Source organism: Marmota flaviventris, chromosome 1 (assembly GCF_047511675.1).
Source record: "Marmota flaviventris isolate mMarFla1 chromosome 1, mMarFla1.hap1, whole genome shotgun sequence".
NCBI lineage: Eukaryota > Metazoa > Chordata > Mammalia > Rodentia > Sciuridae > Marmota > Marmota flaviventris.
The window spans coordinates 123,836,498-123,960,395 of NC_092498.1; the positions used below are offsets into that span (position 1 = coordinate 123,836,498).

The 123,898-nt window shown below is 52.4% G+C and overlaps 5 protein-coding genes across 10 annotated transcripts; 2 read left to right on the forward strand and 3 right to left on the reverse strand.

Moving 5' to 3' along the window:
• Positions 1-3,133: 3,133 nt before the first annotated feature.
• Positions 3,134-25,803, forward strand: Ankle2 (ankyrin repeat and LEM domain containing 2). Of its 2 annotated transcripts, none has more exons than XM_027952012.2 (13): positions 3,134-3,369; positions 6,418-6,888; positions 7,255-7,461; positions 8,486-8,679; positions 8,780-8,968; positions 11,629-11,751; positions 14,976-15,042; positions 17,818-17,990; positions 19,089-19,195; positions 20,331-20,497; positions 22,079-22,715; positions 23,541-23,672; positions 24,116-25,803. In XM_027952012.2, the coding sequence occupies exons 1-13, from the start codon at positions 3,189-3,191 to the stop codon at positions 24,336-24,338; spliced, it is 2,871 nt and encodes a 956-aa protein (XP_027807813.2). In that variant the 5' UTR covers positions 3,134-3,188; the 3' UTR covers positions 24,339-25,803. The 2 variants fall into 2 exon arrangements, with proteins under 2 accessions (XP_027807813.2, XP_071471936.1); XM_071615835.1 differs by having other exon boundaries at positions 8,510-8,679.
• A 2,563-nt stretch (positions 25,804-28,366) lies between these two features.
• Pgam5 (PGAM family member 5, mitochondrial serine/threonine protein phosphatase) lies at positions 28,367-37,548 on the reverse strand. 2 transcript variants are annotated; one of them, XM_027951973.2, is made up of 6 exons: positions 37,341-37,548; positions 33,823-34,001; positions 32,442-32,567; positions 32,239-32,327; positions 32,004-32,134; positions 28,367-29,402 (listed from the first exon to the last, which is right to left on the reverse strand). In XM_027951973.2, exons 1-6 carry the CDS (start codon positions 37,529-37,531, stop codon positions 29,252-29,254), a joined length of 867 nt encoding a protein of 288 aa, XP_027807774.1. In that variant the 5' UTR covers positions 37,532-37,548; the 3' UTR covers positions 28,367-29,251. The 2 variants fall into 2 exon arrangements, with proteins under 2 accessions (XP_027807774.1, XP_027807773.1); XM_027951972.3 differs by having other exon boundaries at positions 32,004-32,137.
• A 2,899-nt stretch (positions 37,549-40,447) lies between these two features.
• On the reverse strand, positions 40,448-48,888 carry Pxmp2 (peroxisomal membrane protein 2). Its single transcript, XM_027951974.2, has 5 exons — positions 48,659-48,888; positions 46,719-46,832; positions 44,818-44,980; positions 43,249-43,368; positions 40,448-40,723 (listed from the first exon to the last, which is right to left on the reverse strand). Exons 1-5 carry the CDS (start codon positions 48,778-48,780, stop codon positions 40,658-40,660), a joined length of 585 nt encoding a protein of 194 aa, XP_027807775.1. The 5' UTR covers positions 48,781-48,888; the 3' UTR covers positions 40,448-40,657.
• A 345-nt stretch (positions 48,889-49,233) lies between these two features.
• Pole (DNA polymerase epsilon, catalytic subunit) lies at positions 49,234-95,750 on the forward strand. 2 transcript variants are annotated; one of them, XM_027952016.2, is made up of 49 exons: positions 49,234-49,317; positions 52,774-52,915; positions 53,346-53,426; positions 53,802-53,846; positions 53,973-54,065; positions 54,351-54,505; positions 56,169-56,310; positions 56,428-56,508; positions 57,145-57,252; positions 57,506-57,616; positions 57,869-57,954; positions 58,167-58,286; positions 59,534-59,666; positions 59,896-60,009; positions 60,280-60,492; positions 60,759-60,866; positions 61,021-61,149; positions 61,220-61,322; positions 61,409-61,555; positions 61,858-62,003; positions 64,692-64,840; positions 66,039-66,131; positions 66,329-66,473; positions 68,026-68,183; positions 68,543-68,738; positions 70,514-70,728; positions 71,480-71,582; positions 72,004-72,084; positions 72,171-72,293; positions 78,073-78,285; positions 78,472-78,681; positions 78,919-79,062; positions 83,344-83,484; positions 83,681-83,834; positions 83,910-84,016; positions 84,096-84,272; positions 84,357-84,580; positions 84,675-84,895; positions 85,178-85,382; positions 86,356-86,529; positions 87,681-87,806; positions 88,913-89,045; positions 90,377-90,548; positions 91,333-91,464; positions 91,565-91,758; positions 94,061-94,261; positions 94,538-94,663; positions 95,161-95,250; positions 95,326-95,750. In XM_027952016.2, the coding sequence occupies exons 1-49, from the start codon at positions 49,256-49,258 to the stop codon at positions 95,437-95,439; spliced, it is 6,840 nt and encodes a 2,279-aa protein (XP_027807817.2). In that variant the 5' UTR covers positions 49,234-49,255; the 3' UTR covers positions 95,440-95,750. The 2 variants fall into 2 exon arrangements, with proteins under 2 accessions (XP_027807817.2, XP_071471941.1); XM_071615840.1 differs by lacking the exons at positions 53,802-53,846; positions 53,973-54,065.
• Positions 95,751-97,774: 2,024 nt separating this feature from the next.
• P2rx2 (purinergic receptor P2X 2) lies at positions 97,775-100,435 on the reverse strand. Of its 3 annotated transcripts, none has more exons than XM_027952014.3 (12): positions 100,260-100,435; positions 100,000-100,135; positions 99,842-99,913; positions 99,632-99,707; positions 99,453-99,549; positions 99,241-99,321; positions 99,010-99,148; positions 98,630-98,760; positions 98,413-98,503; positions 98,223-98,288; positions 98,068-98,145; positions 97,775-97,816 (listed from the first exon to the last, which is right to left on the reverse strand). In XM_027952014.3, the coding sequence occupies exons 1-12, from the start codon at positions 100,433-100,435 to the stop codon at positions 97,775-97,777; spliced, it is 1,185 nt and encodes a 394-aa protein (XP_027807815.1). The 3 variants fall into 3 exon arrangements, with proteins under 3 accessions (XP_027807815.1, XP_027807814.1, XP_027807816.1); XM_027952013.3 differs by having other exon boundaries at positions 97,775-97,873; XM_027952015.3 differs by lacking the exons at positions 97,775-97,816; positions 98,068-98,145 and having other exon boundaries at positions 98,254-98,284; positions 98,387-98,503.
• Between the last annotated feature and the right edge of the window lie 23,463 nt (positions 100,436-123,898).

Sequence of the window (123,898 nt, forward strand, 5' to 3'; positions counted from 1 at the left end):
GAGGCCTGTGTGTAGATACAAGCTGGCAGCCGGGCTCCAGCAATGACAGCTTCACAGGACAGAGGCTCTGTGGCCAGGGCATGGCACATGCTGCCTCACCTCCAAGACAGGTACTCATTCCTGCTTCACAGGAATCGAGTTTGTCACCTAAAGTCACCCAGAAGGCAGGTGATCTGGCCAGGCCTGGTTGGCCAGGCCTGGTGCTGTCACAAAGGCTGAATGGTAAATGTTGGGGACAGCCACGCTCACGGTACCATGCTCCCCAACTTAGGGTGGGGTTACCTGCTGCCTGATGAACTACTGTAAGTTGAAGGTAAGTTGGAAATGCACTCAACACACCTACCCCCAGCACCACTGCCCAGCCATGCAGCACACTCCCTAAGCCAGTGCTGGCTGAGAGCTGTCCTGCCGCTGCCGGCACTAGGAGGTTTTCTTGGAAAGCTGGCCACTTCATACCACGGGAAAGCTAAGAGGGTGTTAGAGTGGGCATGTCGATGCACACCTGTGGTTCTAGCCACGCCCAGGCTGAAACTGGGAGATCTCCAGCTACAGCCCCTTCAGCAGCTCAGCAAGGTTGTGTCCAAAGAGTAAGGCTGGGGGTGTAGCTCAGTGGTGGAGCACCCCTGGGATGGATCCCTAGTACCACAACAGAACACAAAAGGGCATAGTACCAAATGGTAAGGCTTCATCTAACGTCATTCTGTAAAAAATGTTGGCATAAACCAAAAACCACCTTTCAGTATGTGGTTTTGAGTCTGACAAATGTGTGCCATGGTGCCATAAACCCTAACAAGTGGCCCAAGGCTCCAGTCAGCACCCCACTGGGACCAACTGCTGTCCTGAGGCTCACCACCATAAGCTCTGCCTATGCCTGCACTACCTTGTGGTCCTACACTAACAAGACAACTTCGAATCTGTCTACCCATGGATGACATTTGGGGTGTTCCCAGTTTTGAGGCTATTAGAATAACTTCACTATGGACATTTTCAAATGACCCTCTGTTAATTTCCATTTTCACTCCTGAGTAAGTTCCTAGGGCTGCACTGTTGAGCCACAGGGAGGTGGTCTTGGTTCCTTGGGTGGGGGGCTAGGGACTGTAACAAAGTGCTCTAAGGTGTGTGGCTTATAGACAATGGGAAACTTCTCAGTTCCTTTGGCTCGAAGTCCAATATCAAGACACCTGTAGACGCAGGATGCGTAAGGGCTGGGAAAGGCTAGGGGTCTTAGGCTCCTTTTCTAAGGGCTGTAATCCTATTTATGGGGGCTCTGCCCTAGGATGGGATCACCTCCACTGGCCTCACATCCTGATACCATTACCTTGGGAGTTAGGGTTTCAACACATTAAGTTTGGAGGACATGAACATTCAGACAAGGGCAGAGTGACATCTGCAAAGTGGTTATCTCACTTTACACTCCCACTAGCAGTGTCTGAGAGTTGCAAACCTTCTACATTCCTCGTAAAATTTGATATTGTCATTCTCTTAATTTTAGCTATTCTTGAAGGTATAAAGCAGTATCCATTGTGTGTGTGTGTGTGTGTTTGGCAATACTGGGAATTAAATCCAGAGATACTTTACCACTGTGCTACATCTACAGCTTTAAGACTTTTTACTTTTTCATTTTGAGACTCTTACTGAATTGCCCAGGCTAGCCTCAAACTTTGGATCCATCTGCCTGAGCCTGAGTGGCTGGAATTACAGATATGTGTCACACACTTGATTTCATTGTGATTTTAAATCAAATTTCATTCTTTTCAAATTTACTAACCCTTTCTTCTTTGTTGTTCGATCAACTGTTAATACCATCCAGTCATTTTTTTTTCTTTAATCTGTGTGTGTGTGTGTGCACGCCCGCGTTATTGAACCCAGGGGTTCATTCTAAGCTTCATCCCCAGGGCACCCCCCATCAACTGTTGTTTTGAGACAGTATCTTGTTAAGTGCTGAGGCTGGCCTTGAACTTGTCATCCTCCTGCCTCAACCGACCCAGTTGCTGGAATTACAAGTGTGCATCACAGTGCCTAGCTCAGATTTTTTTTTAAATCAAGGACATCAATTATATCTTAAAATTTTCCATTAAACACATATATGCTGGGTGTGGTGGTACACGCCTGTAATTCCAGCTATTTAGGAGGCTGAGACAGGAGGATTTCAAGTTCAAGGCCAGCCTTAGCAGCTTAGCAAGATCCTGCCTCAAAAATACATATATATTATGAACTAATATATATATATACAGTTCATTATATTATTTATATATATACAGTTCATTATATTATATTTATATATATATATATATATATATATATATATATATATATATATATATATATATATATATATGAATGAACGAACTAGGGATAAAGCGCCCCTGTGTTGAATCCCCCAGTAACACAGGCACAAAAAGTTACTATATAAATCTCGTACACACCTGACGGGTTTGAGAAGGGCAGGGCCCAGAAGCGCCGACCACAAGGGGCGGGACTGCGGGGGGGACGGCGGCGCGGGACTGGGCTGCGGAGGGGCGCGGCTGCCGGGAGGGGAGGGACGGCAGAACGGGACCGCTTGCGGCTGTCCACACCTTGTGGCCTCAGGGACACCGGGCTAGTTCCTGTTCAGCCGTGAGATGGGCCAGGCACGTCCTGCATGGCTGTCGTTGAAACCGCACCTGTCCCTCGTGCGTGGCCACTTGCCCTCTCCTTCTGGCTCGTCCCGCCTGGCAGCCCGCCTTGACTCTCCGGGTCCCAGTCCCCTCCCCTCCGCTCCCGGGCACTCGCCTGCCCTCAGGTCAGGCTTCTCCGACGCCGGCTCTGGCGCTCCTGAAACTTGCACCCGGACCACTGGAGCAGCCGGGGCTGAGGCGCCCCCCGGCGGCCGCCCTGGGCGTTGCGCCCGACCCCGCCCAGCTGAGCGTTGCTGCGAGTCAGGTCCCCGCGGCCGCCCGCGACGCTGCCTGAGCTGCTGCCTAAGCCACTGCCTGAGTCAGACCCCGCGGCCGCCCGGAGCCGGGGCCGCTAGCCAGTCCCAATCTGCCCCGAGCGGGAGCCGCCGGATTGCGAGGGGCCCCCGTCCCTCTCCCCTGGGGGAGCGCGGCGCAGGCGGGGCGCGGGCAGCCGGGGGCCTGACTCGGCGCGGCGCCGCCGGGCGCTAAGGAGGTGCCGCAGGACCCGCGCGGCTCGGCCGGGCGGCGGCGATGCTGTGGCCCCGGCTAGCGGCAGCCGAGTGGGCGGCGCTGGCCTGGGAGCTGCTGGGTGCCTCGGTGCTGCTCCTCGCGGTGCGCTGGCTGGTGCGACGGCTGGAGAAGCGGCCGAGGGGCCTGGGCCGCGGCGGGACTCCGACCCCGCCGCCCTGCGCGGCCCCGGCCCCTGGAGCAGGTAAGGCGTAGTTGCCCGTGGGACCGCGGCCGTCGCGAGGTGGGCGGGGCGGCCGCTGGCCCCCAAGAGTTGCGGGCTGGAGCTGAAGGAGGTTGCGGGAGCGGGGCGGGGCTGCGCGGCGGGAGGCCGGCGCCACACGGCCTGGGGCTCCGCGGCGGGCTAAGGGAGTGGAGCTCGGCGCGGCGCCTGGAAGTGCCCGAGCTGAGGGCATCGGGAGACGTCGAAGAGCAGAGCTGGCGGGTCGCGGCGGCGCGGGGCTCCTGCGCGGGTGAGGGCGTGTCCGGCGCACCCCGGGCGGGCGGCGAGGTGGGAAGTGGGGGGCTTCGTCAGCGAGGTTCGGTGAGAGCTGGGTGGGCACAGCTCCGGTTCTCAGCCCGGTATTGCGCGGGAAGATCTGGAGAGACCTGAAGTCCCCAGTAAGTCTGGAGTTCTCGCAGGCTGCCCCAGCGGATTTGGGAGTTTCTTAGCGGAACCCCAGGTGGCCCTCTTTTCGCTGCCGCCTGCCTCCTCTACTGCAGTCCACTGCTTGCCAGGCGGTGCGTCCTGCATTCATCAGGGGACGTGTTTTATTTACACACACAGACCCGCCCCGCAAAATCTGACATCTTCCCGAGTTGTTTAAGTACCCTGATAGGGGACACTTGGCAGTAAACGGCTGATGACGGGCCACTTTAGACCTCAGCGCTGAAGGGATGTTGAGGGGTTATTTTTTTTCTCACATACTGGATTTGCAGCTGAAGAAAGGCTCCAGGAGGGTCAGGATACTGCTGAGCAGCAGCCTGATGGGATGTAGGCCTGTGGACACTGGGCTCTGTGCCTTCCATCCTGTCGAATTTTACCTTCTCTCAGCCCCTTAAGGAGGTATCAGGGGCATCTTTTATAAGTGGAACCCTGATTTGTCCATTTACACTCAATATTGCCACAAACTCTGAACAGGACACAGATTGGTAACCAGACGCTGAAGAAAACCCCATGTGTTGCTAGTAGGGTATAGAGCTGAGAGGTGGGAGTCTGAATGTCTTTTTTTAAAATTAATTTTAAAAATTGGGTGGCAGAAGTTGGGCAGACACAGTAGTGTACATTTGAAATCCCAGCAACTGGATAGACTGAGGCAGGAGGCTAACAAGTTCAAAGATTTGTGTTGTTTTTAAAACTTTGTTTAAATTTGAAATTATATCAAGTGTATAAAAGATTATAGAAATAGTACACACCAACTTAACTCTTGTGAAAAGATGTTCAGTATTGCCAGCTGGTAGGGAAATATGAGTTAAATCTGAAATGCAATATCACTACACACATACTGAAATGGCTAAAATAAAAAATATAGGTACTTCCAAAATGGCAGAGGTGTTAAGAAGCTGGGTCCCATATGCTGCTGTTGGAGTATTCAGTAGTACCATCCCTGTAGGGATCAGTCTGGCAGTTTCTCCCATTTGTCCTAGATAATTGAAAGCTTATTTTCACATAAAAATCCATATGCAATTTGTAATTGCCCAAGACCAGAAATGACCCACATGTCCTTCAAAGGGTAAATGGTTTAATAAACTAGCATGTTCACATCAGGGGTGTGCCTTAGCAGGGCCCGTGGCATGATCTGTGTTGGCCTCAGAGGTGTTGTACTGAGTAAGGCCACTCAGAAGGTCTTTCCCAAATGATTTATGTAACATTCTTAAAGTGCACTACTCAGAGTGATAGAGAAGAGGTTGGTTGCCAGATCCTAGGACAATGGGCAAGAATGAATGTCACCAAAAGGTGCAGGAGAGTGATCTTTGGTGATTGTGGGATAAGTTCTCATGGTGGTAGGTACACAAATCTGTACATGTGATAGGCAAGTGTCAGCCTTGGAGAAATGTGAGTAAGGGGTCCTCAGGATCTTTCTGTATGATTTTTATAACTTCTTATGGATCTATAATTATTTGAAAATAAAAAGTGGAAGTAACTGTGCACAGTATTCAATTTGATTCCCTAAATGTTAGTATCTTGGATGACCACATACGAGTATGAAAACCAGGAAATTGACATTGATGGATCACTATCATCCAGTCTACAGATCTAACTCAATTTCTCATGTCTTTGTCTAAGACCAGTGAGGTCATACTGCTTCATCCAATTCCAATGTAGCAGCACTGAGTTGTTCTAGCCAAGGGTCAACAACCTGTGGCCTCCACCTGTCTTGTGAATAAAGAGTCCTTGGAGCATAGTCCTGCCCTTTCCTTTACTTGTCACCTGTGGCTGTTCTTGAGTGCTGGAGAGGCTCTCTGGCTAGCAAAGTCTTGGGTGCCTTCTCACGGGCCCTTCCAGGAGTGGTTTACTGACCCCTTCCTTTCTCTGTCAGTGAGAAGTCCGCCTCTCATTAGCCGCAGTCTGTGCCCAAGTACACATAAAGTAGCTTCACAATGCTGCTCTACACTACTGGGGAACCCCCAGCTAACTGGATTGTATGATTGCTGAAGTGCTGCTTGTCTTTAAAGGTCACCATGCTGTCTTCAAGAGTCACTTGGGTTGGTTCTCCCTACTCTCACATTATCCATTTGCAGTGTTAGCTTTGTTTGGTTTGTGTTCTGTGTGAGCATCTCTGTCATCTTTTCATTTGGTTACTTGAGTGTGGGAATCCCAGACGTGTTTCCAAAAGTTAAAACTTTTCTTCCACTTGGTTCCCCCGCCTTATAGGTAGCCAGTTTCTGAGTTTCTCTATACACAGGAGCAGACCCTTATGTCTCCTAGTAGGAATAATCTATCTCTGTCAGACCCAGTGGGACAGACTTTGTGTGCAGTACTGCATGTTCTCCTTATAGCCTGAGGATAGAGCCATCCTCACCATTTTGTTGGTGAGGAAGCTGAGGCTAAGTGTTGGCATGACCTGCCCAGGCTCGCAGCAGGAGGTTTCAGGAGGGGTTCAGTCCTGTGGTGAGGCTTGCCTGCCTGCAGAGAACAGACCTCCCTCAGACTACCAGCCCAAGCTGAGAAGGTGGCTTTAGAGTAAGGACACATTGTGCGGAAAGTGGGACCTGCTCTGCCCAGCAGGTTGACTTGTTATTTTGGACTTAGGTGACGTGACAATGGATGCTGTTTTGGCTCGGTTAAAACTCCTGAGTCCAGATGACCTCAGAGAAGAAGTCTTCAGAGCTGGATTGAAATGTGGCCCCATTACAGCAACCACAAGGTTCATTTTTGAAAAGAAATTGGCTCAGGCTTTACTAGATCAAGGTGGAGTGCTGCCTGCCTCTCTTTCCAACCTCAGGGAGACAGCTGTAGCACTCAGCCAGGACACACAGAGGACTCTGCCGTCTGCTGAAGGAAACCTGACTGTGCAGGCCAGTTTTTCTGAAGACAGAGATTTTAATTACAGTGTGGGCTTGAATTCGCCAGAGGAGGAAGCTGTGGCATCCAAGGCACGCCCAGAGCCCCTAGGTGCCTCCCTCAGGAGTGACACCCACCAGGCTGGAGCAACGCCCTCTAAGGAGCCATCCCTGTACTATGGAGTGTGCCCAGTGTATGAGGACGGCCCAGTGAGAAATGGTAATGGGGCCGTCGGATGGGGTGCCCTGAAAATTCAAAGTTACAGATTAAAAAAACTGTCCAACCTTTTTAGTTTAGATCTTTAATATTGAAATTCATGTTTTGGTACAGTGTAGTATCATAAGATATGAAGTTACATAATAGATATACAATAATATCGTGCTTTGTACAGATATATATAATCAAATTTATTAATGTGGTTCTCTTTGCTAGCTGAGGCGCTCTTGCAAGCTTAAAAATCTGAACTGTGAGAGTAAAATCAGGAGACTGGGTAACACTGTTTGAGTCGACAGTTGGCCCAGGTGTGATAAAGCGACAGAGCTCCAGTTTCTTGTTGCTAATTGTTCTATTGCTTTTCCCACCCAGAAAAGATCCATGTTTATGAAGATAAAAAGGACGCATTGCAAGCTGTCAAAATGATCAAAGGGTCCCGATTTAAAGCTTTTCCAACCAGAGAAGATGCTGAGAAATTTGCTAGAGGAATTTGTGACTATTTCCCTTCTCCAAGCAGAGCCTCGTCACCGCTGTCCCCTGTGCGGGCAGCGCCACTCCTCAGCAGTGGTGGGCTGAAAGGTAAATCATGCTACCATCAGGCTCCCCAAGATGCCTTGTGCCCTCCTTCTGACGGATGGCATCTTACTCTCTCCATTTGTGGGAGAAGTCTGGTGTGAGCAGAGGCCCCTGCAGTGGGGGCAACAAAAGGGCAGGGTCTCAGGGCTTGGTCAGGAGGTTTGGAAGGCAGGGTGGGACCTGGGAAGCCTCCTGGGGTCTGGAGTAGACAGGCCAGGACTTGGCAAGAAGAGTTCTATTGGCCCTTCCATGTGTGCTTTGTCCACCTGCTGCCAGCAGGGTCCAGGTCTCTCTGAGACAGTCTGCATACCCATCTGAAACCTCACCTGCTTCTAGGAGCATAAGATGGGCTCCCCTGGGGGAGCCAGAAGTCTGACCACACCTGCGCCCTGCTAAGAGCTGGGATCTGTTTGAGAGGCCCGGCCTCGGCTCTCCTTACCTCCTTGGCTTTGGTTCCCTCTCCTGTGCATTTTTCTGGGCTTCCCCACTGGCTGTGTTCTGGAGGGAAGTTGCCCTGTCAGGAAGGGCTGGTCTTCAGTCAAGGGCCTTTCTGTTGACTATTCTCTTTTCCCTTGCTTAGCCTTACACAGTCCACTCCTCACAGTTGTGAGAGTTCGGCTGAAGGACATTTAAGACATTCTCAGGTGTTGTGATTAGACCTACAGAAACCATATGTGGAGCTCCCCTTTCTGGAAATTCTTGCGTGCTGGAAGTCACAGCAGTTCGAGGCTGCTGATCCTGCTCCACCTGCCAAGCTGCCTGGTTAATTTATTCACTGATTTGTTCAGATCGCACTGAAGGACATGTCATTCACACAGCCACTCCTGGCTGGACTTGGTTGGTGGGTCTGTGCATGAGCACAGTGCACAGGTGCTGCCCTTGGTTGGCTGCAGCACACCCACAGCTTTCCTTGCTCCTCGCCTGTCCCTCCTGAGGCTGCCACACTGCCTGGGAGGTCACACATTGCAGCACAGAGAGTGGTGAGGAGGTATAGTGAGTGCCCTTCACTTCTGTGTCCCGATGGCAGATGGTCTGTGCTTATCTGAACCAGAAACAGTAAACAAGGAGCGAGCAAACAGCTACAAAAACCCCCGCACTCAGGACCTCACTGCCAAGCTGCGGAAAGCTGTGGAGAAGGGGGAGGAGGACACCTTTTCTGACCTTATCTGGAGCAACCCCCGGTATCTGATTGGCTCAGGGGACAATCCAACCATTGTGCAGGTGAGTCAGCTTTCAGCTTCTCTTCTGCCATGTGGTCACCGCACTTATGACAAAGACCATTTGAAATCAATGGGGCTTGCAGTGTGCATTTGTCTTTCAGGAAGGGTGTAGGTACAACGTCATGCATGTTGCTGCCAAAGAGAATCAGGCTTCTGTCTGCCAGCTGACGTTGGAAACACTGGAAAACCCCGAGTTCATGCGGCTTATGTACCCAGATGATGACCAGAGCATGCTGCAGAAGCGCATCTGCTACATCGTGGACTTGTATCTGAACACCCCGGACAAAGTGGTGAGTGCTGCTTCAGCCTCAGGCAGACTTGCTTTCTGCACAGTGTGCTGGGCCCTGGAGAGCGAGCAGCTCTGGTGGACAGAGTGCTTAGCGGATGGGTTGAGAAGGCAAGGCCCTTCCCACAGGAGCCTCCCAGGGCCAGGTGTGCCTGTGTGGAGTGAAGGAGGTTTTCTGCTTTGTGTTCTAGTGTCCTATGTGTGTCCTCCTCCTCCTCACTGAATGTTGTGTGAGGTGTGTTTCCTGTAGGGTCACAAAATTCCAAAGGCACAAATTCTGGTGACTGCGTAAGGTGTAAGGAAGGGATCTTGAAATGAGTTTATCTACATGAAAGCATCCAGTGGCAGGTTGGAGCCAGGGCCGGAACTCCCAGCAGAGCCTGGCAGTTGGGATGTCCTGGGTAGAGCTGCAGGAGCACATGGTGATGACAGCGACTTGTGCAGGTTCTTTTCCTTGTTTCCTAAGTGATGTAGTACAGCAGCTGTTAGCACAGGTTTACCCTGCGTTGGGGATTATAAGTGAGTAGAGGTTATTTAAAGTGTGTGCTGTTGTATATAAGGACTTGAGCATTCAAGTGTTTTAGTGTCTTGTGGGGAGGATCAATCTCAGGAGGCCATCAAGGGACTACTGTAAGTCACAATATCATAGGTGGTTTCAAAAAAGTAGTAGCAAACATGGAACAGGAAAGAATGGATAAAATAAAAGTGTGCTGAACTAGTAGTAAACTGAGCAGAGGCATCACATTTATGTACTACCACCCACAGCCAGTCTGCACAGCTGTGTAGGGCTTTGTGTCCCACAGAAAACACCTAGCGATACTAGGATTTGAACCCAGGACTCCAAGCTAGCTAGATAAGCACTGTACCACTGAGCTACACTCCCAGACTTTTTAATTTAATTTAATTTTGAGACGGAATCTTCCTAAGTTGCTGAGGCTGGCCTTGGACTTGGTGAGCCTCCTGCTTCAGCCTTCTGGGTAGCTGGGGTTATAGGTGTGGCCACTGTGCTAAGCCATCTGTTTGTTTCTAAAGGGTCATGCAAAATTCATAGAAAATGTCTGTCTGTGTTAGAACTAACAGAGCTAGTCATGGTGGCACACTTCAGTGATCCTAGTGACTGGGGAGGCTGAGGCAGGATGACGAGAAGTTCAAGGCCAGCCTCAACAACTTAGTAAGGCCCCAAGAAATTAGTGAAACTATCTCAAAATGAAAAATAAAAAAAACTGGGGGGTGTGGCTCAGTGGTTAAGCATCCCTGGGTTCAATGCCTGATACCAAAAAAAAAAAAAAAAAAAAAAGGCAAGAAATTATTTCATAGTTTAGCAAGAAAGCTAGCTTATTAATTATTAAAGTAGAGGTTTCAGGGCACATCTTAACATGACCTTAAAAGTAGGAAATACCTGATTATTTAGAAGGTCATGGGTCTGTGAGCAAACAGCTCACTGGGACATAGTGGTGAGACTCAGGGCTCGGTGGGTCAGCAGGATGTGGGGAGAGTGTGTAGCTCTGTAGCAGGTACCCGGCATGGCAAAGGGAGGGCTGGAGGACTAGAGCATGGAGCATGGAACAGGCTACAGAGTCTGTGTGGGCCCCAATGTGCCCAGATCCTTGGAAGGCAGCAGGAAGTATTGTCCTATTGTGTAGCAGAGGTGAGGGGCTGGGTGAGAGTATGGCTGAAGTGAAGGACCCTGGGATCTGAGTGTTCTGAGGAAGGTGTGAATGGAGAAAGGCCGAGTGGTGGGGAAGGTCCTGCATGTCACCAGCTCTCAGCTGTCTCTGGAAGCTGTGAGCTCATCCATTGATGTTTGTCTGTGGCTGTTACAGGGACAGCATTAGGCAGCAGCAGCAGACAATCAAGAGAAAGCAGGCTAGCTCCCACCAAGGGGACAAGGTGCAGGGTAGAGGCATCGTGAGGACCAGGGGACTATCCAGCAGGGGACAAGGTTCCGTGGAGAGGCGCCATGAGGACTAGGGTTAGGGTTAGGGTATAGTCCAGCAGGGGACAGGGTGCAAATCTCTTGGACTCAGCCAGGGACAGAAGATGAATGCATACAGGAGTAAGGCCCAGAAGCAAGAGTATGGTGTTCTTGGGGACAGTGGGGAGTGACACTGGCGAGCTGGGGTTGCTGTCTGGTGCTGGAAGGGTCTGGAAGGATGTGCATTTGCTGCTTCTAGACCTTCCTCTGCACATCCCAGCTTTGGCCTTGCACAACTCAGTTTGGGGGTCCTGTTGACCATAGGCCTACTGGCCTGTGGGTGCCCTCAAAACTGCCTAAAGGTGGGGGTGGGTGGAGCTGTGCAGAGGGCAGGGGAAGGTATGGAGCCTGGGCCACCACCGTGTTGTCAGAGCATCAGGAGGTGAGGTGCTCAGTGGCCTGAAGGCAGTAGTTAAGAGAGACCCGTTTCCTGTGGAATCCACAGCAGAGAGCTATCCTTGCGAGTAGGCCACATCCATGGGCTTTGCTCTGATCTGGTCATGCCTTCCTATTCCAAGCCCTGGAATAGACTGGGTACATCCCAGCATGCGACTATAACAGCAACATCTTCTATAGTCTTTTTAGTTTTGAGGCTTTTTTTTTTTTTTTTTTTTTTTTAGTAAATACCTATTTCACCTCGCAACTATATAAAAGGTTGAATAATTATACTTCCTCTGCACTTCTTTCAGGGCTATGACACACCTTTGCACTTTGCTTGCAAGTTTGGGAATGTGGATGTGGTCAGTGTACTTTCTTCACACCCTTTGATTGTGAAAAACCCAAGGAATAAATACGGAAAAACACCCGAAGATGTAAGTAATTCTTAAAAACGCAATTATACTGTGGTGCTAGAAATGAAAATACAAGCTGGTTGCGTTGGTGCACCTCTGTAGTCCCAGTGACCCTGAGACTGAAGCAGGGAATCACAAGTTCAAGACCAGCCTGGGCAATTTAGTGAGATCCTGTCAAAATACATACATACATTAATAAATAAAAAAAAGATCACACTTGGTTGTTTATGCCTGTAAGCCCAGCAGCTCAGGAGGCTGAGGCAGGAGGATGATCTGTTCAGAGCCAGCCCCAGCAATTTGGTGAGACCCTGTCTCGAAGTCAAAAACAAAAAGGGCTGGGGATGCAGCTCAACATAGAATACTCCTGGGTTCAGACTCCGGTACTGGAAAAAAAAAGAAAAGACGTAAATGTGCTGTCTGTGATCACAGCTCCAGTGAAGTCAGAACGAGTGTGTTTGCTTGCTTTCAGGCATTCCTGATACCCTGCTGAGCCAGGGGGAGAGCTGGCCCTGTGTGTTGATTTGGGTCAGTTATTCCACACACTTAGCAGTCATTTGTCATATTCTCCTCCTCCTCCTCCTCCCCCTCCCTCCCCTCTTCTTTTCAGCTCTCCTTCCCTCACTTTCTTCCTTTCTTCCTTCCTCTGGGGATTGAGCCTAGGGACCCTTAACTTCCAAGGTACATAGATAGACCTTTTCCTTTTAATTCTGAGTCAGGATCTCAGTAAGTTGCTGAGGCTGACCTCAAACTTGGGGAGCCTCCTGCCTCAGTCTTCCACATTGCTGGGATTACAGGTGTGCACCACTATGCCTGGCCATATTCCCTCTCTGAGCTTATCAGTTGACCAAGTTCAGAGTGAGTGCAGATGGTGATGATGGAGATTGTGGTAATGGTTGTGATGGTGAAGATGGTGTTGAGGACTATAGTGCTGATGGTGCTTACGGTGATATTGAGGAGCACCGTTAAGTGATATTGAGGAGCAAGCAGATGGTGCTGCTGTTGAAAGGAGCCGATGTGTTCAGTTGGGTGTGCGTCAGGCACCTTGCTGACCCTCACACGTGTCACCACAGGATGCAGTCAAGCCTTGTGAAGCAGGCTTCCTCCTGATCCTTAGCAGTTGAGCAAAACTGGTGCAGTGCACCTTGTGCCCTTGAAATGGAAGAGGGAACTGAAACTTTGGAGAGTGGAAAGACAAGCAGGGGTCGCCCTGTAGCTGACTTGGACTACCAGTTAGAAATGAAACCTGGTAGTACTTTCCCCAGGCCCTTAAATTGTTGTTATTATGTTACTAATGCCGACTTTTTGTAGAAAATATAGAATGCATGTTAAAAAAAAAAAAAAAAACACCCGAGCCAGGTGTGGTGGCGCACACCTGTAATCCCAGCAGTTCGAGAGGCTGAGGCAGAAGGATTATGAGTTCATAGCCAGCCTCAGCAACTTAGCACGGCCCTAAGCAACTCAGTGAGACCCTGTCTTTAAATAAAATATGAAATAGGGCTGGGGATGTGGCTCAGTGGTTAAGTGCCCCTGAGTTCAATCCTAACCTACCCAGAACCAAAAACAAAAAGAACACAATTTATAGAAAAATTCTGCAGCTGAGAAATTACCATTATTTTACATATGACTCAATTTTGTTTTTCTATATTTTTCCAGTGTAAAATGCTATTTGGTAAAAATAGCAAAAACAGCTTTAAACTTGTGTTTATTTGTTTGGACCCTTGCCCCCTGTACTGGGGATTTGGAACCCCAGGGCTGCATATGTTATACCTTGGTGCTGCGTCCCCAGCCTAACTCATGCCATTATTAAAGCATTTGACTTTCACTTAGAATTAGTTACAGACTTAAAAATACTTGGCTGCATTGACAAGTTTAGCTTGTTTCTCTCAGGCTGATAGTTTTGTTGTTCCTTCTCAGCTTTTATTGGAAGGCTGTTGGACCTCGTATGGTGGTAATGGCTGTGATCCCATCTACTCCAAAGGCTAAGGCAAGAGGATCACAAGTTCAGGGCCAGCCTCAGCAACTTAAGGAGACCCTGTTTCAAAGTAAAAAATAAATTAAAAAGTGCTGGGGGTGTACTTCAGTGGTAGAGTACCCTGGGGTTCAGTTCCCCATACTGCCAAAGAAAAAAAGACTGTTGGTTTTCTATTGTATCTAACAAAAATATCTTACTGCTATAATTCTCCAGGGGTTCAGAAGTTGACTTCCCAGTTGCAGAATTAGGTTTGCACTCCATGTTGTATGGTGTTCTGCCTCTGCCCAGCTCCACAGCAGCAGATGCTCCCAGGCCTGGGGACCTGCCGCAGTCTGGCTGGGCACAATTCAGGAGCCACTTGTCAAAAGAAATGAACTTTATTTTTAGAACACACACACCAAACCACACAGCTCCTCAGGAAAAACCTTCAGAGCCCAACAGCCACCACCGGCTTCCCACAAGCCTCTCAACCTCCCCCCACCTTCCTCCTGCTCTTGAGGCCGATTGGCTGGGTCATGTGGGCGGAGCCAAAAAAGTCCCCCAATGAGCAGTTGCGTGGTCTGAAAGGGCGGGGAAACAGCCTAATGAGCATCACCACAGAGGAGCCAATCAGTTGGCAGCTAGAAGTTTGCTGGGGTCCCTTTCGGCTGTGGCTCTCAACAGGGACCTACAAAGCGGAGGAGGTGGGAAGAGCACCCACAGGCTGCTGCTCATGCCTGACTGCACTTTTTTGTGGTTCTGGGATTGAGCCCAGGGTTTCAATGCTAGGCATAGAGAGGTAGCAAGTGCTCTGCCACTGAGCCCCATCACCAGCCCCTGGAGAAACACACTGTTAAGTTTTCCTTTCTTTGCAGAAATAGAAAAATGTGGAGTTGTACAAAGAAAATAAAAATTCACCCATATTCCTGGAGTGCTTTGTCCTCTTAAGCTTTTATAAAAGTGTGTTAAAGGACAGAATGGAAATTTTTTTAAATAAAGTGTGAACTTTATGAAAATTTAGCATTAAGATCTCTTCCTGGAGCTGGGAATGTGTGCAGCGCTCGCCTAGTGCTGTGAGGCCCTGGGTTCGATCCTCAGCACCACGTAAAAATAAATAAATAAAATAAAGGTACAGTGTCCATCTACAACTAAAAAATATTTTTAAAAAAAGAAAAAAGATCTAAAGATCTCTTCCTATTTTGTTGATTTTAAAACTTGCTTTTAATAAGTTCTGCATAAGGAAACATTGTGATAAAATGAGCTTTGGTGTTCACTTACTGTTTTGTTTAAATAGGTGATTTGTGAACGAAGCAAAAATAAGCCTGTGGAACTGAAAGAGCGGATCACAGAGTACCTAAAGGGTAAGTTTGCGGATCGCAGGGGCCTGCACTGCGCCCTGTGTCAGGGCAGTACCACAAGTTGGCTCCTGGGCCCCAGAGAGGGTGCTGTGCCCTACCTCAGGGGCCTCTTTAGGAGCCTCCACCCTTTTCTGCCACTTCTCTTTTTTGTCTGTTCTTTGAGCTCATTTCCAGAGTGGTCTGTGATGAGCCTGTCACCAACTGCTGCACATGACCTCTCCCTCGTCCCGTGGGTCTCATGTGGCCAGTTCCTCTGCTCCCTTCTGGTTGGGTTGGTGGGTTTGGCTTTTGTTGGCTGATTTGTTTCTAGGAGAGTGCATCTGCATCGGGACCAGCCATCCTCTTGGCTCAACCTTTTAAGACCAGAACCCTATCTTGAAAAAAATAAAATGTGACCCATTTTCCTAGTGTCTGTTTTCTTGCTCTGTCCGCTTAAGCTTTCACAAAAGCCTCTCACAGGACAGAATGTGCAGTGTCTTGAGTGTGAGTCTTCTGCGGCAGTCCCTCTGCAGGGCTGGGAGGGGCCAGTCTGCTCTCTGAGGCCTCCCTCCTCTGGTGAGCAGCTTCCAGTGGTGACGCCTATGCTGGTGGCCTGTGGGCCTGACGGGTGGGGAGAGGGCTGGCTTCTGGAGGCCCTTCTGCTGTCCTCCTCTGTGTTGCTTCCCTGAGTCTCAGGAGACACCCTGGAAGTGCCTTTCCTTTGCTGTCTGGAGGTTCTGCTTGTTGGGTGAGGTTGCAGCTTACTGAGACCATGTGTGTCTACTTCTCCTGCTTATGGCACACAGCCATAGCTGTCCCTTGGCACTGTGTCTCAGGGCACTTGCCCAGCTCAGTGATATTGTGGCCTCGCAGCCCAATTTTACTGTCTGGTCTTTTGTAGAAATAGGTGCCAATCCCAAAGAGCTGGACCACCACTGTCCTCTGATCTCCTCTAGTCCTGATTATACTTCCTGTGTACGTACCTGTATGTAGAGGAAATGGACCCAGGTGGCAGCAGCAGAGGTGCCTCCCTGGGCCGTCTGGGCATGGCCAGAGGCCCCAGGGTTGTTTCAGAACATCTCTAAGCAGCCAAACAGACTGACCCACTCTGGCACTTTAAGCCACGCTTTAAGAAGTGCCTTATGCCTTAACACTGGCATTACTTTGCTACAGTAGTGAGATAGTTACTCGGTTTGCTAATGCCTTTCCTGTTGGAGACCATAAAAGTGTGAACCCTAAGATCTGCTGATCCAGTTGTTTTCTAAGGAGACGATTATGCTTTGCTACCCAGCTTTTCCAAGCCCCCAGACATCTTCCTTGGTCCTACTGAGGGACTCCTATAATGCTCAGGCATTGGTCAGCCTTGATGGTCAAGTTGTGGCCTGCCGCTCTTTAGATTCACACACCAGAGAGCGTGCTGCAGATGGCCTGTGCTGTTGCACACTGCCCCTATGCCACCACAATCCACGCTTGTGTAAAGAGAGGGAAAAATCCAGGCTTGCACCTTTGAGAAGGCCTGAGTCCAGTCCCCCACATCAAAGTACTGGGGGTGGGGACCCAGGGTGCTTCACTGACCCTGACTGAGCTGCCTCCCCAGTGCTTTCAGTTTATTTTTTAATTTGAGATAGAGCCTTGCTGAGTTGCCCAGGCTGGCCTGGGACTTGTGATCATCATGCTTCAGCCTCCCAAGTAGCCCCAGTCACAGGCGTGGCCACCACGTTGGGCACGAATCAAGTTTTTTTAAAGATCTTTTTTTTTTTTTTAGTTGGACAAGATACTTTGATTTTATTTATTTATTTATTTTTATGTGGTGCTGAGGATCTAACCCAGAGCCACATGTGCTAGGTGAGCACTCTACCACTGAGCCACAACCACAGCCCACGAATCAAGTTTTGTAGATGTAATTTTTCTTGTTCTTTCTTTCTCTCTTTTGTAGATAGACAGAATACCTTTACTTTATTTACATATTGTTATGTGGTGCTAAGGATTGAACCCAGTGCCTCACACATGCAAGGCAAGCGCTCTACCACTGAGCTGCACCCCCAGCCCCTAGATAAAATTTTTCTTTCCTCGGATGCCAGGGATGGATCCCAGGACCCCACAAATGCCAGGCGATTGATCTATTGCCAACCCTGTAGATAAACATTTTAAGAACCGATGGTGTAGTTCAGTGGTAGAGTATGTACCTAGCATGTTCCAGGCCCTGAGTTTGATTCCCATCACCAAAACATCCTACGAAACCCCCAAATTTTTAAAGGACTTGAATATCCCCCCAAAATAAAATTAGTATTTTTACAAATAATAGGTAAATTTTACAATATGCTTCCCCCCACCAAAAAAAAAAAAACACTATTTCATGTCTAATAAAAGAAGAACCTGTCAGTTACTTGTGAAGTACATGCAAGATGCATTGCAATCTTGGACATTCCAATGTGAGATGCAGTGTTTCTGTTGCTGTGGTCTCGGGGATCCTCTAGGTGAACATACAGTACTTCTGTGATGAAAAAGCTGCAGGGCGTAAAAACTATCATAAGCATGTAAAGTAAATGCCCAGGTGACCTCTGGGTCATGATGGGCAGTGCCCCGCTTGCCTCCACTCGCGTGGCAGGGATGAGATGCCAGCTTCTCCCCCAGCTGCCTCTGGCCTGTCTTCCACAGTCTCCTTCCTTCCCCACTGCTTTCCTCAGGAAGATGTGAGGCTTACTACATTCCCTGCATCCTGCCCAGAGCACAGAGGAACCTGGTCCCTCTGTCAGGCCAGGAAGCAGGAGCCTGTGGCTGATGCCTGTTCTTCCTCAGGTCACTACTACGTGCCACTTCTGAGAGCAGAAGACACTTCCTCTCCAGTCATCGGGGAGCTATGGTCCTCAGACCAGACGGCCGAGGCCTCAAACACCAGCCACTGTGGAAGTGACCCCAGAGAACCTGTGCTGACCCTGAGAGCCTTCGCAGGGCCCCTGAGTCCAGCCAAGGTGAACTGCTGTTCTGGCTGTCCCCATGCCGCAGTGCCGGCTGCTCCAGCCGTGCTTTGACTTGGTCGTGGAAACCTAGTCCTGCGGAACCCAGAGTTCCATCTGAATTTGTTTACTCCGAGGTGATGGCAAGGCTTTGGGACGTTTGCCGTGTTGCTCAACTGTCAGCTGGGTGTGTGTGTGTTGGGAGCCCACCTCTCAATACACCAGTTTACCTGGCCAGCCCCTCCTGTGCCATCCAGTGTGGTTTTCCTGTCTCTGAGCACCCAGCTCATGCTGCATGCGTTGCCAGGCCAGGGCGGCTATCCAGTGTCTCTCGGGACCCCTCGCAAGCTCACATCCCACTCTTTCCCCTGATTGCACCTCCCACCCTTTGCTCCCAGAGCTTGAGCTTCTAGCAGCCCCTTCCTTTGCCCCTGAGCTGAAGCTGCTGGTTTGTACCCACATTCCTGGTGTTCAGGTGAGTCCCTAACAAGTGGTGTTGCTAGGTCAAAGGTCATGCACATTTTTAAGTCAAAATACCATTGGTAGCTCTTTCTCCAGTGAAATTTTATACACTGACATGTACATAATCTCTTGTTAAAAGCTTTCTAAATAAGCCAGTGTGATAGTGCAGGCCTATAATCCCAGCTACTTGGGAAATGGAGGCAAGAGGTGACACTTTAGAGCCCAACAAGGACAACTTAGCCAAATACTGTCTCAAAATAAATAAACTTCTCTAAGTTATTGGTTGTTTGGAGACATTTTTTAAAATGTCTCCATGATGAGTTATATGAGCTGAATTAATCAGAGCTCTAGTAAAAGTGACTCAGGAGACGGCATCTGTTGTCTTGTGTGATAGGAAGACATGGTACCAGGGAGGGCAGTTCAGCCAGGCCTGCTGACCTCGGGACTAGGCCTCTGCCTTGGGCCCTCTGGGCCGGGGCTGACTGCAGTCGGGTGGCCTCTCCTGGCTGTAAGACAGGCAGCCACATGGCTGCAGGCTGCTAGAGGATATGGGCACAGTCGTGGAGATGGCTATGGGGTCTGCCTGATGTTGGTTCTGAGTGCTGGGTGATCGGCACAAGCCACAGTGTGACCACACTTCTCTCTTTGTAGGCAGAAGACTTTCGGAGACTCTGGAAAACTCCACCTCGAGAGAAAGCAAGCTTCTTCCACAGCGTCAGGAAATCTGACCCAGAAAGAGGCATTGAGAGAGTGGGAAGGTACTGGGGGAGCTCCACCAGGCTGCAAGTGGTGCAGGAGCGTGTGCGGTGTGGTTACTTACTGATTGACAACCAGGAGCCTGACTGTGGCTGCTTCAGAATGACAGTCTTCTGAAGACACTTTCTGGGAGCTATTACAGTCTTTTCTTCAAGGCTAAATACATTGCAGAACCAGGTTCTGTGGTGTAATTCCAGGGACTTGGGAGGCAGAAGCAGGAGGATCACAGGCTCAAGGCCAGCCTCAGCACCTTAGTGACCCTGTCTCAGAACATGGGTTGGGGGTGTAGCTTAGTAGTTGAGCATCTTGGCTTCAGTCCCTGTTACTGCCAAAAAGAAGGAAGGAAAAACTTTGCAAATGTTACACATGCTGCAGTTTGCTTTGCAGAACCATAAGATAAAACATTCCCTTCCCAATCTTTGAGCAGTCCTACAACTTTTCTGTGAGATCTTAACATTTTGTATAAGGTACTCTGTGTATTGTATTTCCTTTGAGGAAAAAAAAAAAAAAGATTAAGCGCCTTCTGCTTAAAACACAAGAGGTGACTTGTGATGGAACAAAGTCCACAAAGGCAAAGCTAAATTATAGTGGAATTAAATAAAACTTTGTTGGATTGTTGAGACCTTTTCTCAAAATAAGTGTCCAATTTGAAGTTTACAGCTTGAACCTACAAAGGGCCTTTAAATTTTATGTACGTGGCTAAAAAAAGCATATGTGTTGGTGGGCTCTTGCTCTGTGACCTTTTTTCTGTGAAGTAGGGTGGTGTGAGGATACCTGGGGCTTTGGACTCTTTGAGTTGACTGTGTGTGGTCCACTCCATCACCAGCAGCTCCTCAAGGGACACTGCTAGGTCTCACCCTGGTGAAGAAGTACTAAAAAATGCAAAATTAATTTTAGTCCCAAGTTTAGGATAAAATACATACAGCCTGGCCCCAGTGCCAGGTAGTGGGCCCACAGCGTTGTGCATAATAGGTAAGAACTCCACCCGGGCTGCACCTCAGACCAGAGATAGCACAAGATCATGCCCAAGATCGCAGACACTGCTTAAGACATCAGGTGGCTATTTTCTGTGCATTTGGTTCTGTGGGTATTTTTTCCTGTTTCTCAACTGGTATACTTGTGTTTTATTTTTTACAGGGAGCTAGCTCATGAGCTGGGGTATCCCTGGGTTGAATACTGGGAATTTCTGGGCTGTTTTGTTGACCTGTCTTCCCAGGAGGGCCTGCAGAGACTGGAAGAGTATCTTGCTCAGCAGGAAATGAGCAGAAAGGAGGCCTGCCCCCGAGACCAAGCCCCGACTTCTGGTGAGCAAGTATGATTTGGGGAAGCTGCAGCCCCTCGGGGAGCGTCCATCTGTCTCTCTTCTCTCCTGTGTTTTTATTGTAATAGTGGGCACTTTCCTCGGACTCACATTGGGGTGTCTGTACAGGTGCACGTTAAAACATACATACCAGCAACAAGCAGCATGTGCTTCTGGCTCTTGTTCTTACCCAGAAGCTTCCCTCTGGGCTGTTTTTCCAAAATGCAGAACAGCTCATGTTGTTTTAGATGTGATGTTTCTCATGTAGTTTTTCTAAACATACCTTTATCCTTGAGTAGATTGCATAACTGCAGGGAAAAGGCCAAGTTCTGGAATGGCAGCCTCCTTGTCAGACCGCAGGGTGCAGGGCAGCCCACAGATGTCAGCAGCACCATCAGCACAGAAGTCAGGTCTGGGTGCAGCTGCGGGTGGAGTGCATGCTTAGCATGCAGGGGGTCCCAGGTTCAATCCCTACTGATGTAAAACATTCTTAAATATAAGTAAGAGAAAAGTTTTAAAATACCCCAAAAATGAAATGGACATAAACATATTTCCAGTGGAAATAAAAGCATGTATCTCCCTAGTGTCACACAGACCTTTAAACGCACCCCTTGTTGGGATGGCTTCCTTCCAGGCCCAGACAGGGCAGGCCTGCCTCTGGGCAATAGTCTGCTCAGTCCAGAGTCTCTGTCTCTCTTTTCTTTTTTTTTTGGTACTGGGGCTTGAACCCAGAGGCATTTAACCACTGAGCCACATCCCCAGCCCTGTTGTGTTTGTTTTTAGAGACAGGGTCTCACTGAGTTGCTTAGTGCCTTGCCATTGCTGAGGCTGGCTTTGAATTTGCGATCCTCCTGCCTCAGCCTCCCAAGCTGCTGGGATTAAAGGCGTGCACCACCGCGCCCAGCCAGAGTCTCTGCAGGAGAGGAGATGCTCGCATGCCCTGCTTGTGAAGCAGCGAAAGGCTGACACTGCTCAGTGCTCAGCAGGGTGGGACTGGCTGAATGCACTGTCGTGTTCCTGCACAGAACTTAAAATCACGCTTCGGAAAAGTGATGAATGATGTGAAACAAGGCTTAGCTATAATGAAAGATGTGTAAACAATGACAACAATCAGTGGGAGACCTTTCCATGTGGCTGTGTCAGTCAGCCAAGGTCAGATAAGCTCCTTCCTGAGAAGCATGGACCACATTCGAGTGGCCACTGCCTTGACAGCATTTCCATCCCGGGAGGACGTGCTGCTCTCAGGTAGTGCTTCTGCACACCACCCACAGGGAGAGGATGTGGTGGTTCTTAGGGGATTGTTCTGGGTGCTGTTTCAGGGCCCAGCAGGGTCTCAGCTCCTGTGTGAGCTGGTGTGAGCTGGTGCCCACCACAGCCATTCCTGCCCTTGAGGGGGGTGGCCCAGGAGCTCGTATCGGCTTGTGGTGTCTCGCCTTCCCCCTTTCCCATGGGTAGTGCAGGTGGTTTCTGCCTTGAAATCTGGTGAGATTATGGGTTAAAGGGTGGTTTCTTGCGTGGGTCCCAGGTCTGCAGTGCACTTGAGGATCACTCAGGCCTCTGAAGTGCCACTCTGTCACCCTCACAGGTAGCAGGAAGAAGTGCAGCAATTCCATTTCTGTGGGGGCATTTCTAGATGAGGACAATGACGTGAGCTTTGAAGAAATTACAAATGGGCAGAATGCAGCTCCACATCAGAGCCAGCCCACAGTCAGTGCTTTTGGAAACTTGGAGCACAGTGGCCTTTCCCAGGGGCAGCAGGCAGACCCAGTGGGAGCCTCAGACCAGCACCATCCCCACACCAGCAGAAACAAGTTCTGCAGTCCCTTGACCCATAGCAAGATCCCAGGCGTGGAGAAACCAGAGGCCCTCAGTGGAGAGGAGGCCCTTTTGTCACCTGTCTCCAGTTTGACTCTTGAGTTTGATAAAATGGATTTGCGAAATCTAAAAGATAGCCTTTCCAAGACAGCAAATAAAAATATGAAAACTAAAGATCAGATCCTGACTTCAAGAAAGGACATACCGCCTGCTGCTGCAGTCGGACTGGGAAATGACCAGATGAGGACAGATGGCGAGATGTCAGCTGGTCTGGCAAAGATGTCCCTGGACCCCAACAGTCCTGAGTGGGGAAACCAGCAGACGTGCGGACCTCAGTCCCAGCCCACACCCCTGTCTGCATTCTCCCCCTCCACAAGGGACAGCACCAGGAGACTGTTCCTCTTTGGGTAAGTGCGTGGCGCTCTTTGCCCAGGTGGCACTGTCTGTAGTTCCTCTCACCCTTCGCCACAGTTTGATTTGATGTACACTCTGGTTCCTCTCTGTCTTGAGTTCATAGCTCTTTCATTTTTTAATTGGTACTGGGGATTGAACCCAGGGGTGCTCTGTCACTGAGCCATCTCCCAGCCTTTTTTTTTTTTTACTCTGAGACAGAGTCTCGCTAAGTTGCCCAGGCTGGCCTGGGACTTGGCCTCCTGCGTGTCTGGGGCCACAGGTGTATGCAGCTGCCCTGGCAGGAGTGTGCACCTTCTTGCTATCTTCTAGAAGGCTGGACTGGCTGCTTCTCGTGTCTGCTGTTATATGCTAGGGAAGTCAGTGCCACCAGGACTAGGTCTGCCCTAAGAATAAATTTGTTTTAGTAGGCAGAGCTTCCTGTCCATAGCAGGATAGATGTGCCAGTGTGGGGCCAGCTGATTAGTGACCTTCTCCTTAACCTCCTCATTCTCAGCACAGGACAGTGGGGTTGCCATGCCCTGTCAACCAACCTCTTGCTCCCTCCAGCTGATCCCTGAGGTGGGAATGATTTCATGGTTCACGTGCCCGAGTCAGTTTGGTTCTTGTACACCATTCTGTTCACTTGCTGGGTTCTAGAGTTTAATGATGTTTTGAGAGGCTTTGTTTTTGTTTTGCAGTACTGGAGACTGAACCCAGTAGTGCTACCACTGAGTTGCTCAGACTGGCCTTGGAATTGTGATCTTCTAGCCTCCACCTCCTAAGTAGCGGAATCACGGGTGTTTCTGCATTTTCTTGTATCCTTTTATTATGCATTCTAGAGAGGAGCCATCAAAACTCGACCGGGATGTCTTGGCAGCTCTTGAACGTGCAGATGTCGACCCTTATCGGTTCCCAGCTGTGCATAGATGGAAGAGCACTGTCCTGTGCTATTCCCCCTCAGACAGGCAGAGGTGAGGAGGGTCTGTCATGTGGTCGCTGTTGGAACTGAGGTCTGGGGTGGCTGTGGTTGGAGACTGGTGGTCCTGCCCCATTGCAGTCCCGTTGGCCAGGCCACCATGTGCAGTCCTTGGACGTGGGCCTGGGTTCCACATGGCCATGACTCTCACATGGGATATGTCTCCAGTTGGGGGAAAATGAGAACAGCTGCTTGAGTGTTCAGGGTGACAGCAACCACGTTTGCAGTCAAGGTCACACACCTCTTTTTGGAACATCTGCCTGTGCACATTCCTCACCTTCCAGTGCCCAGGGCCCTAGGTTCAGGAGCGCCCCCTCTGCACTGTGGTGGCCCCTGTCCAGGCATGGTGTGTGTATCAGGTCCCAGAGCCTGTTCTCCTTGAACCTCCACTCTGCAGGTGTGCCGCTGAGGTAACAGATCTTATTCTGGTTTCCGTAGTTGGCCAAGCCCTGCACTGAAAGGAAAGTTCAAGTCTCAGCTGCCAGATCTTGGATGCCCTCACAGCTACAATCCAGTGCGAAGCGGTGCAGCCGGCAGCAGCCCTGGGAAACTCAGCCATGCTTCCTGTTCACCGGGCCTGGGAAGCCCCAGGCGCTATAGCCCTGCACACGGGAGCCATCTCCGCAGGGTGGCACACATGGCCCAGCTCACAGCCCTGTAGGGTTGGCACTTGCTGCAGAGGCTTGGGGTTCCTAGGCCTATTGGTCAAATTTCATAAAGGAGTATATTCTGAATAATTTATTAATCCTCACTTTGAGGGTATAATTTTAGAAATGCAAATGTTCTAAATAAAATTTACATTTCTGATAAATGGAAGAAGTTAACAAAAGTACACTCAGATACGTGTTTCAAGTAATGATCCCGGGTTTGTTGTTGGGCAAAGGTGCAAAGGCCCTTAAACAGCAGGTGGCCATCACTTCCCAATACTGAGCAGGCGCTATGGACGAGAGGTGACTGGCCCTGAGGTCAGCATCACCCTGTAGCTCTTGTGCTTGCCTCTACTAGAAGGCTGGACTGGCTGCCTCTTGTGTCTTTTTGTATGTGCTAGGGAAGTCAGTGCTCACCTAGACAAGGGCGAGCTGCATGTTATCTTGCCTTTTCTGGGGCAGCTGCATTCTGGTGCAGGATAATGGCCAACATGAATGGTCTGCAAGTCTTCCTGGATGGGCAACAGGGAGCCAGTGAGCTTGCCTGTGTCAGATACTCAGTGGTGTTCAAAACACTGCTGATCAGAGTAGTAGGTGAAAGTAGCTTTTCTCTTGGAAAAAAATGTGTAGCTATTGGGATCCATGCAGATGGTCAGAAAACTCACCAGCACATGAGCTGTCCCTCTGCTTCCCTTAGTCACCAGCTTGGTAGTGACCATTAATCTGTAACCTGTTCCCTAGCTTTGAAATTTGTCCTGAGAATTAGTTAAGCATAAATTTTTCTATTGCAGATTATACAAGTGGATCCCACGTTTAGAATTCATTTCAATTGGATTTCCTTGAAAAGAGCGTTTTGCTGCAGTACAGAAACCAAAATTTAAGTCCGTTCCAGTTACTTGTGGTGTTGACGTTAACCTTTTCCCTTGGCACCAGCCTGGGGAAGGTCTGTCCCTAGAGCATGTGGGGAGCAGGAAACACTGCCAGCTGCCAGGGTGCCTGAGGTAGGGTGGCCTTGCAGCAGGCCAGTCTCTTCCAGGTGTCAGGACAGTGGCTCCCACACAGCATTCTGTGGACATGTCCAGTGTTTGATCCAAAACGAAAACTGCTGCTGCTCTTGCCAACCTTAGTGCCTTTTGTAAATCATTTTTAATTGTCCCGAATTTACTTTTTGAGACTATAAAATAATATTAAGTAGGTATTCCTTTTCATATGTAAAATTGCTGAATTAAACTGTGTAAAGAAAAAAGTTTTATTTCATGTGATAAACATTTTAGTTGGGAATATTGGAATTAATATTTAGGTCTTAAATCCAGGTTTGTCACACAGGGTGTTTTCATTGTTGTGCCACAGACAAGCTCTGGAAAATCAAAACATGGATATTACACTCACAGAGATGCTCTGTTTTCTCCAAAGTCTTACCTTATTATTCTATATATTGTTGTAAATGTGCAGATTGAAATTAAATAGTTTTTGCTCTAATTTTACAGACTCCTGTTTTCTGTAGTTTTAGGAGGCCCCTTTGACTATTTCTCCATTTGTTTGAACCTATCCTCAGTAAATGCTTTGTTTCCTGGGTGATCTTGTGTCCTTTTAAAAAACTACTAAATGAAGTAAGTTTATTTTTACACCATGCCTTCAAAAGATCTCTCACCTGTGGCTGGGCAGAATGTTTTTTAGTGAAACTTTGAGCAGTGTTTTGATGAAACAGTACATTTACCTGAGGGATTGATTTAGTTGGGATTATCATTTGGGGTCTTTTGGTTTTGTTTTAAGATGGGGTCTCCATGTAGTGCCCAGCTGGCCTCTGGAACTGCTGGACTCAAGCAGTTCTCCCACGTTGGCCTCCACAGTGCTGGGACTATGGGCACACACCACTATGCCCAGCTTATTTGCCTTTTTCTTCCCCTTTCTTTACTTACACAGTTGTAAGAAACACTGGTATCAAAGTAGCACAAACTTTATAGCTGCATTTGGCAGTGGGAGGCCTCTTTTTGTGAGATGGCATGTAATCTTCTATCACAGGACAGCTGGCACCCCATCAGGGTAGGTGTGAGCCACCAGAGAATGATTAGTAAAGAATAAGAGAGCCAGGAAAAAAGGTTTAAAGGAGACGGAGCGCCTAATAGGTCCTCCAGTCCACATAGGCTCTGGAACTAAACAACTGAAAAATGGCTCTGGTCTTTTATTTAAGGGAGCACATCAAAGACGGGACTTGCAGCAAACAGGTTGATTGGCATCTTGGCAAGCTACACCCATCTCCAGGAGGCTATGTGGCTCCAGCTTGTCACCCATCTCCAGTGCAGTGCTGAACTCGGAGCTAGATAGGAAGCCACATGTACTGGGCAGTCTCAAACCAGCAGGAGTTCTGCTGGGAGTTCCCAGGTACCAGACTTTCCGGCCTAACATCTTCCATGTTGTTTTTAGTTCTTGCACAGTTGAAGGATGGCTCCGGGAAGTCTTCGGTTTGAAGATGATGATGTAAGATACTCCCCACAAAGAGGTGGGTGGGTGGAATCCAGAACAAGTCCCCACTCCTCTTTTCAGGGGAAAAGCAAGCTCAGGTGCCACTAAAACAAGTGCCCTCTGCGCTGGCAGGGACCATAGCCAGATCCTTTTGAATGATGATAGGTCTCTCCAGAAACATTCACAGCTTTCTTGGACAAGGACTGATCAGGGCCTAGTGTGGGCGTCACTTGAAGCATCCACTTGAGCAGTCCTGGGGTACCAGCTGCCATCTCAGTCCAGTTCCATCAGGTCGTGCAAGTTTTGTTTCAGATAGAGGGACTGCTGTTCCCACTGTTTAAGAAATCCCCATCCATCCCGAGCCAGGGGCATGGCTTCTGTCCCCAGCATGAGAGGAACAAATAGCTGGTTCCCACGTCAGTGTCCTAGAGACCCTGGAATGAAGCCATCCAAATGGTGAGGTCCCTCCGTGGGTGTGGATGCTGTAGAGACTCTGGCGCCCTGCCCCTCTGCCTTCTCCATATCCAGCCTTCAGGAGTTACCCTGCTACGCGGAGCCAGCAGCCATCCCCACCGCCAGGACTGAGGCCCGGTCCTTACCACTGAGAAGGCGAGCGGGGAAGACCACTCCGAACAGCAAACACAAGGAACGGTGGAGAAGAAAGTCTGCTGGGAATTTATATGGTGGCGCCCGCCTGTGATGGCGGCGGCTCGGGACTGCGAGGTCACAACTGCCCTCAGCAACTTAGCGAGGCCCTGTCTCTAAATAAAATCAAAAAATGTCTGGGTACGTGCTCAGTGGTTAATCCTGAGTTCAACCACTGGTACCAAAGGGAAAAAAGCGAACAACAACGAAGCTTCATACAGGGCACAATCGCTGCGAGCTCCTAGAAAGGGGCATAACTTTCCAGACAAAACCTGAAGCCGTTTCACATCTTTGACTTCAAATGTAAGGTCAGCAGTTTTCATTCTGGGGATTTCTTGCAGGAGCATCTGCAGATTGCTAGCTCTTCTGGTCATCCAGTGACTTACGTCCTTCTAAGTCTTTCTACCAAGGTCTCATTCCAGCTCCTCTGCTCCAGGCTACTCAGAATCCCAGGTCCTCCATCTCCATATGAGATGGACTCTGCGCGACCCAAAAGTGAGGAGCAGAGCGGAGGTGAAGGGCAAGGGCGGAGTGAGGCGGAGGTGAAGGGCCAGGTCAGAGCCGAACCGGGTGAGTTGAGGCGAGGTGTGGCTAGTGTGGAGGAGGAGACCCTGGCCTGCCACCACCCTGAACTGTGTCTGGTTCCCATTTGCCGGCTCCGAGGTCCAGGGAGGAGACTGCACCTCGGAATGGACTAGGCATCCAAGCAGGGCGTGTGCAAAAGCGGAGGCTTCCCCGCAGCCCTGCGTCCCGGCGACACACACGTCCTGCGCCAAGTTCCGCACAGGCGGGCCCTAGTGCGGCCCTGCCTCGGAGTGGCAGGACGCTGAGGTACCCAGGCTGAGGACAGACAAGCGCCCATCGAAAGGGATTTCTAGTGACGCCACTGCTGTGTCCCGGCACAGGTTTCCCGTTTTCTTTAAAACAATCACGATTTGTACTTTTAAAATTTTATTATGTAGTTATTTCCAAAGAGGCCAGAGAAATGGATCAAATATCCCAATTCATTGTATTGATTACTGAAAGTGTTCGTGAGCACTTCGTAAAAACTGGACTGCTTTTGTTGAATTAACAGATATTTGGGGTAGGCATATCATGTCCAAATGTTAACCCACAAGCCCAGAAGATGAACTGTGGCCAGGAGCAGACTAGGATGGAGATGTCAGCCCTGGGTATCTTCCCTGCCTGGCCATCACAAGCCCGCAGTCTCTGCCTGGTGTGGCCAGCCCCTGGACATGGCACTCCAGACTCACTTCCTCTCTCACCCAAATCCACTGTGCGGCTGGCCAGTCCCTGTGCCTTTAGATCCTACAGCGTCAGGATCTCTCACTCTGGTGAGAAATTGGTTTTCAAAGCAAGAACCCAAATGAGGAATAGGTTTTAATTGACGAACACTGAAGTGACAAAGGCTTTTCAGAATAAGAACATGTGAATGAAATGAGTTGTTTAGAAAGCTTGTCCTGCTGCACCAGCTTGGGCGGAGCCCAGAGTCACTTGCTGCTGTGGCCACCCATGCAGGCCTGCCATGGTGGTCCAGAGGGATGGCAAACAGGGCTTATTCAAAGCCCAGCACAGGCTGTCCTCTTGCCTGAGAAAGTCCTCACCCCACACCCATGGGGCTGTCCTGGCAGGCCAAAGGAAGGAAGTCAGGCTGTCTGGCCTGAAGGTCTCCCTTTCAGTGGGCCAGACACAAGTGTCCCCAGCATCTGAGATGTTCCCACAGCCTCTTCCTCAAAGCTGCACTGCAGCCTGGACAAGGAACAAGAGGGAAGGCTGAACCAGGCTGCACGCAGAGAAAGGTGGAGTCCCAGAGGGGCCCTCAAGACCGGGTGATCTTGTTGGGGGGCATGAACCCCGTGTCCCCAAGGGTCCTGAGTGCTACTCGGCCATCCGGTCGGATCACGAGGTGGGTGATGCTGCCATTGTTGAGGGAGAGACGGAGCCAGCCTTCTGGAGGGAACTGCAGCGCTCTGCGGGAAGAAAGAACATGCCAGAGGAAGCTCATGCAGAGGGGGCCAGTGCCCTGAGGGACAGGCAAGGCCCAGACCCTGGAGCACCAGAGCAGAGCAGACACTTCAGCTGGTCCCTTGGAGGGGGAGCTGGTCCCTCGAGGGTGCTCAGAGGAAAGGGCCCCTGGATCCACCAGGGCTCCACCAGACTCAAGCTGTGTGATCAGCACAAACAAGTTCCTTGCAGGGCATGCAATTTCATTTCTTCTTTACAATGTAACAAGTGAGAGGACAAAGTATACTAGATCCATTTCTCATAAAATTCAATGTTTTGTGCCAGGGGATGGAGGTGCAATCCACAACCCTGTAGCATTTTCATGCCCTTAAAAGTGCTTATTAGGAACAAAAAACACTTGCTAAGAAGCTCAGTATCACATCTTCCTTGAGTCACCAAATGTCCTTCATGCTTCAGAAGCCAATCTGATCCTCAAACCCAGTGGACATGGTGACATTTTTCTGCTGCGGGTTTGGTGAATGTGTTTTTTTTTTTTTTTTTTCCTTGTTTTAATACGGGGGATTGAAACCCAAGATGCCTCTCCACTGAGCTATAAGGGTCTAGCTGGGGCTGGGGCTCAGTGGTTCAGCACTTGCCTAGCATGTGTGAGGCACTGGATTCAATCCTTAGCACTACATATAAGTAAATAAATAAAGGACAATCAACAACTAATAAAAACATTAAGGAAAAAAAAAAGGGTCTAAGTTGCTGACTGGCCTTGAACTTTTGATCCTCCAGCTCCAACCTCCTGAGATTTCAGTCGTGCACCACTGTGGCTCCATGCTGCTTTTTAAAATCCTCTCAGTATCACCCCTCATAGTTTGCAGGGCATGCTCCTATAGACAGCACAGTGGAGACCACGTGACTACGTGGCCGCCCTGACTGCCCTGGGGAACTCCATTCACGGGGCTTCTGGTGCATCCTGGCATCAGGGTCACCTCCCATAACTGTCAGGGTTCACAAGATAATGTGGTGTCAACAGGAGCACACAGAGTACCAGAATGGCCTGATCACAGGCAGGAAGTGCACGACACAGGTCCAGCAGACAGGGGACGGGCCATCCCGGGAACCTTGTTCTTGCTGCAGGTTGAGCACAACACCCTGCCACCAGCCGCATCCCTTCCTGCCACCATGAGCCAGGGGAGGATCCCAACTCCCCGACAGCTTTGTGCGTTGCGGGGGGGGGGGGGGGGGGGGGGCACTCTCTGACTCTGGGGATCCCCCACCATCCTTGGGCTTCTAGCTGGACCACATATGGGATGCCTAAGCAGATGGGTCACCACAGCCCTGTGGATATACCACAGACAGGAAGAGAGACCGCCTCACTCCAGACAGTACCACTGACCAGACTCTGGGTGCAGAGGAGAGGCAGTCCTTGGTGACGGAAGCCCTGCTGAATGTTTTCTAGTGGGTCCACGGGTGGAGACAGGCTTCCACTGCTTCTCAAAGTCTGCACTCTACTGAAATTTGGTCAGTCCTTTTACATATTTGAAGTGCAAGAGCCTTCCCATCAAGGGGCACATAGACGCTGCTCTGGCATTCATGGAAAACAGGCTGATTCCAGAGCTAAGACCAATACAATACATGAGTCATGCCAGGTGCAGTGGCACACACCTATAATCCCAGTGACTCAGGAGGCTAAGGCAGGAGGATTCCAAGTTTGAGGCCAGTTTCAGCAATTTAGTGAGACCCTTGGTAACTTAGCAAGACCCTGTCTCAAAATAAAAAAATAACAAGGCCTGGTGATGTAGTTCAGTGGTAGAGTGCCCCTGGGTTCAATCCCCAGAATCAGGGGGGGGAAAAACCCAAACATACAAGCCCAGAATATTCCATGGTACCAGAGTGTAGGGAAGGTCCAAAACACAGGTGACCCCGCAGAGCAGCCTGAGCAGCAAACAAGTCGCACTTGTGACCAGCACAGTCACAGTTCACGACCCAGAGAGCAGACACCGGCACGGGCAGTCACAGTGTTGGGAAATGGCCCGGTGGCCTAGGTGTTCAAGCCCCCGGGCTCTATCTCCAGCCCCTCAAAGGCAAGAGAGAAGAAACAAACAATTCAACACACCCAAGGAAGAGGCGCAGCCCTCAGAAGGTGTTCAGGGAGGAACAAAGAGTGCAGGAAGCAGAATCCCCTCCGAGCTGGTCTTGGTGACTGTTGCCAGGGTCCCCTTAGACCCTCCCAGACGCTGGCACCAGCTTGAGGGGAAACAGGGTTTTTGCACAGTCCCAGGTATCTCTCCAACACCAAAGGGTTGGAAGCCCAGCATACAGTACCCTGACCACGGCAGCTCTACCTGTCCACCCAGAAGACCCTCTGACACCAGGGCCCCGTCCACCTGTGCTGTTCTGCCAAAACAATCAGAGAAACCCCACCTCACAGATGTTTTCCACCAGAGAGCTGACCAGGACTCTCCAGCTGTGTGACAAGGCCCGGAAGCTCCCAGAGGAGACAGAGGGGCAGCCACACACCCACAGAGATGGCAGGCGGCAAAGGGAAGGGACGGGTTGTGGTCTGGGCTTTTCTCTAGGTCTACACCCTCCAGCCCTGTGGGCCAGGCAGTGCCTACCTGCAGACAATGTAGCGGATAACATTGGCATGGCATATGAAGATTTCATAGCTGTCCTCCTCTTGCTTGGCATCTGCCCTGTGGATGTAGTTCCGGAAAGCAGCCTCGATCCGGGCACCATCTTCGTAATACTGCTGGGGGCAAAGTGAGGACCATCAGGGGGAAGCAAGGCGAGGTGGCTATCAGAAGGTACGCCCAGCCCTTGCCCCAGTGACCCATGGGGCAGTGTCTTTACCACAGCCTCTGGCTTCCAGTGAGACACAGGAGGGTCGGGCTCGATGGGTGCACCTTCCCGCAGCAGGTCTGTGCTGACTCTGGAGACGCCTGAGGAGGAGCACAGTGTTGTCCACTCCAGGAGCCACCCTGGGCCCTCCCCTGTGGGCAGCATACACCCCAGGCTGCACTGGTCCTGTGCAGAGGCCCCTGGCCCACACTTACCTGGCAGGTGCTTGCTGATGATGTCTGTGGTCTCCACCGCACGGGTCATGGAGGAATGGATGATTTTACTAAACTTCAACCCCAGGCTGGCAAGTCGGAGCCCCGTGAGTTCAGCTTGTTCCCGACCTTGAAGGCAAATACCCCAGAACCACACATACCTTGATCCCTCCTTTAGCCAGTGACACCCACATAGGATCACATGCCCCCCACGGTCCTGGGCCTAGCAGGGGTTAGGGCCTCAATGAGCAATGCCAATAAGATCATCAATTCAACTGTCCTCAACCCCATGCAGAAAAATACACCTCAGTCTATTAGCAGTAAGGAGCAGATGTGCCCCACTGTTGGAGTCCAGGCAGGATTTACTCTGCCTCAACCAAGTCCACACAGCGTAGAGCACCATGATAGCCACCGGCCGTGTGACACCCTGGTGGCCAATACATACGCACTGAGGATTCAGTATCACTGAGCACCAAGCAGCTCCAAATATAGGTGCTTTCTTTTAAATGTATTTTAGCATCTGGCTGGAAATCGCCAGGAAGTCAGTCTCTGTCAGATGCAGAGACCTCTGCACTTGGCGCTTCCCTTCCTGTCTGTACAGTGTTTCAGGGAAGGAGCAGTCTTCACAAGAGCAGGAGAGCAGGCCAGAAAACCCTTTCACTATCAAATTTTTCCATATGAGCACAGATGGGGAGACCCCATCCAAACAGAGGAACTGTTCAGACTAAGCTCAGCCAGGCACAAGAACAGTGTCTGCAGGGCCAGCTACTGGAGAAGCTGAAGTGGGAGGATCGCTGGAGCCCAGGCATTCAGGGTCAGCCTGGGCAACACAGAGAGACCCTTCCTCTACAAAGGTTGAGTCTAGACTCTCCCCACACCCCTTGCATCTCCATTTCCAGGATTTCTCCACAGGTGCACCTGTAGGCACGAGACACTGCTGCCCAGCAAGCCACCCAGATGCTGTGGACAGCCTGCAGGTGCTGGGCAGATGTCTGCAGGCTGGGCCGTGAGCCTGGCACAGAGTGTAAGAGGCGCCACTTCTGGAGCAACAAGAGCATAAGCCTTGCTGGACTGGGAACTGGGCCTGACCTCATGCATCAAGACACCACGGTATTTGCTTGAGTGTTTCCTTCAGTGCTAGGGATGGAACCAGGGACTCCCCCATGTTGGGCAAGCGCCGTGACAATGAGCCAACCTCAGCCCTGTATGTTCTGGCACAGGCACATTAAGAAGCCTGTCTCCTGTCCAAGTTCAGCTGAAAATCACAGGTAATGATGATGTCAAAGTCTGGGCTAGTGGTCCCTGAAGGTTCAAGGGGACCCATGCCCCAACACCCTCAAGGCTGACCATGGGGATCAGCTGGGCAAAAGACCTAGGCACATACCTAGTGGGGTCAAAGTGCGGTCCTTTTCCAGGCAGCCGTCCATGTGGTACTGGGAATGCCTGATGAGGAAGATGTGCCTTGTGGCCTTCGCCCTGTAGTGGTCCAGCCTGGACGCCTGCTCCTCCTCTCCAGATTCCACGTTCCTCTTCCGCAGGTTGACCAGAGAGAGTGGCTCTCGCCTAGTATTAAAGATACGATGGCTGGGCTGGGGTTGTGGCTCAGTGGTAGAGTGCTGGCCTAGCAAGTGTGAGACCTTGGGTTTGATCCTCGGCACCACATATAAATAAGTAAATAAAAAGAAAGGTATTGTGTCCGACTAGAACTAAAAAATAAATATTTTTTAAAAAAGATACGACAGCATGTGCTGTGGCCTCTGTTACAGACCCCTGTGAGAACTCTGCCAAGACAGTGACTTCTCCAGAGAAGCCAAGGCAGCTGGGGGTAACGCCTGCACACCCCGTCCACCTCACAGCTGTAGCCAGGCCTGTTCTGTGCCTGGGAGAGCCTTCCTGCAAGGTGTGGCCCAGTGAGGATGAGCAGGCCATGGACAGGAGGACTCAGGGCCAGTGTTAGAAAGGGGAGCCATGTGCGGTGCAGGGGGGCCTGCAGGCTAGGACTGCACTGTCTGACCAAGGCCATTAGCTGTGGGCTGTTTAAATTCAAAGTACAAGTGGCCCCTGAGTCTTCGGTATCCGCGGTCAGCACCAGAAGGGCACGTTTGGAAGACGATGCTCCTGTACTGGACATGTGCAGGCTCTTTTTCTTATCACTGTTTCCTAAGCAATATAGCATGACAACTACTTACATGAGGTCCATGCTGTATTGGGTGTTGTAAGTAACCTAGGTATGATTTAAAGCACATTTGTATCAAACACTACACCATTTTACATAGGAATTTGAATTTCCATAGATTTTGGTATCCACAGGTCAACTGTAATTTAAATTAAATTATAATTGCATCTAAGCATACTTTATCTGATTTAAGTGGGGTAGTGGCTATCAACTGGCACTTGGGGGGTAGGGGTCATGGAACTAAAAGTACTAAAGGTTAAATGTGGGGGGCAGGGAACTTGGCCAGAATCTACCTGGTAGAGACTGTGGTGGGAGAGGAAGGTCTGGAGGGCCACTGACCCTCATGACTCAAGGATCATTTGGGCAGGGTTAACTTGGGGTGCTGGTCACACACCAAGCAGAGGTATGTTAGAAGGCACTGGGGAGCCTGAGACTTATCCATGCAAAGCTCTGGGATATCCTGGTATGGGGGTGGGGGCACAAGAGACAAGCCCCCTACATATTACCTTCACGGTGCTGCGCATCCCTGCCTGCCACCAGCCCTTCCATCCCCAAGCTCAATGACTTCCCCATCTCCCCACCCAGAAGTCTAGCATGGCAAGCAAACAGGGAGCCTTGCTGCAATCAAATAAGGCTGGACTCAACTTTAGGTTAATTTCAAACAAGTTCTTTGACCTCAGAGTGAATGTTTTCCTTTAAAAGTCCTGAGAAATTCAGAACACTCTTCTGATTTTTTAAAGCGAATGAGTTAGGCATGGTGGCGTATGCCTATGATCCCAGCAGCTCAGGAGCTGAGGCAGGAGGATCACAACTTCAAGAATGGCCTCAGCAACTTAGCAAGGGCCTAAGCAACTCAGAGAGACCTTGTCTCAAAATAAAAAGGGTGGTGGATGTGGCTCAGTGGTTAAGTGACCCTGGGTTAAATCCCCAATACCAAAAGCAAACAAAAAAATAAAAAAGAGAATTACTACAGTCTAACCACAAGAGAAACATCAGACAAACGCCAACTGAGGGACCACCATGAAACCTCCCCACCATCATGAAAGGAAGTCTGAGAAGCTACAAAGTTAACAGGAGCCCAGGGACACCAAGAACCAACTGCCATGTGGGACCTGGGAACAGAAAGCAAAACTAAGGTTATCTCAACAAAGCACAGACTTCCATTATTAATGATCAGGATAGACTTATTAATTGTGATAAATCTACCATACTTAGTATTAAAACGTTAAGAACAGGAAATTAGATGTGGGATATAAAAGGATTCTATTTGCAACTTTTTTATTATGTAAAATATTCCAAAATAAGTTTGTGTTTTAATTAAAGATTAGCCAGGCACAGGGGCACATGTCTAGAATCCCAGCAACTTTGGAGGCTGAGACAGGAGTATCACAAGTTCAAGGCCAGCCTCAGCAATTTAGTGAGGCCTTATCTCAAAATAAAAAATAAAAAATAAGGGGCTGGGATGTGGCTCAGTGTAGAGCGCTCACCTAGTACATGCAGGGCCCTGGGTTCGATCCTCAGCACCACATAAAAAGAGATGAATGGAATGAAGGTATTGTGTCAAACTACAACTAAAAAATAAATATTTAGAAAACAAATTTTTAAATAAGCAAATAAATAAATGGTCTGGGGTTGTAGATCAGTGGTAAAGCACCCCTGGGTTCATTCCCCAGTACCAATAAATAAAATTAAAGGTTAAAAAAATAACTATGAAATTCCTGATACAACTAGGGATATGATATTACCTCTGTGCCCAATTTCTAAGTGTCAGTGTAGAGATAACAGCTGCAGGTACCTAGGAGGTTTAACTGGAACTGGGTAAATCCCACAATAACCAATCCCTGCCTCTAAAGCAGTCTCTCTAGTAGAAATAGAACCCAGCAGCATATGTAATTTTAAGTTGTCCAGTAGCAGCATTAAAAGAATAAAGAGAGGCTGGGGTTGTGGCTCAGTGGTAGAGCGCTTGCCTATCATGTCTGAGGCACTGGGTTTGATCCTCAGCATCACACATAAATAAATAAATAAAGGCTTTTAAAAAAGTGAAGAGAAACAAGTGAAATTGACTAATACACTTTATTTAATTCAATATACTAAAAGTACTGTTATTTCAACCAAATATTGAAAAACTGCACTGCTTTGGGTTTTAAATTTATATTGACATTAAATAAAACTAAAAATCCTTGTGTAATCACAGGAGCATTTCAAAGGCTCAATAACGACAAGTAGATGATGGCCACAGCACTGACCAGATCCAAGAAGCGCCTGGTTTACTCTGGCTTCCTCCTAGCAAATGGACCCTCAGCGGGGTGGACCCTCCTTGCTCACTAGCCCTCAGGCACCAGCACGGTCATCCTCACACTCGGACCCTCAGGACCACTAGTCACAGCCATCCTAACACAGGACGCTGTCACTCCAGACACAGCTGCTATGGCACACAGACCCCGGGCACGGATTCCGACGCCCAGGGAACGGCCGTCCCGGCACCCCGGGCACGACCGCCCCGGGCACGGACCCCGGCACCCGGGCACGGACCCTGGCACCTCGGGCACAGCCGCCCCAGGTACGGACCCGGCACCCCGGGCACGGAACCCGGCACCCCGGGCACGGGCACCGGCACCGCCGCCCCGGGCACAGACCCGGGCCGACGTCCACCTGTCGGGCGCCCACACGCCGCCTCGCGCCGGGGGCGAGGGGAAGGAAGCCCGCCGCCCGCCGGCCCCGCGCACCTGTCCCAGTTGGGGTCCCAGACGCCCCGGCACGGCCGCGCGCCCCCCGCCCAGGCCGGCGCCTCCGCCGCCCGCGGCTCCGAGTCCCCGCTGGTGCGCGGCTTGCCCACCGCCACGGCCGAGAAGAGCACGGCGGCCGAGCCCCCGGCCAGCCCGCAGGCCGCCAGCTGCAACGCCTGCCGGAACGCCATGCCGCCGTCCGCGCCGCCCACGGCGCGCCGCGAGGGACACGCTTCCGCGCGCGCCCGCTCCGCTGACTGAAGCCCCGCCCCGGCCGCGGGGGCCGCTGGGAGGGCGCGGCGACCGCGGCGGTGGGGGAGAGCAGACCCGGGGGTGTGCAAGGAAGGCGGCCGCGGCCCTTGCGCGGTCCGACTCCGCCGGTTCCTGACGCGAGCGGCGGAGGTCCTTTCACGCCCCCGCCGTCCGACACCGCCCTGCTGGCGGCAGTTGCTCTGGAGACCGCGGAGCGACCCTCAGCCTGGGAAGGCGCCGGCGCCCGCCTCGCTGCAGGCGGAGGGCGAGCAGCGTGCGTCCCGGGGCTTTGCCCTGGCAGAACAGTGCAGCTTCATGGACCTTTGTATGGGTTCATTTTGTCCAAAAATACAACTAAAATATTATTTGTCAAGGTACCCAGAACTGAGGATAATAAAAGTGCTTCTCTTTCTCTTTAAACCGTGTCCAGTCCGTGTGACCACCTTTACATATTTTCCGTATCCCTGGTAAATGTCCACGTGGGGACACTAACAGCCTCGCTCCCTGCTTTCCTGTGTGCCTGGCAGCTCCGGGTAAACGTGTGTGAAATGAACCGAGTGAAAGCAGGCCGTGATAAGCCAGAAACCCAAGAGTATGAATTTGCATTACTTTAAAAAAATACTACCCCAAATTTTTTCTTTTTTCCTGGCTTCACCCTGACATCCTGAGAACCCATATGTGAAAGTGGTGGCAGAGAATCCTGCATCTGAATCCAGGATTCACCTATTAGCGGGTCTTCCCTCAGTTTCCCCATTTGTGAAATGAAAACAAAGAGTGATGCCTACTTTATGGGATTTTCGTAGGATCAGCATGAGCTCCAGCACAGTAACTCCCTCAACAAATGTTGGTGCCACGGCTTGCACCTAAAATTGGGAACTGGACTTTTTTTTGAGAGGTGGGGAGTGGGTCTTGCTGCTATGTTGCCCAGCCTGGCCTCAAACTCATGGGCTCAAGTGGTCCTCCTCTCTCAGCTTTCCAGAGAGCTGGGTTCACAGGCGAGTGCCACTCCTCCCAGCCAAACTCTAGAACTGAATGTACACTCTGCCAAGACAGGAAGTAGTGTGATCATCAAGGTCTTTATCAATTGCAGGAGCACCTGTTACTCTTGCAAATACTCTAAACTTCCTTCAGCAACTGCCCCACCCCACCCTGATGTATTTTGAACCAAAAGAACAGTTCTCCGAAATTGAGGGTAAGCAGGCACATGAGCAGATACCGTACTCTGGTGTTCATAGCAGGAGTACAGCAGCCAACAGCTGAAGACAATCTGAATGTCCACTAACAAAAGTAAACAGGACATGATATCCACACACACTGAAATGAACATTCAGCCTTAAAAAGGAAGGACATTCTTAAAATGCTACTAACATGGATGAGCCTTGATAATGAAATACCACAGGCTGGGTATTTGATAGAGTATTTCTCATAGTTCTGGAGGCTGGGAAGCCCAGGGTAGAGTTACCAATCACAACTCTTTGCTTCCAAGATGGTGCCGCTGAAACCAGTTGGACAGGCAACTACATTCTTTGCCTCTGCTGCTGTAACGGCCAGTGGGGTTACAGCCCATGCAGCAGAGGACAGCAACAGGTAGCCACACCACAAGGGTGTGAGTGCCAGCAGCCAGCAGGATATAATGTCCACTTAGGACTACTGTTAATCAGGCATTGGAAAAGTGCCCAGACTATTGGTTTGGCCCATGACCTTCTAACTGTGCCCTTGAGGCTTTCCCTTGTAGGCTTCACTCAGGTCTGTCCCTCTTTTCCTTTTTCTGATGCTCTGAGACAAAGGAGTAGCTGGGATTTTTGGAATGTTGCTACAGGTTAATTCACGGAGTAGCTGTACATTTAGAGAAGCCTTCTGGAGGGTCACTGCCTTGACTGCCTGCTGCCCTTTTACCTGTCCTAGTTGTGCTGAGCACTCTGCAGCACTGTCCCATATGGCACTCACAAGGGGCTTGACCACTCCCTAAACCCCACTCTTAACAGCCCCCCAGCAGGGTTAAGCTTCCACTTGAATTCTGAGGGGACACATTCAGACCACGGCAGATATTATGGAGGCGACTGAGCCAGTCATGAAGCCAAGTGCCCTGTGATGCTGCTGCAGGAGGCACCGTCACTCAAACTGACAGTGGGATGGCGGGGGCCCAGGGACAGGGCTGGTGTTCATGGGGTAGAGCTTCACCTTGGGAAGGTGAGAGTCCTGGAAGGGTCAGCAGTGGCCACATAATACTGGCCACATTTTGGGCCACTGAGTTGTGTGCTTTGACAGCAAGCTATGTGTTGTGCATGCACCACATCACAGAGGGAAACCCCAGTGACCTGTCCTCTGAGAAACCACACTGTGGGAGGCCAAATTTATGGGTGACTGAGTTACACTCCCCAGCTGGATGCTGAGGCGCTCAGTCACAGAAATGGGTGTGTCTTGCTACAGCCCCATGGGTGAAGCTATGCTCATCTGTTCCTTTGTAATATAACCCCTTGCCCCGTTTAGGATAGAATCTTCCATGGAAATGCCTTGTGTGTGTCCCCTCCTCTTACTGTGCCCTTGGGTGTGGCCTACCCAGGTGTCAGTCAACCTGCTGACAGTGGACATCATGAAGATAGACTCAGCCCCCTGAAACCTGACCCCTTGCCTCATTTGAATAGCTTTTCCTCAATAAAAGGGGTCAGCGTGTGCTCTCTCTCTCTCTTTCTGTGGACCCTTAAGGTCAGAGGAGCCGTCACAGCAACCCCAAAGAAAAAGGTATTTGTGTCTCTTGGGTGGTTATTTCGTGCAGCCCAGTTAGCCCAGTTTAACTAGAGTGACCCCTGAGCCTTTTAGTCACGAGAACCGAAACCCGGCACCACACCAGGGAAGCAGCTGATCATCTCTGTTTATTGCAACCTCTTGGTCCAGGCAATGAGGCCACCTCTGAGACACAGCACTCTTACATTTAGAGACTTCTGTTTCTCCAATCACAATTCTGAGGCATCTCAAATCACATGATTTAAAGTCAGAAGACGTCCTGGCTGGGCTCTGCTCTCCCCTGTCCAGATGCACCTGATGTCCTCCCCAGGCCAGCGTCACTACCCCAGAGAGGCCAGATAGACGTACCATACCAGAGCTGCCAGGTTGGCAAAGAGCACCCGGAACTGCAAAGAGAACAGTCAGGCCGTGACAACACCTAGCAACAGCCACTCAGTGGACAGAGGTCACCTGACCACTGCCGGCCAGGTGGTCATCTGTCAAGTCCTGCACTGGGGCCGGCAGAGGAGAGGACAATGTCACAGCTATGGCAAACAGGCAGTGACAGACATCTGAACACCAGCTTAGCTACTCACCTAGTACTGCCCTGTGCTACGGCCTGTCTCTGCTCTCACCTCCCTCTGTCCTGTTCCTACTCCTAGACGCCCCCTGAAATAGCCTTGGTCAGGTGCCGCTACCAGGCTCATCACCACAGCCCTGGACTGAGCTGCAGGGCACTCGGTTGGTACCGTCTGTGCTGGCTCAACAGCTTCCTTCCCCCAAGCACCCTCCTGCAACCACCTAGTGTGAAGACTGCTACAGCCTCCCAGCACTGGCCTGGCTGTAGGAGCGCTGCTGTCTGTCCTCTTCCTGCCTTGGAGGCCTGCCCTCTCCCTTCTCAGCCTGCCTCCCCAGAGTGCCTGAGGACCCCAAGCCACAGCACAGTTCCCTCTTGCTGTACTTCCCAGAAAGCCTCTGACCCTGGCCTTCACACCTCCCCAGGGGCTGGCCCAGGCCCAGGCCAGGGGGATATTCAGCCTCTGCCAAGAGTCCCCTTCTCTAGGCAGCTCACTCGCCCAGTCTTGACAGTGCCCAACTCCCTCCTTCACTCTCCCAAATGCCCAGCCCACTGCCTCTGCTCAGACGGAGTCCTGCTCCCACTGTCGCCCGAGGAAGGGCCCCGCCTAAGCACCTACTTGAGGACCCCATCCCCTCCGCCTCCAGGGAACCCTCTGCACATATGTCCGCCCACCCCAAAGCAGCCACAGCTGCACCAAATGTGGGCACATCTCCAAGGCTCGACCCCTCTACAGCCAGCCCCCTGCTTCCCCCACCCCTTTACAAGCTTCTTGAGAACTTTCTGGTTTCCTCTACAATTCCTAGTCACTCTTCAGTTTGAAACAGTTTGGTTTCGGCCCCCATCCAGTCCTGGAGTTGCTCTTGGGAAAGTCACTGATAAGGCTCACTGTCAAAGCTGAACAATGCTCAGTTGCTGCTTTCCTGATTTCCAGGAAACCCCTGCTCTGTCTAACCAGCCCTGCCATGTCACTTCCTGCCCTTGGTATAGGGTTGTTTGGTTTTGTTCTTTGTGGTACCAGGGACTGACCCCGGGCCTTGCATATGCTAGGCAAGCACTCTACCACTGAGCCGCAGCCCCAGCCCTTTTTTATTTTGAGACAGGGTCTCACTAGGTTGTTCAGGATGATATCACACTTGCGATCCTCCTGCCTCAGCCTCCTGAGTGGCTGAACTATGGATGTGCACCAGCTCCCACTTTCCTTTTTTATTTTTAATATTTATTTTTTTTTAGTTGGACACAATATCTTTATTTATTTATTTTTATGTGGTGCTGAGGATCGAACTCAGGGCCTCGCATGTGCTAGATGAGTGCTCTACCGCTGAGCCACAACCCCAGCCCCTCCCCACTTTCCTTTTAACTCTTGGAGTGTGTTCATGTCCATGCATGTGGGTGTGCACACATGTGCTGCATGCAGATGTGTGTGTGTGTGTGGAGGTACTGCTTTTACATGTAGTGTCTGTGTGATATACAAGATAGGTGTGGCGCCATAGTGTAGTGTGGTATGTGTGTGTGGCAGGTGTAGGTACTGTGTATGTGTGTGTGTGTGCGCGCGCGTGCACGTGCGCGCCAGATGCAGGTACTCTGAGTGTGTATGTGTGCGCACGCCAGGTGCAGGTACTCTGTGTGTATGTGTGTCAGGTACAGGTATCTGTGTGTGTCAGGTACAGGTATCTGTGTGTGCGTGTGTGTGGCAGGTGCAGGTACTCTGTGTGTATGCCAGGTGCAGGTTCTCTGTGTGTGTGTATGCCAGGTGCAGGTTCTCTGTGTGTGTGTGTGTGCGCGCATGCCAGGTGCAGGTATTCTCTATGTGTGTATATGTCAGGTACAGGTATCTATGTGTGTGTGTGGCAGGTGCAGGTATCTGTGTGTGTGTGTGTGTGTGTATGTGTGTATATGTCAGGTACAGGTATCTCTGTGCGTGTGTGTGTGTGTGTGTGTGTGTGTGTCAGGGGCAGGTATCTGTGTGTATGCCAGGTGCAGGTACTCTGTGTGTGGCAGGTGTGCGGGCCTGCCTCCCTCTCCCCTCACCCTTTGGAGCTCTTTCCCAAGGGGGTTCTGAGCTGGACCTCTCTCCCCCAACAGCAGGGGTGGAGCCCAGTCTGTGAGTGCCTCCTAGGTGGCTGCTTAACCAAATGCCTCCTGCCGAACTGACAGTGGATGGGGCACAAGGACCCCTTGGGAGGCCCCCTGTGGCTTCAAAGCTCTGAGGCCAAACACAACATCTGGCAGATACCACCCAAGGATGGCCAAGGAACCTGGAATAGGGGCGAAATGTGGCTGGAGAGAAAGCATGGCTTGCTGAAGGCACACAAGATGGGTGGAGGGAAAGCGCTTGTGGCAGGTGCCCCTCACCTGCAGGGGCACATAGTTGATGTTGACAAACTGCAGGGGTGTCCATACTCGCCAGTTCATCCTCAGGGCAGGCCAGAAGCCACTCCTCATCTTGGTGGCTAAGGTCTCAGCATCCTTCCCCTGCAAGGAGGGCAGAGGCAGAGGTGAGCAGCTAGCCATCCAGGGAGCCACAGCCTGGGCACCTGAATGGCAATGACTGTGTCCCACCCAGCACTATTGGTGGGACCCCAGGCCTCATGCAGACCAAGCAGGTGCTCTACCACCATGCTGCTGCCCCCTCCTTACTTATTGGTTGACCAAGTTCTGATACTGAGGATTCAATCCAGGGGCAATTCCCACTGAGATACATCCCCAGCCTTTTTAAATTTTATTTTTCATTTTAGGACAGCATCTTGCTGAATTGCCCAGGCTGGCCTCAGACATGCGCTCCTCTTGCCTTAGCTTCCCAAGCAGCTGGGATTACGGATGGGCACTACCATGTCCGGCTTGGCAATGATCTTTTAAAACCATACTGAGTGGCTCTGTTCTGTTTGTGTGTGGACACAGCTACAGCCAGCCAGCCAACCAGCTGGACATCCTCAGTCCTGACAGGGTGGCAGGCTACACCCACACAGCAGGGGCCCGTCTCACCCTCACAGCCCTTGGACTTGGTCTGACAGTGGTTCACTCCATGGTTCCAGCAACAGAACTTCTACTTAAGGCTACACTGTGAATTCTTTCCAAAATAAATAACCACCAGAGTTGAGGCATCCCCAAGAAAACCTTGTCAGGAGTTTGTCACACACTGGTGACCCCAGCACTCAGGAGGCTGAGGTGGAAGACTGTAAACTGGAGGCCAGCCTGGTAAGTTAGTGAGACCCTGTCTCAAAATAAAATTTTAGGAAAGGGCTGGGGATGTAGCTCAGTGGTAGGGAGTTTGTCTAGCATGCATGAGGCCCTAGGTTTAATTCCCAATCTCCCTCCCTCCCTCCCCCTCTCCCCGCCTCACACACACATATACACACACACACAGCCCCAATAAATTGAAGAAAATAAATATTAAGAAAATAATAAAATATATAAGGGGCTGGGGATCAGTGGCAGAGCACTTGCCTAGCACGTATGAGGCACTGGGTTAAATCCTTAGCACCACATACAAAAATAAATAAAATAAAGGCATCCTGTCCATCTACAACTACAAATAAATAAATAAATAAATACACAGGACCAGAAAGGAACCAATCATACTGAAATACAGTTGCCAACACATTTGGAAAATACCCTGCGGTACAGTTGAATGACAGCTTCTGTCAGCACCCATGACGAGCCCTGACAGCAGGTCCAAGCAGCAGTGCACGCACAGGAGTCATGAGGTGCCTATGACAGCTGATGTGGAGAGCCAGTGTGCCTGGGAGCTCACTGGGGACCAGCAGCAGTGCCAGCCCTACTGTGGCCTGCTTCCTACACTCACAGAGGAAAGTGCACACTTCCAGGTTGAGCCCAGTAAGAAGCCCACGGCCCATGAGCTACCCAGGGATGTCTGGTCCCTGTGCTCAAGTGAGCCCTGGCAGGTGCTCGGGAGACACCCACCTCCAACAGGTTCATGACGAGGAAGAACAGCAGCAGGAAGGCAGGTGCGAAGACCAGGCGGTCCAAGAGGAGCCTCCTGATGCCTGCCCAGGGCGCCCCGGGAGGGATCCAGTGGTCCATGAGCAGGTAGAAGTAGTGGCTCAGTGGGCCTGTGATAAAGAACCTGAGGTCCAAGGCGGCGTGAGCAGGCGGAACTTCTGCCTGCCCACAGCCAGGAAGGCTGGGCCTCACCCCAGATCCATCCCAGGTCCTATGCCCCCCCATTGCAGGGTGTCACATGGTCTACAGCAGGGCTGCTCAGAGAGCACACTGAAGTACCTGGGACGCTACCTCCCAGCTGTTCTTCTTGCGCACTGCTGTCTAGGGGAATCCATTTGAGCCTCACAGGAAAATGACTCATGCTAGCATGCTTGCAAGTATAAAAAGATTGTGAATTACAGATTTTTTTTTTTAATATTTATTTTTTAGTTTTCGGCAGACACAACATCTTTGTATGTGGTGCTGAGGATCGAACCCAGGCCGCACACATGCCAGGCGAGCGCGCTACCGCTTGAGCCATATCCCCAGCCCTGAATTACAGATTTTTAAAAAGTTACTCTTGGGCTGCGGATGTGGCTCAAGCGGTAGCGTGCTCTCCTGGCATGCGTGAGGCACTGGGTTCGATCCTCAGCACCACATAAAAATAAAATATATTGTGTCCACCTAAAATTAAAAAATAAACATATTTTTTTTAAAAAAGTTACTCTACAGGCTAGGAGAGTGCTTGTCTCATGTGCATAAGTCTGTAGGTTCCTCCCAGCACCATGCACACAAAAAAGATGCTTCGGTTGGAAAGCATTCAGCCAAGGTCACATACGTTCAGGGTGGTATGCCCACAGACTGGAAAAGACTTCAAAATAATTCATCTACAAAACTGATGTTGGTCCAAAAGCTCAAGGTAGACTAAGCTGTTAAAACTCCTAGCTGGGCACAGTGACAGGTACCCGTAGTTCCAGATACTCTGGAGGATGAGGCCAAGAGATCATCTGAACTAAAAATTTGGAGCCAGTAAGACCCTGTCTCAATCCCCCCTGACCCCCGCAAACAAAACAAAACAAAACAAAAGGGGGTGGGGATGTGGCTCAAGCAGTTACACGCTCGCCTGGCATGCGCGGGGTGCTGGGTTCGATCCTCAGTACCACACAAAAATAAAATGAAGATGTTGTGTCCACCGAAAACTGAAAAATAAATGTTAAAAAAAAAAGTCCTGAATCTTTGTGTCTCTGTGATTCAGAAAGTGGTTCACAACCTGGGCATTCTTCAAGATACAACATTTGTTTTCTGGTGGAGCTGTAAAAACAACAGAAACTGACTCATTCCCTCTGAGCTGTTTCCTCTTTGTGAGCTCAACTAGGTTGCTGGCAGCATCTTTGGATTACTGAAATCTGACTCTAGGTTGAGGTAAGTCATGTGCCTACGGGTCCATCTCAGAGAGGTCAAGATACCTGTCCCCCTCAAAATGCAATTCAAATTAAGAACTACACCTCAGCAGCAGCATGTGCCTGCAATCTCAGCTACTCAGGGGGATGAGGCAAGAGGATTAAGCCACAGGAGAGCTTGGGAAACACAGCAAAAGTTCCATAAAAACTGTTTCTCAACAAAAGTTCCATAAAAACTGTTTGGGGCTAGAGCTGGAGTTCAGTGGCAGAGCATGGTCTAGAATATGTGAGACTCTGGTCAGATCCCCAACACCAGAAAAGAACAAAAAACTAACGTGCATACACACAGTGCACAAGCCACACAGATTTCCAACTCTTTGCCCCAATGGCTGTCAGCGTCAGGCAATTCCACCACCATGGTGCTGCAGCCCGTCTCTGCTGTGCTTGGCTAGCTGGGTCAGCCGGCCCCGCTGTGGCCCTCACCCATAAACTGCATATCTGAGAGGCCCACTGACGTCCAGATTTTGAGAGTCTTCTTTTTTCCTCTTCTTCTCAATCATCTGGGCCAGGACATTGCCAAGTGCCAACAGAGCGCCACTGTGGACAGATAGGAATGAGAAAACAAGAGCACTCCCACAGAGACACGCCTTTCCTTCGCGGAGCTGGAAGGCTGCCGGACCACACTGCGGACAGACACTGGATCCTCATCAGGCAGCTGCCAGAGCCCCAGGTCAGAGTGTGGAGGCAGCTCGGCCTCGCTCCACACGTGTGATCCATGAGCTCCAGCACTGGACACACCAAAGCCAATATCCGGGTCGTGCTGTGGACCATGTACACAACACCACCATCCTGGGAGTCAGGAAGGTGACATTGCTCTGTATTTTGACTGTGGTGTCAAAATACATACCATATAATCCCACACACGTGGTAAAACTTCAAGAACTCAACACACACAGACGAACACAAGAAAAACAGAATATCTGATCATTTGTGGGTCAAGAGTATGCCAACATTCTGGATGTGATACTGTATTATGGTTTTGAAAACATTTCCATCTGGGTACAGTGGTGCACAACTGTAATCCCAGCAACTCAGGAGGCTGAGACAAGAGGATCCCACATTCAAGGCCAGCCTTGGCAACTTGGCAAGACTTTTGTCTCAAAATAAAAAATAAAAGGACTGGGATATAGCTCAGTGGTTAAGTGCCTCTGTGTTCAATCCCCAGAGCTGCAGGGGGAAAGTTTCCAAAGGGTACTAGAGATATCTGTGTTGTTTCTTACAAGTATGTGCAAATCTACATCACTGCAATAAAAATTTCAATAAAGAAGGTAGAAAAAGGCCTAGTCACACCTTCTGAGGCTGGAGTTCATAGCTGCTTCCTGAAAGCTACAAAATCCAAAATTTTAGTTGGGCACAGTGGTACACACCTGTAATCCTAGCACTGGGGAGGCTGAGGCAGGAGAATCACAAATTCAAGGCTAATCTAGGCAACTTAACAAAATGGTATCTCAAAATTTTATATTTTAAAAGGGTGGAGGTGCAAGTCACTGGCAGAATGCCTCTAGGTTCAATCCCTGGTACCAGACACACACGCACAAATCCAAAATTCTTAGTGTGGACTTACAGACACCCCTACCCCAGTACTGGGGAAAGAACCAGAGGTGCTCTACCACTGATCTGCTGCGCAGCCCTCAGGCTCCCCTCTTTTCTCACCTATCTACCTTCCCACTGCAACCTGCACCTGCACTACCCCCAGCACCTTCCTCCTGGTGTGCCCTCTGCCCCCAGAGCTATTGCTTCATGTCTCTGCAGCCCGTTCAATGTTACTTCTGCAGGAAAAACTTCCCTGACCGTTCTAGGTCATGTATTTATCTGCTGTTTCTCTAGTTCTTTGTAGTTCTGGGAGAGGGGGAACTTCTGCACCTGTTTTGAACGCAACTTTTTGCCCAGCACACACGAAGCACGCTATGCATTTATGAAAGGCTGAATTAATAAAACAAAGAGAACAACCCTACAAAATTAGTAAACCCAAGAAAGAAGGACTGACTCATAAAAACTTGAATACTCAAAGAAAGGGCAGAGCTTGCCAGCTCTGTCGTGCTGGCAACAGTCTTTTGATGGGGAGGTCCCTCCAGAAGGCTCTGGTCTACACCTGGAGGGGCGACGACCTCGCTCAGGACCCAACCTGCAGGCCGCCCCTTGCTTCTGCTCAAACAGGGCAGTGGGGTCACCTTGACGCCTGCGGCTTTTGCCCTGGGCGCCCACGGGCTGCAGAATGGTCAGCGCAGCTCTGTGCTGCGGAGTGGCCCTCCCTTCCGCCAACTTCCTTTCCCCTGCGCCCCCTTCTCCTCCCCTCTGCCTGCCTCTCTTGCCCTGCAGCCCCTCTCTCCCCTCTCCGACGACCCCTCCTGCAGCACGCCCACCTGCTGGCCGCCTTGGTGAGCACCGGGTAGAGCCGCAGCAGCAGCAGGTACTGGGTGAGCGCGCGCCGAGGGAGCGACCCGAGCGCGGCCTCGGACCGCAGCCTGGACGCCGCAGGCGCCATCACCGTCCCCGCTGCGCGCAGCCCCGGCCGACCCGACCGCAGGGCAGTCGGGCGCTGGACCTGGGGCCCGGGGTCGAGGAGGCGGGGCGGGGACAGCCTGACATTTCCCGACTCACCGCGACCCGCAGCGCGGCCCGGCACCCACACTGCTGTGCGCAGCGCGCACCTCCGCACACTTTTCCGCGGTCCCTGGCAATGCACCGTCCCCCCAGGCGCCGTTGCGGATTGGAGCCCCTCAGGGCGGAGCAGGGCGGGGCCTCTGCGCGGACGTCAGCCGCCCGCCTCCGGATCCCTTCCCCAATGCAGCGCGCCTGCGCACGCGCGAGCCTCGGCTCCGACGGAACGGTCGCCGATTGGAGCGCCGCCCTTCAGGCGAGGCGTCTGATTGGACGGCCGGTGCTTCCTGTATCTCGCGAGAGCCGGTGGGAACGCGCCAAATTCGTCCCGGAGGCTGAGGAGTTCCGCGAGCGTTGTGATGGTTCTGAGGAACAGCGGGCTGCGGCGCGCGGAGCCGGGCGCGGACGGAGAGGCCAGCCGGTGAGGGCCAGGGTCCTGCTCCCGGGGCGCCCGCGGGAGCGGCGGCTGAGCGGGCGGGGGCGTGGCTGGGGAGGCCGCTGGCCCCAGGCGGGCGCGGGACCAGAGCGGCAGCTCGCGGGTGGAGAGCCCCAGAGGTGCTTGCCGCCCGCGCCTTCCCGGGTTCGGGCGGAGCGGCGTTCGCCTGGGTTCACGGGTGCAGCGCGCCAGCGCCCAGCCGCGTCCCGGCCCTGGAGTGCTCTTCCTGCCGCCAGCCGTCCCCGCTCCGACGCGCGCTTGGTGCTGTGTTCACCGCCGACACAGGCGGAGGCCGTCCAGCCTTTGTACAAAGCCCCAAGGTCGCCTCCAATTTCCGCAGAGCCCTGGCTGCTCCGAGCTGTTGGGTGAGCGGGTTCCCACCGGTCGAGGGCTGTCAGAGGACGCCTCGCCCCTTCTGTGCAATGTGGATGTATAGGGAGTAACCTTTTAACATACAGACGGTCCTCTTCTAAGGCTCACCGTGAAAACTGAATGACAGTGTCAGTGATGCCGAGCGAATATCGCACTTGCTGCCTTGTGACGGTCCCCCGTTTTCCAGGTTTTGTCCTGTGACTGGATAAAAAGGGACACGCGCAGTTTAGAGAAAGGGTTCCAGAGAAGGTCGAGCTGAGCGAGCAGCTTTCCAGCCCCACCACTCCACGAGCAGGCTTCACTCGGCCTTTGTTTTGATAAAGATCTGGGCCTCAGCCTGAAGCTGTCTAGCAAGGCCTCGGGTAGTTTTTCTGTGTTCTTGATTAAAGGTGAATCCAGATGTTGTAGAGATAAAGTCAACGGGTAGAATGGGGCTGTTTCCTGTCGCTGACGTAACAGAGTATCACTCACTCCTACACTCACCGACTGAAGCAGTATGAACTTGTTGTCTTATCATTCTAGAGGCTGGGAGACCTGGAGGCTCTGGGAGCTATTCTGTTTCCTTGCCTGTTACACAGTTTCCAGAGGCTGCCTTAGCTACCTGAATCTTCAAAGTCAGCATTGTCCCATCTCCCGTTTCTCTCTAGTTCCCTCTCCCTGGACCCTTGTGATTACCTGAGTAATCCTTACCTGCAGATCCTTAACTATATCTGCAAAGTCCCTTTCCTCCTGTAGCAGACACAAATTTGGGGGATTAGGACATATGGGGCCATTAATCTGCTTACCATGGTGGTTATCATTCTTTACAAAAAAGTAAGGCTTTTAGTCTTGTAATGTAGTCATTCTTTTCTCAAATGTAGGTGACCCAAGTAATAACCTTCACACAAAAGAAGGCTTGTTCTGAAGAAACAGTTGTATATCCACTGGTTTGTAAGCTAACAACTGGTGTTATAATTAAGGGCATGAATTATGTGTGGGCTTAGGCTTGTATGTGGTGCTGAGGATCGAACCCGGGCCGCACACATGCCAGGCATGCGTGCTACCGCTTGAGCCACATCCCCAGCCCCTCCTCACTGCTTTTTAAAGTGCTGATTCACATTAAAAAGAAACAGGGTGTTGGGTCCTTTGCTTCTGTCTTTGAAGAATGGAGAACATGCTTAGATTAGGAAATAAATAGGCCTCTGGTCAAAATTATAAAGGCTTCAGAGTCTTAGAACTGTGTTACCCAGAGGAAACTAGCTTTTTGTATGTGTGTACATACTGGAAATTGAACCCGGAGACACTGTACCACCAAGCTATATCCCCAGCCCTATTTATTTATTTTTGAGGTTGGGTCTCACTATGTTGCTGAAGCTGGCCTTGAATTTGTGATTCTCTTGCTCTATCCTCCTGAACCACTGTGTCAGTGAAACTAGCTTTTTTGAAAGTTAGAATGCTAATAAACATAAGGATTGCTATATTTCAAAGATTGGTAAACTGAAATTGTACTGGTTCATCCAGGTGTCATCACTCTGTGAAGCTAAAGACTGTGAACATTTGGGGACAGGAACAGCTCTGGAATCAGAATGGGTTTGATAGTTCTGGTGGTTGAAAATCTTCATTAGGTACTGTATTTAAGATTTATGATAAAGTCTATATGAAGACTTAAGACTTATTACAAGATCTGAACCAGAGAAAGGTGTGGGAAGTTTGAAGCTGATACATTGTTACTATAGAGCTGAGAAATTAGTTTCCTTGTTAGTGGAGACCATTTCTCTCCCACAGAAAAATAAATCCTCATTTTATCAACATTTAACTGCTGACCTCTAGAGTCAGGTGCCTTACAGGATATGATACCTTTTTAAGGTATAGTTTATTTTGCCACAGCAGGTATTTTTGTGACCCTAGTTCATATCAATTGGCAAATGGTTGGAGGGTATCAGTAAAATTCAGAGATGGTTAATCTGGAATTTTTCCTAGACAAGAGGAATTGCAACAAAAGAGCAGAATTATAATCTTTCATAGGAAAGGGAAAAGCTCTTAGCTGGAGTCTTTTACATATATGTGCCCTGTTGGCTCTGCTTTAAGAGACTTAATATGAGCACCTGGGCTCCCTGTGCAGAGTCTCATCCTGGTCCTTGCTTGATTCTCAGCGAGTGGTGGACTGCTCTTTTCTCCTGTACTTAGAGTCCACTGCATCTTTTTCATCTCAGTAGTCATAAGCCAGCATCTCTACTCTCATTTTTGCATATTTAAAAAGAAACACCTTTTAATGTTGAGATACAATCAGAAATAATAAAAACCAAATTTCTCCACTGGTACTGTTGTACATGAGGAGTTTTGTGTCGTAGCTGGGAATCAACACTGATCCCATCCCCTCAGCCTCACATGCACTCTGATGTATGTGTGTGCACTTGATTTTATGCAGTTTTGTCATAGGATATCCATGTGGCCACCACCCAGATCAAGCATGGAGCAGTGCGGGAGAGTTCTACATGCTGCCTTTTATGACTGTAGCCATTCTCCCATGCTTGTTGGTTGTTAATCTGCTTTCCATTCCTATAATTTTATTTCAAAAGTCCTATATAAGTGGAATAGTGACGTTTGTGATTGGGGGTTTGGCTTTTAATCATGCAGTATAATTCTCTTGCAATCCATCCAAATTGTGCGAATCCATTTGTTGCTGAGTGTATTCGTATATGGATAAACCACAGTTGACAACTTGCCTGTGGAGGAATATCTGGGTCATTTGTCGGTTTTGGCTATTATGTGGACATTCACATACACTGTTTTTGTATGAACATTGGTTTTCATTTCTCTTGGATAAGGAATACAGTGCTGGTTTTTATGTGTTTATAGTATCACATAAGATAGAGCATCCAGCTGTGATTGCTGTTTTGATTAGTGTTCTCTTTCCAAAGTCAGACAGGTTTAGAGGAGCCTGCTGTTGTCCTGCTTCTCCCTTGGTGAGCCTTTCGAGCAGTCTTGGCACATACTGTGCCAATCAGAAGCACTTAGCTCAGTGGGTTGAGGATTGTGGGGTGGGTAGTGTCATAAGTGGTGAGACCTGGATTCTCTTCTTTCATTCAGCGATGATGGCCCCACTTCCTCAGTCTCTGCGCTTAAGCGCCTGGAGCGGAGCCAGTGGACAGATAAGATGGACTTGCGATTTGGTTTTGAGAGGTTGAAGGAGCCTGGTGAGAAGACCGGCTGGCTCATCAACATGCACCCTGTGAGCACCTGTATTTTCCTCAGCCTGTCCTCCCCAGGCGGGTGGCTGCATCTTTTCATGTAGTGTGACCCTTGCCCAAAGAGTGGGCAGCTCTGGGGGCCTGTCTGTTGTGTCTGACACAGGCGGGAGAACTGGTTCCTGGCCCGCCTTCTCTGCTCCCAACATCATCACGGGCTTTGAGAGGCCCCTGAGAAGAATAAAGCAGGGGCACCCTGTCTGCCATGGGAATGAAGCTTTTAAGAACAATGAAGAAGAGACTCAGAGAGATCCCCATTTGGGAGCTGCTATGATGCAGTGCTTATGAACCAGCTTGGTGGTGGTTTTGCAGGGTAGAATAAAGAGCTGGGTATGATGATTTGTTCTGCTTTCCCAGAAGGGCTTTAGGCTGTGCAGAGGATAATCTGCCCATGTTGACCTGGTTCTTTTGCAGACTGAGGTCTTAGATGAAGATAGACGCTTAGTCAGTGCAGTGGATTACTACTTTATTCAAGATGATGGAAGCAGATTTAAGGTAAGCTTCTGTCCCCAAGAAACCAAAACCCACCTGTGAGGAGCCGTTGTCCAAAATGACAGTGTTTATTTAGTGCTGCAGCTATTGGGGAAGGAATGGGAGGCTTCTAGGGTGCAGCTGCCTACAGCCTGTCAGGAACATGGTCACTGGGAGCCACTTCAGTCACAATTAAGATGTCCAGGGAGAAGTTAGCTCAGGAAGTGACAGTGTTGTATTTCTTAGGTTCTTGCCCCTGAGACACATGCAGATCTGAATTTCCTATATGCTCTCCCTCCTAAGGGTTGTCAAAGTTCTGATGCCTTGAATTCAGGTTGCTTCACTTTGTCTCCCTTTTTTCTTGCTCATTGCCTTTGGGTGGATTGGTGACTCCTGCAGGTGGCCTTACCTTATAAGCCGTATTTCTACATTGCAACCAGAAAGGTAAGTCTGTTCTTGGAGTCAGGTCAGACAATGCGCCTTCCTGTGGTTGGCTTCAGAGCTGGGAAACAGATAAGGAAGAAACAGACCTTACTGATGGAAAGTCCTTTCATTCGGATCCTGATTTAGGGCTGTGAACGAGAAGTTTCATCTTTTCTCTCCAAGAAGTTTCAGGGTAAAATTGCAAAAGTAGAGACTGTCCCCAAAGAGGACCTGGACTTGGTGAGTACCACCCAGACCCTTCCAGGGACAGAGAGGCTGGGTCCAGTCAGTATCAGGCAAGACTGAAAAAGTAGAAAGGCAGGTCGTCATTGGGTTTTGTGTAGGGCAGAGGATGGAGGATGGGGCTGTTCCGAATGCTCTCCAGGAGGCTGGTACCCCACGGCGGGGACGGGTGCTTTGCACCCAGTCTGATTCGTGTGTGCATCTGTGCTGCTTTACCCCCATCCACTCAGCAATGATGTCTTGTTTCTCTTGAACTCACAAGGTGGTCTCTTCACTTTATAGCCAAATCACTTGGTGGGTTTGAAGCGAAATTACATCAAGCTGTCCTTCCACACTGTGGAGGACCTTGTCAAAGTGAGGAAAGAAATCTCCCCTGCTGTGAAGAAGAATCGGGAGCAGGACCGTGCCAGTGATGCATACACAGCCATGCTCTCCAGGTAAACAAGAGGAAGTTTACCTGGAGAGCACCAGCAGGTCCAGGGTGACAAGATGGACCAAGATGGGGATTTCTCAGTAGTCACCTCACTGCCAAGCTCTGCTCAATGTAGAAACTCTTGAGCACTGAGAGGCGCTCTGTTTTAGTTAAACAAGCCACAGCTTCCCATGTCATTTTTTTACATCTTAGCTGTCTCCCCCCCACTGTTAATGCTGGGTATAGAACCCAGGGACCTCATGTTCTAGTGCTCTGAACTGCATTTCCAACCCTTTTTGCTTTTTATTTGAGTCGAGGTCTTGCTAAGTTGCCCAAGCTGGCCTCATATTTGTGATCCTCCTTCCCCAACCTCCTGAGTACCTGGGAGCACAGGCATGTGCAGCTGCACCCAGGTATGGCTCTCTGTTCTTATAAGAGGGGTGGGCTTGTGGCTCTACAGTTGAGTTGCTTTAACACTGGACATTTGGAGAGGCCCCTTATCTAGCACCTTGACACAGCCCATCCATAGCTTGTATTGAGTGCTGAGATTTGTAGAACATGTCTTCCCCAGAGATCCTTAGGTTTTACACAGAGATTTTAACTAAAGAATACCAAATGCTGTTCATCGTATGTTTAGATGTCAACAAGGAAGTAAGAGTTTAAGGAGAGAATACATTGGGTAGTTAAGTTTAGGTGTCTTTAGAACTGATTGTACCCTCTGATAAAATTCAGTTTGGCCCTCTGAACACTTCTGCAGTCCATCCCCTCACCTCCCCTTCCCAGTGATGCCACAAATTACTTTTCAGAATATTGCAAGTGTAATTAGAGGCCTCAGCCATCTCTCAGATGCTTTTTTTTTTTTTTTGTACTGGGTATTGAACCCCAGGATGCTTTGTCAGAGAACTACATCCCCAGCCCCTTTTGGTATTTATTTTGAGATAGGGTTTCACTAAGTTGCCGAGGCTGGCCTTGAGCCTGTGGTCCTCCTGCCTCAGCCTCCCAAGTCGCTGGGATTACAGTCATGCGCCATGGCACCCAGCCTCTGAGGTTCATTTTTTCTCTTATTAGTCCATTCAGTATTTGAGCTTAGTGGGCTAATAGTTAAGCAAACGTTCTAGTGTCAGATCTCTGGCTTGGATAGAAGATCAGCTGTCAAACAAAGTTAACATTTACTATCACGTTACTGTGTAATGAGCCAAGGGCTGCACAATTATTACCTCATGTGGTACTTACCACTCCCCTGTGGGGTGGGCTGGTTGTAGTCTTCCTCATTTTCACAATGAGGAAGCAACCCCTCTGTAAGGGTGGGCCACGTCTATCTACACAGTGGAGACCATATGTAGGTCTGTGAATTCGGGGTCTGATCTCAGCCCTGCGTGGTGCAACCTCCACAGTAGCAGAGAGGACGTGGTAGGGTCTGGCCAAACTTGGGTGCTCTCCTGATCTGTAGCACTTGAATGTAGCTTATGTAAAATGCACACACCTCAAGTGTGTACTGAACTGAATTTTTCATATGGCCAGTTGCACAGGAAGTTGATTCCCAAGGCTACTGCTCAAGGGACTTCTCTAGTCATTGCAATCATCTCAGTTTACCCTTTGTGCTAGCTAGGTGTGGACTCTGGTCTTCACCTCCTCCAGCCCCTATCAGGGTGTAATTGAGTTAGTGGCTCTCTCTGCTTATTTCCTAGCGTTCTGCAAGGGGGCAGTGTAATTACTGATGAAGAGGAAACCTCTAAGAAAGTAGCTGACCAGCTGGATAACATAGTGGACATGCGCGAGTATGACGTCCCCTACCACATCCGCCTCTCCATCGACCTTAAGATCCATGTGGTGAGAGTCTGGCAGGCTGCTTCTTGAGTGAGGTTCCTCCTGGTGTTAGGGATAAGTCTGTGGAGAGGTAGACTTCTCAGGATGCAGGGCCCCATGAATTCCCTGTGCACTCTGCAGGCTCATTGGTACAACATCAGATATCGGGGAAATGCTTTTCCAGTGGACATTACCCGCCGGGATGACCTTGTTGAGCGACCTGTAAGTACTGCTTGGATTTCCTCAGACCTGAAACTTCACCTTGTTTTCTGAAGGGATAGATTCAATGCTAAAAGGTGAATTTGATTCATAGGTTTGCTTGCTTTTTCCTCAAATGTTTTCTAAACAGTATCATGGAGTGAGAATTCTTCCTATCAGCGTCTGACCGGAGAGTATAACTTCATGGTCTGGCATGGATGTAGAGCTAGACTGGGTTTGGACCTCAGGGGGAAGACGGTGATTCTGGGTAGCTAACAGTGAAGTCACTGAGGACAAATGGGTTATGACAGGAAGACTTTGGTTCAGGCCTCGCTTGCTGGTTTGGGGAAGTCTTAGTGTTCAGTTTTCTCAAATCCAAAAAGAAGAGGTCAGCCTTGCCATGGTCGCTCGGCAGGGTTGCCCTGAAGGTCACGTTGGGGCAGTGGTTTTAAAGAGCATGGAGCTTGGGTAGTGTGTACCAACCTCACCGCAGCTCCAGCCTTACCTGTGTACTTCAGTTGCGCACCGTGGTGAGCCTCTTGGCTCTCTAGCAGCCTTTAGCTCTTTCCTGGAGCAAGCAGAGGTGGAGCAGGCTGGTGGTGGATGTCCAGATCTTGTCTGACTTTGTTGCTGACTTCATGCTGCATTTTCTCCCTCCAGGACCCTGTGGTGTTGGCATTTGACATTGAGACCACCAAACTGCCCCTCAAATTTCCTGATGCTGAAACAGACCAGATTATGATGATTTCTTACATGATTGATGGCCAGGTGAGCAGATGGCTTTTGGGAGGTAAGCTCCCTGGCGGGACTGTGTGTGATCACCTGCGGTTGGGAGTTGCTGAGTGAGTGAGGGGGTAGAGTCCAGAGATGTGCACAGCCCTCCCTCCTGGTGGAGACCTGGGTACGTGGCTCTCTTCTTGGGAGCTTGCTGTGGAGCCCGCGTGATGAGGCTGCGGGCAGTGCTGGAGATGTCTTAGCCTTGCTGTCTCTGACTCCTGCTGCCTGCTGTGAACTTGGCCAGGGCTACCTCATCACCAACAGGGAGATCGTTTCTGAAGATATTGAAGATTTTGAGTTCACCCCCAAACCAGAATATGAAGGGCCCTTCTGTGTCTTCAATGAACCTGATGAGGTAAAGAGCCCTCACATGGAGGAGACTGCCCTGTATTTGGGGATAAGACATGAATCTTTGTGCTGATCCTTATGAAGCCTCGGGCATTCCTGGAATCAGGGCGGGGATGCCAGCTTCCTTTTCAGGGCCAGTCCTTATCCATGGTCAAGACTGGGGTGGTGTGGGCCCAGTGCTGGACTGTGGGGAGGTGTTTGGAAGTTAATGGAAGCAGATAAAAGCAGTGCTCTGACCTCTCTGCTTTGTCGAACTCAGGTCCATCTGATCCAGCGATGGTTTGAGCATATCCAGGAGACTAAACCCACCATCATGGTCACTTACAACGGGGACTTTTTTGACTGGTGAGCCTAACGTCCCATTTATGGGTAACTGATAAGTGTTGGGGAGGAGGAGAGAGTAGTAGGAACTCGGCCTGATGGAGAAGAACTTCTGTGAAGAGTTCCTGGTTTACTCTGGAGTCTCCTGGGAGCAATCTTCCCTGTGCCTGAGGAGAAACAGAGGAAGGAGGACTAGAGACTCACCTCTTCCTGTTGCTCCTCTGTCCTGTACCTAGGCCGTTCATGGAGGCCAGAGCAGCGGCCCACGGCCTGAGCATGTACCAGGAGATCGGCTTCCAGAAGGATAGCCAGGGGGAGTACAAGGCACCACAGTGCATCCACATGGACTGCCTCAGGTAGAGCCCATGCACGGCTGGCCGCTTCTCACCAGCCTGGTGGATGAGGTCTGCAGACTTGGAGGAGAGTGGCCTCTGTAGGGCCACCGGTCACCTGAGGGCACCACTGTTGCAGCTCTGCGGAGCCCTCGCACGCGCAGTCTGACATTGCTGATGCTCCATTTAGTCAGCAACACACTGAACGTGGGCCTGTGGGGAAGTCAGACCAGAAGGAAGTGCTGGCAGTGTGGCTCAGTGTGGCTGTGCAGCAGCCAGGCCCAGGGTGGCATGAGAACGCTGGGTCAGTTGGCCCCCAGCATGTCTGCTTGGAGGAGGTGTCGGCTAGAGAGGTGGCTTCTGTGCTGGTGGGGAGGTGTGTCCTTCTCAGCCATTGTGTATGCTTCATGTTAGGTGCCGCACTCGGGGTGGGGGAAGGCCAGGAGGCGGAGCTGGTTCACAGTGTGGCAGGGGTAAAGAGAGGCAGAGCTCCATCTGCTACTGCAGATGTGGGCCTCAGTGGGGGGTGGGTGCCTGGCAGTCTGCTGTCAGTCAAGCCTGGGATGAGGGCAGAGAGCAATTACAGATGAAAGGTATTTCTGCTGTTATCCTTGTACTAGTCTGAAAGCCCCTCCCACCTGGAGAATCCTGGAGACTGTTGACCTTGGTGACATGGAGCCTAGGGTTGGTTAGGGCTTTTGTCCTGGATTAGGAGTCTGGCATGTAGGTCTTGGTAAAAGCCCTGATAGTCAATGAACTCAAGATGAGAAATAAGAGAGTTTGCACGGAGGGAGGGGACGACACCTGGCACAGAGGCCACAAGAGGTGGAAACAGTGCTGTTCCCAGAGAAGGTGTTGGTGTGAGCCTGCAGGCTGGCGGGGGGGTGGGGAGGAGGTGGAGCTGCGTTCCCAGTGTGGGGCAGGGATGGTCCTATTTCATGCTTGGGGATCTTGTAAGAGAAGGAAGAAACACCCCATATGGTTTGGAGAACAAGGCTGGAGGTGGCAGAGGGGAGGTCTGGGGAGTGGCCTGAGGATTCTTGCCAACTTGCCTTTTCACTTCTCTATTGAAAGGCTGAGTACTTTGCTGAGGGTGGGATGTGAGGTCAGGGGCCCCAGGGAAGCCCTGCATTGCCTTCTGTTTTGTATTTTGTGAGGTTAGCTCCAGGTGGAGGGTTTTGAGGGGCCTGCACTGTGGGGTCTTAGCGTCAGGCTTAGATGTACTCTTATGTTCACAGAATTGTATTTGGCATCTATTTTCCTCTTCCCAGGTGGGTAAAAAGGGACAGCTACCTTCCCGTGGGCAGTCATAACCTGAAGGCAGCCGCCAAGGCTAAGCTTGGCTACGACCCTGTGGAATTAGATCCTGAGGACATGTGCCGGATGGCCACCGAGCAGCCCCAGGTACATGAGCCATGTCCCAGCTCTCCTTGCAGCTGTGAGGTCACCCCTGTTCCCACCAGAGAAGCCACATCCCCGGGCCATGGTGCTGGCTGTCTACGCTGGCTGCATTTGGCCCAGTGGGGTACTCTTCCTCTGGGAGGCGACTGTTCTAAGCTTTGCCTGCTAAGCCTGCTACCTTTCCTTGGCCTTTGAGTTGTGATGGCCCTGCCCTCTGTTGCTCCCTCCACAGACTCTGGCCACATACTCTGTGTCGGATGCTGTTGCCACTTACTACCTGTACATGAAGTATGTCCATCCCTTCATATTTGCCCTGTGCACCATTATCCCCATGGAGCCTGATGAGGTCAGTGTCCCTCTACTTCCCTGACGTCTTCTGAATGCACTGGTGCCTCCCAAATGAGCTGGTCTTACCAGGCTGTGGGGGAAGGCAGCAGCAGGATTTTGGTGTGTGAGGCCACACCTGGGGCTCCATGTGGAATAATCGTGGAGGCCTTCTCTTTTTTCCTGTGGCAGTCACTTTCTGAGGTCTTTCTGTGGGTCCTGGACTTTCCCTGGGCTGCAGAGCCTTTGGCAGGCTCTAGGGGTACACAGCTGGACATGGTATCTCCTGCAGGTGCTGCGGAAGGGCTCGGGCACACTGTGTGAGGCCTTGCTGATGGTGCAGGCCTTCCACGCCAACATCATCTTCCCCAACAAGCAAGAGCAGGAGTTCAACAAGCTGACAGACGATGGCCACGTGTTGGATGCTGAGACCTATGTGGGGGGCCACGTGGAGGCACTGGAGTCGGGCGTCTTCCGCAGTGACATCCCCTGCCGGTTTAAGATGGTGTGCCTCCTGCCTGGGAAGCCACAGCTAAAGCGGAGTCCCTTCTCCCTGCTCTCCCGAGTTGGCCCCTCTTGCCGGTGGTTCCTCTGGCCCAGCTCTCTGCCAGGGCAGGCCTCACATGGTGTGCTTTGGGAGCATTCTTGCCGCACTTCCTGCCATGTGCATGGTGCACAGTGGGGCTCTGTGTTTGGTTGCATGTCACACCTGTGGCATAGGTAAGGTGCATTGTCCCTGTGACCCGGGTTCTCTCATATTCCTTGCTCTAGAATCCTGCTGCGTTTGACTTCCTGCTGCAGCGGGTGGAGAAGACCATGCGCCATGCCCTTGAGGAAGAGGAGAAGGTGCCTGTGGAGCAAGCCATCAACTTTCAAGAGGTAGCTGTCCAGAGTGGGGTGTTCTGTGTCTGGCTCTGCCCTTCCATCAGTGCTTAAGCATCTGGGCCCTAAGTGTTGTCTGTTGTGGTCACTCTGCTTTTTTGTCCAGTTTCACCTTGGACACCAGCATCCCTTCATTTCCCTTTCTCTGCAGGTGTGTGATCAGATAAAGACCAAGCTCATCTCTCTGAAAGATGTTCCCAACCGAATCGAATGTCCCCTTATCTACCACCTGGATGTGGGGGCCATGTACCCCAATATCATCCTGACAAACCGCCTGCAGGTGAGCCCTCGATTCCCACATTAGAACTAGAGCTGTCTCCGCAGACCTTAATGCTTTCTGTCTCCTGCAGCCCTCTGCCATGGTAGACGAGGCCACCTGTGCTGCATGTGACTTCAACAAGCCTGGAGCAAACTGCCAGAGGAAGATGGCCTGGCAGTGGAGGGGCGAGTTCAGTGAGTGTGGGCCCCGGAGGTTGCTTAGCATGGTGGGCGGGACCCACATTCTGGTCTTGTTGGAACTCCTCCCGTCTTCTTCCCAGTGCCAGCCAGTCGCAGTGAATACCATCGAATCCAGCACCAGCTGGAGTCAGAAAAGTTCCCCCCCTTGTTTCCTGAGGGGCCGGTGCGGGCCTTTCACGAGCTGTCCCGGGAGGAGCAGGCCAAATACGAGAAGCGGAGGCTGGCAGGTGAGTGCCCAGGAGGCTGCAGCTTTGCACACTAGCTATGCTCTGGCCAGCATGTGGCAGCCTGTGGGCAGCAGAGCTCTCAGGTCACTGTACATGGTGTTTTTTCTGTGGTCTTGGTTTCTTTTGTACCCAGAGCCTGTTCTTTTTTGCTGTGATAAACCAGTGGTTCATAAACCAGTGGGTTTTCTGTTCCTTCATGTTAATGTAGAAAACGGGGCTCCTGGGCATCCCTGTGTCTCAGTTCGCTTTTTCGCGTCTGGAAGTCTCACATGCCTGCCCCCATCACTCTCCATGATGCTTAGATTACTGCCGGAAAGCCTACAAGAAGCTCCATGTCACCAAGGTGGAGGAGCGCCTCACCACCATCTGCCAGCGGGAGAACTCCTTCTACGTGGACACGGTGCGCGCCTTCCGAGACAGGCGCTACGAGTTCAAAGGGCTGCACAAGGTGGGCATTGCTGAGGAAGAGCCAAGCTTGGCTTCCTGGGGCCTTTGCTTGGGCCCGTGTGGACATTCATGGTCCTCAGTGTGCAGGTGCTGGTGTGGATCCCCTGAGCTGGCAGACGCATCTGCACAACATGCACAGTGTCTGTGGGTGAAGAACACGCAGCCCTTCATCCACCCTGGCCTGGGACCCCAGAAGGATTCTGAACAATCGTTTCTCAGCTAATTATTTAGAATTTAGAGCAGCAGCCTGCAGACTCCGGCTAGGCCAGCTCTTCTGAGAGTCTCGCTGGCACCAGTTGGCTTGCAGGTTTTTGGCTGTTCTCCCACTACTGGGGAGGTGAGTGGAGCAGCTGCATGGCGCTTTGCTTGGCTGACCTCTGGTAGGGAAACTAGGGCTCATCCCATGAGAACAAGGATGATATGTAACAGTGCCTCCGTTGTAATGGGAAGCTGTAGTTTTGTGTCGCACCACATCGAGTGATTTCTGCTGGGAGGCTTCCCCTCGCTGCTAGACCTGGAAGGCCCTTGCTGCGTGTCCCATCATTTCAGCACCACCAGTGTGTGGGTGGCGCTCATCCTCACTTTATTACCATCACCTTTAACTCTTGATGGTGGTGATGTGGGTATGTGTGGAACTGAAGGCTCAGGTGCTGCTCAGTGGTGCACACACTGCCTGCTGTTTTGCACCGTCAGCCCCCTGCTTCTGCAGAGCTCTTACCCCTTCCAAGACTGAGCCCTGTGTCCAGCCCCAGCCCAGCCCTGTCGGCTACTGCCTGTCTGAAGGCAAGCTCGGTGCCTTACGCAGGAGAACCCTGCGGTGTGTGTCTTCAGCTGGTTCCTTGACTTAGTGCAGCGTGCAGCACTTGTCCCTGGCATTCCTTCAAGTGTTCCATTGTGAACAGAATTCAGCATGTGTTGTCTTGCCTTTGTCCACTGATGGGTCGTGGTTACCTCCACCTTTTGGCTATTATGCATCATCCTATGGATGTGGAAATACAAATATCTCTTCAGATTCCTGCTTTAAAATTTTTTTAAAATTCTTTTGGATAGATACCTGGCAGTAGAATTGCTGGAGCTTATGGTAATTCTGAGCTTAACTTTTTAAGGAACTGCCCTTCCCCCTCACTTTATTTTAGTGATGCGGGTACTTGTTCATCTGTCTTTCCTCCCTCATCAGATAGGCCCTGAAAGTGAAGTGACTTTACCTGGCTTCTTCAGAATCTAACGGGATTCCTGGCATATAATAGGCACTCGTAAATATCTTATTGTTTTCCTCATATTTATTTATAAGTGGATATCTTTATTTTATTTTTATTTGGTGTCATGCATGCTAGGCAAGTGCTCTACCTCGAGCCACAACCCCAGCCCTTCTCTGCATTTCTGTATCGATAGCTTTTACCAGAATCCACTGAGCTGTTTCCTTCACCCTGACTAGAAGCAGGCACACCTGACTTCTAGTCACAAGACACAAAGCCGGCCAGACAGGCCCAGGCCTCAGACACCCCACAGCAGGGCTAGCCAAGACTCCACTGAGCCATGACCTCCCAGCTCAGCCCTCTCCTTCCACCATAGCAGCTCCGCCTCCTGGACTCACATTGGGAGGGATAGAAGGCATGACCTGCCCATATGAGCATCCTCCTATCCCACTGGGCCCTGGCTCCAGCCCCGTCGCCTGGCACTGGGGGCCTTATACCCCTGGCCCAGCATGTGTGATCCAAAGACTTTTGGTCTCATGTAAACTCTGTGGAGTCTCGATTGCCTAAGACTTTATTAAGTTCCTGGAACATCTCGACGGGGGAGCAGGGGTCTGCTGGGACCAGGAGGGTGCTGTGTGTTGGGCTGTGGCTGTAATGTCTCTGTGGTACAGCGTGGTAGGAGGGCCAGCGGGCATTGGTGAAAGTGAGCTGGATCTGCCATCACCTGAACCCACCGCAGCACCTCTGACAGAGTGTGCTCACCCTCTTTTGTAGAGTTGTGTGGTTTTGATAAATGCATTTGGTTGTCTCTCAGTACCAGACATCATTGGGAACACTGCATGCTCCTTGCTTGGCTTTGCAGCATCTATTGGCCAACGCTTGCCGTATCTTATGAGCAGTCAGGGACCTAAGCACTGTCACGGCGGGGTGGCTGTAGCGGTTGTGCCGGCTGTCTGCCTGGCACGGGTTCCTGTTTTTATGATTGTACACTGTAACTCACTTGTCAAACACGCTGAGCAAGGGGCAGCGGGACTTGGCCTGGGAGCCCCAAAGAGACCCATCAGTGGTCATCAGCTCATTTTCATGTGGTTCTGCTAGGGGTTGCAATGACCTCAGGTCTAAGGTGTGCTGGTGGATCATTGCTGTAGCGGGTGTTTGCTCCAAGTCTGGTCCCATGGGGGAGAATGTGCTGTGTTCCCTGGTGCTTGGAACATTTGCCTCCCGATGGTCCACATAGTAGGGATGTGCTGGAGATGGCTGGGCGAAGTTGAATGTGGATTTTGGCAAGTGTCCACCTTGTTAGATGTCTTGGTCACAGCGGAAGTGTCGTGGTGAAGGAGGAGAAGGCCCATGGGTTGTAACCTCGGCAGTTTTTGAGTGGGTCTGCTCAGACACTCTTGGGGCATGGGATGGATGGAAGGCGATATAAATTCTGGGCTGTTGACCTTGTGAAATGGGAAAACTAGGCAGCACTCACGGCTTGCATGTTGCAGGTGTGGAAAAAGAAGCTCTCTGCAGCCATGGAGGCGGGTGATGCAGCCGAGGTGAAGCGCTGCAGGAACATGGAGGTCCTGTATGACTCGCTGCAGCTGGCTCACAAGTGCATTCTCAACTCCTTCTACGGCTACGTCATGCGCAAGGGGTATGGGCTGCATCGGGTGCTCAGGGACAAGTACATGGGCAGAGTGTCCTAATGTCCGGAGAGATGGGGGGATAGCTCGTTGATTTCTGGAGACGTGGACTCAGGGTGGGCCTGGGAGGCCACAGAGAGTTGGGCTGTGCTGGCTGGAGGAGATACAGGCTGCTGGACCCCTGGTCTGAACACTGTGGACTACAATGGCACCTCATTGATTTCAGCATACTGTGCCACTTGGTGTCATCCCCTGGGAGTATGGAAAGGGCCTGGGTGCTTGCCAAACAGCGCCAATGCATTGAAGGGTGGACAAGGCATGGACCAACAATGGCCATGGAGCTGGCTGAGGGGCCAGGATCTTAAAGCCACAGTGGACACTGTTTCCAGGGGGAGTAGGAAGCAGGTTCAGGTGATGGTGGGCAGTGAGGCCTGAGCTATGTTTCTTAGACAGGAATGGTCAGGGCCTCAGGAACAGCAGGCAAGACAGGCCTCTTGATCGGGGGTGTGGTTGCCTGAGCTTGATCCAGGGCTGTCTGTTGTTCCTTGTTATGAAGCTGAGATTATTAGGGCTCTCTGGGAGGACCACCACAGAACTAACACCCCACTGTTGAGTCCTGGTTGTGTTGGGTCAACGTTTTAGGGACATTGTGTGGGTCACCAGAAATAGGTGCTGTCTGCAGCTCTGGATAAAGGTGGGAGTCTGGCCCCTGTCATCAATTTTGAGGGAAGGATATATTTACTTGTTGTTGCTTTTGGAGGGAGTGACATGTTTAATGCCACTGGGGCAGAGGGGGTGGAGAGACTGAGACACGAGGTGGAGGACTGGCCCAAGCAGGTAGTGTGGTGGGCTAGCTTAAGGCTGAGGGCCATCTCCCAGGCAAGCGCTTGAAGTCCTCTTAGAGGCCAGAGGTGGAGGGGGAGTATAGAGGGCATTAGCTGGGTCTAGGAAGGGACTGCATCCTGCCAAACTGAGCTGGTGCCAAGGCTGTACACTGCACCCTTCCAGAACTTTGCTGAGCCACACTTTGCTTCCTGAAGTAGGGACAGAAGTGTCCTTGGGGCAGAGCCAAATCCTACCTTGGTTTTGTCCTGTTTCAAGCTTGTGTGGCTGCTGCCATTGTCCCTCCGGGGGTCCTACCTTCCCTCCCCCAGTCCCTGTGGCGGGACTCCCTCAGCCCATCCATTGCAGGCCAACTGTCTTCCCCAGGGCACGCTGGTACTCCATGGAGATGGCTGGCATTGTCTGCTTTACGGGGGCCAACATCATCACCCAGGCCCGAGAACTGATAGAACAGATCGGGTGAGTGGGCTTAGGTCCTCAGCCAGGGCTCACACAGCAGGGTAGGGGCCTTGGGAGGATTGATAACTAGAAGATCTCTCACTGGGAAGATGGCTGGGTTTGCTGTCATTGTGTTTGCGGGATCTGACACTTGGTTCTCTAGTATATGGGACCACCATCTCGTATCCGTGAGGCCTTAGTCCTCTCTGTCCCTAAAGGAGGCCCTTGGAACTGGACACAGATGGAATATGGTGCGTCCTGCCCAATAGCTTCCCAGAAAATTTTGTCATCAAGACTACCAATGCAAAGAAACCCAAGGTGACCATCTCTTACCCTGGGGCCATGTTGAACATCATGGTCAAGGTGAGTTTGGGTTGCAACAGGAGGGACATCTCATCCTGACTGATGGCCTGGCCCCAGCATGGACACGGGCAGCCCTCAGGGAGGGTGATTTCCCTGGTTCTTTGCAAGACCCTCAGCTCACCTGCTCATCCTCCTGATACAAACACACTTCCTCACCTCCTCAAGTCTTTTCTGGCCTTAGGGTCTGTGGTCAGTCTGCAGAAGTCACCAAGTGAGTTCTTTCTCCTGCAGCACAGTACCCACACTATTTTAGATCTTTTTTTTTTTTTTTTTTTAATTTAAACTTACAGAAAACTAAAAAAGTAGTACAAAGAATTCCATGTACACTCTAACCTGCTTTCCCTGCATTAACATCTACATAAGCCACAGCACAGTCATTCAAGATGAAGGAACACCTATTGGTGCACCCTGTAACTAAACCAGACTTCACTGGGATCTCCTGCTTCTCTTGCTTCTGCCCTTCCTCTGTCCCGAGCCCATACTGTATCCCCTCCAGCCTGGGGCTATGCCTTGGACTCCTAGCCAGCCGTTTTGTTGCCTGAGCTTGATCCAGGGCTGTCTTTTGTTCCTTGTTATGAAGCTGAGATTATTAGGGCTCTCTGGGAGGACCACCACAGAACTAACACCCCACTGTTGAGTCCTGGTTGTGTTGGGTCAACGTTTTAGGGACATTGTGTGGGTCACCAGAAATAGGTGCTGTCTGCATCTGCCATACCTCTCTACTCTGAGGTTCCTTCTCTCTGCTGCATGTGCCATTCTTAGTAATGACACCCAAAGAAAGGGTCAGTCCCCTTCCTGGAGGAGCACAGAACCTGGGCAAATTTGGAGCCACCACAGTGGTTAAGGAGGGTTATAGAGGAGAGAATTAGAGACTTTGCCAGTACCCTGTTGCTCTGTAAGCTTCAGCATGCTAACCCGGATCTCCCTTGTCTCCATGTGGGTTTCCTATGGTGGGCTTTCCCCATTTCTTCCACTTACATTAACTGAAATTCTGTAGGAGCTGTCAGCCTTCTCCCATTTATTCCCTTGTTTATCTGTTGGCTTATTTATTTGCATCAGCAGGGTGGTGGGTGTTGTCATGTGAGGTTATGGTGCTATCTGACCCATGCGTGTTGGTTATCAGATCCCCCTGTTGGCCTGCGGCTCCCTCACCTCTGCCATGTGCTCTCGGGCATGCCCTCTTTGTGGTTTTTGGCTTTTGTTTTTGGAGTACTTATTCCTGGTATGAGACCATCCAGCCTTGGCTGTGTTCTCCCTAGAGTCAGGCAGTTCTCCACAGAGCCCCCGCCCACCTGAAACCCCGGCAACCATGGTGTTTTTCCTGGAAGGTCCTATGTGGAAACAACAGCCTAGAACTTGGACTGGGCAGAGTGCACTGGAGAATCAGCAGGCTATTGTGTGTCTCAGGGCACCCTTCCTTTTCGCTGCCAGGTTGTGACCACTGTATGGAACAACCTCAGTTTGCTGACCTGTCCACACCTTAAGGGACAGCAGATGGCTTCCAGGTCTGGGCCTTTGTGAGTGAAGTTATCCCTTCTCACTTGTTTCTCAGGAAGGCTTTACCAACGACCAGTACCAGGAGTTGGCAGAGCCCTCCTCACTCACCTACGTTACCCGCTCAGAGAACAGCATCTTTTTTGAAGTTGACGGGCCCTACCTTGCCATGATCCTTCCAGCCTCCAAAGAAGAGGGGAAGAAACTGAAGAAGAGGTAGGGCCCTCACAGCCACTGTGCTCTGGAGGAGATGCGTTGAGGTGGATTGGGCTCCACGACCCATCTGGAACTCAGGCCCAGAACAAGGGTGCACAGGCCTGGGTGTTGGTTGGGTTTTCTCCCTGGCTTGACTTGAGAGAAGCGGAACCCCAGTGCGGCAATGGTCCTCACACTGCCCTCCTCTGGTTCTGTAGGGTAGGCCCTTGAGTTGTTCTGGAGTTGAGAACCCTTTGTGGGTGGAGTGCCATTGGCTGCCACTGGCGATGGGGGGCGAGAGCGGGCTGAAGACTGCAGAGGCGAGACAGAAGCAGCCAGTGCCCCACCGAGGCTTTGCTGTAGGGCCCTTCTTTTTTCAGATATGCTGTATTTAATGAAGATGGTTCCCTGGCTGAGCTGAAGGGCTTCGAGGTCAAACGCCGTGGGGAGCTGCAGCTGATTAAAATCTTCCAGTCCTCTGTGTTCGAGGCCTTCCTCAAGGGCAGCACCCTGGAGGAAGTGTATGGCTCCGTCGCCAAGGTGGCCGACTACTGGCTGGACGTGCTATACAGCAAGGTCAGAGCCGCCTCCCTCACCACCGAGTCAGTGGACCAACCCTCTCTTGCAGGAAAGGGACCTTGTGCCTGGGCTCCTGGAGAGCAGATGGACATGGCTGACCCTTAGCACTGGTGTCCCAGAATTCCCCCTTGGCTTCTCTGTCCAGCGACAACTCTAAAGGAAGCATTTTTAAGTTGACATGATCAAATAGGGGGAAAATTTACCAATGATCACATGGACTTCTCTGATTTTTAAAGTCTCTGTAGGCTCTACACAAGCACACGTAAAGTCCAGTTTGTTTTGGTTTGGTTTAATTTTGTCTTGTCTTTATTTTTGTACTGGGGATTGAACCCAGGGGTTTTGTACTGGGGATTGAACCCAGCTTTGCTACTGAGCTACATACACCCCCAGCCCCCTTTTATTGTTTATTTTGAGACAAGGTCCTGCTAAGTTGCTGAGATTGGCCTCAAACTTGCAAGCCTCCTGCCTCAGCCTTCCAAGTCTCTGAGATTGCAGATATGCACCACTATACCTGACCATAACTTTTTTTTTTTTTTTTAGTAGTAGTAGTTGGACACAATACCTTTATTTTATTTATTTTTATGTGGTGCTGAGGATCAAACCCAGGACCTCACACGTGCTAGGCGAGTACTCTACCACTGAACTGCAACTCTAGCCCCTGACTATAACTTTTATAACTTACTCCCTGCACTGTAATAAAAGAAATACAAAATGAATTACAGTGACAGATATTCCTCAGAACATTGGGTTACCCCTGTGCTGCTGTGTACTCTGTATGTACAAGCTGCGTGCCACCTGGCAACTCGAATCCGCCCTCCTGAGATGGTCACTGCTGTCTGTCAGCTGCCGTCAGTCAGAGCTCTGCTACCACCACTGCTGCTGTGTGCATGTGGCTCTGCCTTTCCTCCTTTGCTCTGTTTTTAACAGTAGTCTTTCTTGGTAAAAGGAATGTTGAAATGTTCTGGAACATGTTTCTGGCTTTTAGGAGCTGAGCAGATCTTACAGATGGCAGTAGGGGAACAAGTGTGCCAAGAAACAGCTGCATCAGCCAGGCATGGTGGCACAGACCTGTAATCCCATCTGCTCGGGAGGCTGAGGCAGAAAGATTATAAGTTCAAGGCCAGTCTCAGCAAGTTAGGCCCTGTCTCAAAATACAAAGGGGTGGCTCAGTGCTCAGTGGTGGAGCACTTGCCAGCGCACATGTGGCCCTGGGTTCAATCCCCAGCACCACATATACACACAAATGAAAGCTGGGACTGCACTAGCACCATTGGTGCCTCATCAGGCCAGAAGGCAGAGTCCCCTGCTAGTCCCAGTGGCTCTCCTTCCTCCAGTTCTTCCCTCCTTCAACTCCTTCCTCTACTCTGCACTTTTAGTGCTGCTCACCAATACACATTTCTCATGCAACTTAATAAAATAAAAACTCAAGTCTTGTGCTCTTTTTGTTTAGATATTAAAATGAGCAGTAGGGCTGGGGCTAGAGCTCAGTGGTAGAGCGCTTGCCTAGCATGTGTGAGGCATTGGGTTCAATTCTCAGCACCATGTATAAATTAATAAACAAATGTCCATCAACAACTAAAAAATATTTTTTAAAAAAGATAAATTTTTAAATAAATAAAATGAGCAGTAATAGGAAAGCCTTTCAAAATACAGAGCCTGCCTTTATCTCCTCGGGTGGGGACACTGCTGGTCCTGTGGGATCAAAGCCCTAGTGAGCTCAGGCCTGACCTCGGCCTCTCCACTAGGGTTTCACCCGTTGCCTTTTTTTCTAGGCAGCTAACATGCCCGATTCTGAGCTGTTCGAGTTGATATCTGAGAACCGCTCGATGTCTCGGAAGCTAGAAGATTATGGGGAGCAGAAGTCCACATCTATCAGCACAGCAAAGCGCCTGGCTGAGTTCCTGGGAGACCAGATGGTCAAGGATGCTGGGCTGAGCTGCCGTTACATCATCTCCCGCAAGCCTGAGGGCTCTCCTGTCACTGAGAGGTAGGGGCACCCTCCAGGGAGGGACTGGCTATGCAAAACGGCATGGATGGTGGAGCTTCCTCAGCAAGAACATGTGCTGGTTGGTGTTGAAAGAAGTAAGCCTTGCTGGGGTCCTGGTGAGACCCTGGGGGTTTGAGCCTGGAGAACCTGAGTTTGGGGAGTCAACTCCTTTCTGTCAAGGGCTTAGAGTCAGGGTGTCTTGGAGGGTCATATGCAATTGTCCTGTCACCAGGCAAGGTCTGGGTTGAGCTCCCTTCCCTGTGTCACTCAGTTCCCTGTGCTGACAAAAAGATGCCCTCTGGCTTCTAGAACCACTTCAAGGGCAGTTGCAAAAGATGCCTCTCCCACCGGGAAACTTCAGTGTGCACAGAGGCTGGAACCATGTGGGGATGACCCGAAGGAAACAGGAGGAAGCTGTGACTGCCTGTGGATGACACACAGAATAAAGGGCTTGTCCCTGGTGTGCTCCTGGTTGAATTTCTACCAGGACTTCAAGAGCTGGGATGGCTCCATGGGAAGCCTTGAGAATAGCCAGTGGTGGGGAGTGCACGTTAAAGCTGTCTTTTAATACAATGGAACATCATCTAGTTATGAACATTATCAACATACATGAGATGCAGTCTGTACAGCATAACATTCTTTAAAATGTAGGTTATAAGCTCTTATAAACACTTCCATGTACATTTAATTACAGTTATAGTGGATCTGGGTGAGTCTCATTGTGAGTCTCTTTGCTTTCTTCCTCACCCAGGGCCATCCCACTTGCCATTTTCCAAGCAGAGCCCACAGTGAGGAAGCACTTTCTTCGGAAATGGCTTAAGAGCTCATCCCTTCAAGACTTTGATATTCGGACAGTGAGTACCAGTTTTTTTCTACTCTTAAAAATTTTAGAGGAAAGCTAGTGAGAATAGAGCAAAATATGCCTGCCTTGGATCATATCTCCTGTCTTGTCTGGAGTCTTCATTCCTGGCTGCCTTCTTTCTTATGTGTAAGAAGTGAGGAAATAGAGTATTTTAGGGCACAAATGGAAAAGCAAAATGCTGGGAGGCCCTTCGGCTGTTCTTTTGGATAGACTAAAGCTAAGTGTACTGGCTCAGCCACCTACTGGCTTGTAAGCTCATTCAGCTGTCTACCAAGTTTCCTCCTCTGAAGCAGGCACCTGGAATTCTAGGGGATTAAGTAGGACACAAAACATTTAGCACAGTGCTCTGCGTGGGTTGAGACTGAACACAGAGTTCCCCTGCTGCCATTTCTCTCTGCTGCCTGCTTATGCAGATTCTGGACTGGGACTACTACATCGAGCGCCTGGGGAGTGCCATCCAGAAGATCATCACCATCCCCGCGGCTCTGCAGCAGGTGAGGGCGAGAGCCAGTGGACCCAGCCAGGCAGCTGGGAACCCAGGGAGCTGACACATCGATCCATGCTCGATATCCTTGTGCAGGTGAAGAACCCAGTGCCACGCGTCAGACACCCAGACTGGCTGCACAAGAAGCTGCTGGAGAAGAGTGACATCTACAAGCAGAAGAAGATCAGTGAGCTGTTTGTCCTTGAGGGAAAGAGACAGGTAACAGACTCAGCCAGGAGACAGAGGTGTCAAGGTACTGGAGCTACCATCCACAGTACTCGGTACCATCTTTAAGGTGCTTTTTTTTTCCCCCCTAAAAATGTACATCTTGGTACTTTGTTCTTTAATGCCCTCCGGTGTTAACTATTGTAATTGGAAACAGATTGTGAGTCATCAGGTAAGGGTAAAGAGCTATCTTAAGCTTAAACATTGAGGTATATGAATGAGACCTGGGAGCGTGAGCAGATCACTGCACCATGTAGCCTCAGTTTTGCTACTGTAGACACACATTCTTTCCTGTAGACACACTTGGAAACAGTGGAGATAATACAGTGGAAATGTTAGCTAAATTCACAACAGTGAAGAAATATTTTCAAGTGCTGAAAAATTAAAGTGAACTATAAACCAGAGCAACACAGTCCCTCACCTGATTTTTTAAAAATCCAGATTCTCGGGTGGACTGGATTTTAAAGACTTCACATGTCTCATTTGTAAGAGCTGTACCTAAGAAATGAGGGTACAGAAGAAGTAAATGCACCAGGTAAATATTAACCAAAAGAAAGCCAACATCACTATATTAATGCAGACAAATAATGTCTAAGCCCAAGAATATTAGCAGACATAGGAGAGTTATTGAATAATCCTGGAAGTTTTAATTCATTGGGAACATGAAATTCTAATAATGTAGCCTCAAATTCAGTAATGTAAAATTTTACCCGATTATAAGAAAAATTGGCAATTCGGGAAATTTTAACTCTCTCAACTGACATATTAAGCAGACCAGAAATTAGTAAAAACACATAAAGTTGGAATGATATACTTAACTAGATTTAGTAATTAGCTACTTGTAGTAAACAAACAAAATCTTTTTTTTTTTTTTTAGTTTTATTTATTTTGTTTTATGTGGTGCTGAGAATCAAACCAAGGCCTTGCATGTGCGAAGCAAATACTCTCCCTTTGAGCCACAACCCCAGCCAACAAACAAAATCTTACACTCAATAAGTGGGGGCTGGGGGGGCTGGGTTGTGGCTTAGTGGTAGCACGCTTGCCTAACATGTGTGAGGCACTGGGTTCGATTCTCAGCACCACATATAAAACAAATAAATGAATAAAGGTCCATCAATAACTAATAAAAATAAGTAGAGAAGCACATTCTTTGCAAGAACACAAAATAACAACCCTATATATACTACAAAGTAAGTTGTAACAGGTTCCAAATAATTTCAATACAGACCATGTTTGGAAGTTAAGAAACAAGGCTTATAAGTAATTCATGGATCAAAGAAGTCACAAAGGAAATTAGACAATACTCAGAACTGAGTGGAAATACACTATTGAGATTGGTAGTGTGCAGACAGTGTATGCACATTTGCATGTCTACACACATGTGTTAGGAAGAACAGTAGACATAGATTCAGGTTTTATCTGACAGAGTCAGAGCAACAGACACACAGGAAGTAGAAAGAAACCCTATGGCAAGGGCAGAAATGAAGAGACAGCCGGAGCCTCTCCTGAGCACAGACTGGCTCCAGACATGAGCAATTAATGAAAACCAGAGTAATTACCAATAAAGCCTGGAAAAATGAAAAAATTCCCATTCTGTGCTAAACTGGAAAATAAATGGAATGGACAGCACCATAGAAGATTTGTGAAAAACAGCCCTGGAAGAAATGAGGAAACCTGAACAGAATTTGAACCATTGAAGGAGAACTCAACCACAGGTGAAAAGGAGCCAACACCAAACCCACACAGGTCTTCAGAGGAATTTTACTCAACATTCTGTGCTTAGTGACCATTGGTAGTGCTTATTAGTTGGTGACGGAACCAATAACAATGTGAGATAGGAAGTCTTAGGCCATTTTTAGTTAAAATAGACAACAGATGCAAGAATATTAGCAAAAGTCAATGGGGTAGCACAAGAACAAGAATGATTGACCAAGTAGGATTCACGCCAGGAGGCGCAAGTGTTTTAGTAAGCTGCTAATTGAATTATTCCTGGGAGAGTCCATTTAATTCATCATTAAGAAAGAAAACTCAGAGGATCATCTCAAAGAGATGCAGAAAAAACATTTGATAGACTTTAATGTTGGTTCAGGATAAAGCTTTCAGCAGTCGAAGTCGGGTTAGATGAGGTGTTTCTCTCTGATAGAGCACATCTTGGCCCTGGCTGCAGACCTCTGCTTTGTGGCAAAACACTGGAAGCTTGAAGGAAGGGATGAGAGTGGTATGTGTTAGCATGCTGCTTTTCAAGACTGTTTGGAGGTCTTTGCTGGCATAATTAGACAAGAAAAATTAAACTTTAGGTATTGAAAGAAAAGCTGGGCATGGTGGCACACACCTATAATAGCAGCCACTCAGGAGGCTGAGGCAAGAGGATCGCAGGTTTGAGGCCAGCTAAGCAACTTAAGACCCTGTCTCAAAAAGAGCTGGGCATGTAGCTCAGTGGTAGAGAACCCCAGGGTTCAATCCCCAGTGCCAAAAATACAAAAAGAGGGAAACAAACTCACTGTTTGCAGATAATATGATCTGGTAACACAAAATATAAGGAAGCCTAGATGTTATTTTTACATTTAATAGGACAAGAGTAACACATTTGAGCAACACAGATACAAGATAATATATAAAAATCTAGCTTTGAGGCTGCGGTTATGGCTCAGCAGTAGAGCGCTTGCCTAGCATGTGCAAGGCCCTGGGTTCGATCCTCAGCACCACATAAAAAAAAAAATAAATTAAAAAAATCTGTAGCTTTTACACTGGAAACATTAGAAAATACTTTTCAAAAGGTACCATTTATAATAATAGCAAATAAATTCTTGGTAACAAATATATGTAAGGTTTTCATTGAAAAAAATGTGACTTTATTTAAATATGTAAAAAGTCACCTAAGAACCATCTTCTTGTGTGGAAGGACTCAATATTAGAAGCAGTTTGCCCCAAATTAATCCATAAAATTCACTGTGATTCCAGTAAAATCATCTACAGAGTTTTGGGGCTACAACTTGATAGATTAATCCTGAAATCCATGTGAAGAGTAAAGATCAAAATAACTGAGGCTGGATCTTAGTGGTAGAGCACTTGCCTCACACGGGTGAGGCACTGGGTTGGATCCTTAACACCACATAAAAATAAATGAATAAATAAAGATCTTGTCCATCTACAACTAAAAAAAATTTAAGCTTGAATATTCCACACTTTAAGAAAAAATAAATAACCAGAGCTTTTCTTTTTCTTTCTTTTTTTTTTTTTTCCAATCACTGGGGTCTGAACCCAGGAGTGCTTCTTACTAAGTTGCTGAGGATGGTCTCAAACTTGCAATCCTCCTGCCTTAGCCTCCTAAGCCTCTGGGATTACAGGCATGCACCACTGCACTCAGACAACCAGAGCAATTTTGAAGGATACAGATCTTTTTTTTAAAATATTTATTTTTCAGTTTTAGGTGGACACAATATCTTTATTTTTATGTGGTGCCGAGAATCAAACCCAGGGCCTCACACACACTAGGCGAGCGCATTACCACTTAAGCCACATCCCCAGCCCGAAGGATACAGATCTTTCATTGTGCCTTGCTGTATCTGTAAAGGCTAGAAAGTAGAGCTAACTAGGAGCCTGAAAGAAGATCCTTATGGGGCTGGAGATATAGCTCAGTTGGTAGAGGATCGCCTTGCATGCACAAGTCCCTGGTTTCAATACCCAGCACCAAAAAAAAAAAAAAGAAGAAGAAGAAGATCCTTGTGCCAGGGGCCGTTGGCATATCACAGATGTGCCATGACAAGTTCTAGGGAGAGAAGGGACCACTGGTCAGCTAAGGTGCTGGGGAAAATGGCTATTTATATTAAGTTACCATATCTCCAAATATGAAAATAATTCCAAACAGAATGAAGACTTCTTTCTTTTATTGTTTTCTTTTGCAGTGCTGTGATTGAACCCAGGGCCCCATGCTTCCTAGGTAGGCACCACCAAGCCACATCTCAGCCCCAAGAATAAAGATTTCAATTGAAATCTCTAGGAACAAATACAAGAGAGTGCCTTCCCCATGCTGGGATGGGAAGGGCTTCTTAAAGCACACAAGAAACACAGCATAGGGAAAGACTGATTCATTAATGTGAGTCTAAATACTCTGGTCTAAAAAAGAACAGCAGAATGACTGGGTACTGAACTGGGTAATAAGAATTGGGTGGAGGTGGGATGTGGCTCAGTGGAAGAACACTTGCTCTGTATGTGTGAGGCCCTGGGTTGATTCCGCAGTACTGAGAAAAGGTGGGAATTATTTTTATGTGGTGCTGAGGATCAAACCCAGTGCCTCACACGTGCCAGGCAAGTGCTGTACCACTGAGCCCCAGCCTCAGCATAATGCACACTTTTATAGCACACAAGTCGCCATAAAATTGAAGAGACAAATCATAATTTGAAGATAGTTGGAATACACCAAAGTTAGAAATGGTTCATAAACATATTTAGTTAAACGTTGCAACACAACATATGTCCCCCAAAACATAGCAGCTTGAATACCACATGGTGCAGGTCACTCTCGAAGGGTCAGGAGTCTGCACAGCATGGCTGAGTGTTCAGCTCGGGGTCCACAGCTGGGCTGTTGTTTCACTTGAAGGCCCGACTGGGGAGGAGCTGCCTCCAGGCTCCCTCCTGGGGTAGGGGCTGGACCTGGCTCCTTGCTGGCTGTGCCAGGAGCACTTTAGGGGCACTCTGCAGGACAGCTCACAGCATGGCAGTGGGCATCTTCAGAGCGAGCCATGGGTAAGAACCAGTCAGTGTGGACAAGTGGAAGTCACAGCATTCTATAGCTGGTTTCAGGGAACCCACCACTGTGTTGTAATCTGTTCACTGAAAGCAGTCCACTGCATCACCACACTCAGGGAGGGACTCACAGGTATGAATGCCAGGCGGTGGGCATCACTGAGCCACTGCAAGGCTGCCTGCATAGGTGCCAGAAGTCGCCAGACCCCACAGTATGACGTGTCCCAATGGCAGCCACCCTGAGTGATGACGGTCATGTGAAGTGTCAGGACCGGCAGATGGGAGCTTGTTGGTATGTGAGGTACAGGCAGCACATGCAGAGGTGCGCACTAGTCACAGCTTGTGGTTCTGAGGAAGTGGGAGCTAGCTCTTCTTTATCTGGAAAGCAACAGAAGGCTGGTTTTCCCTGTGACAGATATCCTGCTGCAGTTAAGATTAAAGGACCTGCGCGTGCACCAGCAGGTGCCCATCCCAGACACCTGGTCCACGCCACAGTCAGTAGGGGGTACACCACATATTGCTGTTTGCCTGAAGTAAAACAGCTGTGCTGCTTGTTGTTTATGGTCAAGCAGAATAAGTAAAAACGTGGGGAATGAGGCTGCTCCTGAGAGCAGCATGGTAGGCGGAAGAAGGGGCGCGTTAGCTATTGTTTGCAATCATTTGTCTTATTTAAAAGGAGCATCCTCTAGCAATCACTGGTGGTACTTGAATGACATTGTTTTCTAAACTTTTCTATTTGCCCTCTTTGCTATTAAAGGTTAAATCAGAGCTGGGGTTGTGCTCAGTGGTACAGCTCTTGCTCAGCATGTGCTGAGGATCAAACACTGGGTTTGATCCTCAGCACCATATTATATATTTTTATTTATATAAGTAAATAAATTAAATGAAGGTATATACAACTAAAAAAATTTTTTTAAGTTAAATTGGGTCATAAGTCTCTATCCCGTTTTAGGTAACATATTAGGTTCAAGTGGTAGAGTTTACAGGAACAAGCTCCTGAAAGTTAAGGCAGTTTGGGTCTTTCCAGATCGTGATGGCTCAGGGCCTAGAAGACAGCCCCAGGCCAGGTGCTCCCGACATGGAGGACTTTGGCCTCATAAAGCCACCCCATCCAGCAATCCCTGTAGCCACCAAGAGGAAGCGAGTCCTCTGGGAGAGCCAAGAGGAGTCTCAGGAACTCACGCTGACGGTGCCCTGGCGGGAGATCTTGGGGCAACCTCCTACACTTGGCACCACCCAGGTGAGAAGCTGGGGTGACTGGAGGGCCGTTCAGGGACCCCAAGGCAGGTCCTGGCCCCTGGGGAAGTTGGGTGTGATGATGCCTAGTCATCCCAGAGCACATGGAAGCTGCAGAGCTTAAAAGCTGTCAAGGGGGGATGGTTCTACCTCACAATGTGCCTGTTGGTTGTGTTGCCATCTGTCCCAGGAAGAATGGCTGGTCTGGCTCCGGTTCCACAAGAAGAAGTGGCAGCTACAGGCCCGACAGCGCCTGGCCCGCAGGAAGAAGCAGCGTCTGGAGTCGGCAGAGGATTTGCCAAGGCATGGGGCCATCCGAGACGGGCCTGCCACAGGGCTGGGGAGCTTCTTGAGAAGAACTGCACGTAGCATTCTAGACCTTCCCTGGCAGATTGTACAGGTGTGGGCCTTGACCCAAGCGGGCAGGTGTGGACTTTTTATCAGGGAGGCAGGACACCCCTGAACCAGCAGCACTATTCATGGGTCCAGGGAGTGCCGGGCCATCCCTGGGGTCCAAATGAATAAGACAGACTTTCAACTTTCCTACCTGTTGCAGGGGTCCTGAGCAACTCCGAGTGGCTTGTTCACAGGTGTCCATGTGTTCTGTCACATGCTACGCGTTGTCATTTCCTTTCAGATCAGCCAGACCAGCCAGGCTGGCCTGTTCAGGCTGTGGGCCATCATTGGTAGTGACTTGCACTCTATCAAGCTGAGCATCCCCCGCGTGTTCTATGTGAACCAGCGAGTGGCCAAAGCAGAGGAGGGGCCTTCCTGTCGGAAGGTAGGGGGCTGCTGCTGTTGTTGTCACATGGATGGGGGGTGTTAAAGAGATGACCAGGAGTGTGTGCTTTGCAGACCCGAGGACCTAGGTACCTTACTGGGACATGGTAAGAATTACTTGAAATGATATCTGAGTGCTGAGCACAGAACCAGGGCCAAAGCAGGGCTGGGGTGCAGGAGCTGCTACTGTCACTGTCCTTGGCTGTGAGGTGTGTGCACTGGTAGACTTGATAAAGGGTACAGACTTTCTGTAGACACTGCTGCTGTAAGTAGCTTTTTTGAGGTATAAATTTACACACTGTGCAGTCCATCCATTTAAAGAATGTACTATTTTGTGGCTTTAGTGAATTCACAGCACTGCCACTGGAGCCACCTCTGATTTTAAGATGTTTTCATCATCCTGAAAGGCAGCCTGTACCCTCCTGCCCAGAGTTCTCCTCCTAGCCCTGTGTGTAGGTTTGCCTGTCTGGACATTCCTTGCAAACGGAGCCCTGCAATACATGGTCTTTTTTGCTGAGACTCTTCCCCTTAGAATGCTTCTGGGAATGTCACCTAGGTATCATGTCCTTGTTAGCTCTTACTGCTGTCTCAGATGAAGCTCCACTTGACCCACTGTGCTCTCTGAGGTTGTCCTGTTATATTTCTTGGTTGGATACTGTGACCTATGTAGCAAGTGGCACCCAGGTGAGCAGCTGAGTTGTGAGTATTTGTAGCTGGAGAAGGCAAAGCCTAGGCCCATTCAGTCGATTTGGTGAAATGTGCACCTAGAAAGTGGGGAGGGGTTCTCAGGACCACAGGGGTAGATGGTACGGGGGGATTCCCTCAGCCCTCCAGAGAAGCGCAGCACGGCCACACAGGAGTATCCTCACTAGCAGAACCTCGCTTCCTTTGTGACACGACTCACCTAGAGAGATGCACACCTGTCCTCAGCCTCTTTCCAGAGCCACTGAAGATGCTCACCTGGACCCTGGTCCCATCTGGACTCCAGGGAAAGGACTTCTAGTCCTGCCCTTCTGTTTTCTGACGGGAACTTAGTGTGTACCAGATAGAGATGAATTACAGTTTGGTTTGGTCTTTGGTGGTGTTGGGAATTGAATCCCTGGCCTGAGTATGCTGTGTGTGCCCTGCAACTGAGCCAGTCCCAGATCAGACATGAATTGGTTTCTTTCTTAAAAAGCAAGATAAATGCATATCATCTTCCCTTAGATTATATTAAATTTCCAAGAAAAGAATAAATGGATTTTTACTTTGTGTCCTTTTAAAGCATCACTGTGGCTGGGCACAGTGGTGCTCGCCTATGATCTAGCAACTCAGGAGACTAAGGCAGGAGGACCGGAAGCTTGAGGCTAGCCTGGGCAACCTGGGGAGACCCTGTCTCAAAATAAATTTTAAAAAGGTCTGGGGATGTGGCCCAGCTGTAGAGCACCCCTTTGTTCAGTCCCCAGTACTAAAAAAATATATGTATTACTGTGGACTTGGGAATACGTGTTGTTTAATATTGTAAGATCACTTAGTCAGATCTCCCTGACACCCAGTAAGTCCATGAGGTGTGATTACAGTTCAGTGGGACTTAAACACATGGTCTTGCTGGTTTTGACAAGAGTCTGCCTGCCTTGCCCAGGCCAAGTGCCTCCACCCTGTGCAGCCAGGTCTGAGGACGCACCCCTGCTACAGATGTGTAGACCTGCTGGAACCTTGTATCCAAGAGGCATTTCCACAACAGGACAGTCATTGCCTCCTTGAGACCCACATCACCCTGTTGGACCAGCAGGATCCCTTCAAGTGGCTCCCAGGTCATCTTTTTAAGACAAGCTGGATATATTTACCTTTTATTGATCTGTTTTCCTTGTTAATTTTAAGGGGAGTAGTTTTTTGTTTTTGTTTTTTTTTTCCATTTTGAATTAATTACAATGAACTTAGTGCTGTGCTGGGGAAATCATCCAGACCAGTACTAGGACTTGCTGTTCCTAAGGTGTCATGGCCCATGACACCTCTGCTGCTTGGGACAGCCTCTGCTGCTTGCCTGGCCGTGGACAGCTGGACTGCCCCCAGGTAGAGCCTCAGTGGTAGCCTTGGGCCTATGTCTGTGGAGTCTGTCAGGGTACACTGGGCCTCTGAAGAGCTTTATTTCTTAAACCACACACAGCATGTTCGTATAGGTGCTTGCCGACAGTGTCGAGAATATGCAGATGAGATGGGAACGTCCTTTCCATCATTCCTGCTTCACATTTTCCAGTTCTGAGGAAGGAGGAGAGATGTTGTTTATTTTTCCAGACTCTCTTACAATTTAAATGCAGCAGAGCAATCTTCTTGATGAAGTTTTCTAGTTTCCTAGTGTGTGTAGAGTCGAGGTGGAGAAGGGTCCCGTCACCCTGCGTTCCCTCGTGCTGTCTTCTCTGCCCTTCTCTGGGATCTGCCCCTGGCCATTGGTGTCACCATTCCTGCGCCCTCACAGTGGATCATGCAGGTTCCTTCTCTCCCTTAGGTGAGCCCCCACAGAGATTGCCCCAGGGAAGCCAGAGACTGTTCATGGTCTTGCCGAGGACGACCTCTGCTTCCCTGTCACCTTTTCTTTCCTCACCCTTGTGAGGTGGCCTTCTGTGTCTGGAGAGAGTAGAGCGTGACTGATCTTTTGTGAAGGGGTCTGCTTTCAGGTGGATGGTTTCTGCCAACTCGTTCTTGGGTGCTGACAGTTTTCTCCCTCTTGGGGCTGCTGCTGAACCCCTGTAGATTGCTGTGTTCAGAGGCTGGTTTTCAAGTTGATTCTTTCTCCCTTTTCAGTCCTCTGTTCATCCGGGTGAGGCTGTTGGCCTGTGCCTGGTGGGAAGCGACTGTAGCTGCTGCACAGGCACTGTTGGTCACAGGTCTGGGTCATCCCAGGGCCGACCCTCCTGGCTCTCTCCTCCCTGGAGAGCCGTCCATGTGTTCTTGGTTGGACGTTTTACAAGTGCTATTGAGGCTTCAGGCGTTGCTTTGCAGGACTGAGGGTGGAACCCGGAGCCTTATGAATAAGGCCACCCCAGTTCTCTACCACTGAGCTACACCCCAGCCCTTTTCATTTTGATTTTGAGACAGAGTCATGCTGAGTTGCCCAGGCTGGCCTGGAACTTGGAATCTCCCTGTCTCGGCCTCTGAGTGCCTGGGATCAGAGGCCTACACCACCGCACCCAGCTGACTTTGGGCATTTAAAAGAACCCTTTAGAGAATGTTGAGGAAGCCACCCAGTTAATTTCAGACCCCAGATTCTGTCTGACCCTCTTTGTGGAAGCCTTCGGTGTTGGCAGCCTTTGCTGAGCTGCCTGGTCTGTCTGACCATGCAGAGCTCAGGGTGAGCTTGTCAGACATGCTGGTCCCTGTGCAGAATTAGGGTCCAGCTTTCTTCTCTCCAGGGTTCCTCTACACAGCAGCTCCTTTCCGGGTCTCTGGCTAGGAAAACATGGTTTCTCTCAATGTTTGCTACTTGCACCCTCCTATTGAGCCCAGGAGAGATCAGAGGACAATAAACTGGGCCCCCCCCACAAGACTGGTATTGACACTTGTCTGATCCCTGCCCAGGTGTGCCAGGGCGGTGGGCCAGGTTGCAGACAGGCCAAGGAAAGTCCCTGGAGACAGCAGGAGAGACGTTCAGTTTACTGGGGAAAGCTCACGAGAGATCAGGACTGCTCCGAGCAGAGTTCCTGGTGACAGCACCTCCTCTCCCTGGTGGGGCTCTGCCCAGAGGTGTCCAGCTAGAGGAGCGACCCTATGCTTTCCACAGTGCCCCCTGCTCTGCGCCCCTCCCCACTCAGGGGTTTTATAGGTGGATAGCAGATGCAGGGACACTAGCAGATTTAGCTTAGTTGGCTTGTCTGACCAACATCCCAAGGAGCAGTTGTCCTGGTGCCAGTGCAGTAAAGGAGCTTTCCCCAGATAAAACCGTTCCGCCCAGCTCCCAGCATTGTGCGCAGAGACAGCCAGCGCCCACCAAGATGGCACATTTCTGGACCTGCCAGCCTGGGCCTGCTCCCACTGCTCCCTTAACGTGGCTGGGTTCTGGGGAACAGGGGGGCATTCAGGGATGTGGTACCTTACTGCCCCCTTTGCTTTAGGGTGATACAATACCTCAGTCTGTGAGTGCCTCTCTACTTTCAGAGGCCACAGGTTGCTTTTCTAAGTTACGTTCAGATCTTGTAGTTGTGACACTTGGGAAGGCAGGCTGACCACTGTAGGCACAGGAAGTTCTAGGATTCCATTGACATGCCCCTTGGAGGCCATGACAAGACCACCACTGTGTTGTCACCAGGTGAACCGCATTCTGCCTCGTTCCAACATGGTCTACAATCTCTATGAGTATTCAGTGCCAGAGGACATGTACCAAGAACACATCAACGAGATCAACACTGAGCTGTCAGCGCCGGACATCGAGGGTGTCTACGAGACTCAGGTAACTTTCCCAGCCACACCCTGCTGAACCCGGTATGGGTCCAGCTGGGCCTGGACCAGGGACAGCAGTGACAATAGACTGTCCTGGGAAGGTGGGTCTCAGCAGGCCTGTTAGAGGAGCCTGGGGGTAACCCAGGGTGAGCCGAGGGTGCAAGAGCCCCCATCAGCCTCACTGGCCTATCTGCCCACTCTTCCAGGTGCCGTTGTTGTTCCGGGCACTGGTGCAGCTGGGCTGTGTGTGTGTGGTCAACAGACAGCTGGTGCGGCACCTCTCGGGCTGGGAAGCTGAGACCTTCACCCTAGATCACCTCGAGATGCGTTCTCTGGCCCAATTCAGCTACCTGGAACCAGGTACAGCTTATGCCTCCTGCCCTGCCACCCATACACCTCCTGCACACCTCCCATGACGTGCACTTCCTTCTGCAGGCAGCATCCGCCACATCTACCTGTACCACCACACGCAGGGCCACAAGGCACTCTTTGGGCTCTTTGTCCCCTCACAGCGCAGAGCATCTGTGTTTGTGTTGGACACGGTGAGTCCTTGACCCGGTGGGTTGGCAGGGTCCCTGCTCTATCCATCAGGAAGGGGCTCACACGGCTACTCTCCTACAGGTGCGCAGCAACCAGATGCCCAGCCTCAGCACCCTGTACTCAGCGGAGCACAGCCTTCTGCTGGAGAAGGTGGGCCCCGAGCTCCTGCCACCCCCCAGACATACCTTTGAAGTTCGTGCTGAAACTGACCTGAAGACCATCTGCAGGGCCATCCAGCGCTTCCTGCTGGCCTACAAGGTGAGGGAGGTTAGAGTCCTGCTGTGAGAGACCACTGCTCTGAGGCTCTATCTACCAGGCCTTTTTTTCTTCTGCCCAACACAGGAGGAACGCCGGGGACCCACCCTCATTGCAGTGCAGTCCAGCTGGGAACTGCAGAAGCTCGCCAGCGAGATCCCTGTGCTGGAGGAGTTCCCGCTGGTGCCTGTGCGCGTGGTCGACAAGATCAGCTATGGAGTCCTAGACTGGCAGCGGCACGGAGCCCGCCGCATGATCCGGCACTACCTCCACCTGGACACCTGCCTGTCACAGGCCTTCGAGATGAGCAGGTGAGCCCAGAGGCCAGCAGCCAGGGCCAGGCCGCTACCGTGGCAGGCGAGTGGTCCCCGGCGCTGCCTGGGCTGACCATGCGCCTCCACACAGGTACTTCCACATTCCCGTTGGGAATCTGCCAGAGGACATCTCCACCTTTGGCTCCGACCTTTTCTTTGCCCGCCACCTGCAGCGTCACAACCACCTGCTCTGGCTGTCCCCCACAGCCCGTCCCGACCTGGGCGGGAAGGAGGCCGACGACAACCGCCTTGTCATGGAATTCGAGGACCGTGCCACCGTGGAGATTAACAGTCCTGGTTGCTACTCCACCGGTGAGTGGGGCGGGGGCGGGCTGTCCTGCCATCTCACCATGTACTCTGGGCAGCCAGACTCAGCACCAGCTGCCTGCCAAGAGCTGAGGCCACAGAGGGTATCTCAGAGTCAAGGCCAGAAGCTGATGGCCCTGCAGTTCTGCTGGAGGTCAGAGGGTACATGCCACACCTGAACACACTGGGCAGTGCTGACTGTCCTGGCAGTATCAGTGGCTGGGTCTGGGTCCAGGAGATAGTGCTAGAGGTGGCCAGGGTACATGGACAGCAATGTCTCCTCTGCAGTGTGTGTGGAGCTGGACATCCAGAACCTGGCCGTTAACACCATCCTCCAGTCCCACCACGTGAACGACATGGAGGGGGCCGGCAGCATGGGCATCAGCTTTGACGTGATCCAGCAGGCCTCACTGGAGGACATGGTCACAGGCAATCAGGCCTCTAGTGCCCCAGCCAGCTACGATGAGACAGCCCTCTGCTCCAGCACCTTCAGGTGCCCCCTTGCTGTATGCTCACCTCCTGTAGAACAGTGGAGAGGCCTAAGGCAGTGCCCCTCGGGCTTCCCTTCTCCCAGTCTCATGCGGCCGTTTCAGTCAGTGTCCCCGTGGCCCATGCACGTGTCCTGCCTGGTTATCATGACAAGTCCTTGCACTCCCTCCTGCCCTCCTATGGCCAAAGGCATTTGGCCCAAAAACCCTTCTCACATGGCTGCTTCTCAGCTGAGTGAGGCGTGTGTGTGAGAATCCCCAGGCACTTAGCCTGGTGAGTTGTTATGGTCACTGTTGGCTGTCAGGGACTTGATCAGCCGTGGTCCTGGTGACGTGCAGTGTGTGCCGAGGGGCACTTCTGTGTGTGTGGGGGGGGGGTCATGTTCTCCCTCAGGCCCCAGCAGCTTGCAGAGTGGTACAGTTGCCCATCATGGAGAGGGAAACTGAGGTCAGGGTGGCCACAGTTGTGGCCACTCTTGGTGCAACTGAGTGTGAGGGTTTGCACTCAAGAGGAACCTGATTCCAGATTGTGTGCCTCAGCTGTTACCCTGGGGCCTCCCCACAGAAGGAGGGAATTCGCTGGGATGGGACAAGGTAGGGAGAGGAGGAGGGGCTGGGAACAGTGTCTTGGCTGCAAAGGACACAAGTGGTTCAGCCTGAGAGGCAGATGGGATCAGTGCCAGATGGCAGAGACCATCACTGTGGCAGTGGGCAGGGAAGGTTCCATGAATGAACTCTGTGACCATGACAGCCTGTCACAGGCAAACCCCCCCCTTGAAGTTTCCAGCAGGTGAGGTGCTATGTTGAGAGGTGAGCAATGCTCTCACATCTCTGGTGGCGGCAGCACTTAATGTTTGGAGGAGGTGATGCTGTGCAGTGGGACAGGCAGAAGGAGCTCAGGGCCCACGGTGTGGTCTGGAAACTGGGGGTCAGAGCTGGCGAGGGGTGGTGGCACACCTTCCTGCGCCTGTCTTCCAGGATCCTCAAGAGCATGGTCGTGGGCTGGGTAAAGGAGATCATGCAGTACCACAACGTCTACGCCGACAACCAGGTGGTGCACTTCTACCGCTGGCTACAGTCCTCGAGCTCTCTGCTGCATGACCCCGCCCTGCACCGGACACTCCACAACATGATGAAGAAGCTCTTCCTGCAGTGAGTACTCACCCAGGCCAGGGCACACAGCAGTGGAGCGGCCAGGCCAGAAGGTCCCCTGCAGCCTGTCTGCATTGTGTGTCCACCTTGCTGTGGTGAATGCCCCTAGGAGGGCTGCGTGTGGAGGTACCACACCAGTGGACCTTTAGATTGTCCTGCTTCATTCTGCTAGGAGTACTAAGTCACGAAAGGCTCTATGCATGAGCAGCAGCGGCATCTGTGGAGGTCCTGCTGTTGCAGCTTCGATGGGCATTATGTCTGGGTGGTTGGTATTGCCAAGAGCCCTCTATGCCGGCTCATGATTAAGGGTACCGTGCCCCTGCTCCTTGCTGTCACAGCTGGGGATTTGCCGACATCAAGTAATGAGGGTGCTGTTTCGATGTCGTCTTACTGTACCATCCCAATTATGAATGAAGTCGAACTTTCTCTTCATGTTCTTTACTCATTTTCCTGTAGTTTTGTTGGGTTTTTCTCTTATTAAAAATGGAATGAGAGGCTGGGGTTGTGGCTCAGTGGTAGAGTGCTTGCCCTTGCACATGTGAGGCACTAGGTTCCATCCCCAGCACCACGTAAAATAAATTAGTAAAACAAAAGTATTGTGTCCATGTTCAACTAAAAAAAATATTAAAAAATGGAATGAAGCTGAGGATGGTGGTACATGCCTGTAATCCCAGCTACTCAGGAGGATGAGGCAGCAGGATGGTATGTTCAAGGCCAACCTCATCAGTTTAGTTGAGACCCTGTCTCAAAAGAAAATATAAAAGGCTGAGGTGTAGCTCAGTGGTGGAGAGTCCCTGGGTTCAATCCTCAGTACAGGGGGCAAAAATGAATTCTCTGTGTTTAAAAAAATAGCCATCTTTCCATAGGAGCTTGCAAATTTTTTCCTGTTTTTCCTTTTGGGGGTGTTTGTGTATGTTATCCTTTGCCTCTGTCATATTTTCTTACCATGCAGAAACTGCTGCCAGATACTGTGGCCTGTGTCTGCAGTCCCATCCATATGGGATTCAGGACAGTCTGGGCAGCATAGCAGGGCCTGTGTGGCTCCAGTGCAGCTGGGAGGCCTTCCCTGGGGCTGGGCTCCCAGGCTTCTCCGCAGTGCTGGGTCCAGGGCACTGGGCCCCTCCTTGCCGTTGACTGGACTTGTCCCACAGGCTCGTGGCTGAGTTCCAGCGCCTGGGGTCATCAGTCGTCTATGCCAATTTCAACCGAATCATTCTCTGTACCAGAAAGCGCCGCATTGAGGACGCCATCGCCTACATGAAGTACATCACCAACAGGTGGGTGGAGAGGCGTCCTGCTACTGCAGCCTGCTGTGGCTCTGCTGAAGGGCCAGCATCCGTGACACACAGCATGGTGACTAGAGGAGACCTCATAGGCCACTGGGTGTCAGGCACAGGTGTGGCACTGAACATGCTGTGGCTTGTGGATGGGTCAGCCTTTAGCTGCTGCAGCTCTGGCTTGGGGAAGCAATGGCTCCTGCACCGAGCCACACTCCCAAGGCCCCTGTAGCCCAAAGGCTCTGGTTTATAACTGAAGCTCACACTTTTGGGTGCGTTCACATGGACCAGGAATGGAGCACTTCCCTAAACACAGAAAGATCAGCGTAGGCAGGAACCCTGGGTGGATCCACTCTGCCGTCAAGTCTCATCACTCCTCAGTACCAGTCCTGGGTGGCAGGGGTGAGGTCGCCCACTTCGACACACACACACAGCCAGCACAGACACGACCACGGCTCTGCAGACCTGCTGCCTGTCCTTCCACATGGCCTAGGGGTCCAAGCCAGCTTTCAGTCTGCCAGTGTCATGCTATATGCCTACTAGGAGGGGGTGGGGGACTGAGACACTGGGGGCTGTGGCTCAGCTCCAGGAGGCCCAACACTGAAGTGGCTGGGTTGGGCCACATCGAGAAACTGCCGCCATTCTCCCCTTGTTCTGAGAGCAGCCAGGACAAGTGCCAAGGTCCTGGAGGAGCAGTGTCTGGGTTGTATGGCTGCGTGTAAATACGTCACTTAGGGTTCCTCCACTGTTTCTCCCCATCGGAGACAGAGCCATGGATCAGTCAACTTGGCTGAGGGTGCTGGGAATGAAGGAAACTTGCAGCCCTTCCAGTCACCCATAGTCACGAGGGTGCAAGGCAGGCTGGCCCCCGGGAGACCCCCAGCAGACAGCACAGCCAGTCTTCCTCAGCCCCAGTTCAGGTACCACCCTCCCAGGGCAGTCTCAGTCCTGCTGGCTGCCATCCCCAGGAAGTCTGAGTAATCTGCATCATCCCAAGCTCTCTTTAAGTAAGAGAAGGGTGAGCAGATACCAGGAAGGGAAAGACAGGAAGTGGAGGAGAGGGACGCCGTTGGTTTCACATGCAGCTTCTCCCTGGTTCTCTGCAGCATCCATTCTAAAGAGCTCTTCCATTCCCTGACCATTTCCTTCTCACGATGCTGGGAATTCCTTCTGTGGATGGATCCGTCTAATTATGGTGGAATCAAAGGAAAAGTGCCATCTGGAATTCACTGTGGACAGGTGAGAGAGCTGGGCATGACTGGGAAATGACCCTAGCTGTATTTGCCCCAGTGGTGAGTTCTGCCTGTCTGGGGCCTCCTTGTGCCCACCCTCATTGGCTTACATGAGAAGGGCTGGGAGTACCCAGGAAATACAGAGTGCTGCCTCAATCCGGAAGGAGCAAGGAGTTTGCTGTAGGGTGGCCCTGAAGGTGTGACATGGAAGCGGGGTTCTGGAAGATACACACAGTCCGTGTGCTGCTCTCGGCAGGGAGGCTGGCGAGTGGGAGGGGTGGTAGTTGCAGATGCATCCAGAGACCTGGTGGGGCTGTTCACATGGATGAGTGATGGAGGAGGACAGAGATGGGAGGACCAAGGGTAGACCCCTGTTAGGGTCAGTGCAGGGGAGCACTGGGTTGGCCTAGAAGGTGGGAAGGACTTGGGTGGGATCTGGGCGGGGCCAAGAGGCAGCAGGGTGTGTGTGTGTTGGTGCCCAGGTGTGCAGAACTGGCTGCCAGAAGCAATGTGGGGAAGGGGTCTTGTTAGGTGGGACAGGTGGCATGTGTGAGGCTGAGACGCGTTCAGCTGGTACTGGAGTGCCCAGGGGACAGCTGGAGGTGGGTTGAGAAAACAGAGGCCTGTGTCCTCCCTGGGGTTCCTCTTAGAGGACCAAGAGGGAGCCACCAGCAGGGAGCACATGCCAGGAGCTGGGGGCCTCGGGAAGGAGGAGATGGGCAAGGCTGCTCTGCACACCAGGCTTCCTGAAGACTTCAGCAGGGTTGGGGCAAAGCCTGCTGGGGTTCAGAGAGTGGGAGGATAGCAGAGCACAGGAGTGGATATATGTTGGTGTCCGTACACAGAAGCTGATGCACTGTGGTGGGAAGGCAGGACCACACTTGGGGAACTTTGTAGCCGGTCCTGCATGGAATCAGGTGCCGTTCCAAGAAAAGGTTCATTTTTATTAAATAGGGTCTCGCTGTGTTGCACAGACTGGTCTTTAGCCCCTGGGCTCAGGCAGGTGGTCCTCTGGCCTGAGGCTTATGCCACCCACCTGGCTAAGGAAGATCCTTGGACTCAAGAGAAGGCAGCTGCACGTTAGGAAGCCCTGGTTAATTCTTCCCTCTTGGGAGGTGGGAATTTAATAATTTTGCAGCAAATCCTCTGAGAGAACTGCAGTCACCTTGCACCAGGCCTGCTACACTAGTTCTGGAGCCCTGCAGGACCTGACTTGGGCACAGGGATCCGGACGCCCAGGCTGGAAGAGGCCTCTCTCCCACGCCTTGGTACCACTGAATCTCATCACTGCCTGCTGCTGCTGCTGCAGTAGGCACACAGGGGTTGTCTCTGTTCCAGCAAGAGCCCCAGAAAGGAGAGGAAGCAGAGGACGAGCAAGAAGACGAGGAGGAGCAGGAGGAAAGTGTGGACGAGTCTGAGGTAGAGGACCTCCTGGAGAACAACTGGAACATTTTGCAGTTTCTGCCACAGGCAGCCTCCTGCCAGAGCTACTTCCTCATGATCGTTTCGGGTGAGCCAGAGCATGGGCCAAGGGTGGAAAGCCAGGTCTACGTGGAGCCACTCCAGGGGCAGGAGGGGCTGTCTTCCTCCAGGCCATTGCCTGCCAAGACCCACCCCCAACCATGTGTCATGGAGGGTTTTCCTGCTACCGAGATCTGTTTCATATAACGCGGCTGCACGCATTTCCTCAGAACACTTGTGCATGCACACACAATGGTCAAAAGAACCCCAGCACATCCAAGTCAGCAGCCCATCACTAGCCTTCAGGCCTCCCTCCTGTTGCAGGAAGCCCTGTACCTTGGCTGGGCTGAGGGTGAGGCTGATGAGCAGCTTGGCATGTGAACCCCCAAGGACACCCTGTAGTTCAGGGCACTTGTCCAAACAGCACTTAGTGACGAGCACGGCAGGTTAAATGGTCAGCAGGTAGCCCTCACACCTGTGGTGGCAGCGATGGTTTTGGCCCCATGTTTATGTTTTGTTTGCTGCTCTTTGAGTCTGTTCTCCAAGTTGTCTCTTGAAATGTCCCAGAGCATGGGCCTGGGAGTTCCAGAGGACTGTGCCAACACAGGTCAGCCTCCACTTGTGGGAGCCCCTCTAGCAGGAGGGCTGGGCGTCAGCCTGGCTACGCACTGCTCTCCATCAGTCCATTTCTCTAATTAACTCTCAGCTCTTCTGAGGGTAGCAGATAAAGGCATCACCAGCAGTGTGGCCACGTGGTGGTCAGCCTGACCGGATACAGGCCCCCAGTCTGGGACAGCCCCCCTCTGAGCCGCAGTGTGCCTGCCTCTCTGCAGCGTACATTGTGGCTGTGTACCACAGCATGAAGGAACAGCTGAGACGCAGTGGCCCAGGCACCACCCCTGTGAAGAGGAGGGGGGCCAGCCAGTTCTCTCAGGAGGCTGAAGGGGCGGCCGGAGCCCTCCCTGGTGAGTCCCTTGCCACACCGATCCAGTGCTGTGTGCCTCAGATGGTCTGGGTAGACATGGGAGGTGCCCAGTGCCAGGGTGAGCCCTCTTCTCTTCCCAGGAATGATCACCTTCTCTCAGGATTATGTTGCAAACGAGCTCACTCAGAGCTTCTTCACCATCACTCAGAAGATTCAGAAGAAAGTCACAGGCTCTCGGAGCTCCACAGAGCCCTCAGAGATGTTCCCTGTCCTCCCTGGCTCCCACTTGGTGCTCAACAACCCTGCTCTGGAGTTCATCAAATATGTGTGCAAGGTGAGGGGCTGCAGAGGCCTCTGGGCTCAGGCAGCCAGGACGCTGGGGCCCTGCCCTCGTGTGGCCTGAGCCCATGGAGCAGGCCAGTGCACAGGTGCTGCCCGTGAGGACAGAGGCCCTGAGGAGCCAGGGGTGGGTGAGTGGGTGGAAGTCACAGGCGAGGTGGGAAGCAGGCACTGGGACAGGGAGCTTCTGGGCCACCAGCCACCAGTTGGCTCAACCAGGAGAAGCTAAGCTCAGAGACCTGTGAGGTGGCATGGGAGCCTGCCTATCGGGGAAGGCAGGGGGTCCCGGGAGGGCTTAGGCTGCCAGCTGGCACCACACAGTGTCCCAGCAAAGTACCTCACCTGGCGCTGCAGATGCACAGACTGCTCGTGGTCTGGCCGTGGGGAGGGAAGGTTTCCAGCTCGGGTTCCATCCACAGCTCACCTTCAGGTAGGTGTTTTATGTCAACCGAGTTGTGTACATTGACGGGGTAACGAGGCTTGTGGCCATGCACCCGCTGCCAGGATCCAGAGGTGGAGTGCTCCACCCCTTCCCAGCCCTCCCTGTGCCCTCCCCAGCCCTGACAGCCAGTCGGAGATGGTGTTTTAACATCACAGTGGGTGCACTCTTGTGGGGTGCAGGTGTGGACATGCTCCTGGTGGGTAGGGTGGTGACACCCACCATTGTGGTACAGAACTGTCACCCCCAAAATACTCCCCCTTGGCACCAGCCACCCCACCCTGGATCCCTGACTGTCCCTCTCAGATGCCGCCTAGGTGGAGCCCTATATCCTATAGCCTGGGGGTCTGGCTTCCTTGACTCTGCAGTGACGTGGGACCCCCTGGTATGTCAGAGTGGCCTTCCCTTGGCTGCTCGTAGCTCTGAGGCAAGGACATTGGGTTGCTGTCCCTTTGTGGTAATTAACAACTAAGCAGCCATGAAATACCTTATGGCTTTTGTGTGAACATAAATCTCATTTATCCTGGGTAACAACCCAGGAGAAGAATTGCTGGGCCGTGTGAAAGTATGTTTGGCATGGAAAGAAAGTACCAGGCTATTTACTCAAGTAGCGCATGTTCCTCGATGCGTGGCTGGAGTTCCACTCTTCCACCCTCTCCAAAGCCTGGTGGTGGTGGTTTTTGAATCCCAGCTGTTCAGGTGGACATGCAGTGGGATTCGCTGTGGTTTTGATTTGTACTTCCCTAGCAACTGCTGATGGGGAGCACATTTTTATGGGCCCGTTGGCTGTCCATGTCTTTGGTGAAGTATCCAGATCTCTTGGGTTTTGTATTGTTTTTTTGAGTGGCTGACACCTTTTTGTTTTGTTTTTTTTCAGTGCTAGGGATTGAATCCTTAAATGCTGCCAAGGGCTCTGCCCCTCAGCCTCAGCTCTTGCCCCTGGTTTTTCCTGTTCTTGAGAGTTCTTTGTATGTTCTGGACACAAATCCCTTCTCAGATGTGAGTTGTGCCTCTTGTGTCGTGAGTGAGGAATTTTTGCTTTAAAGACACAAAGGTTTCCTGCTGTTTTCTTCTTCAAGTCTTACAGTTCAGGATTCTACTGTGGTCCGAGCTGAAGTGTGTGTTGTTCAGTTTCTTTCTTTTTTGTGGCTCTGGGGAGGAAGCCCAGGCCTCCCATGCCAGGCAAGTGCACTACCACTGCCCTGCAGCCTACTCCGTGGCCAGGCTGGCCTGCAGCCTGCACTCTTGCCTGAGCCCCAGGAAGGGCTGGAATCGAGGTGTGCCCCACTGCACCCGTCCGAGCTCACCATCCTGCAACATACCTGTTGTAAGCCTGGGTTCCTAGTCCACAGAGGGTCTCCAGTTTTGTGTCTCTGGCTTGGATATCAAAGCGAGGTGGCCTTCCAGGACAAGTTGCAGCCCCCTTTGCCTGCTGGAAGGTGGTGTGTGGATCCAGCATTGCTTCTTTAGACATCTGGTGGGTCACAGGGAAGCCTACACTTCCTGTGGAGGACTGCCACCATAGGGAGGAATGGGTTGACACCGTGAAGCCATGCTGATGAGGGCTCCAGTGTCGCCGGGCATGGTGGCCCACGCCTGTGATCCCAGCAACTCAGAAGACTAATGCAGGAGGATCGCAAGTTCAAAGCCAGCTTCAGCAAAAATGAGGCCCTAAGCAACTCAGTGAGACCCTGTCTCTAACTAAAATACAAAACAGGGCTGGGGTGTGGCTCAGTGGCTGAGTGCTCCTGAGTGTAATCCCTGGTATACCTCTTGCCTCACAAAAAAAAGAGGGCTCCCGTGTCTCCAGCAGCAAGACTCCCTAGGAGCTGCTTCCTGACGGGCGTGTCCTCCACAGGTGCTATCTTTGGATACAAACATCACCAATCAGGTGAACAAGCTGAACCGAGACCTGCTTCGCCTGGTAGATGTTGGTGAGTTCTCCGAGGAGGCCCAGTTCCGAGACCCCTGCCGCTCCTATGTGCTCCCTGAGGTGATCTGCCACAGCTGCAACTTCTGCCGGGACTTGGATCTGTGCAAAGATTCCTCCTTCTCCCAGGTGGGCTGGTTTGGGTGTGGGGCAGACGAAGCTGAGGCCATGGTCCTGCCATCCTTCTGTCCACCCTGCTGCCTGCAGGCTCCTCTTGAGCTATTGTGCCAGAGGTTGTCACGAGGGTGGGGGCCCCACAGGTGATGAGTGCCACCACCCCCCGCCCCCCGGCTCTTCTCCCTCCAGCCCCTTCCCCCAGCTTTGTGGTGGAGGGTGCAGGACATGCTGTGGCCCAGGGGGCTGTGGCCACCACTCAGGCGCTCACCCCTTACCCTGCTGTCCTAGGATGGAGCTGTCCTGCCTCAGTGGCTCTGCCCCAACTGTCAGGCCACCTATGACTCAGCTGCCATTGAGATGGCCCTGGTCGAAGCCCTGCAGAGAAAGCTGATGGCCTTCACCCTGCAGGACCTGGTGAGCTCCCTGTGGTCAGCACAGGAGGTTCTGGACACAAACTTGGCACTTAGGGAAGCTGACCTGTGCATCGGTCACCCTTGTAACCTCGGGGGACCACCCCAGCAGTCAGTCCCTGCCCCTGAGTCCAAGTGACAACATTCTATTGACATCTGTTGGCCCTGCCCTTCCAGGAGGGGGTGTGGGTGCAGCAAAGGCTGCTCAGAGAGAGCACCAGGAGCAGGGGCTTCTACAGCACCTGCAGCCAGCACTGGGTCCTCCCAGAAACAGGCTTGGTTGACAGCTGGCGTGGACAGAGGAAGCCCCAGCACTTGGTGTCTACAGCCAGGTGCCTGCAACAGGGCCTGTGATGTGGGAAGGACCCGGCGAGATTTTGATGTCATTTATAACAGACCTGAGTTGCAAGCAGCAGGGAGGTGAAGCTTATGTCCTCTCAACAGCAAGGACAGGGGCTGCTGGTGGGTCTGGCATGGGGACAGGCTGCTGCCTCTTTTCAGGTCTGCCTGAAGTGCCGCGGCGTGAAGGAGACCCACATGCCAGTGTACTGCAGCTGTGCCGGGGACTTCGCCCTCACAATCCGCACTCAGGTGGGCGCAGTCGCCTGCTCAATCCTCGCCTCCTTTCCCTGGTAGGACCAGGTGTCACTGTGTCTTGTCTTACAGGTCTTCATGGAGCAGGTTGGCATCTTCCGGAGCATTGCCCAGCACTACAGCATGCCACACCTCAAGGAGACCCTGGAGTGGCTGCTGCAGAAAAGCCCTCAGCCAGACCACTAGCAAGCGCCAGCCCTAGACACCGCATCCTTACAGGCATCCTCTGCTCCCCGTGATGTCCCACTGACCACCTGACTTCAGTCTCTTGGAAAAGCAGACCGTCCAGGGAATGGGGTAGACCACCGAGAACATGCCAGGGAGTGCAGAGGTGGCATGAACAAGCTGGAGCAGGGAATGACCCTGTCCTCCACATTGCTGCAGGCCCTCTTCTGAGGCAGGTCATCAGGCAAGAAGCTTCTTGGGTCCTGAGGGGTCCTGAGGAGTCGTTTCTGCCAATAAACACACTTTGAAGCCTCTGTTGCTTTCTGCACCTGCCGATGAGGTGGACAGTTACTTGTTCAGTGGAGAGCAAATGCCTGTGGGGGCCAGGCTTTTGCTTCTCTTTGTCTGCCAGAGTCAGGAGGGGAGGGTCCTGGTAGACCTGTAGGTTGGTGAGCAGGGCCTGAGAACCTACAAGGAAGGGCTCTAGGTATGTGGGTTTTTTTAGGGACCTCCTTAACATTCTGTTTCAGCCTGGATGTCGGAAAAGTACTTTCTCACATGCAAGATTTAGGCTCTTTGTCTGTGAAGGGAGGATGAGAGAAGAAGAGGAAAAAAGCAGTCCCAGGGCAGCTTCAGGGACCCGCCCACTCCCAGGAGTGGCCTGGCCTGTGACCTGGCACATTCTGAGGACTGTACCCCAGGTGCAGGTGCAGAGGCTCCCTGCGTGCGCTGAGGCTGGTCCACCTGTACAACAGGACTTGCCCTCCCACTCTGCCAGGTACCCACCCCCTGGACTTGCTGCACATCTCCCTCTAAGCCAAGTGTGGCCTTTTCTTGCACAGGCCCAGGCCACTTTATCAAGGCAGTAGACAAGTGTTAAATAAAACATAAATCTGCAACCCCCAAGGACTCAGGCCTGGCAGAGGGCTGGGTGCCCTGGGGCCAAGTGGCAGTTCACTCCAGACCCTCCCTGAAGTTCCTCCTGCTATCACTCAGCTGTGCCTTTTCCACACTTTTGTACAAAAGGGTGGAGGTCTCTGGAAGGGTGGAGGGCTGAGCTTCTCTCCCCAGGCCGTTTGAACCCTGAGAGCTCAGGCTGCCTTTGGGGAGAAATCCGATGCCCGCCTGGTCCTGCTTGCTTGGAATGTGGACTGAGCCGAGTTGTGCTGAGACCTCCTGAGTGGGGATCAAATCAAATTAGGGCGAGGGAGAGGAGGCGGGGCAGCTAACTAGGCTTCCTGGAAGTGAAGCTGAGGAAGATGGGGGAGGGACAGTTGGGTACAGCAAGACAGGCTAGCTGGGCACAACTGAAACAAGAAACCTGAGCCTCTGGCCCTGGTTCCTGAGCTGCAGCCAGGGACCCAGTGGAAAGGCCAGTTTCTCTAAAACTAGAGCAGACATCTTGTGAGCCCAATACGAGGATGTCACAGGTGTTTGGTGACCCATGGAGGCTGGAGCTGCATGAGTGCTGGGAGCCAGTGTTCCTTCCACTACTTACAAAGACCACCAGGTGTAAGGACTCAGGAGCTGGGACCAAGTCCCATCCAGACTCAGGCACTGACAAAGGTCTTCCCAGCTCTTTGGCCTTGGAAGGACATGCCACCCTGAGATCTGGTATACTGGTCTATGGGGTGGGGTACCATCTGCCATGGGCATTCTGCACAGCGCCTTGCCACTCCCTAGACATTCACCGCAGAGTCACATTCTGGTCTCAGTCCAGCAAGCACCACCACACTGACACAGCACCCTTGAGTATGCGGTAACCAGATTATCCTCCAGCCCCAACATCCCTAGTGCCAGCTCCTGGGCTCAGTCCATCACCACATTGCTGTTCCCCAGCAGTGGCTCTGCCCGTGCCCTCTGTACCTAGACTGGTTGCAGGGGAGATAACCCAGGCCGTGGGCAGTGAGCCAGCAGAGCCCCTTGACCAAGTACTCCTGGGCTGGTGGCTTTCCCCCAGAGAACAAGGCTAGAAGGCACCAAGCACAGGTTTATTGGACTCAGCATGCTGCAGCTTCTAAGGACAGGGCTGGGCAGTTTGGGGTTATGATGTTGTAGGTGTGTGCTTCAAGAGCAGGGACAGAGCCCCCTTGGATCTCAGCTCTGACTTGAGGTCCCAGCAGGCTATGAGAGAGAATGGTGAATAGGAAGGAAGGTGACAAGCCCTGTGGGTGTCCACTGGTGGGGGGGTTGGCAGGCCCTGAGAGGGTGGGGAGACAGGCTTAGGACAAGAGTGAGGCCCCCTTTACATGGGGTCCTTTCATGGGCTCTTGGCTACTGAGGCAGGTGGGTCCTCGGTGCTGCCAAAGCAGCTGGGCTCTGGCAGGGTCCCAAGCTGCAGCAGTGAGGATAGGAACTAAAGTTGGGCCAGGCCTCTGGGGTCTGCAGGTGTGGAGTCCTGCTGAGCCAGCCTAGAGGTGGGCAGTCCAGCATGCTGATCCGGGGCATCCACCATCTGCTCAGACAGGGCAGAGACAGGGCAAGGCCGTGGGGGCCAGACAGCCGGGCCTAGGCTTGCTGGCCCTCCTGGCCTGACAGAGGGTTGGGTGGCTGGGCCTGGGAGCAGTGCCTGGGTGGAGGAGGGGCCTGGCCCAAAGCAAGGGCAAGGGTCACAGGCCAGCTACTGGTGGACCAGCGTGGCATACACACCTTGTCGAATTTCTTGTGACTGTAGACCTTGTTTTTGTTCATGAATGTCAGCAAGATCCAGTCACACAGGAAGGATCCCTGAGATTAGCAGAGACCAGAGAATAAGGGCCTGCAGACCACCCACCACCCACCCAGCCCCCAGGTGGGCTCCTTACCACCCCGATGGAGGTTAGAGCAGTAGCCAGGTTAATGATGGTGGGAATCAGGCTGAACTTCCCTGCCTGTGGAGCATCTTTCTTTTAGACCAAACACGGTTGCTTGGAGCAGGAGTGGGGCTCATGGGAGGGCTGGGGACCAAGTCAGCTCAGGCAACCAGGACTGGCCAGCCCCAGGGAGGGTGTGTACCTGTCCGTGCACAATGACATCGATGCGGATTCCGTAGGCTTTGATGAGTGTGCGGGTGGTAGTGCCATTTATCTTGTAATACTTGGCAAACCTAGGGTGGAATGAGCCAGACGCTGTCCAGGCTGCCTGCACACCCTTCCTCTCTGGGGCCATTGCTGGAGGGCCAGGGCAAAGGCACTGTCCATCTCCTGGGCCCAGGTGTCCCAAGCACAGGTACCTGAAGTTGTAGCCTGAGGAGGCAGGAACTTGCTTGGGGTCCAGCCTCCGGAAGGAGTACTTGGGGTTACATTCTGACGCAGACAGGTCCAGGTCACAGTCCCAGTTAATGATGGCCCCAATGACACCACCCTGTGGGGGGGATGGGGGGTGGCAGGGGACCCTTGTGGCCCAGCAGCTCCAGGCCAACATTCAGGGTGCAGGTGAACACCTAGCCTTAGAGGCCATGTGGACTGGTGTCAATAACTGAGCAGACACATGCACAGGTGGGTCAGCAGGTCGAGCCTCTCCTGCCCGAATGCAGCCAGGGCTGGTCCAGACAGGAGGGATGTCCTCCTGAGTGGCAGACGCTGCCCAGCCTTGCCGTCCCACCACCCTCACCCTGTGTGCAAGCTCCGTGAAGTTCTCCCCTGCCTGCTCCACAATGAAGCCCAGCTTGAAGATGGGACAGTAAGGGTCAGAGACGTAGTCGAAAGTGCAGTGTTTGAGGTAGTCATCCTTGCGGCCTGCGATGTTGCCCCTGAGAAACAGCAGAAGGCAGAGAGGCCTGTGCCCCCAGGCAGCAGCCCCTTCACAGTGGTCCCGTCAATCATATGCCCTGCTGGCTCTTACTTGGAGAACTGGAATTTGGGGTAGTGGATGCTGTTCTTGATGAGGATGGTAAAATTGGGAGCCATTGTACCCAGAAATTGGCTGAGGAGGCACAAACAGATTTAGTCACCCGTCCCAGAATCCCCCTTCCACCCTCCTACTCCACTACTCCTGCCCTCCTCCACCCATCTGGACTCAGGTCAGAGAGGAGAAAGGAGCTGGGCACTGCACACCTGACAGAGGCCCCATCCTCCACTGGGCACCAACCGGACACCTCGCAGGTCTTGGAGGCCCCGTGGTAATAGGGTACACATCTGCCAGTTCGCAGTCCTGTGGAGCAAAAGCTGGCTAAGCTGCCTACGGGAGGCAGCTCTGCCCTGCTTCCCCACTGCCCTCCTAGGTGCACACTGACCGTTGCCCAGCATGTCCAGCTCCCCAGCCACACAGTCGTTGTCCGAATGGCAGATGGCATTGTGGACCCTTATGCTCTAGGATGGAGACCGCAGAGTCAGAGACCAAAACCCTGCAGGTGGTTTAGAGTTCCCCAGGACAACCAGAGAATGTAAATTAATGTAATTAATACATTAATTAATGCAATCCCCAAAACAACCAGTGGCCTCACCTCCGGACAGATTCCCAGGGTCTGGAAGGGTGTGACCTCGATCCTGGTGATGATGCTGAATATGCTGCCCCCCTGTGCGCAAAAAGAGGAGTCAGTGGTCTAGGCAGCTCGCTGTGCCTGTACTGTGGGGGCGCGGGGGCTAGGGGCGCAGGGCGCACCTCGGGGGGCTTCACATACTCCTCCACGTCCCACACTTTGTGCTCCGAGGTGGTGATGCCCTTGACCTTGGTAATGATGGAGCTCTCGGGTCCGGTCTCGCTGTCCTGGTAGCTCTTCTGCACGATGAACACGTACCTGCGGGCAGGGCAGCACTGGTCCTAGGCGGCCTGGGCGGGGCTGGAGCCTGCTGCAGCCCGCCCCTGACCCAGAGCTCCCGACCCGACCCACGCCCCTTCCCGGCCCGGCCCGGCCCGCGCACCACACGAAGTAGAGCAGGATGAGCAGCTGCACCGTGCGGTACACGACCCCCAGGCGCCGGTTCCTCACCACGATCACCTTGGGTGTCTCGTAGTCCCAGAACGCGGACCAGCAGCCCCGGGCCAGGCGCCGGGCCGCGGCCGCCCCCACAGGGGCCTTGGGCTGGGCGGCAGCCATGGCGCGGCCCCCACTCGGCGCCCGCACTCCGCGGGAAGCGGTGACCAGTCGTGCGACACCCGCCGCGGCAGGGCGGACGCCGAGGAGTCTGCGGGCCCCGCCCCGGGGTGTGGCCTTGAGTGCGCCGCTGAGCTCTTGGCCCGACCCCAGGCTCCCAGCAGGTGCGGCCAGGTGGGCTCCGGTGGCGATGTGGGAGAGCCCGTGCGCAGGAGCGGCCTCTGACCCCCAGGAGGGAGGAGTGGCGTCGGGGCTCCCTGCCCGGCAGCCCCTGGTTTCCACCAACGCGCGCAGGCACCAGCGCTGTCCTCTTGGCTGGATTGCTGTGGCTCCCGGTTGTGCTTTTGTCCACTTCGGACTCATTTGCCTCTGCAAACCCTGGTAACTCTTTGTATTCTCACCTGCCCACGTTATTTTGAAGCAAATCCTAAATGTCAGTGTTTCACATAAGTATAAATGTTTACATTTTATCTTTTTATGGAGGCGAAATACACATAACATAATGAACCACTTTGTATATTTATTTGGTACTGGGAATTGAACCCAGGGGTGCTCGCCACTGAGCTACACTCCCAGCCCTTTTTATTTCTTGAGACGGAGCCTCACTAAATTGCCCAGACTGACCTCCAACTTGCTATTTTCCTGCCTCAGCCTCCGGAGTCGCTGAGATCATAAACATGTGCCACTGAGCCTAATTAACCATGGTAATTGAACAATTCCATGACTTTTAGTACAGTCACACTAGTGTGCAGTCACACCTCTGTCTAGTTCCCCACTCCCCAACCGCCTGCTCTAACAACCGCTGATCTGCTTTCTCTCTCTATGGGCTTTTCTGTTCTCTATTTCCTATTAATGGAACCATATGGCTTGCATCTGGCTTCATTCACTTGGCATAATGTTTCCAAGGTTCACCCAAATTGCACCATGTATCAGGACTTCACTTTTCTGTGGCCAAAAAAATATTCCATTATGTGGATATATCTAGACATTTTGGTTGTTTCCACCTTTTGGCTATTGTGAGTAATTCTCTTCTTGCAAACAAAAGTTTTCTTAGCACTGTTACATTTACATTTAGCAGGAGGTTGCCTCCCTACCTTGAATCCCTAGGCAGTAAATTGCAAACTAAATTAGAACATAAACTGAAATGTAACTTAGAAGTATACTTTGTAACGAATGCCTGGGTCTTCTGAGAAACAGGCTGACCTGCCCAATCCCAAAGAATGGGCAAAGAAACATCAGGTACAGAAAGGGAAAAAAAAAAAAAAGTGAGACTTTAATAACAGTCTTGCAAGATCTGGAGCCTGGGGGTCCGCAGATCCAGAGCAGTTACAATCAGTGTTTTATCCCCAGAGCACAAGGTCCCTCCCCTGGTTCCTCATTGGCTGAGTACTGTGGGGTGTACTTCTTGAAGTCGCCTAGATTTTACTGTCTCCTGTTGAGTGATTTAAAGAAATATACCTTTAATTGTACCCACCTCCCCCTTTGTTCTCTTGTGGTGGGAAAACTTTGTAATCCCAGTAGCTTGGGAGGCTGAGACAGGAGGATCTAGAGGTCAAAGCCAGCAAAAATGAGGTGCTAAGCAACTCAGTGAAACCCTTCCTCTAAATAAAATACAAAGTAGGGCTGGGGATGTGTCTCAGTGGTGGTTGAGCGCCCATGAGTTCAATCCCCGGTAGCCCCTCAAAAAAAAAAAAAAAAGAAAGAAAGAAAGAAAGAAATATACATTTAGCTGTCCCCTCCTCCCTTTGTTCTCTTATGACAGGAAAACCTTGAGGTGAATGCTTCTGACATATATGCAGCTCTAACTTCTTTACCTAAGTTACTCTCTTTTTTTTTTTTTTTTTTGATACTGAGGATTGAACTCAGGAGTTGCTTAACCACTGAGACATATCCCCCAGCCCCTTTTTATACTATATTTGGAGACAGGGTCTCACTAAGTTGCTTAGGTCCTCCCTAAGTTATTGAGGCTGGCTTTGAACTCTCAATCTGTCAGGAGCTGCCACATAGGAATCGAGCACCCTTAGCCTTGAGTGATGAGTTTTCTTATAGATTCTTGTAGATTCCTTGGGTGTTGTAGATGTATGATCACGTCATCTGTGGATGGTTTTACTTCTTTCCAACTTGGATGCTTTTCTTTCTGTCTATACAGTTACTCTGGCTAGACTTCCAGTACAATTTTAGATAGCAGTGGTTTAAGTGGGCACCCTTGCCTTATTCCTTCTCTTACGGGAAACATTTCCAATTTTTCACCATTGTGTATGATGTTAGGTGTGGATTCTTCATAAATGTCCTTTATCATGTTGAAAAAAAATCTTGTCTATTACTAGTTTTCTGAGAGTCATGATGATAAAAGTATATTGAATTTGGCAACTTTTTATGCATCAATTAAATGGACCCAGGATTTCCCCTTTGTTCCGTTTATGTGCTATATCACATTGATTTGTGTTCATTGTGGAGCTGGGGATCAAATCCAAGGCCTTGTGCATGTGAGGCAAGCACTCTACCAACTGAGCTATCCCAGTTCATTATTGACACACTCCTGAGATACTGGGATGACTTCTACTTGGTTGTGAGTCTGAGCCTTTCGGTATTCTGCTCCATATAGTTGCTCTGATTTTGTTGAAGATATTTGCATCTGTATTCACAAGGGACAAGGTCTGTAGTTTCCTTTTACTCTAGTATCTTTGCCTGGCTTTGTTATAGGGGTTTGAGGATCTTAGTCTCATAGAATGAGTCCATTTCTTAGGAAGAGTTTGACAAGGGTTGGCGTTAATTCTTTAAATTGTTAATTCTTAAGAGTTCTAACTTTCAAAATTTAGAAGTGTTAAAGAAGAGGAAACAATTCTCAATATACCCTGTGAGGTCAGTGTTACATAAGAAAAATGCAGAACAATGTCCCCTGTAGATAGAGATACAAGAATTCCCAATGAAATCAAAGCCACTCTGGCAATATCACCAACTGGCCAGACTGGTGATATGAGCTGGGTTCAAAGGAGCTGGCTGTATCAATAACTAAGAAAAAGGCAAAGAAACCTCACAGCACACGAAGGCAGGACAGCTTGGTGACCCAGCAGTCAGCTCCAGCGCTGGAAGGAGCAAGAGAGGGAGCATACCTGGAACCTTCTATTGGGGAAAAGACATTCAAGAATATTCCAATCGAATAAGGCAAGGGATTGGGTTTTGAAAGGTGGAGTCTTGCTTGCTGATGTCTTGAGGTAAGCAGATTGACATCTTGGAAAGACACACCCATCTCAGGTGCTGTGTGGGATCACAGGCAGAGCGAGAGGAAAGGCACACATATGTCACACAGCCCAGTCAGGCAGCAATGTCAGGCCAGTCCCCTCATGAGCGCAAATGTGTATAGCTCACACACACAGCCCATGGCTGGCTCATGACATGACAACATACAAAAGGTTCCATGCCTCATCCAGGTGGGGTTCTGGGCCTCTGGGAATGCAGGTTAATTATATATCCCCAAATCAGTACCATTATATACCACAAGAGTGAAATAAAGGACAAAAGTCACATGATCATCTCAGTAGGCACTGGAAAGCATTTGAGAAAATGCAGCACTTCCTGATAAAGACACTCAACTAATTAGGAATGAAAGGAGTTCCCTAAACCTGATCAAGCATTTGTATGAAAACCCACAGTTAACATAGTGGTTGTCCCTTGTTTTCAAATTGTAGTAAGAACATCATATGAGAACTATCCTCTGATGGAGTTTTTAAATGCCCAGTACAGAATCGTTGACTGTTGGCACGTTGTAGAGCAGACCTCTAGGACTTATTCATCTTGCATAACTGAAACTCTACACCCCTTAACAGTGACTCCCCAGCTCCCTGCCCTCCTGACCCTGGCAGCAGTCCTTTCTGCTTCTGTGACAGCGTCACTCTTGATAGTTGAAACAATGAATGCATTCTCTCTACACCAGGGGCAGGACAAGATGTCGTCTCTCTCATCACTCTTGCTAGATAGTCACTGGAAGCTCTTACGGAAGCAAGTTGGCAATAAAAACCTGGAGAACCTGGAGGAGAGGACGAAGGACACCTGTGTCCACCTGCAGGGGGCATGATGTCCAATGGAACCCTCGGAGCACTGAACAACAAGTGCAGCAAGGTTTTGGAATACAAGATCCATATACAAAAATCAGTTGTATTTCTAACACTTGCAATGAATAATCTGAAAATTAAATTAAGAAATAGTTCCATTTAAAATAGCATCAAAAAGAATAAATTAGAGCTGGGGTTGTGGCTCAGGGGTAGAGCACTTGCCTAGCACTTGTGAAGCACTGGGTTAGATCCCCAGCACCATATAAATATAAATAAGCAAAATAAAGGTATTTTTAAAAATGACACCATGTTTTTTAAAAAGTAAATTAATTAGGAATTGCCAGGCACAGCAATGCATGACTGTGTTCCCAGCAACTAAGTAATTCATTCTGCCCAGTTGCTCCAGGTTTTTTGCCTACTTGCTTCCGTAAGAGCTTCCAGTGACTATCTAGCAAGTGACAAGAGATGACATTTTGTTATGCAAGTTCCAGGCCAGCCTCAGCAACCTAGTGAGACCCTGTCTCAAAATAAATATTGAAAAGGCCAGGGTGGTAGCTCAGCTGTAGAGCACCTCTGGGTTCAGTCCCCAGCACTGCAAAACAAATACACCAAATGTTTAGGAATAAATTTAAGCAAAAAGTAGTATACATATTATCAAATCACACCCTGAAACTAATAAAACATTTTTTGGGGGTACTGGGGTTTTGAATCCAGGGGTACTTTACCACTGTACTTTACACCAACTGTTTTTGTTTTTTTATTTTGAGACAGAGTCTCAGTAAGTTACTTAGGGCCTTGCTAAGTTGCCAGGGCTGTCCTTGAACTTGTGATCCTCCTCCTCGACCTGCTGGGATTACAGGTGTGCACCCTCCGCTCAGCCGATAAAACATATTCTAATTCAGGAAGGTCTAATCCAATGGAAAGGCCTCCCAGCTCATGGAGCAGAAGCATAATGCTGTGGAAGTCGAAGCTCACAGATTTACACCAGCTTCAGTGCAGGCCCATCCACACCCTGGAAGCCTTCTATGCTTGTAGAGGTGGACATCCTGGGCCTAAAGTTCATATAGAAAGGCCTGGACCCAGGACAGCCACAACCGCCTGAAAGAGGACAGAGGTGGAGCACTCACTTCCCAACTCAGAACGCTCAGTGCCACGGCCCAAGGGTCACCTAGTGAGCCAGCAATCCCCTCACGGTGTGCACCTGGAATCAGAGACCTGTGAGGTGGAGCTGAAGGCCCAGGAATGAAGTGTGAACATGCAAAATGGAGTAAAACTAGTTGATTTTTGACAATAGTGCCCACATAACTTATTGAGGAAAGGTTAGTCTAATGGTGCTGGAACAACGGAGTCACACTCAGAGGAACAAAGATGGACTTCTTACCTGACCCAGGTGTAAGGGTTAGCCCCGAACACACCAAGGACCTGGTGCAGGAGATGAACCTGCAGAGCCGAGCAGGAAACGCAAGTGCACGTTGGTGACCTCCGAGCCGACGGGTCCTAGGAAAGGAGACACAGCAGGCCCTCTAGGGCAAGGGGGCTCTGCTCCGTTCTGCACGTGGGCAGCGGGTGTGGGCCTAGTGGGCACGGCAAGTCTGCCAAGTAGGCAGGTTGGCTATGAGCACAGCTAAACCCGTGTGCCGCAAAGAACCATGGGAAAGTGAGGACCCCACAGAGGGGACGAAAACACCTGCTCTGACTTGTACATTAAAGGATATGTCCAGAATGTATTGTTAAAAACCTTACAACTCAAAATGTCAAATAACCAGTTTGATTATTTGGCAAAGATTCAGAAAAGTTTTCCAAGGAAGTTACACAAATAGCCTCGCTGTCCAAGAAAATGTGCTCAACACCTAGAGCTAGGGAGTGGCTCAGCCAGAGCACGCTCTACTGGCCTGCGTGAGGCCTGTGTTTCGATCCCACAGTCCCCTTGGAAAGGGGCTCAACAGGTTGGTAAGGATGCAAATCTAAACCATGAAGTGCCCCTTCACACCCACCAGGCAGGCGTCACCGAGAGACAGCATAGGGTGCTGTTGAGAGTGTGGATCTTTTCCATGCTGTGAGGGGCATGAGACCCCACAATTCCACTTCCAGGTGGACATCTTCAGCAACAAAAACAAAAACATGTCCTCAAAGAAATAGACATGCACAGCAGCATTATTCATGACAGCCAAAACTGGCTGGCGCCGTGGCCATGCCTGTGATTCCAACTCAGGAGGCTAAGGCAAGAGGATTGCAAGTTTGAGGCCAGTCTCATCAACTTAGTGAGGCCCTAAGCAACTTAGTGAGACCCTGTCTCAAAATAAAAAGTAGGGCTTGGGGTGTAGTTCAGTGGTTGAGTGCCCCCAAGTTCAATTTCCAGTACCCGCCCCCACCAAAAGATTTTCCAAGTGAAGAAAAATTGAGTTATTCAATTGAATTCTAAAGCTTTTGGTTTAGGAGTTGTTTCTCTCTGGCAAGAACAGAATGAAAACATTTATATATAAAGCTGAGGACGGGGCTCAGAGGTACATCCTTTGCCTGGAGGTGCATGAGGCCCTGGGCTCCATCCCCAGCATCCAAACAGAAGCTGTCTCTAAGTGACCGTTTGAAACCACGTCACAAGCAAAAGTCTTAACAGGATTCCTTAGAAGACGTCTTCACTGGCACAAATCACGGGACTGCAGCCGCCACAGATTTACACTCATTAGCACCCGGGACCCCTGCACCGCAGTCACTTGCTGAGCACTGTCAATACGCAGAAGAAGCCCTCTCCCTTTGACATCCATGGCTCACGCCAGCCAGAGGCTGCCACTTTCCTTCCTTCACCAGTCATATTATTCACATTTATTGTGTGAGAACATTTACTTACCATCATCCACCTATTATTTTTCCTTTGCATTGCTGGGGACTGAACTCAGGGGTGCTCTACCACTGAGCTGCCCCTGGCCCTTTTCTGAAACAGGGTCTTGCTGGCCTTGAACTCGCTGGGATGACAGGCATATGCCCATTCTCACCCTATTAAACTCTGAATGTACCCTGTGTTGCTATGGCAGCAGCCTGATGATGTCCAGCATCTCTAGAATCTGTCCATCATGCTGGACCAACCTGTTGCTGCTGAGTAGCCCCCGCCCAGCACAGCAGATTTTGTGGATTTGACTCAACCCTCCAGCAACTGTGGTGACAGAAATCCTGTAGCTGCCTGCGCAGCAGGGTCTCTGGCAGGTGGCTGTCCCTGGACAGTGCCCATCTGCCTGAGGACATGTAGGTTGTTTTCCACTAGTCAGCTCTGTCCCTATGGGTCTGCCTGTGCCGGGTGTTTCTTACAGATGAACAGACTTGTTACTCTTCTGAAATCATAGAGTCTTTCTAAGAAATGTCCTAACAGCCCTTCTGAGGTATGATCCATGTGTCCTAGGATTCACCCATTCAAAGTTCCTGGCTTCAAGTAGATTCACAGGGCTGTGCGAACATCAAAATGGTCTGATTTTAGAATATTATCTGCCCAGAGAAAAGCTGAATTGCGGCCAGTGCCCCCTCTTTTTCTCCCAGCCCTAGCACCTTCCCTGCTGGCCATGTGCACACACCAGTCTTGAGCTGGTACAGGTGCTGTCTCTCTGGCCATGCTGACCAGGACTGTCTCTGGGCCCTGCTGGCCATGGTTGTGGTGGGAGAGATACTGCACAGCTTCCTGCAGGGGGAGGCGGGGCCTTGTGGCTTTGGGAGTGTGGTCCTGGGAAGGCAGCCAGGGAAGGGGTGGCCATGTGGGAGGAGGCCCTGCTGGCCAAGGACATGCTGCGGCCCAGCCACCCCAGCCCCCTCCATGTCTCTGACACCCAGTGGTGGACACTGGCCCTGTAGTCCAGCTGCTCGAGGCCACCCAGCCACCTTGCTGCTGCCCCAGCAGGTCTTGTCCACCGGTCAGTTTGCATGCATAGGGATGGCCGCTCACCCTCTCTGGCCACTGAGTGGGGAGCTTTGCTGTGCAGAAGAGAAGGTGTGTGAACGGGGAGTGCCACCCTCAGTCCTGTCTCCAAGCACCAGAGCCCCAGGGGTACCCAAAGTGCCCCAGCTCACTGCCCACTGCCAGGGCAGGGCCCTCAGTCCTGCCAGGCCCTGACCTCACCTGCCTGGAGCCAGCCTTCTATTCCCTCCTCCTTGGCCAGCGGCAGGCTCACCTCTAGGCTCTCCCTGTCCAGCACAGGTGGCCACAGTGTGACCAACAGAGGACACGCAGGCCCTGCTGACCCTCCCACGCCCTCTCCAACCACCCTGTCTGGCCGTCTTTGCCCTCCGCCTTCTGTCCCCTTGTCTGGGGCTCTCTGCCCTCTTCCTTACCTCTGATTCTCCCTGACCTCCTTGCTGAGTAGGTCAACATCAAACCCCTAAAGAGCCCACCCTCTGCCTCCCTGCAGGCCACCAGGGCCCGGCTCATAGTAATCAGAGACGAGTTTGTGTCCATCGATCTGCACAGACAGACATACTTGGAAACAAAGGGGAAAAAACCCAGGCTGTTCAGAGTCAGGTCAGCTCTGCAGCGGGCACTGACAGGCAGGCCGGGGCAGGGCCTTCAGAATGGGGAAGGGGCCCTGGTGCCCAAGTGGACTTGTCATCTGGGGAAGCGGTGACCTGGGAGGTGCCAGCGCCCCACGTCCTGGTGAGGGTTGTCTTTGGCTCTCTCTGCTTGACCTGAGCCAGAGGTGGCAAGATGCAGGGACCACAGCTAACTGGTCAAGACCTGTCTGGACCAACAGCAGCAGAGGTTCCAGCTGCCTCGGGCCCCCTGGGGGGCAGTCTTGCCTCCTCGTGTGTCTGTGAGTACAGTTGCATGCCGAGTGACAAGGACTCTCTGGGCTGAGGGTGGGGCAGGAAGGAGAAAGCGGAGGTGGACACGACTGGGCAGCTCTGGAATATCTGGCTGTGGGCTGCCCAGGACCTCTGGGCTTCGGGGCTAGCATCTCTCCTGGGAGCAGCAGCCTGGCTGGTCTCACTTCCACACAGAGGAGCCGTGACACCAAGGACAAAAGGTAGGCCCAGAGTCCTCCAGCAGCACCTGCTACCGTCATCAAGGGAAGCCAGTCCCGGGAATCAGCACCTTTCTGTCCCTCTGTAAAGTGTCCGAGAGGCTTTTGCAGCACCCAGGGCCCAGGGCTGTGTCTCCAGGGCTCACCGTGTGCTCCTGGGGTGATGGCCCTCCACATTGATGCCAGAAGCCAGGCCTGGGCAGCCAGGGCCACAGCCCAGTGGGAGGGGCCTTGCCAGAAGGCAGCTCAGGCTCAGGCTTCTTCACTGGGATCTGTGACGTCCTGGGCAAGAGTCACCCTCGCCTTTAGGACCTAGAGAGTGTAGCCAGCTGATGCTCAGGAGCCAGGAAGGTCCCATCTGAGGCTGATGGCAAACACCAGGAGGAACCTCCCATGTGGGTGGTTCCAGCACAGCCAGCGCAGTGGCTGCCCCTCGGGGTCATGGGCAGCTGTGCCCCGAGTGCTAGCCCCATCGGGCTGGACCTCCACCTTGGCTTTCCCAACACACTAAACTTTAGGTGAGCACAGCCCTGTGGTGTGGCTGTCACCACCTCCCCAGCCACTTCTACCCTGTCCTGCCGTCTGTCTCTAGGGCTCGGTTCTGGGGGTCCTCATGGAAGTGGGCTGGGCAGGGTAGCCCCTCAGTGCCTGGCCAGACCAGCTCAGCTCAGTCAGGGCTGGTCCTGCTGCGGAGCTTCAGAACATCCTTCTCATCTGTGCAGACCATGCTTGCTTTGCCCATCTGTCTATGGGGACGTTGGGTGGCACCCCCGGGCAAATGTGCACTGAGCTGCCATGCGGCAAGGTGGCTGGGAACCTGCTGAAGCAGCGTTCATGGTGGTGGGGTGCTGCTTTCCATCAGTGCTGCACATCTGGGGACGGTGCCTGTGGGCTTGTTGGGGGCCAAGGAGAGGAGTGGGACTAGGGGGCGTTTCCCTGGTTCCTAGCACAAAAAGCACATCACTGATGTCCAAAAACATCCAGCTGTGAGCGTTCGGCTTGGCATGGTTCCTTTGGGCTGCACTGGGGCTAATGTGACAGGAAGTGGCCAGCAGAGGACACAGTGGCAGTTGGACTTGGAGAAGCTCTGCATGCCTGTGTTTCTGGCGACAGGATCCACTGTGAGGGACACAGCAGCAGGTCCCCAGGCCCTTCTCCCCCACAAGTTCTTGGTCACAGAGCACTTCACACCTGCAGCGCGGACAGGAGGCTCAGGGAGGAGGGCCCAACATGGGCAGAGGACCAGGGCCCGTTGGCCCAGAGCCGTGGTGGGCAGGGAACGGGGCAGTCGGTGCTCCTGTGGGGAGGCAGGGCATCTGCAGGTCAGCTGGCAGCACGTCTAGCTTTCTCTGGTTCTGAGTTAAAACTGGGTGGAAATTGGAGTGGAAATTGCAGAGGTGGTGGCCAATGACCGAGGGCTGACCACAGGAAGCTGGGCAGTGCAGGGTCTGCCTACTCCATCTCATGACCTCTCCTGGGGAGAAGAGGTGTGCGCTTGCCAGACAGAGTGGCCTGTGTCCACCCTAACAAGGAATAAACCGGCAAAGGGGCTTCCCCAGGAAGGGACCTTGGGCTCGATGCTCAGTGGTGCCCGGGACAGGCCATGGTGCTGAGTGAACAGGGCCCAGCCGCTTACCAAGGGTTCTTTTGCAAGGACGCCTGTCCAGTCTCGGACCTAAGCTGACACTGGCACCACAGTGGCCACCACGGCCAAGGTCACTGTTTCAACCCCTGCTCATCCTCCTCAGTTTGCCTCAAGAACTCCCTGCCTCCTCTGGTCCCAGGGGCTCAGGAGCCGTGGTTAGGGTACACATGCCTCCCCCCAGAACCACCCCCCAGCCAGAGCTGAGGCTAGCAGAGGCACCAAGCAGTCCTGGTAACCACACGACTCCAGGAAGGACCCCACACCCCTGAGGACATGCACCTGGCCAGGAAGCATGAGAGGGGCCTGGAGACACAGGTCAGCATTCAGTGTGGCTGGAACCGAGCCCAGGACCACTGTGGCTCCAGCTCAGGCCCAGAAAGCTCTGTGGGTCAAGCCTCTGGATGCCAACACGAGCACAAGGGGCCTGAGCTGTCCCTCTCGCCCCACGTCTCCCTTGCTGTTCCTACAGTGAGCCGAAGCAGGATCTGTGAACACGGGCAAGCCACGTCCTACCTCTGCATCTCAAACACGCCAGCCTGTGGCCCTCATCGGCACACAGATTCCACGGCAAAGCTTCGCATTCCCAGATGCATGTCATGGTGGTGTTAGACTGAGAGGAGAAGGTCTCCTCTCGACGGGTGACCCAGCTTGGGGTCCAACATGGAGAAACTTGGTGAACGTGTGTGAGAAACTTGAGACCAGGTGCAGTGGCCACGCCGTGATCTCACCCGCATGGGAGGCTGGGACAGCAGGATCACAAGTTCCAGGCCAAAATAAAAATAAAAAGGACTGGGGCTGCGGCTCAGGTAGCAGATGCCCAGGCTTAAGCCCAAGGGCAGAAAGTTAAACAGAGAGGGAGAGAGAAACCCAAGATGCCAAGCGTAGCTCTCAGAGCTGCCGTGCAGGGTGCAGGGGTGGACAAGGGGGCCGCTCTCTGGGCCCTCCAGCCCTCCAGCCCCTCAAGGGCTCCAGATGCCACCCTCACACATGGGTTGTGTCCAGCAAGCTTTTTACTTCTTTATGTTTTGGTTCTGGGGATTGAACCCAGGGGTACTGACCACTGAACCACGTCCCCAGCCCTTTATGTTGTTTGAGACAGAGTCTCACTAAGTTGCTTGGGGCCTTGCTAAGCTGCTGAGGCTGGCCTTGAACTCTCAATCCTCCTGCCTCAGCCTCCAGAGCCAGGGTCACAGGTGTGGCCACCACACCCGCTCAAGGTTGCACTTTAGAGGAGGAAGTGCTATGTTTCACTAAGCCTGGGAGGTGCCAGGGGCTCTTTCCTGGCTCTGCTTCACACCACCCTGCGTTCTTCTGACCCGTGCACCTGACTCTGGCATGATACCTGTGCTGCTCCTGAGCCATGGCTTGTAGGAAACCTAGACCCAAAGCACAGACCCTCACGTAGCAGAGTGTCCTGCTGGGCGGGGCGGGGGCTCCGTCCTAGCTGAGGTGCTGCTCTGTCCTTAGGGGAGGCCCCCTGGGCACTGCAGGGTGACCCTCGTGCTCATGTGGGACGGGGGCGGGAGTCCTGTGACACAGTGGGTGCCAGAGCCCCAGACCTCCTGGGCCCCTCCCCTGTCCCACACCTGTCAGACCCAAGACCCTCAGATTCACAGCATGTCCCTGTGACCACTGTCCCCAGTCAAGGGGGCAAATAGGACAGGATGGCCTGTGTTCCGCAGCTGTGACCTGCCCTTGGGGACATTCCTGTGTCTGCTGAAACCTCAGTCCAAGTCCCCCCCCCCCCCCCCCCCCCCCCGGCATCCTGCTCATCTTACCATGTCTGCCCCGGGGCTGGGGGTCTGCCATCTGTGGCCAGCACCCACCCAGGGCCCTGCCAAGCCAGCAGGCAAAGGCAGTGAGCTGGGTGGAGACAGAGCCCTGCCTGACCCCTGGCCCTCCCGGGAGGTCAAGGACAGGTTGTCTGCTGATGTCTCCAGCAGTCTGGGAAGTGGAAACCCCCAAGGTCAGCTCCAAGGAGCCAAGGGGCAAGATGGCCATGACCACACTTCACAGGGGGACAGCCGAACCCAGGTGACTTCGTCCCCTCCAAGTCCCTGGAATCCTGTCTGCCCTGGTTCTGAGGACGGGGCTCAAGGGCACTTGAGGCCTGTACCAGGGCCGGGTAGTGCCTCTCAGACTCAAGGCAGGTGGCCAGGAGGGGTCAAAGCACAGCTGGAAAGAGTCCTGTGTCCGTGTGACTCTGGAATGCGGCTAGCAGAGAGCAAATGGAGGCAACGCCAGGCCAGCAGCAGGTGCTGGGCACGGAGGGGGCACCTTCAGCAGCCCACCTGGCTGTGCAGTCAGGCACGGCTCACCCACCCTAGCCCTGCCTGAGGTCCCTGCAGACCCCTGAGGGGCTGGCCACAGGTGTCAATGGATAGGCAGGGGATCCCAGGACTGGCTTCCTGGGTGGGGTGCCCTGGATGGGAGGAGCAGTGTGCTGAGACACTGAGGCCATCCCACGTCCACCTGTTCGCTGTGCGGAGCTCACCTCACGCAGAGCACAGGGGCACTAGGGTGGCATGCAGCTCCGTCCCCCTGCGGCCCTCCGCTGGACAGCCTGGCATGGTGGCGGCCCTCATGCATGCTTTGCTGACACCCTGCCCAGTCCCAACTTCTGCCCGGCAAGGACGCCTGACGGGGAATGGAGAGTGGTTCAGTGGCAGAGACCTTGCCTGGCACCCACAGCCCCCTGGGTGCTATCCCCAGCAAGAGGAGGCCCATGCTATCCTGGGAGGAGGAGGCCCATGCAGTCCTGAGGGAGGAGGCCCATGCCATCCTGGGGGCAGGAGGCCCATGCAGTCCTGAGGGAGGAGGCCCACCTGGCCTGAGAGAGGAGGCCCACACTATACTGAGGGGAGGAGGCCCATGCCATCCTGGGGGGAGGAGGCTCACTCTGTCCTGAGGGAGGAGGCCCACACTGTCCTGAGGGAGAAGGCCCACACTGTCCTGAGGGGAGGAGGCCCATGTTATCTTGGGGGGAGGAGGCCCACTCTGTCCTGAGGGAGGAGGTCCACCCTGTCCTGAGGGAGGAGGGTCAACTGTCCTGAGGGAGGAGGCCCACCTGTCCTGAGGGAGGAGGCCCATGCTGTCCTAAAGGAAGAGACCCACCCTGTCCTGAGGGAGGAGGCCTACCTGTCCTGAAGGAGGAGGCCCACTCAGTCCTGAGGGAGGAGGCCCACCCTGTCTTGAGGGAGGAGGCCCACCTATCCTGAGGGAGGAGGCCCATGCTGTCCTGGGGACAGGGCGTCTGCACTCTCTGTGAGGCTGGAGTGGGTGATGTTTTGGTGGTCCTCCCAGGGCCACTTGGAGTTGCAGCTGTTTGACTCGGCTTCCCCACCATCTGGGAGGGCCACCCCATCCTTTCCCCCACCAACAGACAGAGCACCCGATGTCCACAGCTCGGGCTTCCAGACGTGCGCTGCCCCTCCCGTGTGTGAGGGCTGGCCCTGGTTTTCTCTCCGCTCTGCGGTGGCCTTTGCCCCACAGTGCCCAAGGTGCCTCCTGGCTTCCTGGTATCTAGAACTGGGAGCCCTGCCTGGCTCAGCCAGCGGTGGGTGCACTCGCCCGGGAGGGTGGAAGGCCCCGCGTCTGCACAGGCAGAGGAGCAGGGGTGTGACTTGGTCCTCCTTCCTATCTATTTGAGCTGCTATGAGAGAGGTGCTGAGTTTTAAATTGTCTTGTCTGGAGCTTTAGAACTCCTGTCACTCCTCAGTCCATGTGAGGCCAGTCAATTGTTCCCTGTAGTCTGTACCTTGGGAGGGGAAAGAGTTTCTCAACAAACCTCCTCCAATTCCACCCCTAAAATTCAGCAGCAGGGTTCCTGCTGGCCCACTGTAGGTCCTGGTCTTTTCCTGGCCACGCCTAGTGCTGGGAGGTGGTGCAGGGGCAAGTGCCTTTGTCCACAGATGGTCGCTTATGGGGAGAGTGTCTGGGGCCAGTGGAGGGCCCATGGTGCTGTAGGGCCAAGGGTCCCTGGTTGCACAGGGCGGGCCCTAGGAGAGCTGTGGACACACAAGCATGTAGGTACTGCCCCTGAGAACTACAAACAGGGTCTCTGGTGCCAGTCAGGGAGGCCTCCCTGTGGGGCCCCCAGGCCAGTTCTAGGGAGAAGCAGCCCATGCACAAAGGCAGAGGTGGTCAGATCCTAGCTCTCTTCCGATGCCCCACAAGCTCAGCAGAGGTGCAGCCTCACTAGGAAGAGGTGTTCACACTTTTCTGTTCTGCATTAAAATGAAGGTGCTAATGGCCAGGAAAGGCAGAGACTGGCCCTTGGCTGTACCCTGCTAGGGGACAGTCTGTGGATGGCAGCAAGGACCCCAGTCTTCCCCTTTCAGGGACAGGCCAGACTCTAGAGATGCACAAGGGCCTGTGGGGGCCGGGCTAGGGAGGAGCTGGGTGAGTGCAGGGGTGGGGTCTTCTAGAGGAGTGGACCTACTCTGAACAGCGGGGTGGGCACTGTCCATCAGGAGAGCTAGGCCCACAAGAGTGGAGCCACAGACTTGGTGCTGGGCTGGTGGACTGGGACCCCCATGCCTGTTAATGATGGGAGACAGGGAGCTGTGGAAAACCTGAAGGGCGTGGGGGGGGGTGGAAGCCGTGGGGGAGGCTCATGGCTGCCTCTGTAGGCCTGTGCCGTCATGGCCCGCATGGTGTGGAGCCTGCTGCTGCTGCTGCTGCTACCACCGCTGTTCCTGACAGGGATCCAGGACAGGAGGAAGGGGGGCCACAAGGTGAGGGCGGCCCTGCCCTCTGGGTGCCCTTGCTCTCTAGTGGGCCCGGAAAGGAAGGGCAGCCCAGTGGGCTGGAACCGCAGCCGAGCCTGGTGTGGAGACCCAGGCCTCACAGGGTCAGGGTTGGAGTGGGGGGGAGGCCTGGCCTCCAGGCAGGGCCTGAAGGGAGCTGCCATGGCACTACCCCAACCCCTCTGCACCTGAGGGAAGGTGCTTGGTCTCAGAGCCTCCCTCACTCCTTCCTGGGCAAACATCCGGTTCCTCTGATCTCCCCCAAACCCTGCAGCCACATCCAGAGGATCTGATCCCTTTGAACCTCCCTCCCCTCTCTCCTCCCTGCGTCTCTCCAGCACAAACCCTCAGTCGACAGGATACATGTGCCAAAAATCTCCCTGGGTGGAGACCCGCACGGGGTCTGCCTGCTCCAGCTCCTGGTTAGCTGTATGACCCTGGGAAAGTTACTTGTGCTCTCTGAGCCCCAGTCTCTTCACATATAAATGCCAGTTTGAGTCCCTAGTTGGAGGATGGTTGACCCCAGGAAGCCCTCTGGGGACCGCCCTCCCGGAGGCTGGGTCTACTGGGCGGGTCCTGGAGCAGCTCGCAGCGCCGACCTTCCAGGTGATCCGAGAGCCCTGTGAGCACCACGAGGAGTGCCAGAGCAGATGCTGCGTCACCAACAACCTGAGCCCGCAGCGCTTCTGCACGCCCAAGACCTTCTTCCTTCAGTGCCTGTCCTGGACCAAGGTGCGGCGGGGGCGCGGCGGGCGGCGGGTGTCGGGCATCGGGCGGCGGGGGAGGGTGCCGAGGCAGGAGGCGTGTGGTCCTCGCAGCCCAATGGGTACAGCTGCCAGGATCACTCGGAGTGCCAGAGCGAATGCTGCGTGAGGAGTAGCCAAGTGCCGATGCAGTTCTGCACGTCCAAGACCGTCTTCCTGCAGTGCGTGCCCTGGCGCAAGGTGCGCCCCAGGTGGGGCGGCGCTGGGAGGCGCGGGGCGGCGCCTGGGGCGTCGCCTGGCGGGGAGGGGGGGAGGCGGTGACTTCGGCCGGTTTCTCCAGCCCAACGGAGAATTCTGCCGAAGCCACAGCCAGTGCTGGAGCCAGTGCTGCCTCCATGTGCCCCAGATCAGCGCCTTCCGCTGCTCTGCCCGCAACGGCATCCTGGCCCAGTGCCTGCCCCTCGTGAGTCCACCCTGCCCCCGGGGTCTTCGCTGGACAGCAGTGCCTCGGGTCAAAGGGCAGGGGGCCCTGCTGGACCCCGGGTTCATTTGTGAGGCGGGAGAGTGTGTGGGGCTCTGGGTGGCGCTGGGCCTTCAGGTCTGGCTGCACACAGGTGCACATTAATGTAGGGCTGTCACAGAAGGGCCAGCAGCTGGACCAGGACCCAGAAGCCAAGCCCTGGGACTGGGTGGGACTGGCCGGAGTCACAGAGCACCAGTCCTCCTGCATGCCGGAGTCTGCGTGTCTGTGTGGGGTCCGCCACGTCAGGCAGGGGGTTGGCTCTTCTGGGGAGTCCCTGTCCAGCCGGGCTCCCCAGCTCCACGGTCCTGACTTCCGGCTGCCCCTAGTCATGAGCAAGAACCTGCTGCGGCGCCGAGCCTGGACTGCCAAGAAAAGGCGGGACTCCGCGCTCCTTTCGTGCTCCCCCGCGGGCTCTTGCGCCTGCAGGGAGCAGAGACCTCGGTGGCGCACGGGTGGTCGTTGGCGTGATGCGCGGCCCGATTGTGCGAGGAATAAACCGGTGACGAGGAGGCGGTGTCTTCTCCCTCCTTGCCGCTCAGTACCGCGGCCCCACCTCCGCGGAGGCCCCGGCGCCAGGGGCCAGGCCCACCAGAGATTCCGTAATTAAGCCGCAGAAACGCATTTGGCCACCACCGGTGAAAGTTGGCCATTCAGCTGCAGAAGCGTCCTCGAGAGAAGCGCCGGTGGACGCAGGTCGGCGCCGCGCCTCCCCGAGCCCAGGACCTTCCCGCGCCCGGCCCTGGGCGCTCTCGAAGCCGGGCGCTCTCCGCCCCTCGCGGCGAGCCCTCTTCGGGTGGCGTGGGTGCCCAGCCCGGCGCGGTCTGCGCGAGTCCCGCTAGGCGTCCCACCAGGGCCTCGGCCTCGGGCTGCCGCGAGCCTTGGCTGTTACTGGAGAGCAGCGAGCGCCAGGCTGAGTCTCCAGCCTGGGTGTCGTTAGAAGCCCCGTGAGAGCCCCTCAACGTGGGCCTGAAGGACTACCAGAAACCGCCTCAGGAGGGAGCTCAGAATCCTGCGCCGGGCCCCTCTCCCGTGTTCCAGCTCGTGGTCCCTGCGTCCAGACAGCAGGCAGCCGGGTCCCAGTGCCGCGAGCGCAGGGCCCTGCAGCTCCAAGGGCGGCCCCTGGGTGGCGATGAGGCCTGGGGAAGCGGCCCAGGGCTGCTCCAGTAAGGGTGGAGGTCGCCCCCTTGGGTCCCTGACTTTCCCCTTTTCAGAGAACCCTGAAGTGAACACCTGGCTGCTGATGCAGGGCAGGTGCAGGCCAGAGGCACAGGCGACCTCCACCGAGGCCGGTAGGGAACAGCCTCACAAGGAACGTGCCCCCTGCGGCCCAGGGAGAGGAGCTCTGCTCCCAGCCGCTCCTTGCTGCTCTGCCTGCCTCTGAAGCAGCCCACACCGCTGCTGACCTCGATGGGCCTCCCCTGCTGCCAGGAGCCACCTAGGCCGGTCCCTGCTGCCCTTCAGAAGTCCCCCAGCTGTCTGCAGGCGTGGCATGCCCTCTGGCTTTGAGGGAGAGTGAGCCTGTAACTTTCCTGACCATTGGAGGGGCCAGCGAAATTACTTTTTGTTCAGAAGCTATAACATGGAATTTTTAAAAATCCTGGTAAAATACACACAGCATAAAATAGGCCACTTTGTTATCTATTCATTTTGCAGTGGTGAGGAGTGAAGCCAGGGCTGCTGCCACTGAGCCTCATCCCTAGCCCTTTTAATTTTATTTTGAGACAAGGCCTTGCTAAATTGCCAAGGCTGGCCTTCATCCTGTGATCCTCTTGCCTGGGCCTCCAGGCTTGCATCACAGTGCTGGGCTAACACCCCCCCCCCCCCCCAGTTTAAGCAGCTTTAAACGTGTGGTTTAGTGCAGTAAGCCCATACTGCTGTCACCACCACCTCCATCCACACTGCCTTGAAGTCCCCTTAGACTGGATGTTTGTCCCAGGATCTATGTTAAAATCCTCACCCCCACAGTGTGTGGTGTGTTAGGTGGGACGCCCTCAAGAGATGGGAAGGCCCTGGAGCCTCGTGAGTGGGACCTGAGTAGGACAGGGTCCTGAAGAGAGACCTGAGAGCAGTCTGTCCCTTCCCCAGGAGGACCCAGGCAGGAGGTGCCTCTGTGACCCAGCAAGTGTCCTCACTGGAAGCTGCCTCTGCTGCACCACCTCTTGACCTCCGGCCTCTGGAACGTGGAGAATGGGTGCCTGTGTCTCTGAGCCACCAGGCTGAGACATGTCATAGTGGCTGAATGGACTGTGGTCCCGAATTGAAACTGATACCACTGGTTATTGGTGCCGAGTCCTGCTTCCCCACATGTTGAAGTTTGAACATTAGAGAAGCAACCTAGGCAAGCATATGAAGCAGGGTTTATTTAAAAAAGGGTAACGTAGACTTTTCCCACGAGGGAAAAGGGGGCCATGGCTGGTGTCCTGGTATCCCAAGAGGGGAGGTGTTCTGCCCTTTTTATGTCCTAGGCTTCCTTTGTTCTCCTGCCCTCTCCCCAGGAATGCTCGTGGTCAAAAGGTGCGAGACAGGTGGGCTGAAGGGGGAAGGGCAGGTGGAGCAGCCAAGGACACAGTGACAAACTTATAGCTCCCTGTGGGGAGGGGCAGTTCCTGGGACAGGTTACCTTGGCAATAGGTTGAAGCAGGGGCAGGTTCTTGATAAGGGTGGAGGAAGGGCTCTGAGGGAATTAACATTTCAGTCCCTCAGGGGACCTCTCCAACTTGCTGGACTCACTCAAAATTGGCCTCCTGGATCCCACCTGTCTCAATTGACCTGATTGCCTGTGCAATTCTGGCTTCAGGACTGCACCACTGTGTGCCAGACATTTAAAAAGGCCCAGGGCTGGAGCAGAGGCCACACCTGTGATCCCGGGGGGGGGGGGGGGGGGGGGGAGGTCAAGGCAGGAGGGTCCAAGTTCAGACTACCTGGGCAAGTTAGCAAGGCCCTGTCTGGAAATAAGAAATGAGAAGCTGAGGTGCTGCTCAGGTAGAGCCCCTGGGTTCAGCCCCAGAGCCTGAGTAAGCAAAGCAGGAATGAATGGAAGGCTCTGGGGTCAGGGTCCGTCTGGCCTCAGCCTGGCTCCAAGCGCAACGCCCGCTGCTCTTTGAGCATGAAGTGCTCAGGCAAAGGTGGCTGGCCACTGTTGCTGTACCTGCTCCACAGCTGCAGCTTGGGCCTCACGGACCAGAAAACAACCAGGTTTTCATTGGGTGGGTGGGGTACGGAGGCGTCAGGAAGATGGGGAGGCTGTGGCTGCTGAGTGGCTCAGAAGGAGAGGCACTCTGGAGGGTCAGGAGGGGCTCAGCCAGAGGACAGCACTCCTGCAGGGGCTTGGGCCTCCACGAGGGGGAGAGGAAGGGCCTTGGGCAGCTCTGTCTGCGGTGGGGAAGTTGGAAACCTGCAGTTCCCAAGCCAGTTGGGCCGAGCCGCTGGGCTCTGCCTGGGGTGTAGGTCAGACAGGTGGGGTGCAGGCCGGCCAGGTGGGGTGCAGGGGAGGGTGCAGATGCTGTGCTGGCAGGGACACAAGAAGGCTAGCCTGGGGGCCTGTGGCTGAGGGTTTTCCCCGAAGCATGAATGACAAAGCCCATAGCCAAACCCCAGGAACCTCCAAAGGAGACTCCCAAGGAGTGGGGTTTCAGAAGACCATAGGAAGGAAGGGAGCCAGGGACAGAATCAGAGCCAGATGGACAGAACAAAAACTCAAGGGTTTTATTCCTATTTTTTGCAAAGAAATAACAAATAATAATCGATGGAGAGGAAATACCGGCGTCAGGGATATGAATGGTGACAAAGTCACAGGTGAGGGAACAAAGCTCAGGAAGGCTGTTTCAGTGCTCAGGCCACTCCCAGCAAGTTCTAAACCGCCCAGGCTGTCCTCAAAGCCTGTGGACATGCCAGAGCCCAGCGGCCTCTTAGAATCAGAGAGCTGATGGCGGGCCTGGGCACACCCTGGGCAGGGGCCTACAAAACCCTGGCACCAGAGGACAGCAGCTGCCAGGTTCCCGTGAGGCTGACCCCTTATACCTTATTTAGAGACAGGGTCTCGCCTAGTTACTTGGGGCCTTGCTAAGTTGCTGAGGCTGGCTTTGAACTTGGCATCCTCCTGCCGCAGCCTCCTGGGCTGCTGGTGTCACAGGCATGTCCACTGTGCCCAGATTCAAGAATATTTGAACTAGGAGTGCCTTCAGGGAGACTGCAGTGGACACAGCTTGCAGGAGCAGATGTGAGTAACCCATGAAAACTCCCGGGAGAGGATGCAAAGGTGACTGGGGAGAGAACACCTGCTGTGCCTCTGGGGACGCTGTGGGCCAGGGGGGACTTGGTGGTGCTGAGGACTGCAGAGCATCCAACATCTGGGCTCTGTGCCCATGAGGGGTGTGGAGAGATGGCCACCCTTCCTGGAAGACAAGGAGTCACCTAAACCCCAGAAGTGGCAGTGGGAGCAGAAAGTGGGGCCATGCCTGGGCAGCTGCACCTGGCTGAGATGATGGCCTGGGACTTGGGGTGGCCATGCCTGGACGACTACCCTGGGCTGAGGCCCAAGTCAGTTCTACAATCCGAGAGGCAGAGTGGCTGCCCCCCCAACAATCCCCTCTTCCCTGAAAACAAGCACACTGGGGAGAAGTCCCACCAGGTGGCAGCACCCCTCAGGGTGGCGAGGAGGGGAGCCTACCTGGGGAGGTGAGGAGTGGGGAGGAACCCCACCTAGGGGGATGGGGGAGGAAGCCCACCTGTGGGGGACTGGGGGAGAGGAATCCTACCTAGGGGGACTGGGGCGGGGAGGGGAGGAAGCCCACCAGGAGAGACTGAGGGGGAGGAGGAAGCCCACTTGGGGGGACAGAGATATGGGGGAGAATGCCCACCTTTGGGAAGCTGAAACAGGCAGCTACTATGCACCTCGCCCTCCACCTGGGCCGCCCTGAGCAGAATGTGGGCAGGCAGCAGAGCCAGCACTAGAGATCCCCAAAGAGACAGAACCTTTCAGGACAGGAGCTGCCTGTGGTCTGCTAGCAGCAGTGGACTTGCCTTGGGTCTCCTCTGGAGGTGGGTGGTGAGTACCCTCACCAGGAGGGGCCTGCCCAGCTGTGCAGGACACTGGTTCCCAGCAAGCAAGCACCCACACTAGCTCCCGGGATCACAGCCTCAGGGCCTGGGTGCAGCTCAGGTGGGGCCTGGCCTCTGGGAGCTGCAGTTCTCAGGAGGGAGGGCCCCTTCTCAGTCCTGCCCCTTCCCAGCTGGATCCATAGCCCGTCAGTGAAACGGGGCAGCTCAGGCCCAGGAGTCACAGGACAGGTGTGCTGCAGGGACCCCTCCCGCCCCCTACTGCTGCACAGAGGTGATACCAGGTGGCACAGGCCTCAGCAAATGGCCATTTCTTTCGGGAACTCTTGCTCTCTCTCCTGCCCACGTGGCCCTGTGCTGGAGGCTCCCCTTTCCCACGCTGCCCTGTCCATCCCAGCCCCTCACCTGAGACTTGCCTGCTGCTGACTGCCAGGCTGGTGGCCAGACCTCACCTGGTGTGGCCAGAGGCAGGCAGAGGGCTGCAGAGCTGAGGGCCCAGCCAGGCCTCGGCCTTGCCCAACAGCTTCCAATCCAGATCTGTTTCCCAGTTCTAACTGGGACAGGCCTGATGCTCAGTTCTTAGGGAGGTGACCCTGCCCTTCAGCTCCATAGGGCTGTGGCCACATCAGGCTCTTGGCTGCCTGACCCTCACATTGGCTCCCCAAGGCCAGGCCTTACCCTGGACCTCACCCATTGTGGATCATGCCTTCAATATCCTAGTCCAGACAGTGAGGTCCTGCCCACTGTTGCGTGGATGCAGCCCTCTCCTGACCTCTGGGGACCTGGTCTGAGGCCGAGGTTCCTGCTCCCCCCAGGGCTCCATGCAGGTGTGTCCTTTGGCTCTTAACTCTGGTATTTGGCTCCTGGGCTCCCAGGGGGCCTTGGTCAATGGGTGGCCCTTGGAGTGGGGTCCGAGGTGCTACGGGTTACAGCAGGACCCTGGGGCAGCTGCGACGCATGCCACAGTCCACCACTGCAGAAAATGGGTGGGGGGCTGTCTCTGAAGACCGGGTGGTCAGCAGTGAGACCAGGAGGGCAGGTGAGGCCCAGTGGTTCTGTGCACAGGGCCTGAGGAACTCAAGTGGTTGCTGGCCTAGACACCACTCGGGGGTCAAAGGTGGCGGCTCCTGCCACCATCCCGTGGCTTTCTGTGCTCATAAGCTGTCATTTCCCTGGCAAGTCCCCCCAGGGAGATGTCAGGGAGGGCTGAGGCTAGGCCTAACACAGGTGGGCGTGCCCAGGGGCCCAGCATCAGGCAGCAGCTGGCTCCCTGGGGAGACCTGCTATGGGATAGAGGCCACCAACCCTCGAAGTGCTGTTTACTCAGTGGGGGTCACCTGCTGCCTGGTGTGGGACAGGGACACATGTTCCAAGGGGGTCACCACTGCCTGCATAAAGACGGGCACTCAGAGACCTAAAAACCCTGCAGAATGTTCTGGAAATGACTCAGTGGCTGAGGCTGGGATGGCCAGGGTCTCCGTGACCACATCCAGCCCCACAGGGCTCACAGGGGACAGAGGCCTGCGCATGCTGCCTATGGAGGGATACCCTCCTGCCTCAACCACACAAGATACCGCACCATGTTCCATCCACAATCAAGGCTGTATTTATCTTTGTTCTTAATATGGAAACAGAATGCTTAAAACAACCGGAGTCCACAATAGAAATGGCAGGCTGAAAATAAGAACAGCACAGAACAGGCCCGGAAGCCCAGGAGACAGGAGCAGGTGTAGGGA

What these genes read in the sequence shown, in the direction of transcription:
- Ankle2 (XM_027952012.2), top strand. Translation starts at nt 3,189, where the DNA reads ATGCTGTGGCCCCGGCTAGCGGCAGCCGAGTGGGCGGCGCTGGCCTGG. An exon ending in GGCCCCGGCCCCTGGAGCAG is followed by an intron (nt 3,370 to 6,417) that starts GTAAGGCGTAGT and finishes TTTTGGACTTAG; the next exon opens with GTGACGTGACAATGGATGCT. An exon ending in CAGCAGTGGTGGGCTGAAAG is followed by an intron (nt 7,462 to 8,485) that starts GTAAATCATGCT and finishes TCCCGATGGCAG; the next exon opens with ATGGTCTGTGCTTATCTGAA.
- Pgam5 (XM_027951972.3), bottom strand. Translation starts at nt 37,531, where the DNA reads ATGGCGTTCCGGCAGGCGTTGCAGCTGGCGGCCTGCGGGCTGGCCGGG. An exon ending in ACTGGAAGCCAGAGGCTGTG is followed by an intron (nt 32,138 to 32,238) that starts GTAAAGACACTG and finishes CTTTGCCCCCAG; the next exon opens with CAGTATTACGAAGATGGTGC. An exon ending in ATCCGCTACATTGTCTGCAG is followed by an intron (nt 29,403 to 32,003) that starts GTAGGCACTGCC and finishes TTCTTCCCGCAG; the next exon opens with AGCGCTGCAGTTCCCTCCAG.
- Pxmp2 (XM_027951974.2), bottom strand. Translation starts at nt 48,780, where the DNA reads ATGGCGCCTGCGGCGTCCAGGCTGCGGTCCGAGGCCGCGCTCGGGTCG. An exon ending in TCGTCATGAACCTGTTGGAG is followed by an intron (nt 43,369 to 44,817) that starts GTGGGTGTCTCC and finishes CCCTCCTTGCAG; the next exon opens with GGGAAGGATGCTGAGACCTT. An exon ending in TCAACTATGTGCCCCTGCAG is followed by an intron (nt 40,724 to 43,248) that starts GTGAGGGGCACC and finishes TTCTCTTTGCAG; the next exon opens with TTCCGGGTGCTCTTTGCCAA.
- Pole (XM_027952016.2), top strand. Translation starts at nt 49,256, where the DNA reads ATGGTTCTGAGGAACAGCGGGCTGCGGCGCGCGGAGCCGGGCGCGGAC. An exon ending in TCGACCTTAAGATCCATGTG is followed by an intron (nt 56,311 to 56,427) that starts GTGAGAGTCTGG and finishes TGCACTCTGCAG; the next exon opens with GCTCATTGGTACAACATCAG. An exon ending in TGGACGTGCTATACAGCAAG is followed by an intron (nt 68,739 to 70,513) that starts GTCAGAGCCGCC and finishes CTTTTTTTCTAG; the next exon opens with GCAGCTAACATGCCCGATTC.
- P2rx2 (XM_027952013.3), bottom strand. Translation starts at nt 100,435, where the DNA reads ATGGCTGCCGCCCAGCCCAAGGCCCCTGTGGGGGCGGCCGCGGCCCGG. An exon ending in ATCCTGCTCTACTTCGTGTG is followed by an intron (nt 100,136 to 100,259) that starts GTGCGCGGGCCG and finishes CCCTGCCCGCAG; the next exon opens with GTACGTGTTCATCGTGCAGA. An exon ending in ATGTCATTGTGCACGGACAG is followed by an intron (nt 98,289 to 98,412) that starts GTACACACCCTC and finishes GATGCTCCACAG; the next exon opens with GCAGGGAAGTTCAGCCTGAT.